Source organism: Canis lupus, chromosome 12 (genome assembly GCF_011100685.1).
Source record: "Canis lupus familiaris isolate Mischka breed German Shepherd chromosome 12, alternate assembly UU_Cfam_GSD_1.0, whole genome shotgun sequence".
NCBI lineage: Eukaryota > Metazoa > Chordata > Mammalia > Carnivora > Canidae > Canis > Canis lupus.
This window is the reverse complement of record NC_049233.1, coordinates 4,895,944-5,039,171: the sequence shown is the minus strand read 5'-3', so window position 1 is coordinate 5,039,171 and position 143,228 is coordinate 4,895,944. Positions and strand designations below refer to the sequence as shown.

Below are 143,228 nucleotides of genomic sequence, written 5' to 3'. Positions count from 1 at the left end.
CGCCGAGCGCGTCAGCCCCACACTTGGAAGACCCGGGATGCAGTCACGTGACAACGGAAGCCCGCTGGAGGGGGCCTATTCGAGCGATTCCCCCGGAGGAGCCCCTCCTCGTGCCCCGGACCCCCTTCCCCAACGGCGCCTCGCACCATCCTGGAGGCTCCAGGGATTCCCAGGGGCTGGCGAACCGAGCCCAGCCCTCTGGGATAGCTGGGGAAACCCCTGGCCAGACGCCAGGAGTACGAAGGGCCGAGCAGTGGACTGCCGGGTGGAGAAGACGACCCCACACTGGAGCCTGACCCCTCCCTTTGTTCCAGCCCCAAACCCGGATTTATTCAGAACCACGTTTTCTCTTTACCCATCCGTCTACAGAAAGACGTCACTGAGTGCAGTTCCTGAAGGTTCCACTGCTTCCAAACCAAGGAGGGGACAAAGAACTTATCTGAGCACCTACCACATGGAAGGCTCTGTTGGGTCCTGCTAAGGATGTCATTAGAAAGTTGAAGACAATTGCTAAAGTCCTTTCATCTCCCACCTGCAACCTCCACAGTGTGCTGTGCCATTTCTCCTGCCAGGAGTGCCCATCCTCCGCATACCCATCTCTTAAGCTCCAACTCATAAAAGCCTGCTTGAAACAGCGCCAGCCAAATCTGATTCCTCTCCCTTCTGAATGCCCAGCACATTCAGTCTGTACCTTTCTCGCAGCACAGCGTGTGGCCTGTCTCATATTCTAGTGATCTGTTTACTAATCCAGCTCTTCTAACCAGATTAAAAAGTCCTTGAGGCAGAAACAAAGTCTGCCTCTTTGAGGCCTCCGCCATCACTTGAGCTCATCCCCCACAGGCCCAGCTTGGCACTGGATTTGATGTTCAGTAAATGTTGGGTGTATTGAAATGATTTCCTGCCCTTGGGCAGTTTGCAGACCAGTTGAAGAGACAAACAGACAGCTCGTGAGGTTAAATAATAACCCAAGCCAGCAGGTGGTGAGTACCAAACGTTGAGTTATAGGGACTCAGGAAGGAGGTGGTGATATGGGAGAAAGATCCCAGGAGGTTCTAGGCCTTGAGCTGTGTGTGTGGAGGAGGAGAGAGGAGGTGTGGAGGTGACTCATTCTGGTTGACATCACCACCAAGCAGCCTCCATGCTAGCCTCTTTACATGCATTATCTCTAATATTTAGGTGGAGGAGGAGGGTAGGTTTGGAAGGAGTGGAGGGGATGGTGCCCAAGCCAGACCTGCCCAGAGCTAACCAGAGCGTAGAGGCAGCCTTGGATCTGGGCTCCCCACCCTCAGTTCCCGGGCACTGCCTGTTCCCTGGCCTGCCACGCCTGCACAGTACACCCAAGAGAGCTGCCCGGCACTGCCCAGCTCTGGATGCACTCTGGTCCCACCCTGGTGAACGACTGGCTGTGTGATCTTGGGCAAGGCACTTCCTTCCCTGCACCTCACTGCCATCTGTACCTCCCTTGCAAAGCTCTGTTAGTGCCCAAGCCATGCTTGCCATTTCCCTCATGGTACCTGGGCTGCTGTGGCTGCCTACACTGCCCTCCCCCCAGCCTCCTCTCTCTCCCCCACTCACTGCTCCCTCCCAGTCTGGAGCTGCTGAGAGGAACACTGGGTACAGAGTGTGAGCAGGGATAGTAGGTTTCCTGTGGTTGCAAAAGGAACATCGGGACTTTCCCTGCGGTGCCCGAGCTGTGGGAGAAGTGGGGGAGGAGGAGGCAGGGCCAACCTCGAAGGAACCTCTGCTCTCTTCCCTCCCCTTCACAGTGCTCCCAACTCTCCAAAAGGCTGGTACAGTTTGTTACGCTGGGGCCGGAATGTACCGTGTGTTTCATATGGCCTCTGTCCAGTCCTACACTGGCCGCTGTATATTTATACTTCCTTCTTCAGCTGTGGCATCCTGCTGTCAGGCAATCACCCCTGCTCTCATCTGCCCACCTCCCACCTGGGCCCTGCACCACCCCCCAGTCAGTCCTTGGGTTCCAAATTCTTGTGGGAGTGTGGGGTGGGAGGAGAAAAGTTGGATTCCAAAAGATAAAAAACCCCAGTTCCCTTTCTCTCTCTCATCACCCAGCCCTGCAACAGCCTCCAAGGTCATGGACCCTCCAGTTTGGGTCTGCTGGTTCTCTGGGCCCATGAGGTCCATCCTTGACACTCTTGTTTCCCCAAGTACTTTAGAAATATTCTTGAGCCTGGCTGGACAAGTGAGCTGAAGGCTCTATTTATGTTGCCTCCCCCAAAGCTTGGCAGACCTGTTAGTCCGTGATCCTCCCCCATCAGTCCCAGAGAACATGGCAGACATGGGGCCATGTCTGGGGGGGGAAGAATCAGACCCCCTTCCCCTCTAGGAATCACACAATCCTAATGGAAGCTGCAAGATGGAACTTGACACTTGGTGACTTACTGATTTTTCTGAGTCATGACCAGCTTAACCTCCTCAAAGTGGCTTTAGTGTTCAGAGAGTGATCTGGCCTTCCTCCCCCGGGAGCTTGTGACATTATTATTCACAATAATAGCTAATATCAATTGCTACCAGGGACCAAGTGTTGGGCTCAGGCCTTTGTACACACAAGCTCATTTATTATTCATGATTCTGGGAGGTGGATGCTGTTGTTAGCCTCCTTTGTCACTTAAGGAAACTGAGGCTCAGAGAAGTGACAGAGCTGGGATGCACATTAAACTCTACTATCAGTGCCAGCCTTTCTAAATAATCTGCCAGATTGCTCAGATCAGGTACTTAAATTGTAAGTCCTCCATTTCTCAGGCCTCAGGGTCTTCTTCCCTTCTTCCTCAAATGATTCCAGGAACGCTGCCTCCTTGGAGTGCATGCATGCCTCGAGGTATAATCTGATAGCCAGAAAACTGTCTTCAGCCCATTTGACAGGCTGAAACATAGAGGCCCCAGAGAACACTCAGTCAGTGTTGGAGCTCAATGGTCGGGCTTGCTGGCCAAGGCATCCTCGGTTGTCTCTCAGCCAGCTGGCATGCCTGCGGCCACTCACCCTCTCAGCGGGAATTAACTTTGCCTTGCTGTATTGATCCGGCATCAAATAAAAAAAAACAGAGGCTGAGTCTCTGAACTTGGGTCTATCTGTGGTACTCAGTGACATGAAGGCACAGCCTCTCTTAGGACCTGGGCACAGCAGGACTTTGGGAGAAATCACTATCGTTAATGTCAGTCCCTGGCCTTTGTATCAGCCCATGTGCATTTCACTTACACGTCCTAACTCAGTATGACCCTAACGTTCCTTTCCAGGAGAACAGTACTCACTTTCCTGATGGGAAAACTGAGGCAAGAAACACTAAGTTGCTCACCCAAGGGCAAGAAGCTAGGTTTGTGGCTGTGATATCTTGGGTGCTGTGTTTCATAACACAGGGCCTCTTCTGAGCTAAGAGAGGAAGAGTTTCCTAAGATGTCCCAAAATCTCGTGACCTGTGGCCTTTCACCCAGCCCTCCCACCCTAGGAGGGGACCACAGCACCACACTGCCCACACCACCCTTATCTACCCCCGGAGGCTGAAGCAAGGGCACCAGACATCCTGTAGCGAGTCAGCCTGTTCCAGTCTCTGGCTTCCTGTCTTCTGCAGCTCTCATGGGCACATTCTGTCCCCTCTGAGTCCAGTTCTTCCTCTTTCATCCTTCTCTGTCTTTGCTCACTGAGAGCCCTGTTTATATGCCTCCATCCATCCGTATGTTTTTTTTTTTTTTTTTTCCTGCTGTTTATGTGTTCATTTTCCTGGGAAGTGTCCTGGGGCCCCCTCTGACACCGACTTGTTTCCAAGGATGCATCTTCCATTCCTACTTCCCACCTGCATGCCTCACCTTGCCCCCAGCTTCTGCCAATGTCAGATTGCTGAGGTTCACGCATTCACTGGGTACTTAATGAGCACCTACTGTGTGCTCCAGGACTTCTGTTAATTCGTGGGGACCCAAAGTCTAAAAGCTGTGCTGGGGCATCTTATTAATCACCTACTGTATGCACCAGACACCGCGCTTCATCCTGGGGGTGCCAAACCTGGTCACTGCCCTCAAGAGATCTCTAGGCTACTTGAGAGACTGTAAAACAAACAAACAAACAAAAAAAAAACAAATCATAAGAGTGCCCTGGAAAGTTGGGGACTGGATGTGGCCAGAGGAGTCAGGGAGGGCTCCTCTGAGGAGGCTAATCTTCAAGTCTGAGAGGAGCTAGCCAGGCAGAGCCAGGGTGCAGAGTGTTCCAGGTAGAAGGAGTAGTGTCTATAAAGGTACAGTGACATGAAGCAGCCTGTGTTCTCCAGTAGGCACTTTGAGTTGTTTGGTCTGGCCTGGACATGGAGTACAGGTTGGAGAACCCAGGGAGATGAGGCCAGAGGCAGGCAGGCCCAGATGGTACAGAACCTCATGTTCCAGCAAAAGGGTTGACCTTTATCCTGGAGCAGCCGGAAGCCCAAGCATGGCTCTGTGCAGCCTGGGAGCTTCAGGGCTGGGCATGGGCCAGGCCCAAAGCCCTCTCTCAAGCCCTCATTAACCCACATTTACTGCCCTTTGGCTTAGTGAAGCCTGTGACAGAAAATAATAAACTGGAAAATAATGCGTTTTTAAAGCATGATCATGCACTCATTCATAAATATTTAGGAACCTCTGATTTGGCCAGGTGCTGCTTTGAGCATTGGGAATGGGTCCTTAAACCCTACAGAGATCCTAGTGCTCAAGAAACTTACATCCTGGACAGTTGGAGAGGGAGGATAGGCCATAAACAAAACAAATAAATTAGCAAGATAATTTCAGAACAATGCTTGAAAAACAAGAACGATGCTGCTAAGGGTAATGGGTTAGTCAGGGAAGCCTGGTCTAAAGAAAGACCTGAGACCAAGATGACAAAAACAAACCAGTATGTGAACATCTGGGGCTGAGGGTTCCAGGCATAGGTTACAGCACATGCAAAGGCCCTGAGGCAGTAAGGAGCTTGGAGTTTTCCAAGTTTAGAAAAAATGCTGCATTTGAATTCATTACAGCAGTTCTATGCAAGGATTATTGTACCTATTTTGTAGAGATGGAGACCGAGGCTCAGAATGGTCAAGTTTCTTGGCCAAAATCATAACTGGTAGTGAAAATTTTGACTCTAAAGCCACTGCTGGTTTGTTTTTGGTGTGTGTGTGTGTGTGTGTGTGTGTGTGTGTGTGTTTTCCTACCAAAGTATCAAGTATAGCAACCATGTATCCCTAAATTATCTGGGAAGGTCCAATTTCTAAAAATTTGTCTCATCGATTCTCTGGACATTCTCTGTCCAAATCATAACTTTGAGCCCTGTCTCTTCCACCTACTACCAGTGGGATCCTAGGACAAGCACTTCATCATCGTCTCAGTGTCATCATCTGTAAATAGGTAGAGTAATAATTCTGATAACACAGGCTCGCTGAGAGATTAAATAAGATAATCCATGTAAGACAGTGCAATGCCTGGAACATGACACACATTCATTTCATTCAATTCACGATAGTTTTATTGTTACCTTGGGAGAACTGAGGTCACCTGCAGGATGATCCTGTCACCATGTGAAGCCTCTGCTGCATGAGACAGCCAGGGGAGCTGTTGGGGGAGAGAGAGCAGGAGAGGGCGGCCAGGGGTGCCTCTTGCCTGTGCTCAGCCACTTACTCCTCAAGCTGGGATCCCACACTGACACATCTTGAACTTCCCGTTTCCAGGGAAATTCCTCACCACTGGACCGCACCCGCCCTTGAGGACCTCCCTATGTCTTAGGGCAGAGCAAAAGCTAGACAGAGCTGGGGACTGTGAAGTGACAAACTTCAGCCCTGTGTGTGCCAGGAACTCCCAAGGGGCAGGCGCCACCCTGCAGGAGGACAGGGGCCCCTGAGGGAGCTGGGTGTGGGGTTCTGGGTCAGAGCTCTTCTCAGAGGTGGTGGGGACCCCGCAGAGTACATGACTCTTGCCCTGCAGCCTACACAGTTTGGTTAGCAGGACAGAGACCCCTCCCCACCCATCTCCAACCTTCCCCAGCTTCCTGCTCTGCTGGAAGGCCCTGTCACCACACATACACATTCTCTCTCTCTCTCTCACCCCCCTCGCAGGCACCCCCTGAGAGGACCAGCTGCAGCTGGGAGGTGGGGGCTGGGAGAGCACTGCCAGGGTTCTCAGATCTCTAGCCTCTGTCTACCACCCCTCCCTCACCCCCAACTGCTGAGCTGCTTCTAGGTTTAAAGCAAAACATGATTCTGTCCTTCCTGCTGCTCAGTGGCAGCAGCACTGCCTGGGATTATTTTTAGCATGGATGCAGGGAAGGCACATTTCTCCTTGACTTTCACTGGGGACATCCCCCACCCCCCAGCCAAGACTTGGCCTGGGGAGGCCAGGACGGAAACCCCCCTCCCAAAAAGGGGAAATGGGTGTGTTTTCGTTCCTTCAGCTCACCAGAACAGGAGTTGTAGTCAAGCTTGGGGTTGCACTGATGGGAAATTCTAGGTTCCAAAGCGCATGGGTTCCACCCCATCTCTGTCTCTGTGTCCCCTTAAATCTGGGGAGCAGGAAGTGCATGGTGTTTGCAGCCAAGATGCCCAGTCTTTGGTGTTGGGGTCCAAGGGGAGATTACAGCCAGCACTGTGGACTACAAGGGGCACCAGGCATTCTGCGTGGTGTTTACATGGGTGCTTGCTTTATAATTCATTAAACTGAGCATGACTGTTCTATATGTTTCTCTGTACGTGTGTCTTTTATTTGATTTCATTTTTTAAGATTTTATTTATTTATTTATTTATTTGACAGAAAGAGAACACAAGCAGGGGAACTGACAGGCAGAGGCAGAGGGAGAAGGCCACTCCCTACAGAGCAGGGAGCCCAATACAGGACTCTGTCCCAGGACCCTGGGATCAGGACCTGGGCCAAAGGCAGACGCTTCACCAACTGAGCTACCCAGACACCCTATATGTGTCTTTTAATTTTTAAAAATAAATTTAAAAGTAGGTTCCATGTCCACCGTGGAGCTCGAACTCACTACCCTGAGATCAAGAGTCCCATGCTCTACTAAGCTAGCCAGGCACCTCAACTACGTATGTCTTTTAGATGGTAACATTACTTTATTGAGGTATAGTCTACACACAGCAATAGCACACATCTTAAGTTTACAGCTTCATGAATTTTGACAAGTGTATATATATCTGTGCAGCCATCATCTAAATCAAGATTTTGAACATTTTCTGCACCCCTATATTCCCTGGTACCCCCTCCTAGTCAGTCCCTATCCCTAGGGGCAACCTCAATCTGATTTCTACACCATAGGTTAGTTTTGTGTATGAGCACAGATTCATGCTTTACAAGCTTAAAAGAAATACAGCTGCTATCGTAGAAAAGGGAAGTGGAAAATAAAATCTTTAACATGAAAAGGGGGCCTCAAAGGGTGCCTGGGTGGCTTAGTCAGATAAGTTGTCTGCCTTCAGCTCAGGTCATGATCTCAGGGTCCTGGGATTGAGTCCCCGCAAGGCACTGGGCTCCTTACTCAGTGGGGAGTCCGCTTCTCCCTTTCCTTATGTCCCCCCACTCCCCAGCTTGTGCTCAGGGGCTCGCTCTCTTTCTCTCAAATAATAAATATTTAAAACAAAAAGGAAAAAAAAAAAGGAAAAAGACCTCAAAATAGGAGCGTTATTTCAATTTGAAAAAACAAAAACAAAAACTAAGGAATCACTGGCATGGGAAATGGGAGATTCCAGGCCCAGTCCAGCCTCCCAGGATTGGAACAGGAGGTCTGGGGACGCTTCTAGGAGCAGAGAGGCAGTGAGTGGAGAGAGCAGGGGTGAGGAAGAGGCCTACCAGGGCTCCTCTTGGGTCCATCCACCCCCCTGTTCTGTGTGAGGTCCCTGCCCCTCCTCCAACCCCCTCACCACAGCAGTTTTCTGCAAGGCCAAGGCTACTAGGAAGGGCGCTCTCAAGGGCATCCGCCCAGAGACAGGGAGAAGTCAAGGCCTCTGTACAGCTAGGATATTTATCTCTCCTGCCCTCCCTTTCAAGGTCTTTTCGATTTGAGGCCTCCTTCACCCTATGCCCTGCCTGGGGAGAGGCTGAGGTTCTCAAGGTAGGGTGGTACCAGAGTCATGGAGCTCAACGTTCCTTCTTTTTAAAAAAAAAAAAAAAAAAAGATTTTATTGATTTGAGAGAGAAAGAGCACAGAGGAACAAGGAGAGGGACAAGGAGATTTCACTGAGCCCAGGACACTGAGATCATGACCTGAGCCAAGGGAGGATGTTTTATGGACTGAGCCACCCAGGCGCCCATCATAGTTCCTTCTTTCCTTCATTTAAAAACACTGATTTGGGGCTCCTGGGTGGCTCAGTTGGTGAAGCATCTGCCTTTGGCTCAGGTCATGATCTGAGAGTCCCTGGATTGAGCCCCACATTGGGCTACACCCCCCCCTCCCCGTTCATGCTCTTTCTCCCTCTCAAGTAAATCTTTAGGGTGGCCCTGGTGGCTCAGCAGTTTAGCGCTGCTTTCAGCCTAGGGCGTGATCCTGGAGACCCAGGATGGAGTCCCAGAGTCCCACGTCGGGCTCCCTGCATGGAGCCTGCTTCTCCCTCTGCCTGTGTCTATGCCTCTCTCTCTCTCTCTCTGTGTCTCATGAATAAATAAAATCTTAAAAAAAAACTTTAATAAATAAAAATGAAAACACTTATTTGAATGCCTCCATGACACTGTAGCTTCTGCTTCCCACTAAAGAAAGAAGGATGACTAAGACAAACATTAGCTCACAGGGAGTGAAAGGCAGCATTCCCAGGTGATGCCAGGCCTTCCACTGCCTTCGTGCTGGAAATGTGGGGTTCAGAGAGGCAAAGTGACTTGTGCCAGGTAGTGAGCCGCTAACAGAGGGAGGCAAAAAACAGGAACCCTTGACTCTGGCCTCCCTCCTGCGGGTGAGAAAGCTGAAGGAAGCAAAATCAACAGCCTGATTCCCTGGCTTTCTTCCCCGCAGGCTTTCTGGAGTAGCAGAAAGAGCACTGACCTGGAAGTCAGGAGACCTCATTTCTGCTTCTAGGTCTTAGAAGCACTTCCTCTCTCTAGGCCCGGGTTTTCTCCCATGGCCAGGAGGAAGGCAGCCTCCAGAGGAGCTTTAGGTTTCCTTCAGCTCCGCTTTCTCAAGTACACTCTGCATTTCCCCACCTCAGTGCCTTCCCTCGTTCCTCTGCCTCCTGCAATGCCCCCTTCCCTTGCCTTCTCTCCTCCCCACATTCTCCCAGGCATCTATGACCTAATTCACCGCTGCCCCCTGAGGCCCCCACAGCACTGGGGATCTACTGAGTGGTGTCCCCTTATGTCTCCACTGCCAGAACAGAGCCTCCCTCATTCTGCAGCCCTCCTGTCCTACGAGGGCCTGCTGGGAAGGTAGCTGGCGGTGAGGGTGGGAGTGGGGATATGGGTGTGTGTGTGTGTGAATTCTTGCTCCCCACTTCTGCGTGCCCCTTTCAACTTTCCGAGATTGAGCTCTTCCTGCTGGGCAGGCCAGCCCAACCCGGGGCATCAAAGTGGGGCATTTGGGACAAAGGTGACCCCGCTGGGAGGCGATCCCAGGAAGGATGAGGACAGCTAGGGCCTGCCCCACCTCAGCTGTCCCGTCCTCCTTCACAAACACCTGGGAAGAAATCCTCCCTCACAACAAACATGTGGCTCCTGTTCACACAACCACACCCAAACCCACTCCTACCTACCTGCCCACAGACAGACCAGCACCTCGGCGAAACACGTACCCTCCTGCTTCCTCCGCCCCCGGCCCCGCCTCTGGCACGGGCGCAAGCGCACAGTCACTGCACATGCGCACACGGGTGCACATGGGCGCACGCGGACACCTGGGTGGGTCCCCGGGGGTCCACGTGGGTGCACACGTGGGTGCACACGTGGGTATTAGGAGTGAACGCGGGCCGTGCGCCTCGGGCGCGCACACTCCCACGTGCATGCACGCGTGGGTGCCCATGTGCACACACTTACTCTCCGTGATGCGGGGCTCCGCTCCACCCTCAGCTCTGGGGTGAGCCAGCTCATACTTGCCCGCTGAGCATCCTCCAGGGGAACGTGGGGTGAGGACAGTGCTCCATTGTTGGCTCCTGGCTGCCTCTGGGTTTATATCAAACTATGCTCTTCTGTCTTAATTTTTTTTTGAATTTTTTATTTATTTATGACAGTCACACACACACACACACACACACACACACACACACAGAGGCAGAGACACAGGCAGAGGGAGAAGCAGGCTCCATGCACCGGGAGCCCGACGTGGGATTCGATCCCGGGTCTCCAGGATCGCGCCCTGGGCCAAAGGCAGGCGCCAAACCGCTGCGCCACCCAGGGATCCCTGTCTTAATTTTTCTTACTCATGAATGACCGTATGGGTAGCAGGGAAAGCCCCAAGAGCGGTGGTGGGTTCCCTCTGGGCAGCACCTTGCTTGGCTGGCTGACAGGAATGAGGGTGGGGGTGAGGGGCGGCGGTAAGGTTTCTATCACTCTGTGAACAGACGTCTCCAAGGAGCCATTGTTTTTGTGGGACCGGTAGACGGTAGGCGTGAGGCTGATCCCATTCCATCCATTCTTCCCGTTGCTGCAAGGCCCTTAGGCTCCTATTCTCTTCCTGCAAAGAGTAGAAAGGCTGTGAAGCAGGCCCAGTCCCAAGGTTGATGTGGGAACTCTGGGGCTGACACAGGGTCCCAGGCAGGCTGACCCCCTCAAGTGGAAGGGGGGCTCCTCTTGGCCACCACCAAGGCAGCACAGCAGTCATGCAGAGAATGGTGAGGTGGAGGGGTTGTGTTTGACACAATTACCCAATCAGGGGTTGGGCAGGGAGCAAACTTGGATTCCTTTAAACCCAATTCAGCTACAGTCACTGAGCCTGGCGTGGTGCTGGGGTGTCTGGGGAGGGTGAGGGAGTGGATACATAAATGAGTAAGACACAGCAACTGTCTTCTAAGTGTGCATGTGTGCATGGGTCTTGTGGAAATGGCGTGTAACCCAGAGAGTGGAACGGGGGCACCATCCTAGATCTCTCGTCTCTTATCCCATCCAATCAGTCCCCCCGTCCCCTGGGCAATTCTTTTTTTTTTAAGATTTTATTTACTTATGAGATAGAGAAAGAGGCAGAGACACAGGCAGAGGGAGAAGCAGGCTCCATGCAGGGAGCCCAACGTGGGACTCGATCCCAGGTCTCCAGGATCAGGCCCTGGGCTAAAGCAGAGCCACGGGGCTGCCCGGCAATTCTTGTTCCATCCTTCTCCTGAGTTCTCTCTGTTCAGGTCTCACTGCCACAGCTTCAGCGTCTCTTACCTCTTCCTTCCTGGGGCTTCTAATTGGGCGTGTGTGTGCGTAGGGGGTGGGGTGTCCCACCTCCAAGCTTGTATCATCTCCCACTATGCTGCCAGAACCATTTGCCTCAAACACACAGCTGATCTGTAACTGAGATCCCTTCACTGGCTCACCATCACCATCGGAGTAGAGGTCTAAATGTCTGACATGGCACAGCCAGCCATTCGTGCACAGCATGCATGACCCCTGCATCGCTCAGCTTGCCCTCATCTGCACATTAGATCCCAGCCTCCTGATTCCCCTACTGACCATGCTGGTGTCCACATCTGAGCCTTCGGATGTGCTGTTCCTGTTGCCTGGAATGCCCATCCCCTCCTTGACCTAGCAAGGACCTTCTTATCTTTCTAGACTGAGGGAGTCTTTTTTTGTTTTCTATTAGAATACATTTTAGGGGTGTCTGAGTGGCTCTGTTGGTTAAGTGTCCGACTCTTGATTTCTGCTCAAGGTCATGGCATTGAGCCCTACTTTGGGCTCTGCACTAGGCATGGAGCGTGTTTGAGATTCTCTATCTCCCTCTTCCTCTGCCCCTCATCTCCCCCCACGAAGAAAGAACACATTTTAACATAATGCTGACAATAATGATTTAAAAGCCAACATTTCTACATAGCAGGCACAATTCTGACTGCTTTATATATTACATATAAATAATTATATTTATGAATATACATTAGTTCATTTAATCCTCACAACCCTGATAGGTACTATAATTATCATTTCCGTTTGATAGGTGGGAAAACTGATACACAGAGAGTTTAAATGACTTATTAACCTAAAGTGGCATGCCTAATAAGTGGTAGAGTGGTATTTACACACAGCCAGTTCAAAGAGTCCATACAGTTCACCTCTGCACTACACTGCCTCCCTGTCTTAAATATTTGTCAACTTACGTAGCTTTTGAGCAACCAGATTCAGTTGTTTAATAAATGAATGAATGAACTCATTAACATTTAATGACATGAAGAAGTAAGGCTCATGTTCATTCACGTAAGATGTCTGCTATCCCAAAGCAATTTTATTTTACAGGACATAGAAAAAATTTTAAAACAGATTTTAGAGTAAAATCCCCTACATACTATTTTAATTTTATCTTCTTGCTTTTTACATGGAATTTGTGTGGATCTTCAAGCCTAAGTTTTTTCAAGTCAATGAAGAGAGGTCCTCAAGACCTTCTAATGACCTACTTACCATGACCTCCTACCCATGACACAGGCAGATGTCAGCTACATTCTGAGCAATCTCTGTGCTTATGCCACCAGGGAGACAGATCCACTGAGAAGTGACCTAATACAAAGTGAATTATGGCCGATGCTGAAAGAACATCCTATCTCAGCACATGGGCCAGGGACAGAGTTGTTCCAACCAGGCATGTCTGTGAGCACTTTCTGGAAGAGATGAGATTTGGACTAAGTCTTGAAAGATTTTGATAACTGGAGAGAAGGGAGAAGGGCATGTAAGTCCAGAGAATGTTTGGATACCCAGATTTGGTGGTAGGAAGAGTCAGGCAGGAAAGTAGGAGGCAAGAGAGGATGTGGTGGGAGGTGAGACCACCAGGCAGGTAGGTAACCGCCACTTAGTGAGGTGGCAGAAGCTGAAATCGTCTTCATGTCCACCCTGGTTGATTGTACGTTTTTGGACAAGTAGTTGATTTTAAAATTTTTCATTTTCTGTCCTATATGTAAACTAAGCATTTAAACCGGGGAAAAGCTCAAATGAGAATCCCCAGGGCAGGAGAATGTGCTGACTCTGCAATCTAGCATAGTGGCCTCACCTCCTACCCAACCAACATCTTCGGTCTCCCTACGCTCACTTCTGAAAGGTGGCGGAGCTTAGAGCAAGAGCCACAACTGCCAGTTGCTGGCTTGGCAGATCATTTAACTTCTCCATGCTACAGTTTCCTTGGGTTGTTTTTGAAGATTAAATTAGTTATGACAGAGACACCTGGGTGGCTCAGTGGTTGAGTGTCCACCTTTGGCTCAGGTCATGATCCTGAGATCTGGGATCGAATCCTGTATCGGGTTCCCTGCATGGAGCCTGCTTCTCCCTCTGCCTGTCTCTGCCTCTCTCTCTCTCTCTCTGTCTCTCACGAATAAATAAATAAATCTTTAAAAAAGCTTAAAGTAGTTAAGACATTTAGGCATCTAGAACTTTAAGAATTTCAGCTTCCAATAAGTGCCTGGTAGACTTTAGCTAATATGAACATTAGTCAAGGGTCTTCATCATGATGCAAATTGCACTGGGTTATCCTTCTTTTAGACCACAGGATTTGTCCTTCGATGTCACCTCTCCCTAGTCCTAGATGTCTCCCCACAGGTGTGGTTCCTGTTGACCTAAGCAATACCCTCCTCACCCACCAAATGCCTGAATTAGCCACCCCCTCTTTTTGCCCCTGCCCACTATGTTGACCTATTGGCTTCTTGGGATATGATTAATTCTGATTTGCGCCCATTGGGCTTGGACAGGGAAGCCAAGCTGCAAAGAAACCTGAGTAAATGCTTTCTGGGAGCTCATAGGGCACACAGCCAATTTCAGTTTGAGGGTCAGCCAGGTTCCAGGCATCAGAGCTAAGTCCCCAAAGAGTAGGCATTGGTGCCTCTATGTCTCCTCTGGGGCAGCCAGCTCATGGCCCTGCATGTACCCAGGCTTGGGAAATACCTTTGGTTGTTTGCCCAACAAGGTCAGAGCAGCATCCAGCTATGCAGTGACAGCCCAAAGATCTCTGAGAACTCTGAGAATCCTATCCTTGAGATAGGATATAAATCTGGCTCGTCACAGCAAAGGGCCAGGTGGAGAGGGGATTAGCTTATAAACAGAGCTGGGGCCCTTTCCCAATGCCAGGCCCAACTGGTTGCAAATCGAGAGGGCCTTGACAGTTCTCTTTGAACTCTCAGATTCACTTTTCCCCCTATCTTGCCCTTCTTGCTCACTTCTGGGACTTTCTCCCAACACCTTCCACCCTATAGAAGCTTTCTCTTGAATCCTGGGAACCAGAGTTTCTATCACTGTGTTTTGGGGTTTTGTGTTTTGTTTTTTAACTAGTTGTTCTGTGGTGAGATTTCTTGCATGTTTATCCTGCTTGTGGTGCATTCATCAGATTTGAACAATTTCAGCCATGGCTCGTTCTACATGGTTTCAGTATTTCTTCTGTCCCAGACACCATTTCTCGAAGATGGTCTGGGAGTTTGCTAACAATGCCCCACCCAAATAAGAATCTCCTGGGAACTCAAGAGTCTGTGTTTCCAACAAGTTCCAGGCCATCTTAGGTCCACTGTACTTGAGACCACTCAGCCAGGACTGTGAGTGCTTCAGTGGCAGGGCCTGGATGTCACTCACCTCTGTGTACCCAGACACTGTGGGGCCTGTTTGTTGAATGGAACATTCACTGGCCACTGAAGTCAGCAAAAGTGGGGCCACCTCCCGTCCTAGGCTCCTAAAGTCCTGATACCAAAAAGGATACCATTCAGACCCATGCATTTCAGGCATCAGCCGAGAGAGGAAAGAAACTCTTTGGGAGCTTTAAGGGGCTCCCCCCAAATTCACCAAGGAGGCCTTCAGGGAAAGCACTCATGCTGACTTAACCACACTGGACCTCTGTTCTCTGTAAAATGCAGATGAACATTTCTGTGGTGAGGGTTGAGGTGATGAAGTCAGCCTCAAAAGTTAGAAGTTCTGGGTGTCAGGCTTACTTCTCTTTGGTGTTAGGAGTAGGGGAAAAAACAAGTGGGCAGGTAGCAGGTGAGAAATTATTACTTGCAAGCTACTTCCTTGAAAAAACGGAGAGAAACAGACAGATAATATAGCGGGCTAATAAATAAGAGATCAAGACCAGAGCTCGAGATCAAGAGTCTGCCACTTAACCGACTGAGCCACCCAGGTGTCCCGGTAAGAGTATGTTCAACTTCAAAAGAAGCTGCCAAACTGTGTTTCAAAGTGGAAGTATATGTTCCCACCAGCAGAGTGTGAGAATTCTCGTTGTTCTGTCTTTGCCAGCTCTTGGTATTGTTTGGTCTTTTTTAATTTTAGCAATTCTGGTTAGGCGTGTAATGGTTTCTCACTGAGGTACACATACGCCCACCCCTCTAAAGTCTTCTGGAACCATTCCTCCTGCCTGCACACTTCTCTCCAGTTGCTCCAACCATTTCTCTGTTTCTCCCATGCTCTAGGCCCCCTTCCCAGGATTCTCATCCTCTTGAAATTTCCAAAACTGACCCCTTCTCATCATTCAGTTTCAGCACAAATGTCACCTCCTCAAAGTCTTTCACCACCTTCTCTGATGGTGTCCTCAACACTTTTTATCCCATTTACCCTGTTTCTTTTCTTTGTAGCAGTGAGCCCTAACTGAAAGAATCTTATTTGTCTGTCTACTTGTCTGCCCCATGAGAACCTTAACTCCATGAACAAAGGAATCTTGTCTGTTTTATTTACCTAGAACAGTGCCTGATAGATAGTAGATGTTCAACATATGTTGTTGAATGGATTTTCAGTCCAAAGTATGCATTCAGTATATTGGACTTTGAGGTCCTGGGAATTAAAGGGCATGCACATCAACAAATACAAATATTTAAAACATAAATTATTTGCATTGTCTGGGGCCATTCAATTATGCATGTAAATATGCTTAGAAATCTAAAAATGTAGAAAAATAGAAAAAAGAGGAAAATTGACCGTAGTTTCACCAAATTACCATGATTTAAAAGTATAAAACATTATATATTATTAGCTAGTTTTAGATGTTTTTATTTTTATTTATTAATTTTTTAGACTTTTTTCAAGTTCGCTTTTGAATAAGTAATATTTACACATAGAAAAAATTCAAATAGCATATCCTTAAGGATATTTTTATTTATTACAGCTTAAGGAAGAAGGCTGCTCATATACAAACATAGATACATCTATTTGCATTTTTCCCCCAATAGCACCATATTGAATACATTGCTCTGCACCTTGCTTTTCTCACTTGGCAATTTATCTTAGAAATCATTCCACATCAATAGGTGTATCATTTAAGATTATATTCAGCTGGGGATCCCTGGATGGCGCAGCGGTTTAGTGCCTGCCTTCGGCCCAGGGCGTGGTCCTGGAGTCCCGGGATTGAGTCCCACATCAGGCTCCCTACATGGAGCCTGCCTCTCTCTCTGCCTCTCTCTCTGCCTGTGTCTCTGCCTCTCTCTCTCTCTCTCTCTCTCATGAATAAATTAATAAAATCTTTAAAAAAAAGATTATATTCATCTGTGACAATTCAAAATATCAGTGCCTTGTAAGATTAGACATTGATTTATCTCTCATTAATAAAGTCTAGAAGTAAGCAGACAGGCAACACTAGGACTGCACAATTATCAGATACCTTCAGCCTTTTGCTATGCCATCCTCAGCATGGGGCTCTACTTCATGGTCCAAAATGTCTATCTGAGCTCCAGCCATTACATGTGCATCTAGCCAGCAGAAAGAGAAAAGGAAAGAGTGGGACATGCTTCCTTCCATTAAGGACACTTCTTATGATGTTTCTGCTCAACTCTCATTGGCTAGAACATAGGGACACACCCAGGTGTAAGGGAGGCTGGGAAACATTTTTTTTTTTTTTCTCTTAAGGAGTCTCTGTGCCCAATGTGGGGCTCAAACTCATGAACCTGAGATCAAGACTCACATACTCTATCAACTGAACCAGTCAGGTACCCCTGGGCAACATTCTTTATTGCAGGTAGCCATGTATCTGCTAAAAATAAAGAGAATAAATAAAGATCACAACTTGAGCCCAGGGCAGATGCTTAACCTACTGAGCCACCCAGGCACTCTGAGGAGAATAGATATTGGGGATGACTAACGGTCTCTGCTACAGCATACATAGATTTGCCTCATTTTTAAAAATTGAATTTTTTATAGCAAGCTGCCCAACAAAAAGTGGGAGTCCTTCACCAAGCCTCATGTTCTGCACTTCCAAATTGAAGTCTTCCTTGGGTGTATGATTGGTAGAGTTAGGTCATATGTCCATGTTTTAGTTGCCAGGGAGGCTGGGAATTTGTGTTGACTTCCAGGTTGAGGACAAAACTCATAATAGGGGAATGCTCCCACATATAGAAAAGCCACTTAGAATATGGACCAATCCTCCTGTCAAAGACAACTAAATATGCTATATTTTAAAATAGTTTTTAAAAGATTTTATTTATTCATGAGAGAGAGAGAGAGAGAGAGAGAGAGAGGCAGAGACACAGACAGAGGGAGAAGCAGGCTCCATGCAGGGAGCCCGACGTGGGACTCCATCCTGGGTCTCCAGGAACACACCCTGGGCTGAAGGCAGCGCTAAACCGCTGAGCTACCCGGGCTGCCCTAAATATGCTATATGTTTATATCTTTAAAAATCTAACAAGATAGTGAAGAATTACTGAACCAAGATACATTAAAACATAGGAATCCAGAGAGATCAGATTCTCCAGGTAAAATACAGGACTTCCAGTTGTATTTGAATTTCAGATAAGACATGTTTTTTATTTTTATTTTTTTTAGGGTATGCCCCAGCCAAATTTGAATTTTAGATAAACAAATTATTTTTTAGCATAAGTGTGCCCATGCCATATTTGTGACATACTCATAGTAAAAAGTGATTGTTTATTTGAAATTCAAATTTAACTGGATGTCCTGTATTTTTATTTATTACAGCTGGCAACCCAACCAGAGAAGTGAGTCCAGCACTTGGGGCTGCTTTTGTTCATGGGCATTTGCCAATCTGAGTCATCAGAGAGGTTGAGCTGTGGTTTTCAAAGCTTATTAAGATTAGGGTACAAAATTGGAATGCAAGACTTATGAAGGTTAGAGACTCGGATAAATCACCCCTATGGTAAACTATAACTTTGATTCCCAGTGAACCACAACAGCTATGGGTATTCACGCTCCATGTACTCCCCTTGACTCTGGGCTAGCTCTGTGACCCAATAGAATGTGATGGAAGCAATGTTGTACCAGGTCTGGTACAGCTTCCGTATTTTGGCTCTGGGGTAAGCCAGTTGCCATGTGATAAGTAAAACTACCCCTAAGAAATGGGAGCTAAGGAATTGGTGATGTGTACCCAGCTGGATTTCAGAATTGCTATGGATTTGTGACTGCTATGTGTCTGCTTTTTGTATTATTATTTATTTATGTGTCTCCTTTTTTATTATTTATTATTTTTATTTTTTCTCCTTTTTGAATAGGAATATAATTTGTGATTTTCCTTTCTCTGACTGTTTCCTGTGGGGAGCAGGTAACTTGTCTCTGTAGTTTAAAGGTTGTGATAACCAGAGGAGGATCATTTGAGAAATTTCATTCATATCTAAACTTGATTTAGGTGATGAGATTATGAACCTCAAATCCAATCCTGGTAGAGCAACAGGGTGAGATTTTGGGAGATCTTAGGGGGTAGTGAGTATATTTCGCATGGGGGAGGAAGTGAAACATTAAGGGGCAGAGGGAATATTGATAGATTGTTATTTTGGTGGCCATGAGTAAACCATATATCTGTACTCACATCATTATTAGTTCCTTCCCCTTGAATCTGGACTGGCTTGTGACCTGCTTTCACCAACAGAACATGGTGGAAATAACATTGTTGGTTACAGATCTAAACCTTTAGAAAGCCCGGCAGCTTCCACATTTGCCTTGTAGAAGAAGCTAGTCATCATGTAAAAGTCCAGTTATTGGGATGCCTGGGTGGCACAGCGGTTGAGCGTCTGCCTTTGGCTCAGGGTGTAATCCCAGAGTTCTGGAATCGAGTCCCACATCGGGCTCCCTATTAGGAGCCTGCTTCTCCCTCTGCCTGTGTCTCTGCCTCTCTCTCTGTTTCTCTCATGAATAAATAAATAAAATGTTTCTTTTTTAAGTCCAATTATCTTGAGACAACCGTACTGTGACAAACTCAACCTAGCCTCATGGAGAGACTATGTGGAAAAGAACCTAAGACCCTTGCTAACATCCCAGCTGAGGTCCCACTTCCCCTCCATGTGAGTAAGGCCATCTTGGAAGTAGATCATTCAGGACTGGTCAAGCAGCCCCAACTGATGCCACATAGAGACCAGTTGTCCCTGTTTCAAATTGCAGAATCATAAACAACTAAATAGAATAATCAGTTTTTAAATTTTTTTTTTAATTTTAATTTAATTTGGGACTCCTGGGTGGCTCAGCGGTTGAGCATCTTCCTTCAGTTCAGGGCCTGATCCCGGAGTCCTGGGATCGAGTCCCACGTCAGGCTTGCTGCATGGAGCCTGCTTCTCCCTCTGCCTGTGCCTCTGCCTCTCTCTCTGTCTCTTTGTGTCTCTCATAAATAAATAAATAAATAAATAAATAAATAAATAAAATCTTTAAAAATGTTTTAATTTAATTTTTTAAATGATTTAGTTATTTATTTGAGAGAGAGAAAGAGAGTAGGTGGAGGACAAAAGGAGGAGAGAGAGAATCCCAAGCAGACTCTGCACTAAGCATAGAGCCCGATGTGGGGCTTGATCTCATGACACTGAGATCATGACCTCAATGAAATCAAGAATTAGTCGCTTAACTGACTAAGTCACTCAGGTGCCCCTAGAATAGTTACTGTTTTAAGTCAAGAGTACGCAAACTATGGCCCATTGATGGCTACCTTTCTTTTTTTTTTTAACAGCGTTATTGAAATACAATTAACTTACATACCATACAAATTACCCTTCCCCTTTTTTAAAAGATTTATTTATTTATTCATGAGAGGCACAGAGAAAGAGGCGGAGACATAGGCAGAGGGAGAAGCAGGCTCCCTGCAGGGAGCCTAATCCGGGACTCCATCCTGGATTCCAGGATGACACCGTGAGCTGAAGGCAGGCGTCTGAAGGCAGCTGAGTCACCCAGGCGTCCCTTGTGATTAGCTTTTTTAACTTAGTTAACATCTTTGAGAATCATCCATATTGTAGCTTCTATCAGTTACTTTGTTCTTTTTAATGGCAAAATAATATTCCATTGCATGGATATACCACTTTGTTTATCTGTTCGTCAGTTGACAGACATTTGGGCTGTTTTCACCATCAGTTGATAGACCTTTTGGCAATTATGAATTTTATATATATATATATATATACACACAAGCATCTGTTTGAGTCCTTCTTTTTAGTTCTTTTGGGTATATATCCGGGATTGGAATTGCTGGGTCATATGCTAATTAGATGTTTCACATTTTAGGAGATGCCAAACTATTTTCCAAAGAAGCTGTACTATTTTACATTCCCACTGGCAATGCATCGGGCTTCTAGATTCTCCACCTACTCACTGATGCTTAGTACCCTTGTTGAAATCAGTTGACCACAGATATGTGGGTTTATTTCTGGACTTCCAATTCTATTTCATTGATCTATATGTCTATCCTTGTACCAGTACCAAGTATTAGTAACTGTTGCTTTGTAATATATTTTGAAATCAGGAAATGTGAGTCCTTCTAATTTGTTTTTCTATTTACTTATTAGATTATTTTTTAAGGGCAGCCCCAATGGCCCAGTGGTTTGGTGCTGCCTTCAGCCCGGGGTATGATCCTAGAGACCTGGGATCGAGTCCCACATTGGGCTCCCTGCATGGAGCCTGCTTCTCCCTCTGCCTATATCTCTGCCTCTCTCTCTGTGTGTGTCTGTCTTGAATAAATAAATAAAATCTTAAAAAAATTATTTTTTAAGTAAGCTCCACATTTGTGGGGTTGAACTCAAAATCCTAAGATAGAGGCAAATGCTCTACTGACTGAGCCAGCCAGGTGCCCCATTTTTCTTTTTAAATACTATTCTAGCTATTCTGGGTCTTTTGCAATTCCATATGAATTTTAGAATCAGCTTGTTGATTTCTATACAGAAGTCACCTGGGACTCTGGTGGGATTGTATTGAATTTGTAGATAATTTGGGGAGTAGCCATCTTAATGTTGTCTTCTGATGTATGAACATAGAATGTTTTTCTGATTATATAAATCTTCTATAATTTCTTTCAACAATGTCTTGTAGTCTTCAGACTGTAAGTTTGCCACTTCTTTTGTTAAATTTATTCCTACGTACTTTTTAAAATATTTTATTTATTTTAAGGATTAAAAAAAATATCTATTTGAGAGAAAGGGAGAGAGAGAGAGAATAAGGGGAGGAGCAGATGAAAAGGGAGAAGCAGACTCCCTGCTGAGCAGGGATCCCAACTTGGGACTCAATCTCCGGACCCTGAGATCATGACCCAAGCCAAAGTCAGATAGATGCTCAACTTACTGAGCCACCAAGGCACCTCAAGATTTTATTTTTGAGTAATCTCTATACCCAACATGGGGCTCAAACCCACAACCCCGAGGTCAAGAGTCACATGCTACACCAACTGAGTCAGCCAGGCACTCCTATTATTATTTTTAAAGTAAGCTCTACACCCAAGGTAGGCCTTGAACTAATGACCAAAAGATCAATAGAGTCACATGGTCTACTGACTGAGCCAGGTGCCCCAGTATTTTATGCTTTTTTATGCTATTATAAATGAAATTTTTTAAATTTCATTTTTGCATTGTTAACTGAAAGTGTATAGAAATATAATTGATTTTTATTATTTATCTTGTTTCCTACAAACTTGCTGAATTCACTTATTATTATATTATATATTTTTTAAGTAAGCTCTACACCTAGTGTGGGACTTGAACTCACAATCCTAAGATTAGGAGTCACATGTTCTACTGACTGAGTTAGCCAGGTGCCCTTGAATTTGCTTTTTAGTTCTAACAGTTTTGAGTGGATTCCTTAGTATTTTCTTTAAAAAAAATTTTTTTAAAGATTATTTACTTATTTAATTTATTATTTTTAAAATTTTTTACTTATTTATGATTGTCACAGAGAGAGAGAGAGGCACAGACATAGGCAGAGGGAGAAGCAGGCTCCATGCACCAGGAGCCTGATGTGGGATTTGATCCCAGGTCTCCAGGATCGCGCCCTGGGCCAAAGGCAGGCGCCAAACCACTGCGCCACCCAGGGATCCCTACTTATTTAATTTAGAGAGAGAAAGAACAAGAGTAAGCCGGGGGAGGGGCAGAAGGAAAGGGAGAGAACCTCAAGCTGACTCCCCACACTCACAGACACAGAACTTGATCCCAGGACCCTGAGATCATGATCTGAGCCAAAATCAAGACTCAGGCACTCAACAGACTGAGCCACCCGGGTGCCCCTCCTAGTATTTTCTTTTTATTTATTTTCTTTTTTATTTTAAAAAATATTTTTATTTATTTATTCATGAGAGACATAGAGAGAGAGAGAGGCAGAGACACAGGCAGAGGGAGAAGCAGGCACCATGCAGAGAGTCTGAGGTGGGACTCGATCCAGGGTCTCCAGGATCATGCCCTGGGCTGCAGGCGGCGCTAAACCGCTGCGCCACCGGGGCTGCCCTGCCCTACTTTTTTTTTTTTTTTTTAAAGAGATTTATTTGGGTGCCTGGGTGGCTCAGTTGGTTAAGCATCTACCTTCAGCTCAGGTCATGATCCCAGGATCCTGGGATCGAGCTCTATGTTGGGCTCCGTGCTCAGAGGGGAGTCTGCTTCTCCTTCTCCCTCTACCTGCCACTCCTCTTGCTTGTGGGCACTCTCTCTCTGTCAAGTAAATAAATAAAGTCTTTAAAAAAAAAGATTTATTTGAGGGAGAGAGTATACAAGAGAGTGAGTGGGGGGAGGGGGAGGGAGAGAGAGAGTGAGAAGCAGACTCTGCTGAGCACGGAGCCCAACACAGGGCTCTATCTCTGGACCCTGAGACCATGACCTGAGCTGAAACTGAGTTGGATGCTTAACTGAATGAACCACCCAGGCACCCCTCTTTAGTATTTTCTTTTTTTTTTTAAAGACTTTGTTTTTTGTTTTTTTTTTTTTGTTTTTTAAATGATAGTCACACATACACAGAGAGAAAGAGAGGCAGAGGGAGAAGCAGGCTCCATGCTGGGACCCTGATGTGGAACTCGATCCCAGGTCTCCAGGATCGCGCCCTGGGCCAAAGGCAGGTGCTAAACCGCTGCGCCACCCAGGGATCCCTCTTTAGTATTTTCTATACACAAAATTATGTCATCTGTGAGTAGAGATAGTTTTATTTCTTCCTTTCCAATTTGGATGCCTTTTAATTTTATTTCTTGCTTAATCATCTGGCTAAAACCTCCAGTACAATATTAAATAGAAGTGGCAAAAGTGGACATCCTTGTCCTGTTCCTTGTCTTTTTCTTGGAGAAGATATCTAGTCTCTTACCATTAAGTATGGTATTAGTTGTGGGTGTTTCATCGATGCTTTTTATAGCTTGAAATGGCTACCTGGCTTTGTAAATAAAGTTTTTCTGGAACACAGCCATTCTATTCATTCATGTATTGTCTATAGCTGATTTGGACTACAATGACAGAGCTGAGTAGTAGTAACACAGACCATATGGCCTGCAAATCTAAAATATTTATCATCTGGCCCTTTAAGAAAAAGTACACTGACATCTATTTTGAACTGCTAAATTTTGGGATAGTTTGCTATGAAATAATATATAACTAAAACAACTCCAATCTTTGACTGGAACCTCAAAGAACTGCAACATTGGGTAAGGAGGAACCATAAATAAACAAACCCTCCCACAGACTGTAGTCCAACTTCAAGTCATCTGGGAAGCTCAGAAAATCAGAAGCCCTGAAATTGAGTTAAGGTGATGGTAGCTTGCTAATGTCACTAAATGTCTGCAGAAATCAATGGAAATCCTTTTCGGAGGAAGATATTATTATTGTTGCTTCAAATGATTTTTCTTTTTTTTTTTTTAAGATTTTATTTAGTCATTCGTGAGAGAGACAGAGAGAGAGGCAGAGACATAGGCAGAGGCAGAAGCAGGCTCTCTACGGGGAGCCTGATGCTGGACTGGATCCTAGGATCCTGAGATCATGACCTGAGCCAAAGGCAGATGCTCAACCACTAAGCCACCCAGGTGCCCCGTCAAATTGATGGGGCACTGATTTTTCAAATACAATGTCCAGAATATAACCAGGTACATGAAGAGATAAAACAGCATGAGGAAGAACCAGTAGTAAAAACTGACAACAGAAATGGACACAAAGGGACTCTAGATTGAAATTAACAGACACAAGCCATAAAACAACTACACTTTCTCTGTTTAAGGAGAAAAAAGCTGAGCTTGAAAATTATAGCAAGTCACAAAGAGATATAAGAAGTGACATAGCAGATCTGAAGAAGACCCCCCCCCAAAAAAAAAAACCAAAAAACAAATTAAGAGCTTGATGGGTGGGTTTATTTATTTATTTTTTTTAATTTTTTTGATGGGTGGGTTTAGAAGGAGAATTTTTTTTTTTAAGTAGACTTCACGCCTGATGTGGGGCTTGAACTCATGACCCTGAGATCGAGAGTTGTATGTCAGGCACCCCAAGAGGAGAATTTTTTAAAGAGTTGAAGACAGAATTAGTGAACTGAAAAATAGTCACAAGAAACTTTTAGAACAAAACATCGAAGGACTAAAGATAAAAAACAGTAAAAGAAAGGGATGTAGTGAGAAGGTCTAATAGGTATTTCAACTGGGGGGCTCAGAGAGAGGGACAGAAACAGTATTTGAACATACATTGGCTGAAAGTTTTTCGGAATTAATGAAAACTTATTCAGATGGGATAAGCAGCCATGAAATGACATATATTCACTTCACCATATGTTCTGACTCTTAAAACAGTACATCTTTGGGGTGCCTGGCTGGTAGAGCATGCGAGTCTTGATCTCAGGGTTGTGAGTTCAAGCCCCATGGGTGTAGAGCTTACTTAAAAACAAAAACAAAAACACCTCAGTGCATCCTTCCTGTACAGATCTGCCTTTGAAAGGATTCTGAAACCAACATAAACGTATCTCCATAGCAGATGGAATAGGGCTTGTGTGGGCTGAGTTCAAATACAAGCTTTGCCATTCCCTGCTGTGCTACCTGGAGAAGGTTGCCAAACTTCAGTTTTCTCAGCTGATAGATAGGACTAGTAATACAGGCCTACCACACACTGCCATTGTGAGAATTAGGTGATACAGTGCATGTGAACAAACCTCATGAATGCCCAGTGCTTTAAAAATGAGAAATCATTTGAGCAAGATCACAAACATTCCCAGGGGCACTAGCAGTGACAGGTAGGACTGGCTACATAACTTGCAAGTTCCAGCGCAAAATGAACATGCAATGTTGAAAATTTACTAAGAATTTCAAGACGGTGACAGCAGAGCATGAAACCAAGTGCAGGTCACACGCCCCTGAATCCAGCCTTGGTAACAGGCCCTGCAAAGAACCCTCTGCATCTGGGAAGGGCTGTCCGTCCCACACCCAGGTGTCTGCAGCCATAGCCCACGTTATCGTTGAGTTCTGAAGGGCAGCAGTGTTTGGGGAAATTGCAAGCACACGTGTTTCTAAATGCCAAGGAGGGCAAGTGCAGTGACCGGAGTGGTTTTCTGAGAGAGTGGGTGGGGCCAGCCAGGCTGCCATCAGAACTGTGGAACTGACTGTTCCCCACAGACTCTGGCCTAGAAAAAAAAGCCTGCAGCTGTATCTACAGGGCCTGTTGTTGTTTGCTGCGGTGTGTTACAACACAGCCTGGCAGCCTCTGGGGCCTTTCTGTCTTCCTCCTGGAAGAGCCTGGTCCCAGAGCATGTGACATGACCACACAGCCCTGCAGATTTGCCCATACTGCTCCTCGCTGTTCCCTCAATTACCAGGCTTTTCCAGGTCTGTATGCTCTTTGCTCATGCTATCTTCTGCAGTACAGGAATCCCTTTCCTTCCTCTTTCACATCCCTCCATCTGGCAAACACCATCTTTTAAGACTATTGTTTAGAAGTCAGCTCTGGTGTCCCATCTTCAATGAAGCCTTCCCTGCCTTTTCCCGGAAGATCTGAATGCTCCTTCCTTGGAGCTGTCCACTGAAACATAAGCGGTACTGACATGCAGTGAGGATGTTACTATCTCCTTGGCTAAAGACTTCAAGGGCTGGGACAATGTCTTCTCACCTATGTATACTTTGCGCACGGCACTTGCTATTAGTTAGATTTTTAAAAAAGATTTTATTTATTTATCCTTGAATGATGCAGAGAGAGAGGCAGAGACACAGGCAGAGGGAGAAGCATGCTCCCCGCAGGGGGCCGGATGCAGGACTCCATCCCCGGACCCTGGGATCACAACCTGAGCCAAAGGCAGACGCTCAACCACTGAGCCACCCAGGTGTCACAAGATTCTTTTATTTTATTTTATTTTATTTATTTATGATAGGCACACAGTGAGAGAGAGAGGCAGAGACACAGGCAGAGGGAGAAGCAGGCTCCATGCACCGGGAGCCCGATGTGGGATTCGATCCCGGGTCTCCAGGATCGCGCCCTGGGCCAAAGGCAGGCGCCAAACCGCTGCGCCACCCGGGGATCCCTCTTTTTTTTTTTAAATGAATTTATTTTAGAGAGAGAGCCCGGCCGTGCACGCACGCGAGGTGGAGGAGCAGAGGGAGAGTGATAAGCAGACACTGCTGAGTGCAGAGCCCAGCACCAGGCTGGATCTCACTACCCTGAGATCATGACTTTGAGCCAAAACCAAGAGTTGGAGGCTTACTGGACTGAGAGCCCCTAGTAGTAGATTCTCAATCAATTGGTGTTGGAAACCTTTATAACATTATTGAAGGACAAAGGGCTGGATTTGGATTTAATCACTGATGCGTGTTGAATTAATGCATGAACACATTGTTTCAGTGATTCTCTGTGGCACCTGGTAAACAGGGAAACTTCTAGGCATTAAGTCAGGGCCCTTGCCCTTGAGAAGGTTTAGGCGTTGGTCCCGGTTGTCCTTTCTTCAGGCACCACCTCAGGAAGGCAGGGATGGCAATTTGTGGAAGAGGCTCTTCACAAACACCTAAATGACCAACATGACATAGTGCAGAGAGCAGGTTTGGGGCTAAGAGGTGTGGCTTCTGATCTGGCTATGAGACAGGTTTCCACAGGTGACTATTAAGCCCCATGGCTATGGGACTTGAGGTTTCTGTTTCCTCAAAAGTGAGGGGATTGAGTTGGTTATTCCCTAAAGCCCAGGTGCGGCCAGCTCAATCGCCGTCATCTGAATCTCTTTGGGGAACTACTCAGGGGCAGCCAGCCTTCTGGTGGAAGGAGCCTGGTCCCTCTCGAAGTGGGGTTTGCTCAGTAGGTCTACTCTTTCCTGGTGGCGGGGGCGAAAAAGGGGGATCAGAATACACAATCACTTTTTAAGGCCCTCTGCTGTCTCAGCCGCCTGGTATCCATCTCATCATGCCGGACAGGCGGGCATAAAGCCACGGCCAAGCGCGGTCTTCACAGTCCCTTGAGGCCGTGGGGGAGATGCGCCGTGCTAAACTGGTTCTCAAGACGGGATTTTCCCCAGGCTCCACTGGGCATCTCTGACTTCCTGATGCTAACCCAGGCGGCTTACCTGCCACAAAAGGACTGGCCTACCGTCTGCATCCTCTGGTCACGCCGGGTAAGCAGACAGGAGGGCCGAGCCGTCAGGGATACGATGCAGATGGGAAGTCAACTAGCCTGTGTAGGCATCCGTTCCTCCGGAGGTAAGGGATGACGAGGGGCGGCGTCGGTCAGTTTCCCGCATGCCGTCCCCCCGACCCCACAAAGGCCAAGGGCCAGACACGTGGGCTGGCGTGGAGAGGCGGAGTTTACACTAAGGCGGAGGTGCAAATGGACGGGGGCGGGGCCTCAGTCGCACGGACGGCGCGCGGCCACCAATCCGGACGGGCGCAGCGACAGCCCGCGCGCCTTTTGGGGGCGGATTGACAGCCCCGGGGCCCTATGGACGGCGGGTCCTGCGGCCGGCGGGGGCGGGACCGCGCCGGGCGCTGCCCGGGGGATTCGGGCCGGTTCGCGGGCGCTGCCAGTCTCGGGCGGCGGCGTCCAGCGCGCGGACGGCCTGCTGGGCGGGGGGGGCGGGGGCCGAGCGGCGCGCGGCCGAGGCGGCGAGAGACGAGGCCGAGGAGCACCCACGGCGACAGGTACCGGCGCCATGGCCGCAGGGGTGGGGCGGGCGGCCGCAGCGCCCCGGTAGCCGAATTCCCTCCTTGGCGGGCCGCCGCGCCGCCTCGGGGGCCCCGGTACGCGCGGGTTCCCGGCCCCGCTGCGGCGCCTCGGGGCGAGCGGCGCCGGGGAGGCCTCGAGCGAGCGCGCCGGCCGCCCCCCGCCCAGCCGCGGCGCCCCCAGCGCGCCCCGCCGGCCCGCGGGGCTGGGGCTCCCTCCGGGAGGCGCTCCCTGGCCCTCGGCGCTCCCCCTCGCGGAGGCGAGGCCCGGCGCGCCCGCTCGTCCTCACCCGGCTTTTGTTTCCCGCCCGAGGTGACAGGTCCCGGCTCCGGCTCCCGTCGGCGGCCCCCGACTCGCCCGAGGCCCGGCGCCTGTGACCGCGACCGCCCGGAGCAGGCTGCGGGACCCGCCGAGAGCCGGGCGGCGCGTGAGCAGCCGCCGCCGCCGCCGCCGCCGCCGCCGCCGCCGCCACCGCCGCCGCCGCGGGCGGGAGAGAAACTTCGCCTCTGGGCCCGGGCGGCGGGCGAAGTCGAGCCGCGGTGAGCCGTGCGCCGGGACGCCGCGGGCGCGATGGAGCCGCGCACACCTGGCGGGGCCCCTGGCGGGCGAGGATAACGGAGCGCCCCGCCGCTGCGCCCTCGCTTTCGGTTTGCGCTCCCCGGGCGGCGGGTGTGGATGCGCGTTCACCGCCTTCACCTGCCGCCATGGGACGAGCGCCTGGGATCCGGCCTCCCGACGGCCCTCGGCCGCGCCCGGAGGGTGCCAGTCCGCGCGGGCCTAACAGGTGACTATTCTCGCTGCAGGGGAAAGCCAGTGGAAGCGCGCTCGTGGTTCGGTTCACTCCTGGAACATTAGAGCTGCTTCCACTGACGCCTGCGAAGGTGTGCTGGCCACACGATAGGACTCACACCCAGTACTGATTCAACACAAACAAAACAAAACAAGAAAACCACCAGGCACCACCAACACAACAGCTTGAGGGGGTCCGCGTGTCGGTTGCCTTCTCTCCACGGACGAGCCTTAGAGGAACATCGTAGCTTTGCCGAAAACATTGGCTTTTGCAGTGGTGGCGAAAGCATAGGAAGGTACCAAGTTAGTAAGTGGAGAATGCAGAGCTCTCGGTCTCCTCCGGTGTGGCTGAGGACAGCGTGCACGACGTTTGGCCGCCGCTCAGTAAATTCTGCCTGCAGTAGTTGGAGCTCGTGGTTTTGGATTTACTTTTCAGGAGTACGTTTTCCAGTGGGATAAGGCTTAGCATTGAATGGCAGCTTTCTTTGCCTCGCTAAGGGTAGACAGATGTGTTTATTTTCATTGTTTCCCCATTTTGTTAAACTGTGGACAAGAGAAAAGTTGAGGCACATGTTTCGGTTCAGTATTTTTAATGGTCTATGGAATTCTGCCCACACCTCCCCCCACTACCTCCCCCCCCCCCCACCGTTTTTACTTTAGACGATGATAGTAGCTTTTTCTCTTGGTATTTGAATCAAAATTCAAGGATAAACTTGAAAAATTTTTTTGTTCTTTTTGGGAAATCTTTGTCATACTTTCACTTACCATTTTCTCTTCATCTCCCTCCCAACTGACCTCCACTGAATCTACAGCTATGGCCCTGACCAATATAGGGTATCGACCAATATAGGGTATAGGAAATACATTAAAAATACAGCAATTTTTTATACTTTATACACTTTATACGTATTTAAATTCATTTGTGAGTGACACTTTGATTTAGCGTAATTTTTTTTTTCTAATGTGTCTTTTGTAACTATTGGGGATGATTTATATTTAACAGAAGTGTAATGTCTTAAGAACAAAGTTATAATTTTGAGTTAATTATGCTACTTCATTAGTATTTCATTGAATGGTAATTTTACTATTTACCTAGGTAATTAGTAACACCATTTAAAGCTGAACTCTTTAACCAATAGGCTAGCTGTGACTGGGATTTAAAAAAAATAAATCAAAGATGGTCTTTATAAAATGTTTTCTGTCTTCAAACAACAGGCTTAAATGGTATGAGGTCTTTGTCTTCCCAGCATTTAACAAAACAAATATTTTTTTCTGAATCTTTAATGTTCTTACTTATGGTAATTTTAGGTGAACTTCTTTTTTATTTTATTTTATTTATTTATTTATTTATTTTAAAGAATTATTTATTTATTTATTCATGAGAGACACACAGAGAGAGAAGCAGAGACATAGGCAGAGGGAGAAGCAGGCTCCTCCCAGGAGCCTGATGTGGGACTGGATCCCAGATCCCGGAATCACGACCTGAGCCGAAGGCAGACTCAACCATTGAGCCACCCAGGCGCCCCTGAACTTCTTTTTTAAAACATAATTTTAACCAGTTCAACATGAAAAACTTAAAATACTGGAGTAGGCAGCTAATTAAATCTTCAATTTTCTGTTTTTTCTTGGATTGGGAAAGAACACATATTTTGGAGAAATTTCCTAAATGTTTCTTAGCTTAGAATCAGTCTAGAGGAGAAAGAACATCCTCTTTCTGTAGCTGTAGAAGTAGTTATTGCTGTTAAAGCTTAGTTGTCTTTTTGATCGTTAGGGTAGATTGGTTGCACAGTGACTTGTCCTGTAGAGTGGGTTTTATTCTGTACAAATAGTTGTAAGGAATCTTAGAAGTCTGAGGGTCCTCATTCTTTTGGATGATTTAGATAATTGTTCTTTAAAGTGTATAGGAATATATTTTTAGCTACTGTATGTAATTTGCTGTGTATGATTATTATGATCTTTATCCTATGGTGATGCTTAAATATACCACATATGATAAATTAAACTAGTATTTCATAGTTTTGTTTACACAAAAGCAGCTTTTAGGAACTTTATAAAAATGCCTTTTAATTAAAAACTCATTTTCAAATTCAGTTTTTGGATATTTTACTAGGGTTTTTTGTCCACTTTAACTTGTGGTAGACCATATCATAAAATTATCAACCACATTTCAGTTTCAAAATTAAGTATAAGTTGAATTCTCACATCTACACAGTAAACATTGTGAGTGTGTTTAAGTCATTTATCCTCAGGTGTGGTTCCTTTTGAGTTTGGGGGTGAGGAAATATTTTTGAAGGAATAAAGCCACAAAAAAACAAGGACGTATATTAAAATAACTAATTTGAGGATAAATCAGGTGACACTGTTAGTCATGAATGTAGCTTTGAAGTATTATGCATGTTATACCTAAGAATATATCTGTATAGGCCTTTGCAATAAGTTTTCACAGTTCCTAAAGAAAAAAAATCCGTACTGTACATATTTGGCGCACCAAATCCTGTAATTATTTGATACTGAACCACTAAATATGGACATTTTTAAAATTCTGAGACTATTTGTAAGTTTTTTAAGATTTTTTTTTTAAGTAACGTGTACACCCAGTGTGAGGCTCGGACTCACAACCTGGAGATGAGGAGTTGCATGCTCCATGGATAGAGTCAGCCAGGCATCCTGAAACTATTTGCGCTAATTTTAACCTAGCTGATTAATAATTAGATTTCATTTTATTGTGTATTTCTGAATTTTCTACAGTGCATTTTTTTCAAACAATCTCTGGCCAGTTTTATTAAAGAAAAATTTTACGTTATTTTCTTTTTACCAGTCTTTTTTGGCATGCTCCTAATGATATTAGAATCGTCTGGATCGGTGGTAACTGGTGTGCATTCTCTGTGGTATTTTCCGCAAGCTATGCCCAATTCAATGTTATTGCCACCTTAGTGATAGATACCAGTTTTGGCCAACAGGATGATGTAGTACTCTGTTTCAGATTTCCTCAAAGCTAGGCAGTTGTTGGCTAGGATGACCAGTTTTGCTTGGTCACGTCTGATCATTTTGTCTCCTTGTACCCCATCGTGTACTGTCTGTCCACTTATATTGAGTTGGAGCCTATACTTGTCTCCAGTGACTTTTTCTTCTATGTAGCCACCGTCATCTTGCCTTAGGTGTGGGATAGGCCCCAGCCAAGAGCACTCACCAGGATGGCCAAGGAGGTAGAAAGGGTCTGTGTGCATTTTTAACTTTTGATAATATATCCCCAAAGTGTAAAGAAAATTAAATCTATATACATAGGAGACTGAGTGGTTGTTGGTATGAAAATAACTATTGATTTAAAAATAATAGCCACTTAAGTGTGATTTAATTTGCAAAAAAGATACTTACCAGGTAAAAGACTCTTCTGTCAAGAGAGACAGCTTAGAATTATTTAGAGTAGGGCCTTATGCACCCTTGTAGCTAATCTGTATAACAGGTTATTAAGAATATTTTAGCAATATTTGAAACACTAAAATTCAAGTACTCGAAATAATTTGTATCTCACACTTTGTTACAAAAAGAATTGGCCTGTACTCAGCTGAAACTTAAACATGTAAGATTGTAATACTTAAATGGAGCAAGTTCATTTTTTTCTTTTTCTTTCTTTTCTTTTCTTTTTCTTTTTTTTTTTTTTTTTGGAGCAAGTTCATTTTATGCATAATTTAGTATTTACTTCTAGTCTTTCGGAATTTGTCTAGTTCATGAGAGTGAAGGACCACCAGAGGGAGTATGGGGTCTACGAATTTGTTCTATCTGTTTTTTACTCTTGGTCTGGAAGAAAAACACTTTAAAAATAAAAAAATTGTAATTCTCTAAAACAATCAGGAAAAAGATAATGAAAGATGGGGTCTGTAGCTATTTAGAGCTGCTGTCATTTTTGTAACAGTTAATCGAGGCTGTTTTCCTTGTTTTAGAAAATGATACAATTATTAGAAAAGTGAAAATGATGTATTTTCGAAGTGAGTAATGGGTTAAGTAAATAATTATACATCTGCAGAAGTTAGGGAATATCCAAATGCTAAGAATGTTTTGTAAGATTAAAAAAGTAATGCATTAGAACTGTGTATTTTTGAAGTTGCTTATTTTGGGGAAGGAGGAATAAAAGATGAACAAAGATCAAAGACTAGAGGAGGATTGTTTCCTCCTTTTATAGTTGCAAACCCTTCCTAAAGCAATGGTAAATATCTAGAACCATTTGTAGCATTCTGCCTCCATCTTGGAAATTTATAGATGATGTCAAATGAGGAGCCGCTTCTAGTCCCTTGAAAAACGATCATCTGATTATCAAAAGCAGGGTTGGGAATTTCAAAGGATCTCTTCAAAAATCAGATTTGTGTGTATGTTTCTTAGTGTTACTAACTGTGGAAATTAGAGAAACTCTCCTACTTTCAGCTGAAAATTACACAGTGGGATTTCAAAGTCAGGATGTCTCTGTCATAGATTTAATGCTGCAGTAAATTACTTTTTGGGATGGAGAAAACATCCCAGAGGTTGAGTCCTTTTCAGAATATATTCTCAATGAAGATGAATGATCTTTACCCATATTAAGTATTAGCTGATGGATTATTTCCCTGTTTAACTTTTTGAAAAAGCAAGACAATAAAACTTGTAATTTTAACACATATTTTGGGCTTTACCCCTTGCATAAAAGATTATTGTGTAGTGGAGGTAACATTTAATGTTTTGAAGTTCTAGTTGTGGCGGGGGTGGGAGGATTTGTTATGAGAAGAAGGTATTTCATTGAAGCAGAACAGAGTAACTTATGTGGAGAGAAAATCTGTTTCTCTTTGGAATTATTCTTAGGTTAAAACATCCTTATTAAGCAGAATTGAACAGCTTTTCCATCTTAGATTTATTTTCGCTATGAACTTTATAAGTTTTTAAAACATCTTTGTTGGTTCTGGGTGGGTTTCTCAGAGTCTGTTCATTTACACACACGCACACACACACGTAGATAAAATATCTATGATTTTTGTAATTTATATATGTTTTTACTCTAGATGTACATCTGTCTATACTGTATGACTATACAGGGTTGTTTATATGTGGGGAACCCCTCCATTAAATGAAAGGTTACTGTGTTAAGGGGAATAAAGTACATGATCACAATAAGATTGATGCAAAAAAAAAAGTGATGCAAAATGTTCATAGCAACTTTTCACAACAGGAGTGAACAATTGATTCACACAACAGAAATGAATCTCAGAAATATTATTCAGAGCAAGAGAAGCCAGAGAGAAATATGTACCAAATGATGCTGTTTATGAAAAATATAAAACAGGCAAAACTTTAGGTAAGGCGATAGAAATCAGGACAGTGGTTTCTGGGTAAGGGTTGTGGAAAGGGGCAGAAGGGAATTTTCTGGGGAGATAGAAATATTCTGTAGCTTGACTTGGATAGTGGCAATTCAAGTGTACACTTCTTGGGTAACCTTTTATTTTTGTATAATTTTTAACTTACAGAAAAGTTGCAAGACCTAGTACAAGAAACATCCAGATTCACCAGTTGGTGTATGCGCTTGTTCAGACTTATTGAGCTGACTACTTAAGATCTGGGCATTTTATGGTATGTAATTTTTACTTTAACAAGGAAAAAGCTACAACAATTTGTTGAAGAGGAGAATGATCTTGTCATCTGCAAAATATGAAATACCTCAATTCAGACTTCAGCAGTGCTTTCATAATGATAGAGAAAAAGAGAATCACCAACAGTCTCTTTTGTCTCTAAGTATATGTATTTATGCTGCTGCTCTGAAGTTTCCTGATGACATATTTCTGTTAGAAGACATAAAATTCTGAAAATGATTGAAGGCAGAGCTGCCACCAAGGAAACCCTGCTAGATTTTGTTATCTTATGCACATCACCTAGAGAATGAGACTAATTGCTAGCAATAGCTTTCTGGGAATTGAAGGTTCTTATTCCTGTTAGAAAAGTTACACACTTACAGTGTGCTAGTTTTGCACAGATGTGTAGTTTTTATTGTTTTGGAATTTACAGATGAAGAGGAGGCAAACAAATCTAGTTGTCATTTTTGGGTGGTGCTGTTTATCATAGAGAGGAAAGATAGGTGCTTGTAAACCATATATGACTATCAGTAAGTGGTAAATCTAAGCAGTCAATTTGTTCTCTATTGGTTGCACTATTATAGTCTCAGTAGAGTGATTTGATTTAAATTACATCCACTTAAGTCCTGGCTTAAACTATAATCATTGTTAAAAACCTTTAACTTTTCCCCTCTCCTTATTTATATAATTTTAAATATGTGCATTTTTTTTACAAGTTAGGGTTAGATATAATTTATGGATATTGGTTCTTTTAAAAAATCTTTTCCCCCCTTTTTTGCATCTACATTAAAAAGTTGTTTATTTGATTATTTACTAGAGTGGAAGATGTTTGAAATAACATGACAGCTAACTACATTCAGCAAATTAATCATGGATACTGGGAATAAATGTTTATTTTGTCTTTACTAACCAAAGCCATATATTTGTATGGACTGTATTTTCTTCAACAAAAATTACAGGTTCGTTGAAGAGAAACATAACAAATGTCCAATGTCAAACAACATGGATAAAAGGATTTTTTCCATTTAATAAACTATTTATGTTTCTTTAAAGTGACACAGGATCTTTTCCCCCTTTCATACACATTAAATTTCATTGGTCTATCGTTTCTCGGCCTTTCGCCTAAGATCAGGTGTAAGTTTCATTGGTCTATTTTTTTAAGATTTATTTATTTATTTATTTATTTATTTATTATTTATATATATATATATATAGAGAGAGAGAGAGAGAGAGAGGGGCAGAGACACAGGAAGAGGGAGAAGCAGGCTCCATGCCAGGAGCCCGATGTGGGACTCGATCCCAGGACTCCAGGATCGTGCCATGGGCCAAAGGCAGGCGCCAAACCGCTGAACCACCCAGGGATCCCCTCATTGGTCTATTGAGAATGAATAAAACATTATTTGAAAAATTTTTATCTGTTATAATTCTGAGTTGTCAAACTTCAACCGCAGATAGAATTTAAAAAATAGGGGATCCCTGGGTGGCTCAGCGGTGTCAGCGGTGTTGGGATGGTGTCTGCTTGGGATCCCCCCACCCTACCCCCGTCCCCAATTACTGCTCACACTCTGTATCTCAAAAAAATTTTTTTAGGGGATGCCTGGGTGACTCAACAGTTTAGCGTCAGCTTTCCGCCTAGGGCGTGATCCTGGAGACCCGGGATCGAGTCCCACATCGGGCTCCCTGCATGAAGCCTGCTTCTCCCTCTGCCTCTGTCTCTGCCTCTCTCTCTCTTTCTGTGTCTCTCACGAATAAATAAATAAAATCTTAAAAAAATTTTTTTTAATTAAAAGTAATTAAAAAAATTATCTAGGTAGACTTTTTAAAGATTTTTTATTTTGGAAGTTTTCAACTACATAGAACTAGGTAGAATAGTATTATGAACTTCCGTACTACCTGTTCTTCAGATTTACTAATATGGGCATTTTGGTTAATGTACTTATAAAACTATTAAGTTCTCACCACTATTGTAAAATTGTAGTAGTATTGGTGCATCAGATTTTTCTCTGTTTTTTTCTAAAAGTTTTGTTACAAATAGGGAGTCTTCAGAAACAATGTGTTTTAGTTCAGAGACTTGACTTTGGACAGATAGTAATTATGGAACTGTTTTAATCCTTACCCTTTTCTCTTAGCCTGAGGAAAAAATTAATTTTTTAGCTTTTCATTTAGAATAAAGCAGTCCAAATATATCTATGTGATAAGTATTATTCATATGGAAGGTTAGGTTATTTTCAAAGTGTTATCTGAGGAATGCTGTTGTTTTAAATGTTTTTCTGTAAACTTCTTTCTCTAAAGACTTAATCATTGCTGTGCTTGCTAGGCCCCAAATCCATATTTTCTGTCTAAATTTGAGGCCCAAATTTTCACCTATGTCTGCAAACTAAGTTTAAATACCATCTCTGTAGCAGCTGCACACCAGCACCCCCTCCGCTCACCCCCAGCTGAAAAGCTCTTCCCAGTTTTCCTCTTTAGCTGTTAATAACTTCATTACTCTTCTCGGTCAATTTTTTACTCTTTTTTAAAAAAGATTTTATTTATTCATGAGAGACACAGAGAGAGAGGCAGAGCCACAGGCAGAGGGAGAAGTGGGCTCTCGAGGGGAGCTCCTTGTGGGACTTGATCCCAGGAGCACTGATCCCTCTAGCCCTAAGTTGAAGGCAGATGCTCAACTGATGAGTGACCCAGGTGTCCCATCTTTTTGTCCTTTTCATTTTCAGTACAACAGTCCTAATCTGGTTAACATGTTAAAGCAGATTATCCCTTATCTATAATGAACTTCATATATATGAAAAGTAAGCTGTGTTCCTAAAGTAAACTAGGCATTTTCTTCCCTTCCTGAGAAGGCTTCAGTCAGCCTTTTGTAGGCAAAGACATGTTTAAGGCCTAGGTAATCACTGTACTTAAACTAAAGTATAAAGACTGTTATATGTTATAGCTGTTATAGCTGTCTATTGTCCAGCCTCCAGGGGTCTGGGGCATGATTCCTTTACAGATGGATTGTAGTTTATCAACTAGGCTTGCTTTTGGTCAGTTTATGGAGATCTTTTTCTCTCTGCTTTTCTGGGAAATTAAGTCTTCTCCCAGTTAAGAACCAGGACTTAATTTGAAATTACTGACTTTGGGAATAAAAGAATAAAATTCCATATTGCCTTATGTAATCCAGAATATCTGATTATTTTCTTTTAAGGGAAGTAGGAATAATATGTAAATTCTGAGATGCTTATACAGAGACTAATTTAATAGTTATTAAGAGTGGAAAATGGAGGAGTAAAATACATTTCTGGAAAGCCCTAGTCTGGTAGGAGTAGATGTTGGGGTGAGATTGAGTAGCTTTACAATCTTGGGCAATTTAAAATCAACCTTTCTGAGCCTTATTTTAATTGTAAAATGAGTGGGTTGGATTAGGTAGCATTTTAAGGTTTCTTTGCAGCTCTGAAATTTTAAAATGAATGGTTTCTCAGGAAAAAAACTCCTAATTTATATACTGTTTCTAGTAAATTTTTCAGTCATTTCATATTTTTCTATTTCCTTTAGAGGTTAGGAAAAGGAATAAAGAAGTCAGAATTCCTAAAATAGATTAGATTTTAGTGTTATTTTTCTGTGTGTCTTCACTGAATTTATCCTGGATTCCTACTTTCTACTTTCTGTTTGTGTCCATTTTCCCGCTTTTATTACTTTTTCTTTCCTTTACGGTGTGGCTTTCATATTCCTCTTTTCTCTGCTTTTTGCTACTGCTTTTTTTCTAGCTGATCCGTGAGGCTCATATTTCATTATGGGCATAGAATTTATCAAATATACACTTACGTCTGAGCTATCACTAAATTAAATTTAGATATCCTAATGATTGTCAGGATTAACGGGACCCTTCTACTCTATAATACAAAAGCACAGAGAGAGGAGTCTGAGTGTAAAGGGAATGAGGGAGCCTGGAGGGGGAAGAGTGGTGTCGAAGAGAGTGGTGTCCAAGGATATCCTGGTATTTTTTGATTCACTTATTTATTTTTTTTAATATTTTATTTATTTATTCATGAGAGAGGCAGAGACATAGGCAGAGGGAGAAGTAGGCTCCATGCAGGGAGCCTGATATGGGACTTGATCCAGGGTCTCCAGGATCACGGCCCGGGCTGAAGGCGGCGCCAAACCGCTAAGCCACCAGGGCTGCCCTGATATTTTGATTTAAAGTAGAACTTAAAATATTTCAGTCAATGATGGGGACTCTGCCAGTGAGAGGACAGTTTGGTCCTGAAGTCCTGCTGAGCTACACGTTTTTTTGAGGGCAGCAGCTGCAACTCTGGTATGGAATCATTAGTGTTCAGGGTTATGCTGCAGAGTAAGTGCAGGTTGAACTGAAATGTTGCTAGGACTGATTCTTCAAGGTGTTCTGCAGTTGGCTGGAGATTAAGAGCATGGTACAGACTCTTAAGACTGTCACTACTGCTATGTGATATTGAAAAACATACATAGCTTCTCTGAGCCTTGTTTTCTCACTTTTGATATTGAGGAGAGGCAGTTGTGAGGATTAAAGGAGACTGTACGTATAAAGACACTTAGCCTAGAGCCTGCGTATAGGTCTTCAATAAACACTAAATGCCGTTATAGTTTAATAAGCACTTTTATGTTTCAGATACTAGGTTCTCTTAGGTTCTTATTATAGAATAAATGAGGCAAGAGCCTCATTTAGCAAAGATAAAATATATACACAAAAGATAAATAACCTAGGTCCACTGGTAAGGTTTACTTAAGGACTCAAGAGGCAGGAATAATTGCTAAGCAGATGAGAACTTCAGGAAGGTGACAGAACTTGGTCTGAGCTTTGAATGACTAGTTAGCAAGCTGAGAGGACAAGATCCTTGGAGCCAGACACCCCGTGTCTGAATCTGAGCTCTGCTTCTATGTAATGTTAATAAGCAAGTTACTTGACTTGCCTCCTAGGATTGTTGAGAGAATTAAATGAGCTAATACACGTCAGGTACTGAGAATGGTGCTTCAAACATGGTGAGAACATGATAAATTATAGTATAAGTTGAGAGAAAACGCATTTCAGACAGAGCATTGAGTGATGATGAAGGGGAGATATTCTAGATTTGTTTGAAATGATGAAGCCAAAGTGGCTGAGGGGAATAACCTGTCGGAAAATAGTTGGTGATTATGTTGGGGCAGAATTATGAAGCCAGACATGAGATCTTTTCTGAGTGAACTGAGGGAACTTGGGAGGATTTCTTGGGTTATTTGTGAGGCATTATTGTATGTTACAGATAACATTTCTAAGTCCTATCTCTGGCATTTCTCACTTTCTTTTCTGATTTCAATATAACTGAAACTTGTATTCAAACTAATTTTGACAATGAAACTCATGATCTTCTATCCTGAACCATTTGTCCATTTCTTTTTGTAAATATGAGTTTTTGACTTTTTTTTTCTCTCCATATTCTGATTGTATATGTTATCCTATTCCTTTTTTCCAGATTTTCCTCTCTGTCCTCAGAGACCCCAGTCCAGATCCTAAATCACTAAAGCCATAAAGTAGAAAGAGTCAGGGAGACCAAGAGAGGAAGGAAGGGATATAACCTCAAGTCCAGCCATCTTGCCTTCAGATGAGGACATTGAGGTCCACAGGAAGTCAAATCACATGTTCAAGATCCACAGCTAATTAATGAGCAGGCCTGCACCTTTTAGAGCTAAAGTAGGGCTGTTTTTTACTGTCATGCCTAGTGTGGTTCTTAACCATCTGGGTGGGAATTATAGTAGTACCTCTGATAATTTTTCTACTATTGCTATTAAAAACCAAGATAAAGGGATCCCTGGGTGGCGCAGCGGTTGGGCGCCTGCCTTTGGCCCAGGGCGCGATCCTGGAGACCCGGGATCGAATCCCACGTCGGGCTCCCGGTGCATGGAGCCTGCTTCTCCCTCTGCCTGTGTCTCTGCCTCTCTCTCTTTCTCTCTCTGTGACTATCATAAATAAATAAAAATTAAAAAAAAAAAAAAAACCAAGATAAAAAATAATTTTACTGTCAGAAAAAATGTGATAGTAATTCAAGCTTTTTTTTTTTTTTTAAGATTTTATTTATTTATTCATGAGAGAAAGAGACCCAGGCAGAGGGAGAAGCAGGCTCCATTCCGGGAGCCCGATGTGGGACTCGATCCCGGGACTCCAGGATCACGTCCTGAGTCAAAGGCAGACCCTAAACCCCTGAGCCACCCGGGCTGCCCCGTAATTCAAGCTTCTTAATGAGAAGCCTATGATTACATTTCTTGGATGAGCATTACTATTCTTTTTTCTCTTCTTTTTTTTAGCATTACTATTCTTAAATATCCAAAACTAAGACTCCAAAATCTACTTTAAGAAGAATAGAGTTTCTTTCATTTTTAGAGTTGTAAATTATAAATTTAATAGTGCTCTAAACATAAATTCTCAAGAAAAGTAGGCTTTTTGTGTCTATCATTTTATAGATTGATGTGCTGGTAAGATTAGCATGAAGAGTTAGGAGCTATTGTACTTTCACCTCACATCCCCCACCCTATACTTTTATTGCAGTAGCTTCTTAAGTTTACATCTTCTCCAGTCTCTTACATTTTAGTATATGCCACACATAATGGTGAGAAACTTATTTAAGCTTTGTTTTCTTCTACACTATTTTCCTGTGTAGATGTAGTGTGGTGGAACATCTATAAAGGCCTAAGCTTAGTTTCTGGTCACTCTAGATGCTCAATAAATACTCCCTTTTTTACAGAGTACATAATTTTTTCTCATATATAAATAATGCCTGTTCCTAGCCACCAAATAAATCATTCTCACACTGTTTTTCTTCCCCTTGACGTGTATTGTTTAACTTTGGCAAGATGTCCTTCCTGCATTTGGAAATTTTGCATGGTGTACAAATACTTTTTAGTCACTTTAAGCATGATTTTATCATGAAATCATTTTGCAACTGGTAATAATGTTCTATATTCTTTCCCATGATTACAGAATGAGAAAGGCATGGGTTACATAAAGATGCTCCAGACTACTTTTTATCATGCTGTATTCCTTCAAAGAAAGTAGGCATCTAGATTAGATTTATTTTTACTGAAATACTAATTTTTCTTTATCATTTTCAAATACTGTGAAGTTGAATTGTATAATCCACAAGTATATATAAAATTTTTTTTCCGTGTCCTCAAAGCTTTTATCAGATCACTTCTATTTCCCATGGTTTGGGGGTTTTTTTGCTTCCTTTTTTTTGAAGGGAGAGGGATTTTTTTCTCTGTCTTATCTGCAACTTGTTTTGTATTTGGAGGATTCTTTAGGTAGAAGCCCTGCAATTCTTATACACTGAGAAAGAGACTGTTGGTTTTGTAACTTTCATTATTATATAAGTAGTATAATTTATATTTCCATCTTTGTAAATTATTAAATTCCTGTTATTGCTATGTTAGCCATCATGTACGACTTAAATGCACTGTAGTTATGTTTGGTCATAATAATTTCATCCACTGTTGTCAAAAGTGGAAATACTATAGCTGGGGTGTGTTTATGTATTGCCTCTAGAGTTGTAGCCATTGACGAACGGGAAACTGAAAGCTAAAAGTTCAGGAAATGTATTGTATTGAGGCTTTGTGGAAAAAAAAATGTAATACTAAACTGCTGGAAACCATAGACATTGGAAGACTGAAACATTTGTGTGTACATTTAGTTAGAGATGAATATTGCGGATTCTTAGAACAATGCTGTCATATGCTTAAATACGTTAATAGATGCAGTATGTGTGTTGCAGGCCAGGAAAGTTGTGTAATGCTAGAGAAAAATGCAACAGATTATTATATGTGTTCAACTATACGTTTTTAAGAAATAAAACAGCTGGCACATCTGTCAAATTCTTCAAGGATGTCATTTTCAGAGACTTGCAGTTTTGGTTTTAGTTTAGTTTTTGGGAAGGGGAGGTCACTATGTAACAAGGTAGCCCATTTTACCCTTAAGAAGTTCTGATGGCATAAGTTTTATTTTCTTATATTGAATTGAACTTTATTTCCTTATAATTTATTAATATATTCTGTAGTTTTTGTAGTGCTGAAAATAATTGATAAAATTACTTAAAAATTAAATGTATGCAAATTTTTTTTTTAGGTATTGTGGTATTTTAGGTACTTCATAAAGTACTATGCATAGGAGTCTTTATTTTTTAACTTATTTAAAAAATTTGTGTCAGAGGAGGTGTGAGGTGTCCCTTAGGTGTGCAATATATTGATTCAGCAATTCATTGCATTACTCAATGCTCTCCACAATAAGTGGAGATCTGTCTGTCACCATACATACAAAGTTATTGCAGTATTATTGACTATATTCTCTGTTGCTGTACTTTTCATCTTCATGACTTATTTATTTTATAACTGGAATTTTGTACCTCTTAATCCCTTTCATATGTTTTTACACCCATCCCTTCACCCACCTCCTCTCTGGCAACCATCAGTTCTCTGTATTTAAGAGTCTGGTTTCTCAGGGCACCCTGGTGACTCAGTCAGTTAGGCATCCAACTCTTGATTTTGACTCAGTCTGCCTTAGATTCTTCCCCTCCCCAAGCTCACAAGCTTGTGTGTGCTCTCTCTCTCTCTCTCTTAAATAAATAATAATAAAAAAAAGAGTCTGGTTTTTTGCTTCTTTTTTTTCTTTCTTTTTTTGGGAGAGGGAGAGAGGAGAAGGGAGAGAGAGAGAGCATCTTAGGCAAGCTCTGTGCCCAGCACAAAGTCAGATGTGGGACTCAGTCTCACAACCTGAGATCATGACCTCAGTCAAAGTCAAAAGTCAGAGGCTTAACTGACTGAGCCATCTAGGCACTGAAACATTTGTGTGTACATTTAGTTAGGACTATTGCGGATTCTTAGAACAATGCATTTTTCTCTTTCTCTTTTTAAGTGAAATTTTAATGTTGATTACTTTTTAAAAAGTTATATAAAAAAGTGAAAATTTAATGCTGATTATTTAAAAAATATATATATATGATTTGAAATGGTAGATGCACCACTATGTTCATTGAAGCATTATTTATAATAGCCAAAATATAGAAGGAACCTAAGTATCTATCAATAGATGAATGGATAAAGAAGGCATGATACACATGAATATTACTCAACTATAAAAAAGAATGAAATCTTGCCCTTTGCAACATGGATGGACCTAGAGGGTATTATATGCTAAGTTAGAGAAAGACACATACCTTTGATTTCATTTAGGTAGGATCTATAAACAAAACCGAAACAGACTCATAAATACAGAGAACAAACTGGTAGTTATCGGAGAGGAGGGGGCAGGAGAATGGATGAAGTAGGTGAAGGGGATTATAAACTATGAACTTCTAGTTATAAAATAAATCGGGGGATATAAAGTACAGCATAGGTAATATAGTCCATAACGACGTAGTAACTTTGTATGCTGACAGGTGGTAAACTACTCATTATGGTGAGCATTTCATAATTTATGTAAATATCAGGTCTTGATCTTGAGGTTCCTTACTTCCAGTAAGGAAGTTTGAGTTGTGTCCTGTTGTTTTAAACTGTTGGAGTTATGTTGTGCTTAATATCCTTCTGCATATAATTCTTCTTCTGTGAGAATACTGATAATTTCCTGGAAGTATTGCTGGGCTGAAGAATATTTTGCACTTAAACTTTTTAAAGATGTTAGCAAATTCACCTTTAAAATATTTTACTACTTTGTACTTTCACTAGGGATATATGAGGTGTTATTTTCTGATAACTGTACACACTTCCATTTTGCTGATTAGAGGAGTTCAACTTTTGAAAATGAATCCTTCCTGTAGTAATTTGAGATGTTTAGGAAATGATAGATTAATATATTCTCATTGCCTGATGGAAGTCAAGTGGAAGATGGTGGTCTTCAGACCTATAGTATACATTGCACTGATTCAGATAGAAGAGATCAAGATGTTGGTTTCCTGGGGATTTGTCTTAGAATGTTTAAGGTAAACATTTATTAGTGACATTCTGAAGCAGTAGAAGGCCCTGAGTGTGCAGATTTGAGAAGTTTGGATCTGTTGTGCTGGAGAACTATTTAAAGTCCTTGAATTAAAAATAAATAAATAAATAAAGTCCTTGAATTGGGAGTATACTGTGTGTGAGAGAAGCTTTACTGGCAGTATGTACAGAATGAATGGAAGTGAGTGAGTAGGCTGGAAATAGGTCAGCTGGAGAACTCTGGTAATTCAGGAAGGAAATGAAGAAAACCCAGAATATGGTGATAGATACCAATTTGGAAAGTAAGGAAGTAGGAAACACCGTGAACATTTGACAGGTCCTGTTGATAAGATAGAGAAAAAATATATTAAAGTTGTAAGCCTAGGAAAGTAGCCAGATAATACAGATTAATGAAGTAGAAAAGAGGCCAATTTTGAAAAGTTGATTTTCTTTAAAAAGGTAGGGATATAAAAGGGCCCCGAAGTATCTATGATCGGGTGATTAGAGATCAAAAACTGCAGAAGAGAAAAAAGAGAAGTTATTAGTAGATTTAGTTATAATAGAGGAAGTAGCTGGAATTAAGAGTGGTAAGTTCTGGTATGAAGTAGTTAACAGAAAAAGGTGTTCATTGAGGATTACATTTTGGGAAGGGGTTGTCTCAATAATGGGAGCTAGGTTGAATGAATAATCAGGGAAGAAGAAATTAGTAATCTGAGGAGTAGGGAAAGAATCGGGATATGTATCTGCATATGATACAATATTTACTTGATATTTTCCAGGTAGATACTGTGTTCTTCCTTTGGTGGTGATAACCTCAGAAAATTGTAATGATTATCTTAAAGATGGAGTTTATTTTATACCAGAAGTTAATATTCTGCTTGAAAAATGGTCTTGAAAAAGTAGTTTTGGTGTCCTATGCTATGTTCCTTTTAGTTTCATAAAATTGTTTCATCTTGTTTTAATCTCTCTGGGTCCTACACAAAAAAACACAGCTTATTGCTGGAGAAAGTCCAGATACCTTGTGTATTTTAGTTGGTCATTTAAAAAAATGTTTCCTGGCTTTTGAAACTTGACTAATAACCAGTGGTAAGAATCCATATCTCTTTAGGACATAGTGTGAATTCAGAGTTTTTACTGTCATAGAACTTGTCAGGATGGAGCCTATTCACAGGAAATGATCTAGTATCAAAGTCAGGACCTCTGACACTATGTGAAATGGGTTAGAGTTGCAAGCTCAGGAGTCATTGTGCCTGGTTCCATTGTTCACTGGCAATATTGTGCCCCTTAATTTCACCATCTGGAAGTGGCAATAACAGTTCTATATCACAGGGTTATTGAGAGAGGCTCTGTCATGGAGCTTATATTCTAATTCTCGTAAGGAGAGACAAGCAATAGGCAAGTAAATATATGTGCCAGGTGGCAAGTGGAGGAGAAAAATGATAGAGTTGATTGCTTTTGTTTCTTGTTCTTTTATATTGGGTAACAGGGAAGGCCTCTCTGATAAGAAAGTATTTGAACAGAAACTTAACTGAGGGAGCAAACTGTGTGTCTCCAGGGGAGAGTTCCAGGCAGAGGGAACAGCAAGTGCAGAAGTCTTGGTGAGAGGCATGTTGGAAGGGGTATAGCAAGAAGGCTGGTGTGGCAGAAACAGAGTGAGAGGAGGGGAAATAGGAAAATATTTTCAGAGAGAGCCGCTGACCAGCATGTAGGGTGTTAAGTGTAATAAGGACTTTGGGTTTTATTCTGTGTGAGCTGGGAAGCTGTTGGAGGGTTGCCAGAGTAGTTTTTTTTAAGCTAGTCTGATTGTCACTTCTTTCCTTAAGAATGCTTCAGTTCTCTATTTCCTTTGGAATAAAGTTCAAATGCTTTATTCTGGCACACAAAGTCCTTCACAGTCAGCTTCTGCCTATTTATTTAGCATCATCTGCATCCTTTCCACATGTACTCTCTGCTCTAGCCAAATTGGATTACATGCGGTTCCTTGGATGGGTCATGATGATTCACGTCTTTGTGTCTTTCTGCATGCTATTTGCCCTGTGAGAAACCCTCCCCCTCAGCTCACGTAGTCCCTGGCTGTGTTTTAGATGGTCCTTTTTGTGCTTCTAGAGCAGCACCCTGTGTCTCCTTGTCTCACCTTTCTCCCCGCTAGCAACTTTGTACTCAAGCCACAGCCCTGGAATGTGCCGTGTTCTTCCACCAGCCTTGATTTTACTCCTGCCACACCCTTGCCAGTTGAAATTAATGTCCATTCTTCAAGAACCAGCTGGAACACTGCCCTCTTTTCCCTGCTTTATAAACTGCCATCTTTTCCCTACCCTTATAAATACTTTGTAACTCTCTCATACTTAATCACAGTTATCTTGAATTAAAATGTTTTTTTGCTTTGCCTCACACAAAATCCTTGGCCTTACTCATTTTAGTTTCCACTGTGGCTCCCAGTGTAGGGTCTGCACAGATTTCACATTCAGTTAAGTACTCATCATGGTATGTAGGATTCATAGAAAACTGTTGGGTTTCAAGATGCTAAGGGCCATAAGCAAAGTGAGACATTGTTAACAAAACAAATCTACTGTAACATAGTGTTGATGATGGCATGGGTACCTTGGTTCTCTCCTATATTTACTATTGGCATCAAAAGTTAGTGCACCTCCTTTGAAATGTGGTTTGGCAAAACGTATTCAGACACATAAATGTTCATGGGTTTTGACCTAGTGACACCACTTCCGGAAATCATCTTAAGAAAATAACAGAGCGTGTGCTTTGGCAGTACATGTACTAGAATTGGAACGATACAGGAAAGATCAGTACAGCCCTTGTGCAAGGATGACATGCAAATTCGTGTATCATTTCATATTTTTTGTAAGTTATATCCCAATTAAAAAAGAAAAATCTAAAAAAAGAAAAAAAAAAGAAAAAAAAGAAAAATCTGGGCAGCCCGGTGGCTCAGTGGTTTAGCGCCACCTTCAGCCCAGGGTGTGGTCCTGGAGACCTGGGATAGAGTCCCATGTCAGGCTCCCTGCATGGAACCTGCTTCTCCCTCTTCCTATGTCTCTGCCGCTCTCTCTCTTTCTCTCTCTCTCTCTGTCTCTCATAAATCAATCAATCAATCTTAAAAAAAGAAAGAAAAATCTAAAAAGAAAATAATACAAACCAGAATGACAATTATAACTACTAATGTTGAAAGTTTACTATGTGACAGGCACCATGCAAAGCCCTTACTTTATTTGATCCTTAGAATCCAAGGGGTGTGACTACTGTTACTTCACGTGATAGAGGGAGAAATTGAGGCATGAAGTAGTTGAGTGACTTGCCCAGGCGTCGCTCATATCACTGCTCAAGCCAAGATTCTCACTGAAGCAGTGTTTAAGAATTCATACTCTTTGGGGTTCCTGGGTGGCTCAGTTGGTTACGTGTCTGACTCTTGATTTTGGCACAGGTCATGATCTCAGGGTTATGATATCCAGCTCTGCCTTGGGGCTCCACACTCAGCTGGGAGTCTACTTGAGATTCTCTTCCTGTCCCTCTGCCCCTCTCAATGCATGTGTATGTGTGCTTGCTTGCTCTCCCGGTCTCTCAAATAAATCCTTAAAGAATCCGTACTCTTTTTTTCCTTTTTCTTTTTAAGATTTTAACTTTAAGTAATCTCTACACCCATGGGGCTTGAACCCACAACCCTGAGATCAAGAGTTGCACACTCCACCAAGTGAGCCCCCCATGTACCCCAAGAATCCATACTCTTAATTATATATGATCAAAGCCTAGGCACAAAAATGTTCACAGCAGTGTTAGGTAGAATAGATACATTGGAAGCAATGTATGTTAATAATTAATGTTCATCTGTTCAATAGAGTATTTTTTTCAATGGCTTTATTGACATAAAATTCACATAGCATGGTATTCATATCTTAAAGTGTATAATTCAGTGATTTCCAGTATATTCACAGAATTGTGCAGTTATACCATTATCCCATTTAAGAGCATTTTGTTTATTTATCCCTAAAAGAAATCTCATACCCATTTACAGTCACTTCTACTTCTACCATTACCTTAAAAGAACACCAGTCTACTTTCTGTCTCTATGGATTTGTGGACATTCCATATAGATGGAATCATACAATACATCCTATTTTGTGTCTCATTTAGCATAACATTTTCAAGGTTCATTCATGTAGCGTGTTGTCAGTACTTCATTACTGAATAATAATATGTGGCATGAATATACCACATTTTGTTTACCCATTCAATAGTTAATGGACATTTGGATTGTTTCTACTCTTTAGCTATTATGAATATTGTTACATACATCTATGTACAAATTTTTGTGTGGACATATGTTTTCATTTTTCTTGGAATTGTTGATCAAATGATAACTTTAACTTTTAGAGGAACTGCCACACTGTTTTCTAAAGCAGCTGCAGTATTTTACCCTCCCACTAACAATGCATGAGGGTTCTACGTTTCCCACATCTTTGTCAGTACTTGTTATCATCTGTCCTTTTCCTAATAGCCATACTGGTGGGTATGGAGTGATATCTGACTGTGGCTTTCATTTACATTTCCCTACTGACTAGTGCTATTCAGCATCTTTTCATGTGATCATTTGCTATTTGTATATCTCTTTGGAGCAATGTCTATTTGAATACTTTGCCCATTTAAAAAATATTTATTTAAAATATTTATTATTTTATTTTAGACAGAGTATGAGTTGGGTGGGGGTGGGGGAGCAGAGGGAGAGAGAATCTCAAGCAGACTCCCTGCTGAGCATGGGGCCTGATGCAGGGCTCGATCCCACAATCCTGGGATCATGACCTGCGCGGAAATCAAGAGTTGGACACTTAACTGACTGAGCCACCCAGGCTTCCCTTAAGATTTCTTTTTTAAAGATTTTATTTATTTATTCATGAGAGACACAGAGAGAGAGGCAGAGACGCAGGCAGAGGGAGAAGCAGGCTCCATGCAAAAAGCCCAATGTGGGACTTGATCCCAGCCCTCAGGGATCACGCCCTGAGCCAAAGGCAGATGCTCAACTGCTGAGCCACCTAGGTGTCCCAAGATTTTGTTTTTAAGTTTCCCTATGCCCAATGTGGGGCTTGAACTCAAAATCTTGAGATCAAGAGTGGCACACTCTCTTGAGAGCCAGCCAGGTGCCCCTGTCCATTTTTTAATAGGGTTGTTTTCTTTATTACTAAGTTGTAGATTTTTTTTATTGAAGTATAATTGACATAATATTAGTTTCAGCTGTGCAATCCAGTGGTTTGACAACTATATTATGAAATGCTCAGCATAAGTGTAGTTATCTACTACTATATAAAGTTACTGCAGTATTATTGACTGTATTTCCTATGCTGTACATTTCATCCCTGTGACTGATTTACTAACTGGAAGTCTGCCCTTCTTAATCCCCTTCATTTATTTCACCTCTTTCCAGCCCCTTCCCTTCTTTTAGCCATCAGGTTTTTTTTTTCTTCCTGTATTTGTGAATCTGTTTCCATTTGTTTTGTTTTTTAGATTCTATAAATGTGAAAACGTGGTAATTGTCTTTTTCTGACTAATTTAGCATAACACTCTAATTCCGTACATATTGTGAATGTATGATTTCACTTTTTTTATAGCTAATATTCCACTGTATATATACACCACATTTTCTTTAGTCCTTCAACTATCAATAGACATTCAGGTTGCTTCCATATCTTACCCGTTGTAAATAATGCTGCAATAAACATAGGGGTGCTTGTATGTTTTTGAATTAGTGTTTTCATTTTCTTTGAATAAATACCCAGAAATAGAACTACTGGGTCATATGGTATTTCTGACTTTCAGTTTTTTGAGGAACCTCCATACTGTTTTCTGTAGTGACTAGACTAATTTACATTCTCAACAACTAATACAGAGAGGTTCCATTTTCTCCATATATTCGCCAGCTCTTGTTATTCTTATTTTTTTGATAATAGCCATTCTGACAGATGTTAGGTGATGTCTCTGTGGTTTTGATTTGACTTCCCTGATAAGTGATGCTGAGCTCTTTTCATGTACTTATTGGCAACCTATATGTCGTCTTTGGAAAAATATATATTTCTAGATTCTCTGTCCAGTTTTTAATCAGATTGGTTTTTTGATGTTGAGTTGTATGAGTTCTTTATATACTTTGCATATTAACCCCTTATTAGATAGATTATCTGCAGATATCTTCACCCATTCAGCAGGTTGCCTTGTTTGTTTTGTTGGTGGTTTCCTACACCATGCAAAAGCTTTTTAGTTTGATGTTTTAGTTGTCTTTGCCTTTGCTTTTCTTTCCTGGGTAGGCATAAACGAAGAATATTGCTGAGGCTGATGTCCAAGAGTTTACTGCCTATGTCTCCTTAAGAAGTTTTATGGTTTTAGGTCTTATATTGAGGTCTTTAATACATTTTGAGTTTATTTTTCTATGTCGTGTAAAAAAGTGGTCTGGTTTTATTTTTTTGCATGTAGCTATCCAGCTTTCTCAACACCATTTATTAAAGACACTGTCTTTTCTGCATTGTGTATTTTTGCCTCTTTTGTCATAGATTAATTTCACCATTATAACCTTGGGTTTATTTCTGGGCTTGCTATACTGTTCTATGGATCTATGTGTTTGTTTTTGTGCCAGCACCATAGTTTATTGATTACTATGGCTTCATAGTATAATTTGAAATCTAAGATTGTGATACCTCCAGCTTTGTTCCTCTTTCTCAAGATTGCTTTGGTTATTTGGGGTCTCTGGTGCTTCCATAAACATTTTAGGATTGTTCTAGTTTTGTGGAAAATGCTGTTGGTATTTTGATAGGTATTATATTGAATCTGGATTGCTTTGGGTAGTATGGGCATTTTATTTTATTTATGATTTTATTTATTTGAGAGAGAGACTGAGAGCAAGCAGGGAGAGGGAGAGGGACAAGGAGACTCTGCACTGAGCATAGAGCCTGATGCAGGGCTTGAACTTAGGACCCTGAGATCATGACCTGAGCCAAAATCAGGAGTCGGACACTTAATCAACTGAACCTCACCCAGGTGCCTCTGGATATTTTATCAATATTAATTCTACCAATCCATGAGCATGGTATATCTTTTTATTTATTTATTTGTGTCATCTTTAATTTCTTTCATGTCTTATAGTTTTCAGAGTACATATCTCTCACCTCTTATAGCTAATATTCCGGTTAAAATTATTCCGAGGTTGGGCAGCCCGGGTGGCTCAGTGGTTTAGTGCTGCCTTCAGCCCAGGGCGTGATCCTGGAAACCCGGGATCAAGTCCCACGTCAGGCTCCCTGCATGGAGCCTGCTTCTCCCTCTGCCTGTGTCTCTGCCTCTCTTTCCTCTCTGTGTTTCTCATGAATAAATAAATAAAATCTTTAAAAAATATATTCCAAGGTATACTATTGATTTTGATGCAATTATTTTCTTAATTTCTTTTTCTGATAGTCATTAGTATATAGAAATGCAACAGATTTCCGTATGTTGATTTTGTAGATTTTTTGTTGGATTCTTTAGGGTTTTCTATATGTAGTATCATGTCATCTGCAAATAGTGACAGTTTAACCTCTTTCTTACCAATTTGGATGCTTTTTATTTCTTTTTCTTGTCTGATTACTGTGGCTAGGACTTCCAGTGGTGAGAGTGGGCATCCCTGTCTTGGTCCTGACTCTAGAGGAAAAGCTTTCAGCTTTTCACTATTGAGTGTGATGTTAGCTGTGAATTTGTCATTTTTATTATGTTGAGGTATATTTCTTCTGTACCCACATTGTTGAGAGTTTCTATCATGAATGGATGTTGAATTTTGTCGAATGCTTTTTCTGCATCTATTAAGATGATTTTTTTTAAGATTTTATTTATTTGTTCATGAGAGACATGGAGAGAGGCACAGACACAGGCAGAGGGAGAAGCAGGCTCCACGCAGGGAGCCCAATGCGGGACCCGATCTCGGGTCTCCAGGATCACGCCCTGGGCTGAAGGCAGCGCTAAACCACTGAGCCCTGGGCTGCCCTATTAAGATGACATTGCTATTTGTATATCTCTTTGGAGCAATGTCTATTTGAATACTTTGCCCATTAAAAAAATTTATTTAAAATATTTATTATTTTATTATTTTATTTATTATTTTATTATTTTGATTGTTATTCTTCATTTTGTTAATGTGGTGTACCACATTGGTTAATTTGCAGATATTTAACCATCCTGCATTGCTGTATTAAATCCCACTTAATAGTGGTGAATGATCCTTTTAATATGTTTTTGAGTTCAATGTGCTAATCTTTTGTGGAGGATTTTTATATTTATGTTCATCAGGGACATTAGTCTGTAATTTTTTTTTTTTTTTTTTTTGCAGTATGTAGTGTCTTTGTCTGGTTTGGTATCAGGGTAATTTTGGCTTTGTAGAATAAATCTAAAAGCATTCTTTCCTCTTCTATTTTTTTTTTTTTTTGGAATAGTTTGAGAAGGATAGATACTGTAACCTATATATGTTATAAAGTTAACTTGTGAAGCCATCTGTTCTGTCCTGGACTTTTGTTTGTGGGGAGTTTTTTGATCACTGATTGAATATTATTCCTAATACTGGTCTATTCAGATTTTCTATTTCTTCTTGACTCAATCTCGGACAACTATATGTTTCTAGGAATTTATTTCTTCTAGGTTCAATTTGTTGGCATATAATTTTTCATTTTGTAGTGTCTTAAAATCCTTTGTACTTTTGTGGTCCCATTTGTAACTTCTCTTCCATTTCTGATTTTATTCATTTGGATTCTCTTTTTCTTAAAGAATCTGACTAAAGTTTTGTCAATTTTGTTTATCTTTTCAGTGAACCAGCTTAGTTTTTGTTGATCTTTTCTGGTTTTTTAGTCTATATTTCATTTATTTCCACTCTGATCTTTATGTTTTCTTTCTTCTACTTTGTTCTTTTTCTCATTCATTTTGCTGTAAGGTTAGATTGTTTATTTGAGATTGTTCTTGTTTCTTGAGGTAGGCCTGTATCAAATAAACTTCCCTCTAAGAACTGCTTTTGCTGCATCCCAAAGATATTGAACCATTGTATATCTGTTTTCATTTGTCTCCAGGTATTTTTAATTTTTCCTCCTTGATTTCATTTGATCCATTGTTTGTTTATAGCATGTTTTTTAGTCTCCACATGTTTGTGTTTATTTCCAGTTTTCTTCATGTAATTGATTTCTAGTTTCATACTGTTGTGGTTGGAAAAGATGCTTATTTGATTTTAATCTTCTTAAATTTATTGAGACTTGTTTTGTGGCCTAACATGTGATCTATTCTGGGAATGTTCCATGTGTACTTGAAAAGAATGTGTATTCTGCTGTTTTTGGATGGAATGTTCTGTATATATCTGTTAAGTCCATCTGGTCTGATATGTTATTCAAAGCCATTGTTTACTTATTGATTTTTTTTTTTTTTTTTTGGTCTGGATGATCTGTCTATCCATTGATATAAGTGGGGTGTTAAAGTCTTCTATTGTTGTATTCCTGTCAATTTCTCCGTTTGTATCTGTTATTATTTATTTCATATATTTATGTGCACTATGTGTGGTACATAGATATTTACAATTGTTATATCCTCTGGTTGGATTGGCCCCTTTATCATTATGTAATCCCCTTCTTTGTCTCCTGTTTAGAAGTCTTTATTTTTTATTTTATTATTTTTTTAAGATTTTATTCATTCATTTGACAGAGAGAGCACAAGCAGGGGTAGAGTTCAGTGATTCATCAGTTGCATATAACACCCAGTGCTCATTACATCATGTGCCCTCCTTTTTTTTTTTTAAAGATTTTATTTATTTGTTTATTTATTTATTTATTTATTTACTCACAACAGAGAGAGGCAGAGACACAAGCAGAGGGAGAAGCAGGCTCCATGCAGGAAGCCCGATGTGGGACTCCATCCTGGGACTCCAGGATCATGCCCTGGGCCAAAGGCAGGCGCCTAACCACTGAACCACCCAGGGATGCTTTTTTTTTTTTTTTCTTTTAAGATTTTATTTATTTATTCATGAGAGACATAGAGAGATCATGTGCCCTCCTTAATGCCCATCACCCATTCCCCACCTAGATCTCCTATCTTTTAACATATGTTTGCTTTTACCAGTGAAATTTTTCCTTTCATAATTTTCTTTTAAAGAATTCCCTTTAACATTTGTAAGGTTGCTTTAGTAGTGATGAACACCTTTAATTTTTGTTGTCTAGGAAACTCTATTTCTCCTTCAATTCTGAATGATAACCTTGCCAGGCAGAATATTTTTGGTTTTAGGTTTTTTTCCTTTCAGCACTTTGAATGTATCATGTCCCTCTTCTAGCCTACAAATTTTGTGCTAAGAAATCAGCTGACAGCCTTATGGAGTTTCCCTTGTATGTAACTGTTTGCTTTTCTCTTCCTGCTTTTAAGATTTTCTTTAACTTTTGCTGTTTTAATTATTATGTGCCGTGGTGTGGATCTCTTTGGATTTATCTTATCTGGGGCTGTCTTTCGTTCCTAGACTTGGATGTCTGTGTCTTTTCCCAGGTTAGGGAAGTTCTTAGCTAGTGTGTCTTTGAGTACATTTTCTACCCCTTTCTCTTTGTCTACTCTTTCTTGGACTTCTATAATGTGAAAGCTAATTTGCTTGATGTTGTCACAGAGTTCCCTTAAACTGTTCTCATTTTTTAAGAATTCTTTTTCCTTAAAAAAAAAAATCTTTTTCCTTTTCACTGTTCAGCTTGATTGGTTTCCACTTTCCTATCTTCCAGATCTATGATCCATTCTTCTGCATCTTGTAATCTATTGATTCCCTCTAGTGTATTTTTCGTTTTAGCTGTTGTATCCTTCAACTCTGACTAGTTCTCTTTTATATTTCTATTTTGTTGTTGAAGTTTCTGCTGACTTCATTCACTCTTCCCTTAAGGCTGGTGAGTCTCTTTATGACCATTACTTTGAGCTCTCTATCAACAGATTGCTTATCTCTCTGTCATTTAATTTTGGTTTTGTCTGTTCTTTCTTTCTTTCTTTCTTTCTTTCTTTCTTTCATTTGTTTATTTATTTATTTATTTATTTATTTATTTATTTATTTATTTATTTATTTTCTTGTTCTTTCATTTTGAACACATTCCTCTGTCCCTGCATTTTGTTTGAATCTGTGTTTCTCTATCAGGTAGGTCAGCTACATCTCCTGGTCTGAAAGTAATGGTCTTATATAGAAGATATTCTGTGGTATCTATAGTGTGATCCCCTCTGATCACCATAACCAGGTGTTCCAAGGGTGTCCCCTGTATTGGCTGCATGTGCTCTCCTGTTGTGGCTAGGCTGTGATTGCTGTGGGCATGCTGACCTTCAGCCTGGCTGTTCACAATGATGGGCTGCACCCTCTGGGGAGGGTGGGACACTGGTGGGCAGTCTGCTGTGTGCATGGCTGCCGAATGGCCCAGCTGTAGCTTTGGGGGATGTGCTAGTGGATGGGGCCAGCCCTCAGCCCTGCTGTCTGGAGTGACTGACTTCTACTTGTGGGTACACTGGTGGTCAGGGCTTGCCCCCTTCCCTTTATTCCCATGGCTAGCTGAGAGACCCCACTGTAGTATGGGCATGCTACTGGGTGGGGCCAGGTCTCTTGCTCTTCAGGGAGAGAATCTGGAGGTATGCTTGGAGGAGTACCTCTCAACTAGGGCTGCCCACCAGGTATGACAGAGCAGTAGTTGTGCCAGGGGGTTGTTGGCTCCTCCATGCCTGTGATAGCTATCCTGCTGTGGGTTGCAGCCCTGGGGGTTTGGTTCACCAACTGTGTCTCTGCCCTCCTCCTCTTTTTTTTAAGATTTTTTTAAATTGGAGGCGCCTGGGTGGCTCAGTTGTTGAGCATCTGCCTTCAGCTCAGTTGTGATCCCAGGTTCCTGGGATCGAGTCCTGCATCAGGCTCTCCATAGGGAGCCTTCTTGCCCTCTGCCTATGTCTCATGAGTAAGTAATTAAAATCTTTTTTAAAAATAAATATTTTGTTTGTTTATTTGAGAGAGAGAGAATGCACAAGCGAGAGAGTGCAAGGGCAGAGGGATAGGGACCAACGGACTCCCCACTGAGCAGGGAACCCATGTGGGAGCTCAATCCCAAGACCCTGGGATCATGACTTAAGCAGAAGGTAGATGCTTAATTGACTGAGCCACCCAGGAGTCCCTCACTTCCCCGTCTTGATGTGGTCTTCTCCTTAGGTCTTCAGCTGTGTTCTGCCAGTCTTTAGGTCGTTTTCAGAGTGAGTTTTATCACAAGTAGTTATTGGCTTGGCGTGTCCTTGATAGGAGGTGAACTCAAGATCCACCTTTTTTTCTTTCTTTACCCTCTCTCCTAGACTCCAAGTTGCTAATGTAGTCTAGATAACAATCCCATTATCAGATATGTGATTTGCAAAATTTTCGTCCCATCCTGTATGATGTCTTTTCACTTTCTTCATGGTGTCCTAGGAAGCACAAAAGTTTTTCATTTTCATGAAGTCTCATTTATCAGTTTGTTTTTGCTTGTACTTTTAGTTTCACAGAAGAAATCATTACCTAATCTAAGGTCAGTGAAGATTCACTGTCCCTATGCTTTCTTCTAGGAGGGTAGATTGTTTTAGCTCTTACGTTGTAGTCATTGATCCATTTTGAGTTACGTGTGTGAGGAATGTATTAAACTGTTTTGTATATGGTATGAGGAAGGTATTAAACTTTGTGATCTTTTGCTTGTGAGGGTCTAGTTGTCGCAGCACCATTTGTTGAAGACTCTTATTTTCTCCCATTGAATTGTCATGGCAACCATTTTGAATATCAGTTGGACATAAATTGAGAGTTTATTTCTCAGCTCTCAGTTCTATTCCATTGATCTATGTTGTAGTTTTGTAGTAAGTTTTAGAACCATGAAGTGTAAGTGCTCTCAACTTTGTTCTTTTCAAGGTGGTTTTGGCTATTTTACATATTTTTGCTCTAAAAAAATAATGTCGATTAAAAAAAAAGAAGTACCCTTACATTGTAATGTTGGGATTATGGTGAATTCTCTTTTCTTTATTTCTCAAACTTTTAAAAATATATTACTGTGTTAAATTTTATAATTTTAACTAAATTTTGGCTAATAGAATAAATTTTGAATTCAAGAGGCAACTCTTAGCTCTGTAGATAAAAACCCAAGTTATCTAAATTCCCAGGAAGAGTGTGTGAAGGTAAGGATATATTATGGATAGAATGAGCCAGTTCAGGTTTAATATTCAGCTTCTTGATTTTCCTTTCTCTCTCCAGTTAGCTTCCTTCAGTTTCTTTTCTGCCTTTTCACTCTTCATTAAAAGCCCTCCCTTACATCCCAGCTTAGGATTTTACTCAGAACCTTTAGATGAAATTTTGGGAATCTGGCTAGTTTGTATAATTGCCGTTGATAGCTGGAATAAAGGGCAGCTGAGTAGCATGAGGGCAAGGAGCCAAATAATGCAATCTGAGCGACAGAAGCCACTTTGATAGAAAATAAGAGGGGGGGGAAAGGAAGTCAGTCATCCAAGCAACACACTTTAATAGCCTTCTCTGCCCTTCTTGCGTTCTGTCAGTTTCTTTGCATCTGTATATGTTATTTTCTTATGATACCATATGCTTTTTTAGGGTGGATATCTGCAAATGGTGCTGGGGCCAGTTAGAAGTTTAAATTAGACATACAGAGAATCAAACCAAGTGGCTTGATGATAGACTGCTCTTCATATGATTTTTTTAAGTGCTGCTACAGTGTATGTGTGTATTCTAAATGGTTTGGGGGCTTTCCTTCCAATTTAGGCAATAATAAAATTTCAGTATATTGAGATACATGATAGGTTATAATTAGGTGTCCAATTGTGGTTGTAAAACAAAAGCAAGTTTTATAGACTAAAGATTAATGTCAATCACAAGCCAACTTTTGTGGCATTATGACTTTTAAGTATTAAGGTGATTTTTACTGAATAGTTTTCAGCTGAATTAATCAAAAGAAGGGGAAAAATAGTTTTAATTCAGATTTATAAAAATTGTGTTTTATTAATGTCCCTTAGAAATGTAGAGCCACACTTTTTTCATTCCTTTTTATTTAAAAGATTTTGTTTATTTATTCACAAGAGACACAGAGACAGAGGCAGAGACACAGGCAGAGGGAGAAGCAGGCTTCATGCAGGGAGCCCGATGTGGAACTCGATCCCAGGTCTCCAGGATCAAGCCCTGGGCCGAAGGTGGCGCTAAAGCACCGAGCTACCCGGGCTGCCCTACTTTTTTCATTCTTACAAGGCTTAAAACAATTACCTCTTATATGGATTAAAGGAAAAAAGAGAGTGCAATTATCCAACTTTTAAAAAATATACACAAAACCATAATTTTGAACGCCATCTCAAAAAAAAAGTACCTGCCATTTTTGGAGATAGATTTGTTATCAGTTGTGGGCTTTGACTTTTTTTTCCCCTAAGATTTTATTTGTTTATTCAAGATTGAGCACCAGCACACGAGCAAGAACAAGTCAGGGGAGGGGTAGAGAGGGAGGCAGACTCCCCACTAAGTGGGGAACCTGACCTGGGGCTTAATCCCAAGACCCCCCAGATCATGATCTGAGCTGAAGGCAGCCACTTAACCAACTGAGCCGCCGAGGTGCCTCCTTTGACTTTTTTTTTTTTTTTTTAAGATTTTATTTATTTATTCATGAGAGGCAGAGAGAGAGAGAGAGAGAGGCACAGACACAGGCAGAGGGAGAAGCAGGCTCCATGCAGGGAGCCTGATGTGGGACTTGATCCTGGGGCTTCAGGATCACATCCTGGGCTGAAGGCAAGCTCTAAACTGCTGCGCCACCCAGGCATCCCTCCTTTGACTTTTTTAATGTCATGGAAAGCCTATCCCTCCAAACTTCAGACTCAAAATTTGTTCTAAACAGTGTTTATTTTATCAAACACCTTTTCTCCTACCTGAAACTCCATTTGTAATACTTGTGCTTTCTTGTTTTTTTACTCTGTCTCCTTTTTCTGGCTTGAAAATGTACTCATGTACTTATGCTTCTGGCCAAGATGGATTAAGAGAGATTGATTTACTCCCTTAGCTGTAATCACATAGCAAACAAAAACCCCAGAAAAAATATATGAAGTTTCAAACACTGGACAAGAGGCAGCAGCATATAAGACAATGATCACCAAGAAACCAGAAACAGATGAGCCCTATAATTATCCTAGTTTACTAGAGAGAGTTTCTAGGCTGCAGTGTAAAGTGAGGGGAGCCCAGCAGTTTCCTTGAGTTGAGGAGACAGAGCTGGAGTCCAAGGAGGCCAGGGTGGTTATAGTTAAGAAAGGAAAGAGCTGCACAAAGAGAGAACTCTATAGGTCTGTGGAGTCTCTCTTAATTAAGTCTTCAGACAAGTACTGATAGTGCATGTATTTTATGGAAGCTACCCAATGCCAAGAAAGAACAACCCAAAAGGATTATAGGGAACAATCTCTGATTGTATCTCAGTTTGTGTTCCCAATAGCCAGAGAGGAAAATATGTCATAGGATATTGGGTAGAATACTCAGAAAGGTATTGCCTCAGCAGTGGGGCAAATGCCTTAAAGACTGCTTTGATCCCTTCTAACAAAGCTTAAAAACAGACCTCAGAAAGATCAAGCTATTTCCAAATAGCTTAACTGCATCCCAGAACAAAGCTTAATATTTATAATTACACGAAAATATTTAGTATTCACCAAGGTAAAATTCACATTTGGCTTCCAATAAAAAAATATCAGACTTGGAATGAAGCAGAAAAATACAGCCTCTGAGGAGGAAAATCAATAAGTCAAAACAGACACAGATGATAGAATTAGTGGACAGAGACATTAAAACATTTATTATGACTATATTCCATATATTACTGGAAAGATTGAGAATGTCAACTACAGGTATATAATATATTTTAAAGACCCAAATTGAACATTTAGATTTGAAAACTACAGTGTGTGAGATGAAAAATATACTTCATGGGATTTACAGCAAACTAGTGCAAGAGAAAAGATTAGTAAACTTGAAGCCAAACCAATATAAATCATCCAAAATAAAAGGAAGTAAATAGGGAAAAAATGAATAGAGTATCAGAAAGCTATGAGACAACCTTGGAGGGTCTAAAATACATGTAATTGTAGTCTTGAGGAGAGGGGGAGGTGCAGAAAAAATTTTTGAAGAAACAATGGCCAGATTTTTCCATATTTTATAAAAACTGTAAGTTCAGAGATCCAAGAAAAAGATAAAAAGGGGAACAAAGAACAGAGGTGACAAATAGAAAACAGCAAAATGTTAAATTTACACCAATCTATATTAATAATCACATTAACTATAAATGACCTAAGCAACCCAGTTAAAAGGCAGGTCTCATTAGTAGTTTGGGTAAAACAAGACTCAGCTATATGCTGCCTACAAGAAACCTTCTGTTCATACTAAGAATCCAAATAAGCTAAAAGTAAAAGGTTTGAGAAGGATATTCCATGCTAATACTAGTCAGGAAAGTTGGAATAACTATATTAATTTCATACCAACAGATTTTAGAACAAAGAATATTACGAGGAATAAAGAAGATAATTTCATTGTGATAAAGTGATATTAATAGTCCTGAATATTTATACACTTAATAAGCTTCAAACTATCTGGATCAGAAACTGATAGAACTGAAAGGAGAAACAGATCCACAATTATAGTTGGGGATTTCAATATCTAACCTCTCAGGACACCTAGGTGGCTCAGTGGTTGAGCATCTGCCTTTGGCTTGGGGTGTGATCCTGGGATCCAGGATCGAGTCCCACATCGGGCTCCCTGCATGGAGCCTGCTTCTCCCTCTGCCTGTGTCTCTGCGTCTCTCTCTGTATCTCTCATGAATAAATAAATAAAATCTTAAAACCCTAACCTCTCAATTGGTACAACAAAAAGACAAAAAAGCAGTCATGATTTAGAAATTTTTTTTCTTTTAAAGATTGTATTCATTTGTTTAAGAGAGAGAGAGAGCCCACAAGCAAAGGGAGAGGGAGAAGCAGGCTCTCCATGGAGCAAAGGAGCCTGACCCAGGACTCGATCCCAAGACCCTGGGATCATGACCTGAGCCAAAGACAGACGCTTAACTGACTGAGCCACCCAGGATTCAATATTTAAAATAATTTTTCAGCGATTAAGTTTAAGGTGGGAAAATATGCATTGTGTATTATCAAATTTACTTACAGTTTTAACTTGTGACAAAACTGATAAACTGTAAAAAGTGTTCTAACTTGGGCTTTCTGAAATTCTAAAGGAATTTTCAGAATGATACATATAAAATGTTAAATTTAATTTTACTCTCAGATTAGAACATTGTTCAACTGGATGATGGGAAAGAATGTTACAAGAACCCTAAAGATAAAATGGGAGGAAGTCAATAGAATTCTAGGTTTGGGAGAAATTCTTAGGATTTTGATTGGATGACCAGGCATCTATGGTAGGTAGAATTATGGCCCCTCAGACATGTCTACATTCTGATCTCTGGAATTTGTTAATATGTTACCTAACACAGTAGAAGGAACTTTTTTTTTCTAATTTTTTTTGGGAAGAAAGATCCACTCGTTCTCATAACCCAGGGCTCAAACAGAGTCCTCTAGACCTCAAAGCTGAGAGTACCACTCTTTCCCTTCTCTGTCCTCAAGTGCTATTCTCCTTCCACACTTTTATGGTGGGGATTTAAGGTAGCCAAGGTTTTTGTTCTTTCTACGTAAGGTTTTGTTCACAGACACAAAATGCTATTTCTCATAGTCTTTCTCTTGAACATAATAATGGACCTTGAAAAGAATATATTTAAAGCCATGTCTTGGGATGCCTGGGTGGCTCAGCGGTTTAGTGCCTGCCTTCGGCCCAGGGTGTGATCCTGGAGTCCCAGGATCGAGTCCCACATCGGGCTCCCTGCATGGAGCCTTATCAAGTCCCACGTCAGTCTCCCGCATGGAGCCTGCTTCTTCCTCTGCCTATGTCTCTGCCTCTCTCTGTGTGTGTCCCTCATGAATAAATAAGTAAAATCTTTAAAAATAAATAAATAGATAAAGCAAGTAAGCAAACCATATCTTGAATCTGCTTAATTTATATTACAGTGCTTTAATAAGACAATATTATATGAGGATACAATATGATATAGAATTTTTATCCTAGTTTTTTCTGTCTGCATTCCAGCTCTCTAAACCTTTTCTTCCTCCAGTTGCAATTTAATGCTTACTCAGAGATTGACAGCTAGGTGTAGTCTTCTATTCTTGGCTGCCCATGTTTAAGCCAAACTGATATAATTAATAAGATGAATCTGCTATGTGTATGTATGCACAGCCATATACTTACAGTGCACTTCAGAGATATGCTAATTTTGTCAGGGTTTTAGTAGTTACCCCTCCTGATTAGAACAGAATATTTTTACTTTTTTTTTTTTTTTTTTTTTTTTTTAATTTTTTTTTTTAATTTTTATTTATTTATGATAGTCACAGAGAGAGAGAGAGAGAGGCAGAGACACAGGCAGAGGGAGAAGCAGGCTCCATGCACCGGGAGCCTGATGTGGGATTCGATCCTGGGTCTCCAGGATCGCGCCCTGGGCCAAAGGCAGGCGCCAAACCGCTGCGCCACCCAGGGATCCCTATTTTTACTTTTTTTATAGCTAACACTGAAGTGGAGTATAATTCTCTAGATTTTTCAGAGTAGATTTGGGGAAAGAATATAGTCAACTGGTAATGTCATTTCAGCACTGATTCCTTACTCTAGTGTCCAGTATCTTACCATTTTTATTTTGGCTGCTTTTGAAAATCACAATTCATTTTAATGTTTGTTGAGTGCCTCTTTTATGCCATTCACTTGCACTAGGTGATAGGGGTACAAAAATGAGTAGGACACGTCCGCTTATACAGGGTTTATAGATCTTTGTCATGTTACCTCATTGGCTTGTTCTCAGAAATGATCAGCAGACTTGGAAGCAAACTGTTTGATCCTATGAGTCAACCCAAGTTGATAATCTGCCCTGTGGCACAGGTAGAAATTAGATTTTTCTGTCAAAGACATGAGGAAACATGTTCGAAATATGAACAAAACATGAAGTAATAGAGGCTTACTCCTGTCTACCCTTACTAGAACATAATTTGTGAGGAGACAGAAATCTTTTTCTGTTGTTTACTGCTGTACCTCCATTGCCTAGAAGAGTGGCAGGTAGTAGGTATTCAGTAGCTATTTGTTGAATGGCTTCTTTCAGCTTTTAACTCAGATGTGTGCTTATGACGTTCTGGCTACCTGTTCAAGATATATTTACCTTATCTCCTAGTAGACTGAATTTAATTACATGGTTGTACTTAGCTGCAAGGTAGGACACTGAGGCTTTTTTCTGGGAAGCTTTGTATCCTGTTAAAAAAAAAATAGGGGTTTTATTAAGAAGGAAGAAGTGGAGAAAAAGAGACTTGAGAACTACTGGCAGTCTCTACCACAACTCTAACCAGTGATATCTATCAGATGTACCTTTCAGCTAAGGGATGTCATGACTTGGAATGGAGCAGGCTACATACAGCTAGTGACAGCCAAGAGGCAATGCATAAAGTCAAAGTACCAGAGAAGGATTCAGATGCTTACGCGAGGAGGTGAAAGAGCAGTAAGTAATTTTATTTGAACAATGGTACGGTATTAAAGGAATGAGAGAACTAGTGCTTTTGAAGTACTGAGAGAGCTTTTTAATTAATCATTTGGAATATTGCTGGCTTCTTCAGGGATGGTTTGCACTTTCTAAACTGTTCAACTGTATTGGTAAGGGTTCTAGTAATCAGAAGTGAGGCTTGGACATTAGAAGTTTGAGAACATGGTTTTATTTACTTAGTAGTAATTGCTGTATACTTTTATCTTAATTTCCACATAGAGTGTGATAACTTCCCAACAAACATCCACACTTTTCTCTGAGTTCAGGCTTTGTCTCTCTGACTGTCCTCTAGATGTCTTACACTCTTTGCTCAACTAGATTTTTCTTCCTCTGCATTGAAGACACTCCAAAATTTTTGAATTCAATTGAGCAGTAACAATAAAAAGTCCTGATGAATGGAAACATGAAGTGCTTCATCTTTTTGTCCTAAGTTTAAAAATGATCATGAAAGTGATATATGCTTACTGTTCAACTATTTAAATGATCTAAAATAAAATTTAAGTGGAAATTCCTTCCTATCTATTCCTATCCTCCCAGATCTCATTCTCCAGAGGTAGCTTTATTGGCTGTTTTAATAGTAGGTATCTTTCCAAACCTTTTGTATATAAGCAATATACACAAACATATATATATACTATTTTCCTTCTAAAAATAAGATATTATAAATTGTTTCAACTCACCATTTGCTTAATAGATCTTGGGCATCTTTCATCTTTTAATGTCATTATTAGAAGGTTATTTTATCTGGAATGGCTAAGACCTTACCTGTTCTATATTAATATTTCCAGAGTTTAGCTATCTTAACTCTAAGAAAAAACAATGATAAAAAAATCAAGCATGTAATATTCATGTAATTTGTAATCTAGTGCTGTAAAATGATTGCACACACCAAAATCTACAAACAGCTGGGAACCATGATTGATTGCTGCGTGTAATTACAATATAACACATTGTCACGTGTATTATCCCTCTGTGATATCATCAACTGACTTTTTTTTTTTAAACAGCCCAGAGGACCAAGTCATCACTGGGCACTGGGTACCATAACAATACACTTCATTTATTACAATGGTATTCTTTTTCAGTGGATGAGCATTTACAAAATCTTAATTCAGCTGTTTGGATGTTTCTGGTGTTTAGACTCTAAATGATTCTCTACTGTCTAGATTTATCTCATCCTTTTCAAAGACTGCATTATATTTTTGTAGCATGAATTTGCCAGATTTTATTTAAACACTCCCATGACCATTCTATTGAGGAAAAACTTCAGCATACTTTTATTTAGCCCTGTGATTAACTTAGCAGTAGCTTAAATGATCTATAAATGTTTAATTGATGAACAAATCCACACTTGATTCTTTCACCTATGTATTTAAGTCTTTCTGGTCCTTTCCTCTTTATTTCCCTTTTACTTAAAGCATTTCACCTTTTCCTTTTGTAAACCTAATACAAGTATCAACTGGCTCACCTGTCACTTTCACATCTTTATGAATGCCCTTTCTACTTAACTTGTAATTCACAGTATGCTGTCTTTCTTCATTTCCGTTTCTTAACCTTTCAACCTTTACCACTGCCCAGTGCCCATGGGAGATACTAGGGGATACACATAACCAGCAATTCCCTGCCAAAAAATGAAAAAAAAATTTCAGCCAAATACTTATTCATAGATGTCTCATCTAAGTAGAATCCCTAAATACTTGAGAAATAATTTTATCCACAAAATAAAGACATATAAGAAAAATGTGTAATCAGATAATAAGAGTGTACAAAAATAAAAAACAATGCTTTATAAGATCCTTTGAGGGATGCCTGGGTGGCTCAGTGGTTAAGCATCTGCCTTCAGCTAGGGGTGTGATCACAGGGCCCTGGGATCAAGTACTGCGTCGGGCTCCCTGTAGGGAGCCTGCTTCTCCCTCTGCCTATGTCTCTGCCTCTCTCTCTGTGTCTCTCATGAATAAATAAAGAAAATCTTTTTTTAAAAATAAAAGATCCTTTGAACAGAGTAGATGAAATAATGGACATATCTGATAACCAATCAGCTTACTGGAATGATCTGAGATACTTTTTAAAAACACTAATGTATGAGGCACCGGGGTGGCTCAGTGGTTGAGCATCTGCCTTTGGCTCAGGGAGTGATCCTGATGTGGCTCAGGATCGAGTCCCACATCAGGCTCCCCACAGGGAGCCTGCTTCTTCCTCTGTCTATGTCTCTGCTTCTCTGTGTCTCTCATGAATAAAAAAATAAAATCTTAAAAAATAATAAAATAAAAATAAAAACACTAATGCCCTTGGGGCACCCAGGTGCCACAGAGAGTTGAGCATCTGACTCTTGGTTTCAGCTCAAGTCAGTAAGTTAAGTGTCTGACTCTTGATTTCAGCTCAGGTCATGATCTCAGGGTCCTTAGATCAAGCCCTGTGTTAGGCTCCACTGCTGAACATGGAATCTGCTTGAGGTTCTCTCTCCCTCTCCTTCTGCCCCTCCTCACACTCTCTCTTTCTCTAAAATAAACCTTAAACAAACAAAAAACACCGATTGCCCTGGCCTCAACACAGACCAATTAAATACAGATTCTCTGGGAGTAGAGTGCAGGCATCAGTGGCTTATTAAAGCTTCCCAGGTGATTCTCATGTTTATTCCATGTTTAGAAACCTGCTTAAGAGATGTGAAGGAAAAAAAAAAAAAAAGAGAGATGTGAAGGATAAAACCAAGATGTATACAGTTTGTCTAGTATTTTAGAGGTAGAGGACAGACACTGAAGGAAAAGAAATCGTAGGAACTTCCCTGAGATCCCCAAAGATGACTTTTCAGCAATTAAAGACCAGGATATCAAGGCCCCTCAGGAATTAAGGAAAGAAAACAAATACCACAATATATCGTGGTGTTATGTCTGAACCCCAAGAATAAGGAATATGCTTACATCCTCTGTAAAGAATAGGAGCCACCTTGTGCAGTTATGCCAGGAACAATCCAGACACAGCTTCTCCTCTCTTCCCTGGACATGGTTCTCTGCTTAATGAATTTCTCTGGCCCATTCCTGCTTTTGTGATCCTGACCCCAGGCTCCCTTGGGAGGAGCTGTTCTTAGAGCTGGTGTGTAGAAGGCACTTTGCGTCTCTTTGCCCCCTCCCCCTATCTCAGCTGTCTTCTAGTTCAATTTTTCAGCTCCTTTAGAGCTTTACAGATTTTTCCTGTGATTCCAGGGCCCTCTTGGAGAAAGTTGATTAATATAGTACTGTCTTTCAGCCTCTGGCATTTGGATGATCTGATAGATTTTTTTTTGTTTTAATACTAATATAATATTTGAGGACAGTAATTCATCCAAGTAGTCAGTGACAGAAGTAATTACAAATTACTTTTAACTTTGTTGTCTTCAGTAACTACTTGGAGAAGAGCGAGTGTAGCAAAGCATTATATGTATTTAAGAGATAGAATGAAGGAGGAAGTAGTTTGTAGTTATATTATATTATATTATATTATATTATATTATATTATATTATATTATATTATTATATATGGCTCCATTGGTTAAGTGTCTGCCTTGAGTCCCTGAAGAATTGATACAGCAGTTCCTGCTGGAGCCTGGGTTCAGCATTTTGTATGTTGCAAATGACCAAGCATCTTCTGTTAAGGGAAAGGTAGGAGGATTAAAGAGGGAAGTCAAGTCTGGGTGACCTGTTAATTTCTGTCTGCTCTGGGCTCAGAATTCATTATTTCTTTCTTTCTCTTTGAAGATGTTACTTATTTGAGAGGGAGAGAAAGAGTGCTCTAGCGGGGGTGAGAGGAGGGGCAAATGGAGAGAGTGAGAGAGAGAAGCAGACTCCCCATTGAGCAGGGAGCCTGATGTGGGGATTTGATCCCAGGACTCCCGAGATCATGACCTGAGCTGAAGGCAGACATTTAACCCACTGAGTCACCCAGGATTCCCTCTTTTTTCTTTTTTTAATTGTGTTTAAATATATATAACATGAAACTTATAGTTTTCATCAGTATTAATGTACAATATAGTGACAGTAAGTACATTCACGCTGGTGTGCAATTATTACCACTTTTGTTCTCCAGAAATTTTTCACCTTCCCAAAAAAGAAACTCTGTACCCATTAAACAACTGTCCACTCCTCCAGCTCCTAGTAATCTCTATTCTACTTTTCTGACTCTATGAATTTGCCTGTTCTAGATACCTCATATAAATAGAGTCCTATGATATTTGCCCTTTTGTGTCTGGTTCTTTGCACCTTAGCATAATGTTTTTAAGGTTTATTAATGTTGTAGCATGTGTCAGTATTTTATTTTTTATGGCTGAATATTTTAATAGCATATAAATACAGTATTTTGTTTATGGACATTTGGATCATTTCCACCTTTTGGCTATTGTGAATAGTGCTGCTATGAAGATTGCTGTTCAAGTCTCTGCTTTCTCTTTTGGGTATATATTCAGGAGTGGAATAGCTGGATCATAATGGTAATTCTGTATGGAACATTCTGATGAACCAGAGGGTGCTCCGTTTTATATATCCACCAGCAATACATGAGGGTTCCAGTTTCTTTAAGCCTCCCCAACATTTGTTATCTTCCATTTTTTGATAATAGCCATTGTAATAGGTGTGAAGGTATCCAAAGGGGAGCAGAATATATGACTCCAAAATATGCCACTGGCATGTGGATTATTTTGAGCTGATGGCAGTTGAGGTCTAACAGACTCAGGAAGAGATTTATTTATTTGTTGTTGTGTGGTTTTTGTTTTATTTTGTTTTTACCTCTCCTGTAACTGCCTAAAATAATTTAGTTGGAGGGACTGTAACAGGATGAGAGCTAATATCAGAGATACATTTTTTTTTAAGATTTTATTTATTTATTCATGAGAGACACACAGAGAGAGGCAGAGACATAGGCAGAGGGAGAAGCAGGCTCCTCACAGGGAGCCTGATGTGGGACTCGATCCTGGGACTGGGATCACACCCTGAGCCAAAGGCAGATGCTCAACTGCTGAGCCACCAAGGCATCCCTCAGAGATAACTTTTTATATAAAAAAGATTTATCTGCATGGCCCAGACAAACATTTGTTTACCAAACATTTGCGCCTCCCATCTTCCTGTGAATTGTCTTCCTCCCCTTTGAAGTCCCAGACCCCTACCTCCTTAGCTAAGAATGGTTTATAAGCCTCAGTTGCTTGAGTATCTGCAAGCTTCCTATCTTTGGGATTTCCATAGTGCAAAATATTGGAGGCGGGGGTCTCCCTGTTAATCTGTCTTACGTAATTGAATTGTTAGACCAACAAATAACCTGGAAGGGAAAAAGGGGAAACTTTTTCCCCTTACATATATCATTGTGATTTTTATTTGCATTTCTCTAAAAACTAATGATGTTGAGCATCTTTTCATGTACTTATTGACCATTTGTACATCTTTTCATAGATTTTTTTTTTTAAGGAGAAAAGAATGTATGGGCATGTGTGGGAGTATTATTCATCATCTTCCCTATCCCTTCCCCAGTGTGGAGGAAGGACATTAACTGGGGGAAAGTAGATGGCTAAATGTAGTGTGCAGTTTCATACAGATGTATAGTCTGTCCTGCATGCGTATTTCTTTTTTGTATGTATGTCTTGTCTACAAATAGTTAACTTCTCTTGAAACTTCCATGTTCCTGGACTTGTTTTGTTTTTTTAAAGATTTTTTATTTAATTATTTATTCATGAGAGACCGAGAGAGAGAGGCAGAGACACAGGCAGAGAGAGAGACAGAGACAGAGACACAGGCAGAGGGAGAAGCAGACTCCATGCAGGGAGACCGATGTGGAACTCGATCCCAGGACTCCAGGATCACACCCTGGGCTGAAGGCAGGCTCTAAACCGCTGAGCCACCCAGGCATCCCTGGAATTGAATGTTTTGACAGGCATGGAGTTGAAAGTCAATGAGGGCTTTCCAGTTCATCCTTACATGGGTATTCTTTTTTAATTAAGATGAATTATTGCATTTAGTTACAAGTCCTGTGGTATACATTTTTCCTTGTGTGTTTTCTTTCCTGTTTTCGTTTCAGGAGACTGAAAGCCTTTATGACCCAGGCATCTGTGGTACTTAGAATGCTACTCTAATTTTCTGTGCCACTGACAAAGTATCCAATTCTTATATCCTTCTTTTGTCTTCTTTCTGAAAATTTAGTAGGATAATTTGATACAAGTTACCTATATTTTAACAGAAAACAACACAGTGAATAATATACATGGGGAAGTAGTGGATAATGCTTTAAAATGATTTCTCATTTGGTGGATATGACAGTTATGTTAACTGAATTTTTCAGTACACTGTTGGTGAAATTTTAAGCGTATTCTCATTTTTCTGTTATGTCTCAGGTGTTTGCTGACTTGCACTTTGGAGAGTGCCTGCTTTATCTGGCATGTCCATAACAGAACTGTGTGTTCCCTCTCTGGTGTACCTGTGTAGCAGTTTACCCCCTATGGACAGTTCAGAACAGTGAGCTTTATCATAGATTAATATCCATAGCTACATAGTGATTTTAAATCCAGAATAAACCTAGAGTAGGGGAAAGAAGAAAAGGCTTTCTTATGAATAAAGTGAAATTTTCTCAGTGTGTCTTATAGGTTTTTTTAGGAATTGTCTCATCTTACTGCCTTTTTTCATATAACACTAGATCAAGGAAAAAGGGTTTTAAAAATTTGTTTTGTTTGCTTATAAAAATCTGTACCCCAAAGGACATAACTGGAATTAATGAAAGAGACTTGAAAAGTTCGGTTTATTTCTCTGTTCTTCCAGATTTAACTGCCTTTGAAAGTTGAAAACATTTTGTTGTTTTTTATTATTGTGCTTCAATTACTTGTGCTATCCTTTTCGTATGGACTCCATACTACTCAGAATTTTTGTGTGAGATTACTTGCATCCCTTGAAGTGTTAAAGCCAATTCCTTTAACAAATGAGACTTATAAAGGTAACTCAACTTAGAAGTTCTCTGTTTATTGAATTTTAGCATGCTGTTATTTACAAAGGGTAGGGTTAGAACCAAAAGAAAATACTTAAAAAAAAAAGATTCATTTGTTCATTTGATAGAGAGATGCTTGTAAGCAGCACTGGGGTGGGAATGGGGAGAGGGGCACAGGGGACGGAATCTCAAGCCAACTTAGCCTGAGGCAGAAGCCTGATGCAGGAGCCTGAGATCAGGACTTGAGCTGAGATCAAGTCAGATGCTGAACTGTCTGAGCCACCTGGGCGCCCCAGGAAAATGTTTTTTGATTGGTAATATTTTCATTTAAAAATGTAGCTGATCCTCAATTGATGAGCATTAAAAAGAAAGGCATTGTCTTTGGATGTGTGATAATACTTTCTCAAAACTTTTGTTTTTTTTTTGTGGTAGTTGTGTTCACACACACACACACACACACACACACACACACTCTTAAATGATTTGAAAGTAAGTAGCAGCCATCATGACACCTCACCCCTAAATAGTTCAGGTTGTGTCTCCTGAGAATGAAGATCTTATTCAACATAAGACCACAATACTGTATCACACTTCAGAAAGTTAATGTTGTAAAGTAATAATAATCTAATGTACAGTCTTATTTTTCCAAGTTTTTCTAATTCTCCCCAAAATGTACTTTTATAGCACTTTCATTCCCCTAACCCAGCACCCAGGGTTGTTGTATATCTTTAGTTTCCTTTATTTATTATTATTTTTTTAAAGATCTTGTTTATTTATTTGTGAGAGACACAGGAGAGAGAGAAGCAATTTCCCCAAGGGGAGCCCAATGCAGGACTTGATCCCAGGAGCCTGGGGTCATGACCTGAGCCTAAGGCAGATGCTCAACCACCGAGCCACCCAGGCGTCTTTTAGTCTCCTTTAAATAGGATAGGCCCCTTATCTTTTTGGGGGTGAAGGATCTTTCATAACAACATTTTGAGGCATCTAGGTCAATTGCCTCATACAACATTCCACAACTGATTTTGTCTTCTTCTTGATTAGTTTCAGGTTAAATAAATACTTTTGGTGGGAATACTATATGTCTACTTCCCATTATGTCACATCAGGAGGCATGGTGATAGCCGTTTGTGTTACTTTGATGATACACAGTTTGGTGATGCAAACCACTCATGCTAAGGGTACCTCTCAGATCACTTTATTGGAAAGTGTTTTTCCTTTATTAAATAATCTGTAGGTTCATACTTTGAGACTTTGTGGTTGTCCTACTCCCTAATAACCTTCAACCTGGTTATTTTAATTTGCTCATTGATTTAATTCAGGGTTTTGCCAGGGATCTACTGATAGATGTCAGTTTATCTATGAAGTCAGTTTATGAAATTCTTTGTGTAAATGTATTTTTCCAGAAATATGATTCATGACTCCCCCAAATATTTAAAAGATCTTTTCCCCTCTGTTTTAGGTGCCTTCTACAAGTACCCATGCATTAGAGAAATCTGTTAAAAGCAGTAGGCTATTAGAAGCTTGGAACCAACCCTGTTCATGTAATTTTCCTAATTATCTAGCCTAGCATCATATACAGCTGGGTACTTAATTTCTGTTGTTGTTTGTTTGAGAATGCTTTGTTCTGGCCTCTCCCTTATCCTGAGCCAAGCATTTGGATCTTTTGTGTTTGGTATAAACTGTACTAGAAAATAAAGCAAAGGGGCTTAGCCCCTGGTTTTTGGTGTTCTCTTTGAAGATTTTTGGGCACAGCAGAATTTGATTTGTGTCTTTGTTGACACTGAAATAAATTTAGGTCAATTGGAAATGAGTTTAAAACACAGCAGTGTACTATTATTCCATATTGACTTTAGGGGAGCTTTATTCATTATTAGTCTAATAGGGAATAGCTATAGAAGTGATTCATTCTTGACTTTCCCCGCTCAACCAGGAGAGCAGTGTAGAATTAATCATGGCAGCAGACAGTGAGGTGTGTTTTGTTTGATTGGCCCATTGGTTTGGTTTGCCATGCATGAAAAAGTGCTTGTCATTTGGGTGACTGATAGTAAGAGCCCACTTCAGAATGTATACTTCTAGAAATACACGTTATACCATTTAATCCAGAAGATCACCCTGTGAAAGTAGATATTATCCCAATTACATAGGTGGGAGAAAAGGCTTCGAAAAGTTAGAGATAGCCAACATCAAACATCTTGTAAGGAGCTCCAAATTCCTTGCTCTTTTCGTTTTAGCAGTCTGAGAGGTGGAGGCATTCTAGAGGATCTCAATATGAACAAAACATGGCCCTTGCTCTCAAGGTTTCTTTTAAATCCATCCAGTGTGTCTTCTTATAAATATATGATAGCACAGAAAAGTGCAAACAACTTCCAAGTATAGGGTCAGGATTGGTATGATGAAGGAAGAATTGAAGAGGGAGGAGTGTTTGGAGAAGAAGATGAGAGGCCAAAAGCATGGAGATGGGAAAGCAGTGGGCTTTGCTTTAGTTAGGAATTACTCTCGTTTGGCTCGAGCATGAGCTGCATGAAAGAAAGTAAAAGAAAGTGGTGGAAGCTAGACCTCTGAAAGATAAGTTAGGATCAGATTGTGAAGGGCCTCAACTGCCATGCTAGGGAAGAACCTCATTCTGTAGATATTTTGAGCAGGAGATAAAAAATGTAGCTCCAAAGAGGACCCATAATAAGCATGATAAATACTTAAAATTCTAAGTTATGATTTGTGCTAATCTCTTCACATACATTGTCTCATTAATGCCTCACAGTAACTCCATGAACAATGTACTCCATCCCTTTTACAGATGTGAAATTGAGGCTCAGCGAGATTAAGTTTGCAGGTGTTGGACAGATATTGCTGGAGCTAAGACTTGGACTGGGGTCTGTCAGCTTCTAAAGCCTGTTCTGTTTACCACTATGCTATATTGCCATTAAAAGGGAAAAAAGGTTTATTTATTTTTGAGAGAGAAAGTGAGAGGGTGAGTGTGCACAAGTGGCAGGAGGGGCAGAGGGAAAGGATCTTCCAGCAGATTCCCCACTGAGCGTGGAGCCTGATGTGGGACTTGACCCCATGATCCATGAGATCACGACCTGAGCTGAAATCGAGTTGGATGCTTAACTACTGAGCTAGCCAAGTGCCCCTGTATATTGTCATCTTAAAAATCAGATCACTTGATAAGTTCTTAATTCTCTGTCAAAAATATGACTATAGGAAAAAGACATTTTCAGAGTTCTAAAGTACTGCTTCTCGGTGTGTAATAATGTTAAGGAATATAATCACTACCAAACCTGATTTGTACTGCTCTCTAGTTTGGGACCAGTGCTGGATGGGAAATTAAAGAGTTGGATGGTGTTTTATGTACATACCACATGACATCAATACATGCTCATGACAAGTGTTTTTGCTTTCATTTTCAGCATTTAACTTTATTGGCCCTATGTAAATCTTAGATCAGGGAAAGCCCATACATATGTAGGGGCACTTTCAGATGTTCATAGCAGTGCTATTTTTCTAAGTTAAAATATGTTTCTTCTCAGCAGGTTTTCTTGCTTATAAAAGACAATGACTACTGATGAAGGTGCCAAGAACAGTGGAGAAAACCCAGCAGCAGCTGTGGCTGAACGTGGAGAGGATATCACCTCAAAAAAAGATAGAGGAGTATTAAAGGTGAGGTTACAAGGATGAATGACATGCAGGGAAATTTGCTGTCTGGAAGGATAATTTATAAAAATCTTTCTTTTTTTCTTTTGGCTGGAAGGTGGAGGTCAATAATGTTTATTGAGGCTTACCTAAGTGCTAAACACTACAACCATTTTTCATTTCATCTTCATGACTTGAAGTTTGTTTTAATCCCAAATTATATTTTAAAAATGGAGGGATCCCTGGGTGGCTCAGTGGTTTAGCGCCTGCCTTTGGCCCAGGGCATGATCCTGGGGTCCTGGGATCGAGTCCCACATCAGGCTCCCTGCATGGATCCTGCTTCTCTCTCTGCCTGTGTCTCTGCCTTTCTCTCTCTCTCTTTGTGTCTCTCATGAATAAATAAATAAAAAATCTTTTAAAAAAATCCCAAATTATAGATGGTGAGACTGAGGCCCAGCCAGGTAAATGAATGGGGTCCAGATCCAAGTTATGTGTGACTCTAGAAGGCTCTGTCTCCCAGTTCTCAGAGCGTACACATGGGTTATTATTTTAACATAATATTTCAGTATATTAAAGCTAATTGGTGACAATTCAAAAGACTTAGAGGAAAAAGAAAAGGTAACTTGCTAAAGTTCAAAGGGATTTTTTTCACATGCAAATTGTTATTTGTGCAGTGAAGGTATTTTTTGAGATTTCATCAGAGAATATATCTTACCTTTGAATTAGCTTTCCTCATTAAAACACACTATATCTTTTTCACTCTATAATTAATCACATCTACATGTGTGTTTTTATTTGTGTCTCACAATGGTCTTGTGAGATAATCAGAGCACCTCTTGAACTTTCCATTTTATTTATGGAAGGTATATATTGGTATTCCAGGTAAGTAAATAAAGTGGAGCTGAGAGAGGTTAAATGAATTTAGTCATATTAGGTCATTATTTCTCCTACACTGTTGTTACTCATACAAGTTTGTATAGTTTTTTTTCTTGCTGAAAAGATTATCTTACACGTTCTAAATATCATCACTAAGCTGAATTTCAATATTTCCTTGTGTCAGCAGCAGCAGCAAATGGGAATTTTTTAGTTTGTCTAGTCTTGCTTATGTGAAAGCTTTCTTCCTGTGCCTGAGTCTTCTGAATATACGTTTTACTGTTAGCTTGCCACGTACATGCAAAGCCAAATTTTGGGGACTTTCAACTCTGGAAATAGGGGTTTTATGTCTTAGAGTTATATACCGCTGTCTTTTTCCATAGGGCTTCTTTTTTTTTTTTTTTTTTTTTTTTTTAAGATTTTATTTATTTATTCATGATAGTCACACAGAGAGAGAGAGAGAGAGGCAGAGACACAGGCAGAGGGCTAAGCAGGCTCCACGCAGGGAGCCCGACGTGGGATTCAATCCCGGGTCTCCAGGATCGCGCCCCGGGCCAAAGGCAGGCGCTAAACCGCTGCGCCACCCAGGGATCCCTCCATAGGGCTTCTTAACCTGTATGAATTACCTATCCTGAACTCCAGGATGCTTCTAGAGACAATAGATATCTGCAGGCTGTCCTCGGCATCTCCCTGCTCTGGTTAAGTCCTTCTCTTTCATCTTTTCCATGCACCCATACAGAGAACATAGTCCCCAATATGCCTCCAGCCCTGTATTATTCCAGGGAGTAAATCCGATAAGATTTTTAGGTTTGTAAGAAACATTTTGGGATCCTAAGCCTTTTAAATCCTATAATTTATCCCTGTCTAGCACCATGGGGCTTTTGGTTAAGATTAAATAGGTCTACTAATTATATGACCTAGGGCATTTTAGTTAACCTCTCTGTGGTGAGATTTCCTCATTTGTAGAATTGGAATAATACTACCCACCTCATATAGTTATTGAGATTATATAAAGCATTTAGCAGAGTGCCTCATCTGTAGTCATGTCTTTTATTACTATAAAAGTAATAAAATTACATTGTGGAGCTGAATCAAGACTAGATTGTATCCTTAAAGCATCTACTTAAAGTAACTCTTCATGTCTTCCCATTTTTCCCAGTCTAGAGCCCCTAACAACTAACCTTCTACTCTCTGTTTTTGTGAGGTCAGCTTTTTTAGATTCCACATATAAATGAGATCATACAGGATTTTCTGTCACTTAGCGTAATACTCTCAAGGTCCATTCATGTTGTCACGATGGCAAGATTTTATTCTTTTTTTATGGCTGGATTAACATTTCACTGTGTATATAATATACATACTACATTTTCTTCATCCATTCGTTTCTCTGTGGACACTTAGGTTATTTCCATAGCTTAGCTATTGTACATAATGTTGCAATGAACATAGGAGGTACATATGTCTTCGTGAGCTAGTGTTTTCGTTTTCCTCAGAGAAATACCCAGAAGTGGAATTGCTGGATTGTATGGTAGTCCTGTTTTTAATTTTTTGAGGAATGGTCACACTGTTTTCCACAGTGGCTTCACTAACTTACATTCCCACCAACAGTGCACGAGTATTCTCTTTTCTCCAAAACCTCACTAATACTTGTTATTTCTTGTCTTTTTAATCTTAGCCATTCTAACAGATGAGGTAGTATCTTGTGGGTTTGACTTGCATTTCTCGATTGTTTTCATTATTTCTTTTTCAGATATATCCCTGTTATGAGTGTGTAGAAAAACAGCTGATTTCTGTGTGTTGATTCTGTATCCTCCTGCTTTACTGAATTCATTAATGATTAGTTCTAACAGGTTTTTGGTGGAGCTGTGATAATGATTCTTTTCCTTTAAAGAATATCTGGACTTTTGAACTAGAAAATTGTAGAATATAAGCTTACAGTGTTTATGTGGTGATATGAGGGTGGGGCTGGGAGGATACATCTTAAGGAATTTAGGAGTGAATAACTGAATTCTTTATATAAAAATTCAGACTCTTCCCTAAAATGACGATTCTTGGACATTAGCTACCATCCTCTGTTATCTAATAAAAATGATTAATTTGGCATAGGTGATTGACAGAATAAATTATGCCACCACATGCTTGGATTTGATATTCTTTTCCCAGAACTGACCAACTGCATTAGTAGTCTGCTCTGCCAAGAACAAAATAAATATACTGGATTTTATGACAGCTAGCTATTTTTCAGCCTGGAGCTTTTTTGGCATTTGCTTTACTAGAAAACAAGCTATTCAGTATCATATCAAACTATACAGTGATACTGTTTTTTTCACAGTAAATATTCCTCACATAATAAAAAGTATAACCTGTTATACCAGGAAATTGAGCTTTTTGAAATTAAACCAAACTAGTGGAATCTAGTCAAAAGGTAAAGTTTTTAGCAAAGGGTGGAAGTAAATAAAATCTCACCTTTGTAAGTTTGCTTTCAACTCCTTTTTGAATGTTTTTTTTTTTAATTTTTTTTTTAATTTTTTATTTATTTACTATAGTCACACACAGATTGAGAGAGAGAGAGAGAGAGATAGGCAGAGACACAGGCAGAGAGAGAAGCAGGCTCCATGCACCGGGAGCCTGATGTGGGATTCGATCCCGGGTCTCCAGGATCGCGCCCTGAGCCAAAGGCAGGCGCCAAACCACTGCGCCACCCAGGGATCCCCCTTTTTGAATGTTTTTGAAAGTCTAATCTTTTTGGTCTAATTCAGTTTGTATATGAACTAGCTCTGTGTTTTGAGAGATTTTAGTGTCAAAGCATGAGTCAGGATCTCTTGGGTTATATTATTTTTAAATTTTTTTAATTAAAATTAAATTAAAATTAAAAAATTAAAATTTTTGTTAAAAAATTAAAAAAATTTTTAAAAAATTAAAAAATTAAATTAAATTTAAAAAATTTTTTGTTATTATTTTTTTTTAAGATTTTATTTATCCATTCATGAGAAACACTGAGACAGAGAGAGAGGCAGAGACACAGGCAGAGGGAGAAGCAGGCTCCATGCAGGGAGCCCCATGTGGGACTCGATCTCTGGTCTCCAGGTTCACACCCTGGGCTGAAGGTGGCGCTAAACTGCTGAGCCACCCAGGCTGCCCTCTGGGGTTATATTATTATGTTATTTTGAGGGAATAGTGTGATTGGCAGTAAAATTAAATATAGCATTAAAGATTGAGAGTAGCATAGGACGATTTTCTAACAGTGAGGGTTATTAAGAGAACTAGCGGGGAGGCCTTTAGGAAGGACAGGTAATTATTAGTAAATCTGTAGGTAAAGTGGAATGGATTGTGCATCTCTGATCAGAATAAAATCAGCTCCTTTTTCTTGATGTTTGTCTTTTCTAGATTGTCAAAAGAGTGGGGAATAGTGAGGAAACACCAATGATTGGAGACAAAGTTTATGTCCATTACAAAGGGAAATTGTCAAATGGAAAGAAGTTTGATTCCAGTCATGATCGAAATGAACCATTTGTCTTTAGTCTTGGCAAAGGTAAGAGGGTATTTTTGGAGTTGTGTTTTGCTTGGATTTATTGCCATTTATATTACATAGGAGCTAGTGGATCAGAGGAGCTGGTGGATTTTTAGGAGGTCCATAATGTCAAGACTGTTTTTATAATAAAACTAAGATGTTGTTTATCTGTTTACAGTGTTGGCAGTAAAGTCTACTGAAGGTGCACAAGCTGCAGTGGTAAAGGCTGCTGGTGCCCTGGTGCAATTCTAGGCGGTGGCACCAGCCTATGCTAGCAATCGTATATGCTTCGCTGCCTTTATGCACTGTGTAAATAAGGATCAGAAAGGAAGCCAGTTTCACTTGGTGTCCTCGACAAAGCATAAAAAATACTGATTTTATTAAATCCTGATCTTTGAGTTTCACATTGTTTTGCTGTTTTATGACAGATGGGGAAGCACACATGGAGCACTTTTGCATACCCGAGTGTACTGGTTATCTCACGAAGTACCTGTGCACTTAACTTGAGTGCATTTTTTTTATAATAATCATTTTTCTTTAAAAGGGCAAACTGTCGTTGTTTAGACTTGATTATATAGTATTTGGCAGATACTTTCTTAATAATGAATGAAATGGGGCAGCCCCGGTGGCTCAGCGGTTTAGTGCCGCCTTCAGCCCAGGGTGTGATCCTGGAGATGTGGGTTCGAGTCCCACATCGGGCTCCCTGCGTGGAGCCTACTTCTCCCTCTGCCTGTGTCTCTGCCTCTCTCTCTGTGTGTCTCTCATTAATTAATAAATAAATACAATTTTAAAAAAATGAATGAAGTGAGCCTGTCACTTCAAGGAAGACAACTGACAGTATGTCTTACCATTGAGTTTTCAAATAAAAATTACAGTTTTGGGAAATTTGTATCTGCCACTGGGAGCCTGACAACTTCCTCAAACTTAAAAGACTTCTGATGAGATCCGTGGATATCAACGAATGTGATTTTTAAAATATTATATGATGTCATTCATTTGGGGAATATAAATAATAGTGAAAGGGGATAGAAGGGAAGGGAGAAGAAATGGGTAGGAAATATCAGAAAGGGAGACAGAACGTAAAGACTCCTAACTCTGGGAAATGAACTAGGGGTGGTGGAAGGGGAAGAGGGTGGGGGGTGGGGGTGAATGGGTGACGGGCACTGAGGGGGGCACTTGACGGGATGAGCACTGGGTATTATTCTGTATGTTGGCAAATTGAACCAATAAAAAATAAATTTATTATAATAAATAAATAAATAAATAAAATATTATATGATGAAATGTGTTAACATTTGGAAGATCTGTCTAACTTAGTGAATCAATATTTTCCCAATACAAGCTGTTACAAAATCACTCTTGACTAAAAGATCCATTCATTGTGCAAGCTAGACCAGTGGATTTTAATGTAATATGATATGAAAAATTCATTGATATGCTTTCAGATTACACATTGCAGCTTGTGCACTTGTCCAACTTTGATGCCATATGAGATGATTATAATCATAATTATCTGAAAAGGCTGTTAAAGTACTCCCATCTTTTCCAACTATCTATTTTTGTGGGTTTGGATTTTTTCTTAGAGTTAAACCAAATTTGTAACAGATGAATGCAAAAGTAGGTATGAGAACCTGGTTGTCTTTTATTAAGTTAGACACATTTTACACTTGTAAATTTATAAAATGCTGTTCTCACTAATAAATTTTTAAAAATTATACTTTTCATAAAAAGTTGTGTTAACATATAATGAGGTTATTACTATTTTTCAGTGAATTGGTAAATAACTTTAATTTTTAATGTGGTAAATATCAGTAAATAGACAAAAGCTCCTTGGGGTCCTCAGTTTTTAAGATGTAAAGGAGGTCTTGAGGAAAAAAGATTGGAAAACCACTATTTTCAAGTCTTTTTTTTTTTTTTTAAAGATTTTACTTATTTACTCATGAGAGACACAGAAAGAGAGAGAGAGAGAGGGGCAGAGACACAGGCAGAGGGAGAAGCAGGCTCCATGCAGGGAGCCCGACGTGGGGCTCGATCTTGGGACTCCAGGATCACGCCCTGGGCCAAAGGCAGGCTAAACTGCTGAGCCACCCAGGCTGCCCTATTTTCAAGTCTTAAATGTGATTTAAACTAATTAATTAGAAAAAAATACTGATTTATTTTCAAATGCTTTTAAATAGCTTTAGTTAATTTAGCGTTTTGTTTGTTTGTTTGTTTGTTTGTTTTTAAAGTCTTGTAAGGACAATAATAGCCTATACATCAAATGGAACTTTGTGGGCCATATGGCTTATTGAAAGGTAGTGGCTGAATTACCAATCTTTTTTTAATTCTTATCTGTTACAGATATAACAGATTTCTAGTTTATTCCCAGATTAAGTGTGGGAGAAAAGGAGTAATCCCCCTGTCTACCACCGTGGCTCAGTATTGACTATCATCCCCCCCCCCCCTTTTTTTTTCTCATTTTACCATCTTAGATGAATTGTTAGTTAAGCATGGATCTGGGAAAGGAAATAGCAAGTGAGGAACTGTGGAATTAAGCTCTTTTCTGCCTCTCTTCTGTGCTGCCTTCCCTGGTACTCTCAGGCATATGTCTGGGTGACTTCTGCTTCCTGTCCAGCTGTACTCTTTGCAAGCTCTGGTACTTGGCTCTGCCACTGTTCCCTTCTCCTTTGGGCCTTTAGTGAATCAGTGGTTCCTGTGAGATTAATCTTTGTGTCTCAATACAATACAAATCAAAATCAAATACAGATTCTTTCTTAATAAAGCAGATGATGGCTGACAGTTAAATTAGAATTTGTCTCTTTTTTGTTGATTTAGGGATGTGAACCTTCAGGGCCAACAGCATGAGTGTGGCATCAGTATTTACTTTAGATGACCTCAGAGTAAATGGCCTCATCAGAAATCTTAGACATCTTTGTTCCCACTGCCCCGCCCCCCAAACCCTTACTCTACCCTTTGAATTTCTGTCTTGAAGAAGTTGATGGATTTAAAATAAGATGCCTTCTTTCAGCAGCTGTCTTTGTAAGAAGAGTTAAGAATTGTTAAGAAAAAAAAATTGCTGAGAACTTACACTCCCATTTTCTCTACCCTATGATGAATGAGTCTTTTCTGTTTCCTAGGATTTTGATCAAAATGAAGAAAAGTAATATAAGTGATTTTATATTGAGCTCTCTTGATCTCTTGTATTGCACCTCTACCAAGGGAATAAATAGAAATATTTCAGTGGAAAGTCACACTAATTTGGGGATTCTGTTGTGACTTTTGTATTTAAAATAGAGTTGTGACAGTTTATCTGTAGAAAATTGCCATAAAAATACACATACCATATATATGTACATCCATATACATTTGAGCTTTACCTGAGTTGTGTGTATATGTGTCTTTCTTTCTGTACCATCTTTTAAACTCTGTGCCCTACCTCCATTGTTTGTAAAATCATGATAATGATAGTATATACTTTTGTATATTGAAGAGTAAATAAGATATTGCACGCCATTGCTTAGCACATAGTAAGCACTCACATGTTTATTACGTTGTTATAGCATTAGAATTATTGACTGGCTTTCTAGTGGAATGGCAAAAACTGTTCTATAGCAGTTTGGGTCCTAACTCTGCTTACTATTCCTGTATACAGACTTTTTGAAATAATGCTTTACCATCATTTTTAGCCTCAGGAAATCTGGAAAGACAAAAACTGAATAAGACAACTGATTATTACCACTTCAGAATATGTTACACAAATTAGAATGAAGAGATGATGGTTTCTTTTCTTGAGTTTTCTTTCTCTCTCTCTCTCTCTTTTTTTTTTTTTTTTTTTTTTTTAGTTTTCTTAACTAAATACTACATGTTCTGGGACGCCTGGGTAGCTCAGCAGCAGTTGGGTGGCTGCCTTCGGCTCAGGTTGTGATCCTGGAATCCGGGATCGAGTCCCGCATTGGGCTCCTGCGAGGAACCTGCTCCTCCCTCTGCCTGTGTCTTTGCCTCTCTCTCTTTCTCTCTCTCTCTCTCTCTCTCTCGAATAAATAGATAAATCTTTAAAAACAAAATAATAAATAAATAAATCTTACATGTTCTGAATTCCTAGAACTGTGTTCATAATTCATTTTAAAAGAAGTCAAAATAAGGACTCAGGATTCTCCAATATACTTCCATAGTAGAAGTTCTGGTTTTTCCCCCTCCCCGCCTCCCTCCAACAAATATATTATCAATAAAATTGGGAAGGGATAGATTTGGTGGATGAAAGAATTCTTTCTTTCAGTTCTTCAAAGTAAATCCAAGCACACCAAGGCTTTGCTCCTCCCCTAACTACCCTTATCAAGGTCTGATGATTTCTTATAGAGGGCTACTTCAATGAAGTTGGTTTGGGTGTTCTTGGTATGTGACAAACATGATTGGGAATTATGAAGATAAAAATCCTATCTGTTATATTCTTTCCCCAGATTTGAGAAGCGAAACAAAGAAACCCATCATTTTGGATTCTCCACATACCTACACTCTTACTACTGAGATTAAGCAATAATGAAGTAAAACAAAACAAAACTATAATGAAGTAATATCAGCAATCTGCCTATAACATTAATATAATCTTCTGTGCTGCATTATGCTAATGAGCATATTAGAGTAAGAGGAAAAAAATATATGTTGGAAGACTAATAGCTAATACTTTTTAAGTGCTTGTAATGCCAGACTAAGGGCCTTATGTGCATTACCTCATTAAATCCTCACACCAAGCCTATTTAAAAAAAAATTTTTTATTGCAGTCCAATTTGCCAACATTTAACATAACACCCAGTGCTCATCCCGCCAAGTGCCCCCCCTCAGTGCCCATCACCCAGTCACCCCAACCCCCACCCACCTCCCTTTCCACTACCCCTTGTTCGTTTCCCAGAGTTAGGTGTGTCTCATGTTTTGTCACCCTCACTGATATTTTCACTCATTTTCTCTCCTTTCCCTTTATTCCCTTTCACTAATTTTTATATTCTCCAAATGAATGAGACCATATAATGTTTGTCCTTTTCCGATTGACTTATTTCACTCAGCAAAATACCTTCCAGTTCCATCCACATCGAAGCAAATGGTGGGTATTTGTCATTTCAAATGGCTGAGTAATATTCCATTGTGTACATAGACCACATCTTCTTTTTCCATTCATCTTTCAGTAGACATCGAGGCTCCTTCCACAGTTTGGCTATTGTGGACATTGCTGCTATAAACATCGGGGTGCAGGTGTCCCAGCGTGTCACTGCATCTGTACCTTTGGGGTAAATCCCCAGCAGTGTAATTGCTGGGTTGTAGGGCAGATCTATTTGGAACTCTTTGAGGAACCTCCACACAGTTTTCCAGAGTGGCTGCACCAGTTCACATTCCCACCAACAGTGCAAGAGGGTTCCCCTTTCTCCACATCCTCTCCAACATTTGTTGTTTCTCGTCTTGTTAATTTTCACCATTCTCACTAGTGTGAGGTGGTATCTCATTGTGGTTTTGATTTGTATTTCCCTGATGGCCAGTGATGCGGAGCATTTTCTCATGTGCTTGTTGGCCATGTCTATGTCTTCCTCTGTGAAATTTCTGTTCATGTCTTTTGTCCATTTCATGATTGGATTGTTTGTTTCTTTGCTGTTGAGTTTAATAAGTTCTTTATAGATCTTGGATACTAGCCCTTTATCTGATATGTCATTTGCAAATATCTTCTCCCATTCTGTAGGTTGTCTTTTAGTTTTGTTGACTGTTTCTTTTGCTGTGCAGAAGCTTCTTATCTTGATGAAGTCCCAGTAATTCATTTTTGCTTTTGTTTCTCTTGCCTTCATGGATGTATCTTGCAAGAAGTTGCTGTGGCCAAGTTCAAAAAGGGTGTTGCCTGTGTTCTCCTCTAGGATTTTGATGGAATCTTGTCTCACATTTAGATCTTTCATCCATTTTGAGTTTATCTTTATGTGTGGTGTAAGAGAATGGTCTAGTTTCATTCTTCTGCATGTGGATGTCCAACTTTCCCAGCACCATTTATTGTCACACCAAGCCTATTATTATTTTTTGGATTCTTTTTTTTTTTTTTTTTAAAGATTTTTTATTTATTTATTCATGATAGTCACAGAGAGAGAGAGAGAGGCAGAGACACAGGCAGAGGGAGAAGCAGGCTCCATGCACCGGGAGCCCGATGTGGGATTCGATCCAGGGTCTCCAGGATCGCGCCCTGGGCCAAAGGCAGGCGCCAAACCGCTGCGCCACCCAGGGATCCCTATTTTTTGGATTCTTTATACAATCTATTTAGTATCTGTTAGGTGACAGTCATATTAACATTTGTTCTAAGAATTTTTGAGTTTTTTAAAATTGAGGTGGCATTTGCCTGTAGTAAGATTTACCCCTCTAAGAAAGGTAAAGCTTGGTGAATTTGGTAATATTTCTGTAACTACTACCAGCCATCAATATGGACCAATTTCCTCACCCTGAAAAGTTTTCTCATGTTCTTTTGCAGTCTCTGTCCTTCCTGGACCTTGGGGCCCATGCAGTCACCAGTCTGGTTTCTGTTATTATAGTTTGCCTTATCCAGAATTTCATATGAATGGAATCATATGTCATTTTTGGTATTTACCTCTTTCACTTACATAATGATTTTGAGATTCATGAATGTTGAATTGCCAAGTAGTATTCCACAGTATAGAAATAGCACAATTTGTTCATACATTCAGAAATTCGACATTGGAGTTTGGGGCTATTATGAAACAATGTTTTTATGAGCATTCACATTCATGTCTTTGTGCGGGTATATGTTTTCATGTGTTTTGAGTAAATGCCTGAGAACGGACTTGCTGGACATAGTAAGTGTATGTTTATAAGACATTGCCATACCATTTTGCATTTGCACCAGCAGTACATGAGAGTTTAAGTTTTTCATACCCTTGCCAGTCCTTAGTATGGTCAGTCCTTTTAACTTTAGCCATTCTAATGGGCATGAAATGGTATCTCATTTTGGTCGTTTGTATTTCCCTGTTAACTAGTGATATTGAGGGTATCTTTTCCTGCACTTAGTGGGCATTTATATATTTTCTTTTGTGAAGTATCTGTTATTTTTTATTATTTTATTTTATTTTATTTATTTTTTTTTTTACTTAAAAATTTTTATTTATTTATGATAGTCACACAGAGAGAGAGACAGAGACAGAGACATAGGCAGAGGGAGAAGCAGGCTCCATGCACCGGGAGCCCGATGTGGGATTCGATCCCGGGTCTCCAGGATCGTGCCCTGGGCCAAAGGCAGGCACTATACCACTGCGCCACCCAGGGATCCCTATTTTTTATTATTTAAAAAAAATCAGTTAGTTATGCTCAACACAACAAGCACTTTATCAGATTTTCCAACTATGTTCTCACAGTGTTTGGCTTGCCTTTTCATTTTAATTGGTCTTTAAAGGAACACAAGTTTTTAATTTTGATGAAATCCACTTTGCTAATTTTTTTTTTTTTATGGTTTAGGTACCTACCATAATTAACCATTTTTATTTTCATTTGGTTCTGTTTTTTTGTTTACATATGAGGAAACTATGATACAGGGAGATAAAGTAATTAGCCCAAAGTTATACAATAAAGTGGTAGGGCCAGGATTCAAACTCAAGCAATCTCTTCGGAGTTATATTAGATCTTAAGGCTTAAAACTAGCTCAAATCAGGTACAAAAATAAAGTAGGTTCTGGTCCAGCAGAATTCACTGAGTGCCTGCTGTACAACAGATACTTTTCTTACAAGAATGATAGAGTTAATAGGTTTATCAAAAGCAAAATATTTGGGATCCCTGGGTGGCACAGCGGTTTGGCGCTTGCCTTTGGCCCAGGGCACGATCCTGGAGACCCGGGATCGAGTCCCACGTCGGGCTCCCAGTGCATGGAGCCTGCTCCTCCCTCTGCCTGTGTCTGTGCCTCTCTCTCTCTCTCTCTCTGTATGACTATCATAAATAAATTTAAAAAAATTAAAAAAAATATTTGCTGTTATATGCTTGATATTACAGGTTGGATTCCTATTTTGAAAAGTTTATTTTTATTTATTTATATATTTTTAAAGATTTTATTTATTTATGAGAGAGAGAGGCAGAGACATAGGCAGAGGGAGAAGCAGGTTCCATGCAGAGAGCCCGATGTGGGACTCCATCCCGGGACCAAGGGATCACGCCCAGAGCCAAAGGCAGATGCTTAACTGCTGAGCCACCAAGGCATCCTTTCTTAGTAATTAGAGAAATGGCAAAAATGAATATAACAGAAGACATATGAACACTTTAAAAGAATCTTAAGATGTAAATAGTTCAATTCATAATCAGATACTTTTGGTAGGGAGTAGAGATGATTATCAGAGCCCTTTTATAAGACCTTTTAAAACAAATAATTCATAAGAGGGAAAAATAGGAAAAACTAATTTGCTTTATCTAATATGAAAAAAGGAAGACATTCTCAATATTATATTTAATGATATGGAATTTTTTTTAAATAGAAAATATTAGCAAAATACACATAGAGTTAGAATACCAAGCAGAAATTGCTACTAAGTCCTGGAAATCTTCAATGAAGATAAAGCAGGAATGAATCAGATGGGTTTTTAATTATCTGAAACTTGCTAGTGACTAGCCTTATATTTAAGTGTTTATCAGCTTTTATGTTTTGAAAGAAAACCCTTTTACAATGAAAACATTTTATCTTTTTTGTCCTTCTTTTCTATTCCCATATGAAAAAGTGTTTTTCTGTATAATGCCATATATCTTCCATCCTATAATATTTTAAGTATGCTCATATTTCAAATGCATACCTTTAAATGTTTTATGGACCAATCAGTAGAGAAAGGACAGTCTTCTCAATGAATGATGTTTGGGGAAGCTGGATATTCACAAAAGAGTGAAGTTGTACCCTTTACACCATATATACAAATGATCCATATATTAAAATATGGATCAAAGACCTAAACACAAGACCTAAAACTATATTTTTTTAGAAGAAAACTTAGAGGAAAAGCTTCATGAAATTGTATTTGGCAATGATTTTTTGGATGTGACACCAAAAGCAATAGCAACAAAAGTAAAAAATACATAAATTGGACATCAAAATTTAAAACTGCTTCAAAGGATACAATAACAGAGTGAAAAGGCAACCTACAGAATGAAAGATTGTTTGTAAATCCTATTTCTGACAAAGAGTTAATATCCAGAATTCATATTGAACTCTTATAATTCAACAACAGGGAAAAACCCCAAATAAACATTTTAAAATGGGCAATGAACCTAGACATTTCTCCAAAGATCTATAAATGGCTTACTAGCATATGAAAAGATGCTTAACTTCACCATTCATTAGGGAAATGTAAATAAAAACTGCAGTGGGAGGGATACCTGGGTGGCTCAGTGGTTGAGTGTCTGCCTTTGGCTCAGGGCATGATCCTGGGGTCCTGGGATCGAGTCCTGCATCACATTCCCCGCAGGTAGCCTGCTTCTCCCTCTGCCTGTGTCTCTGCCTCTCTCTCTGTGTCTCTCATGAATAAATAAATAAAATCTTAAAAAAAAAAATGAAGTGAGAGAGCACCTCACACCCATCAGGATAGCTGCTGTCAAAAAAAGGTAAGAAAAGGGGATCCCTGGGTGGCTCTGTAGTTTAGTGCCTGCCATTGGCTCAGGGCGTGCCAATGATCCTGGAGTCCTGGGATCAAGTCCTGCATCGGACTCCCTGCATGGAGCCTGCTTCTGTCTCTGCCGGTGTCTCTGCTCCCACCCCCCTCTCTGTGTCTCTCATGAATAAATAAATAAAATCTTTTTCTAAAAAAGTAAGAAAATAACAAGTGTTGGCAAGGTTATGGAGAAATTGAAATCCTTGTGCACTGTTGGTAGAAATGTAAAATGGTACAGCCATGATGGGAAATAGTATAACAGTTCCTCAAAAAATTAAACATAGGGTTACCCTATGACTCAGCAATTTTACTTCTGGATATGTTCCCAAAAGAAGTGAGAGCAGTGTTTCAAAAAGATAGGTATATGCTCAGGTTTGTTATCAGCATTATTCATTATAGCCAAAAGCTGGAAGCCACCCAAGTGTTTATCTCTAGCTGAATGGATAAATTGTCATACACTTGTTCACAGAGGAATATTATTCAGCCTTAAAAAAAAAAAAAAAAAAAAAAGAGGGCACTGTGACACATGTGACATCACTAATGAAATTTGAGGATACACTAAGAAAAGCCAGTCATGGAAAGACAAACACTATAGGGGGTACCTTGCTGGCTCAGTGGGTAGAGTGTGTGACTCTTGATCTCAGGGTTGTGAGTTCGAGCCCCACATTGGGTGTAGAATATCTGGTGGAAAAAAGACAAATACTATATGATTCCTCTTATATCTAGATGAATCTAGAGTAATCAAATTCACAGAAATAGTAGAATGAAAATCTTGCCAGGGACTTGGGGCAGGAGGAAATGGGAAGTTGTTCAATGGGTAGAGTTTTAATGTTGCAAGATGAAAAAGTTGTAGAGACTGGTTGTACAACAATGTGAATATACTTAACAGTACTGATCTGTACACTTAAAAATGGTCATGATGGTAAATTTTATATGTATTTTACCACAATTTTTAAAAATTTAAAATGTTCTAAAGTGGTCACTATAGTTTGAAAGTATTCCATGATTAAATTAAAATTATATTTTATTAAAATGTGTTACATGATTTAAAATTCTTTCCCTTTATTTTTATAAATCTATTTATTTAAATTCCAGTATTATTATCATGCAGTATTAGTGTCAGGTATGCAATATAGTGATTCAGCAATTCCATACATTCAGTGCTCCTTGTGATAAGTGTACTCTTAATCCCCTTCACCTATTTTACCCCATACCCCCATCCACCTCCCTCCTAGAACTACCAGGTCTCTATATTCAAGAGTCTGGGGGGTTTTTTATTGTATTTTCCCTTTGTTCACTTATTTTATTTCTTAAATTCCACATATAAGTGAAATCATACGGTGTCTTTTTTCTTATTTAGAGAGGGGGAGGGGTGGGGCAGAGAGAGAGAATCTTAAGCAGGCTCCACACCCACTGCAGAACCCAACATGGGGCTCGATCCCATAACTGTGAGATCATGACCTGAGCCAAAATCAAGAATCAGACACTTAACCAACTGAGCCACCCAGGTGCCCTGCTGACAGACTTTTTTCACTTAGCATTGCATCTTCTAGATCCTCCATATTGTTGCAAATGGCAAGAATTCATTCTTTTTTATGATTAACATTCCATTGTGTGTATGCGTATATATCCATCTTTATCTACATCTTTATCCATTCATCTATCGATGGACACTGGTTGCTTTCATTAAAATGTGTTGATACATTTTTTAATAGACCTTATTTTTAGAGTACTCTTAGGTGCACAGTAAAATTGAACAGAAGGTATAGATTTCCCATATACTCCCCATCCTCACACTTGCATAGCCTTCCCTCGCCCCTTTACAACACACCCTATCAGAGTGATACACTTGTTAAAATTGATGAACCTACATTGAACCTATAAAATTTTTAAATGAGTTTTTAAAAAATATTTTATTTATTTATTTGACAGAGCACAAGTAAAGGGAGCGGCAGGCAGAGGCAGAGAGAGAGGGAGAAACAGGCTCCCCACTGACCAGGGAGCCTGATGCAGGTCTCCATCCCAGGACCCTGGGATCATGACCTGAGCCAAAGGCAGATGCTTAATTAACTGAGCCACCTAGGTGCCCCAATTTTATGGTTTTTTGTTTGATTGTTTGTTTGTTTGTTTGTTTTAGAGAGGGAGTGGGCAGGGAGGGGCAGAGAGGGAGAGAGAATCCCAAGCAGGCTCCACATCCAGTCCAAAGCCTGATGATGCCTGACACGGGGCTCAGTCTCACAACTTTGAGATTGTGACCTGAGCTGAAATCAAGAGTCACATACTTACTGAGCCACCCACGTGACCCAAAATTTTATATTTTAAAATGTATTCTTTGATTACACTTTGCAGAAGGAAGAAAATAGTACAGTTCGTTGCCTTTATACTGGGCTTTTTGTATACTTTTAAACTTTTCCAATTGCCTATAGTCAGATATATATAGAAAGCATTTGAGCCTAGGAATAACTACATTAGGGATCCCTGGGTGGCGCAGCGGTTTGGCGCCTGCCTTTGGCCCAGGGCGTGATCCTGGAGACCCAGGATCGAATCCCACATCAGGCTCCCGGTGCATGGAGCCTGCTTCTCCCTCTGCCTATGTCTCTGCCTCTCTCTCTCTCTCTCTCTCTGTGACTATCGTAAATAAATAAAAAATTAAAAAAAAAAGGAATAACTACATTATACATTTGTTTAAATATATTTTTTTCATTTCAGATATTGTTACAAATGAAATAGGACTCTGAAATTGATAAATTGTTTTTGAGCTAATATAACTGAAGTCCAGATCAAGTGTAAGGATAAATTCTATATTCTTGGTGTATATAATTATGATCCTAAAGATCAAAAGATCCTAAAGATTACGAATCTTAAAAATGTTTATACTTCGACCCTATAATTTTCCTTCTAGGAATTGCACCTAAGGAAGTATGGTAGAAGCTTGCTTAACCAATTCCAGACTGATGATGCTCTTCATTCTGTTTGCAAATATGTTGAGTGATACTGGTGGTTTCCTGTTCTGTGGTGTGGTGCTACACTCTGCTTCAGCCAGTTTAAGTGGGCCTTGTCAATGCCCTCCAGCCACAGAACACAGCTGTCATTGAACAAGTTGGGTTTATTACTCACTGTAGGGAGGGAAAATGAACATAGGAATTGTGGGGTATTTCACTAAGAGTGTCCAAAAGGATTTATTACAGGATTTGGGCTTGTATTAGGTGATTTGGGGAAGGGTTTAGGGAAGAGGGTCTTTGCTCTGGATGGGATATTGTTAGGATGTGAGCTGATTCTTTGGGTATCTTAGTAAATATTACCTAAGAGGAAGGCTGAATAGATAAGAGACTAAAGTTACACCTGCTGGAGAAGCAGCAGTCACTCCTGTCAGCCAGGAGAGGGGGATGTTTGGTATTTTGTAGGTTGCACAATGACCTTATTTTTTGTTCAGACAAAATTTTGAAGTGTTTTTGTTTTGTCTCACTTTTTCATGGTCTCACAATGACCTTGGCTGATGTTGATGTTTTGTGAGATTGTTTATGTCCAATGGGAGAATAGCATGCCCTACCTTTCCCCAGGCCTGCTTCAGACATCATAAAGGCCTAGCTGTCAGTGTCAAGTAGTTTCCAAATGTTAGGGGCTGCTTTTTTCTTCCTCAGACTTTAAGAATCAGCTGAAACGTGTTCATGTCCACTGTACTTTTTTGTAATTCTAGAATTTAATTAGATTGTACATAAAACACTTAATGTAGAAACAAAGAGGAATTATTTCTATGAAAACTTGAACATTTTCAGAAAGACATTACTAAGGTGAATTGCTAAAAACATTTTTAAATTGCTCTTTAAAAAAAATTGCTCTTAAATTAGGAGTGGGTAAAAGACGAAAACAAGTAAGCCATTCAGAACACATTTTTACCAGAAGCATTCTTTGTGCTGATTGCTTTACAAATATCTTCTGATTTCCAGTCCACTTTAAAGAAACCCACATTGTAGATTGAAATGATACATCATAAGTATGATGTATACAGTAAGGTTGGTGTGGAACTCTTTATCACCAGAGCCACACTCACAGACAAGGAGTTGGCCTTGTGACAAAGATTAGTGAATTAATATACTTTGATATGTTTTAAGGTATAAAAATATTTGAGGTATGTATATGTTCGTTTTTGATTCCTCACTTGAAGCAACATTTTAAATTAACCCAGCCACTATAGTTCTGATTGTCAGGTAAGAGGCTTTTACTGTGGAGGGAAAAAAAATACATGAAGATTTAGGTGCAAAATTGTTTTTTGTTTTTTTGTTTTTTTTTTTAGGTGCAAAATTATTCATCAAAACTTTATAATAGGGTAGCCCGGGTGGCTCAGCGGTTTAGCGCCACCTTCAGCCCAGGTCGTGATCTTAGAGACCAGGGATCGAGTCCCATGTCAGGTTCCCTGCATGGAGCCTGCTTCTCCCTCTGCCTGTGTCTCTGCCTCTCTCTCTCTCTCTCTCTCTCTGTCTATCATGAATAAGTAAATAAAATTAAAAAAAAAACTTTATAATAGTAAAATAAAAGAAAGAACCTAAGTGTTTATTAATGAAGTGATGAAATTATAATCAAAAGATGAAACAGTATATAATTATTAAAGGTCATTTTTCAGATACTGTCTTTTAACAAGAAAAATGCTCATACAGTGTGAAATGTAAAGAGCAGATCACAAAACCAAATGTGGCCAGAATTTTAAGAATGTGGAATTAAAAATATTAAATGCAAACAAAGTGTACATGTATAATTTGGAAGGAAATGAACCAGGAAATTAACAGTTTATGCCTGATGTTGGGATAGCCAAGGTTTTAAATTTTATTCTCTGTGCTTTTCTATACTTTCCAGGCATTCTATGATGAGTATATATTTAGTATTTTTTGTTTTGTATTTTTTTTGATCGGGGGAAGTTCTTTTTTTTTCTTTTTAAAAATATTTTACTTAAATTCCAGTTAGTTAACATACAGTATAATACTAGTTTCAACTATACAATTTAGTGATTCAACACTTCCGTACAACACCTGGTACTCATCACATCAAAGGAGAAATACTTTTTAAGAGTCCCTGGGTTGGCAATTTTAGAATTAAATGCCTTTGTTCATACCACTCTGGCTCTTTGCTCAGTGTGTTTCATTCGGTATTGGGAGCTCAATGAAAAAGAAGCTTTATGTTCTCAAATGAGAAAAAAAAGCAAAGGCACAGGCATGATCTTTTTTAGGTTGAGGGTCCTGTGGATTTAATTGACAGGCTAATGTTTCTGACCCCTAAGGCCTAGTGTAGATCTTATCTGTGAATCAAGCTTTTTCTGATTGCTCCAACCCCCACCCAAAAGCAAAAGCAAAAGCCCCCTTTTTTATACTCTGTGTTAGTGTTTACCATGCTTTGCTTAAAACAAAAACAGTGCATGTATCTTTCTCTTCCACTAGCCATACTACATTGCATGATCCTTGGAAGGAAGAAGGGGATGGCCACCTTTGTATTCTTAATAGCTAGATCTTTGTTCCTCAGTAATTGACTATCTTTTTTTTTTAGCATGATTTATTTATTAATATTTAACATGATTTATTTTTTCAGAGAGCATTTTGGAGAGAGAATATTTGTATTTTTTTAAGATTTTATTTATTTATTCATAGAGACACACAGAGAGAGAGAGAGAGAGAGAAAGAGAGAGGCAGAGACACAGGCAGAGGGAGAAGCAGGCTCCATGCAGAGAGCCTGACGTGGGACTCCATCCAGGGTCTCCAGGATCACACCCTGGGCTGCAGGCGGCGCTAAACCGCTGCGCCACCGGGGCTGCCCTTGACTAACTATCTTGAACAAATGTACAGTAGTAACCCCCACAACATGAAGATGTCTTGAAGGAGTATATCTTAAAATTTCAGAGTCGGTAGTTTAAAAAAAAAAAAAAAAAAAGGTTCTCAAGGGCCCAGTCTAAAACCTAGCAATCTTTGGAAAGAATAAGTGACAGGAAAGCCAACCTGTCAACAACAGATTTAACATTTTGCCTGATGATTCTGGACTGTTTTCACAGTAGACCCATGTGTAAGCATATAAATTGATGTAGCCATTTTTTTTTTTTTTTTAGCCATTTTTTTTTTTTTTTTTTATTTATGATAGTCACAGAGAGAGAGAGAGAGAGGCAGAGACACAGGCAGAGGGAGAAGCAGGCTCCATGCACCGGGAGCCCGACGTGGGATTCGATCCCGGGTCTCCAGGATCGCGCCCTGGGCCAAAGGCAGGCGCCAAACCGCTGCGCCACTCAGGGATCCCGATGTAGCCATTTTTGAAGGGCAATTGGACAATATATCTATCAAACCGAAAATACACATCACCCTTGCATTTCTAGAAATTTACCTTCCAAATATACTAGAACAAAGGAGACAATCATATATGAACAAATATCCTTATTTAGAATACCATTGTTAATATGTTTCTCAAAAGGAGAGAGACTGGGATATTATGCCACCATGTAGGATGAGGTAGATCTGTTTGTATTTACGATGATAATGATGGCTCTATACCCAATACGAGGCTTGAACTCAACCCCAAGATGAAGAGTCACATGCTCTACCGACTGAGCCAACCATGCACCCCCAATTATGATGGCTGTTCTTTATTAACCCAGGCACCATGCTATGCATTTGACATTTTATCTAATAATTCTTATAACAGCTATATGGCAGGCACTATTATTATCCACATCTTGCAGATAAGAAACTGAGGCACAGAGGTTAAATAATTTGTACATCATGTGTAAGGGTTTGTTATTTTAATCCAGGTAGTCTAAGCTTAAAACAGGGTGCACTTTTAACTTCTAAAATGCATATTCTTGGGATCCCTGGGTGGCGCAGCGGGTTAGTGCCTGCCTTTGGCCCAGGGCACGATCCTGGACACGGATCGAATCCCACATCGGACTCTCGGTGCATGGAGCCTGCTTCTCCCTCTGCCTATATCTCTGCCTCTCTCTCTCTCTCTCTCTCTCTCTCTCTCTGTGACTATCATAAATAAATAAAAAAAATAAAATGCATATTCTCCTTTCTACTGATGGAGAAAGATCAAGATCTATATTATTGAGGGGTGGAGAACAGGGAGAAGGGACAGAGAAAGAATTCTAAGCAGGCCCTGTGCCCACTGTGGTGGAGCCCAACCCTGAGATCATGACCTAACCTGAAACCAAGAGTTGACCGCCCAACTGACTGAACCACACAGGTGCCCCAAGATATATATAAAATGAAAAGCGGGATCCCTGGGTGGCACAGTGGTTTGGCGCCTGCCTTTGGCCCAGGGCCTGATCCTGGAGACCCGGGATCAAATCCCACGTCGGGCTCTGGGTACATGGAGCCTGCTTCTCCCTCTGCCTGTGGCTCTGCCTCTCTCTCTCTCTCTCTCTCTGTGTGACTATCATAAATAAATAAAAATTTTAAAAAAATTTACTAAAAAAAATAATAAAAAAAATAAAATGAAAAGCTGAGTTGAATGTATAGTATGCCGTCATTTGTGTCTTAAATTTTTTATAAAAAGTGACAGCATACGCCAGAAGGATATAAAAGAACAAGAGTGGTTTCTTACAAGGAGGGAATGGATGCCCTTTCACTTTATGTCTTTCTCTCTTGTGTGTGCTTTAATAATAGGCATATATAACTTTCAGATTTTTAACTAAAATAAGTATCTGATCTTTTGAAAAATTGTAATACTTAATGAAGACAAGCTGTAGTCCTAAGTCGCAGATGCTTAAATGCATCCCTACTTACCTACTTAGGTATAGAGTTCCCCTTACTCTCTAATATCCTACTACCCGTTATCAGTTCAGGATAACAGCTTTCTTCAAAATTCATTTCCATTGAGATTCATTGTTTACCTGAATCAGACCTTACGTTTTTTATTGACATAGTACCTCATTTTTGTATTTTATCCCTTTAAGTCACCTACATTTTTATTGTTTCCCAAAGGATTTGAGACTGCTTATTATAAGATATAATTTCAACTATATAGGATAATATACTTCTACAGTTGTGGAGCAAAGTCAACTTTTGGTTTCCTGGAAGTAGGAAAAAAAAAATTCTGAGTTCAGTAGTTCTTGTGATTTGACAAAAGGACACATGACTGTTTTGCTTAAAAAAAAAAAAATGCTTTTTTCTTTTATTAAATTTTGAGAAGATATCGTTCATGGGGCCTTTTATGCAATTTATACCTTTCCAGTTGTTTGTTATTTTTGTCTACCCAACTAAATTATAAGCATCCTTAGGACAAATTCCATTTTATTCCATACTATTTTTGTTCTATCTATACCTAGAAAAATGCCCTGATTATTATAGTGGAAAAATTTTTTAAGTTGATAACAACTTTCATCCTTCTCAATAGGGAATCTTCTCTGATCACCCTCAAAAATCACAGTTTATTTCTTGGTAGCTTTTACAAGGTTCTTCTGTAGCTCCTACTTCCTGAGTGTGTAATGTAAAGAGAATAGGAAATTTGTTTGAACTTGTGTTTTATGACAGTTAAGTATTTTTAAATATGGCCTACAGCTTTCAACCACCTTTTTCTTTCTCTTAGGCCAGGTTATCAAGGCATGGGACATTGGGGTGGCCACCATGAAAAAAGGAGAGATCTGCCATTTACTGTGCAAACCAGAATATGCATATGGCTCTGCTGGCAGTCTCCCTAAAATTCCCTCGAATGCAACTCTCTTTTTTGAGGTAAGTATGTGTGTGATGTTGCCTTTTTAGCATCTGTTCTACTATAGTGCTGGCTCTGAAGCAACAGGCAGTGGAACAAGGAGCTAAGCTTGCTATTGAGGATCAGATCCGACTTATTTATTTTGGAGCTTGGCTTCTTGAATTGTTTCCCACAAACCCAAGGGGTGTGTGCCAATGCTTTCTTAGAAACGTGTTTCTGGCACAGAAAAGTTATATCCAAATAAACAAAAGACACCAGGCTTGAGAAATAAAGGTTCTGGTCAGTGGTGTGAGTATAACATACCCAAAATTGACCAGAAAACAGGTTGGAAATGTGGGAGGTAAGTGTTGAAATGTACTGAAACCACATTGTAAGATATTTTCATGTTATACAGGCTTACTGTTTGTCACAGATCTCACTTCTTCATTAGAAGCTGTAGGTGGTGATAATGTTATTCATCCTGTATTGAATTATATATATATTTGTCAAGATCTGACTTAAAAAATGAAGGGAGGAAATGCCTGAAACATCATAATTAGGTAAAAAAAAACACCTTTAGTTGTCCATAAGCCTGATTCATAGGATTTATTTTTACATTTAAAAAGGGAATTCCATGAATCTGGGCTGGAAAGGTGGTGGCCTTTAGAGTCCGACAAAATAGTTCTGGGCCAGCACCTTGGAGCTCTGGCTTTTTGCCCACAAGGCAGCCCTCCTAGTGTTTCCTGTCTGTCTTTGCACTGCAGTCCCACAGGATGCAGTCCTAGACATTATCATTACATGAAGGCTCTTTCCAGGTATTGAAAGTGCAGTGTTCTTTTTTTCCTACTTTTCCAATAACTGAGATACATAGATAAATATAAAAGAGTTTTATTTTGTAAAATGAAAGGAGAATTGGTTGCCCTTGTTTTTAAGTATGTTAAATTGGCTCTGTTTGGTTTTTTCTCAGCCAAATCCTTTTTTTCCTTTCTAGATTGAGCTCCTTGATTTCAAAGGAGAAGATTTATTTGAAGATGGAGGCATTATCCGAAGAATCAAACAGAAAGGAGAAGGATATTCAAACCCAAATGAAGGAGCAACAGTAGAAAGTAAGTATCGCTGTGACAGTGAACTGGTCCTTAAAAATTGGGTTCCATTTATAGGGAGAAAAGGGAGGTTTCTTTCTAAAAATCTATTTATAGCAATAAACAATTGAATATAGCCCGAGAATAGTTTTAAATTCAACATTTATTTAATACTGACTTTATTTGGTAAATATTTATCTAGCATGCCCATGCCAGGTACTGTGCGAGCTTCTGCAGACCCAGAAGGTGAGGAAAAGGTAATCTTATCCATCAAGTCCCAAGTCTATTATGGACTCCTTGGTGTGCCAGCAACTATATTAGCTGCCTTACATATTTATTCATTTATTTCTTAAAATAACCTTACGAGATAAAATTTATTATCTCCAGATGAGGAAAATGAGTTCAGGAAAGTTATATAAATTGCACAGAGTACAGAGTTCTAAACAGAGCAGTTAGATTATAATGCCATTCAGAGCTCTCAAACCCATCTCACTGGCTTTCCTCAAGGTCAAAAAGTTTATTTTAGTTAGATCATAATTGATAATAGTGTTCATTCTATTCTGTGTAGGAAATCTGGGTTCAGGTTGCTTTGCCATTTACTGGATGACTTAAAGCTATTCTGTGTTTTTATTTGCTGTGTTGGGAATAAGGAGATACTGTCGAGGACTGGGATACCCAGTCACTCTTTGTTCCTCCCAGAGCCTGTTCTGTATACCATTATGTACATCACTTGCCACTTTATGCTGTAATCAGTGTTTACCCATTTCCCCAGTATGCACCTTGAGGACCAGAATCTTTCTTCATCTTTTTGTTTCCAGCATCACCTACAGGGCCTTACATGCATTTGGTGTTCGGTAGATGCTTTCTGCGTGGATAGATGTTTGAAAGATGCCATTCATTTGCTTCATAAAGCTGAAATACTTTAAAAAGGAGAGTTGTGAGAAAACAGAAATATTTCCACTAAGAAAACAATCAAAGCACTAAACAAGGGTGGCAATATGAACTATTATAAAAGGCCTATTTAAAATAGAGTCCAGGGTGCCTGGGTGGCTCAGTCAGTTGAGCATCTGCTTTCAGCTCAGGTCATGATCCTGGGGTCCTGGGATTGAGCCCCATATCAGGCTCTCTGCTCAGTGGAGAGTCTCCTTCTCCCTCTCCTTCTACCCTTCCCCCTGTTCATGTTCACTCTCTCTCTCTCTTGCTCTCAAATAAAATCTTAAAAAAAAATAAAAATAAGTTAGAGTTCCTTTGGAACAGTAAGCTAGAATGGTTGATTTTCTTATCTTTACTGTAGTATTTATTATTTGAGACCCGTGTTTCATTTTGGGGAGTCTGGAAGATTAGTTCAAATGGAGTTATTCATTTAGGTGGAAACAATTATAAATAGTATTACTATATTATTGCAGTTGAAATGTTTAGGTAGCTATCATTCATGGTAAGTTTTAGAATAAACGAAGAGGAGCTCAGATGTTAGAGAAATACATAGACCAGTAGTCAGAGAGAGGATTCTGGCTTCAGCGGACTCTAACTAACCCTTGAGTCTCTGGGCTTTAGCTTCCTTTCTTTACAGTGATCCTGTAGGTCCTGCTAGCACTGAGCATTCCATGATAGAATTCTAAATGTTTATGAAAGTCACAAGGATGATAGAAAATTATCTTTAGCAAGTACGTGAAAAGATTATCTATACTACACATTTTAATTTTTTAATGAAAAATTTCAGGCATATACAAAAATGGAGATTTTTCCCTATGTTACAGTTACTCCTCAGATTCAACAGTTTATAATGTATATTTCTAAACTGGAGGATTTTGGTAACCAAATTAAAAGGAAAAACTTTTCCCAGTTATAAACAATGCCGCAAAGCTACCACTGCAGAGTTAACTTTGGGGCAGGCTAAATTAAATCAGATCTTGCTTTTAGTAGTATTTTCAGTGGGAATCTTTATTTTCAACTTTCTGTTTTAAAATAATTTTCAACTTACAAACTGTGAAACTAGTACAGAGAATTTTCTTATATGCTTCAAGCTTTTCCTAATGTTCACATCATCCCTCACCACAGTACATTTATCAAAATCAGGAAATTAACAAGGAGCAATACTATTAACTGTTCTACAGATCTTAGGTGAGTTTCATCAGTTCCCACACTGATGTCCTTTTTCTGGTCCATGGTCAGATTCAGGATCTACTGTGATATGTAGTCTCTCCAGTCTGAGACAGTTGGATCAGTCTTTCTGTGATTTTCATTATTTTAGCACTTTTGAAGACAACCGTCTGGTTATAAAATATACTTCAGTTTGGGTTTGTCTGATTAGATTGAAGTTACACATTTTTTGGAAAAATATCATATAAGCAATAGTGTGCCTTTCTCAGTTCAATCATTATCAGGAGACATGTGATAGTGATGATGTAACTTGGGTCCCTTGGTTAAGGTGGGATCTGCCAAGTTCTGCTTTGTAAAATTTCCTATTTTTGCCTTTCTAAGTATCTCATTGGGAGAGAACTACTAGGAGATGGATGATCCCAAGATCTTCTTTTACATTACACCTTAACAGTGATTTTAGCATCCATGAATGATTTTTTTTCCCCATGGATGACTTTTGTATGCAACGGTTATAACTGTAGTATTTGCCTAATGGTGATTTTTCTATTTCCATTGTTCCTTCTTCAATGTAATTGGAATTCTGCTATAAGGAGGGGTTTCTCCTCCCCTATTTATTCAGTTGTTTATAATAGTATGGACTCATGGGAGTTTATTTTATTCTGTAGGTTATTATTCATTGCTATCTTATTTATGTTGTTGCTCAAATTGTCCCAAGTTTGGTCATTAGAAAGTGCTTTTCAACATACCTCCTGTGGTTTTTTTTAAAGCACTTCCTTAATTTTTCCTTTTTATTTCTCTCTCTCTCTCTCTTTTTTTTTTTTTTAGATTTTATTTATGGGTTGCATAGGTAGCTCAGATGGTTAAGCATCTGCCTTCAGCTCAGGTCATGATCTCGGAGTCCTGAGATTGAGGCCCATGTTGGGCTTCCTGCTCAGCAGGGAGTCTGCTTCTCCCTCTCCCCCTGCTCATTTTCTCTCTCTCTTTCTCTCTCTCTCTGTCTTTCTCTCTCTCTCTCGTTCTCTAAGTGAATAAATAAAAAACATTTTAAAAATTATTTTATAAAAAGATTTTACTTATTTATGTTAGAGTAAGCTGGGGGAAGGGCAGAGGGAGAGAATCCCAAACAGACTGTGCTTAATATGGAGCGCAACCCAGGGCTCAGTCCCACACCCCGAGACCAAGACTCTAAATGAAGCTAACAGTTGGATGCTTAACCAGCTGAGCCACCCAGGCACCTCAGTACTTCCTTACTTTTGGTACAGGATGCTCTCATTTGCCCTGGGGCTGGAATCAGCTATTTTTAAAGAAAATCTGATTTCTTTTATTAGAGAATAGTATTTAGAAACCAAGATCTGAGTGCTAGGTATACTCATACTATGGAATGTTATTGTTTCTAGAACCTCTCAAGTAGATGGATGTAGGAAATATGTGTGCCTCAATCTGCATAAATATACACAATCAAATTTATTCTTTACTAGTCTGTATATATATATATATTACAAACTATGAGTACATCCTAACCCTTCTATTTCCAATCCAACCACAGGTTCACTCTCACCTTCTCCCTTTGCTTATTTAAAACAGCTTTCTCCAGCAGTGAGAAACCTCACTCTCATTATCCACAATATATTTGCTTACTGCTTAATTATAGTTTATATAGAACGTAGTTTCAGAATTGCTAACCCACATCTTGTGAAAAATAAGCTTCCTAAAAATGGGAAATATTTGTGTACAGTTCCTTTAGTCATGAGCCTTAAAGCATACATGAAAACAACTGCTTTCCAACTTAGGTTAGTTCTTTTTCCTCACTCCCTTCAGTGTGGTTATGCTGTTCATTTATAATGCAGTTATGTTCATTTACATCTATGTTCCATTTAGGGTCCCACACACACTCTGGTTGATGTTTACTGTTTGTGTTTGGGGTAGGTGAAACATTACCGTGATTCTAAACTATACAAAAAGATATACACAGAAGTGTTTTTCCCCCTCATCTCTACTAACCTGTTCCCATTTCCTCATTATTTCCACCTTCCATCCTACCTACCTACCATTGGTCACCAGTCATATAAGTTCCTGGTTTATACCACCTGTATTTCTTCTGCACAAATGAGCAGGTACCTGCATTTTTTTCTCTTATGACCCCTTCCTTTCTGTATGAAGAGTAACTACTATCAATGGTTTTTAAAAGTATTTGAATAGTTCTTTATCTCATTTTACTTTTTTCTGTTTCCAAATATCTTAAGAAAGGGTAATGACTGATTGTTGTCTCTCATATTGTTAGGCTATACTTTCCTAATAAACAAATTGTTTATTTTTACTTTTTCTCCCCAAAAACCTTTTTTGGTTTACTGGAACAAATTGGTTTTATAAAACTATATTATATTTTCACTTATCAAGGGTAAGGTGTCCTGCTTTCCCTCTTTGAAACAAGTTTGCTGTGTGTGGGAGGAGGACAGAGGGTTGACTTAAAAGTGGTCTCTGTCCAAAACTATGATCACCTTGTTCTTTGGGAGTCTTCTTGGTCCTTACGGGTATCCCTATTCTAATAGCGTCACCTGTACACTTAGATTCAAAGCCAGTTCTGCAGTGAAGGAGAATGGGAGACAGTGGTGATCCATCATATAATATATCATTATAGATACACAAGAGTTACAGAGTGCCTGTCACTTCTATGTAAAGGTACAGTGAGTGGTCAGGGGAGGGGTGCACAGGCTTGGCAAGTGGTAGACTTGGTTTCTGAATCTTGGAATCAGTACCTGATATTCTTATGACTTGAGACAAGTTACTTGACTAGCTTGGGCATCCAGATTTGTCATCTATAAAACAGAAATGATAATCTTTTTTTTTAATAATCTTTTTATATGTAACACAGGGCAATTAATTTCTTTTTTTCTACCCTCCTTATTCTGCTTATATACTTTGTTTTGCTTCCTGAATATAGATTTAAGGAAGGAAATCCTTGACTCCTGTTTCTCTTATATCCTACATCTAATTCATTAGCAAATCCTTTTGGCTCTACCAGGGTTGACCTAGAACCCATTATTAATTTTTCCTTGTTGTCTTGTTTTCCTGTTGAACAACAGTCTTCAAATTAATTCTATAGCTCTTACTTATTTATTTATTCATTCATTTATTCATTCATGAGAGACACAGTTAGAGAGGCAGAGACATAGGCAGAGGGAGAAACAGGCTCCCTGAAGGGAGCCTGATGCGGTACTCAATCCCAGAACCCTGGGGCCACGCCCTGAGCCAGAGGCACTCAACCGCTGAGCCACCCAGGGGTCCCAATTCTATAGCTCTTAATACTAATCGTACTTAAGTTGTATTTCTCTAGGATATTTGTTTGGTTTTTGAAAAATAAAGTTATGGACTGAAATCAAAAGGCTTTTCTGACTTGTGATCTTTTACTTCAATTACTTTGTATTTGGAATAAGGGAGAAACTTATGTTAGTTGACAGGATTTATTCTTCCTCAAAGAAATATTTTTAAAGATTTTATTTATTTGAGAGAGCATGGACACAAGCAGGGGGAGGGGCATAGGGAGGAGGAGAAGTAGATTCCTGGCTGAGCTGGAGGCAGGTGCTTAACTTGACTCAGCCAGCCAGGGTTCCTCCTCCTCAAATTTTTACCCTCTCTGTTAGGATCCTAATAATTGCAAATCAACTTTTAGATTCTGTTCCAGTGTGCTTTTTCTTATGTCGATTAAGATGACCATCTTGTAATTTTATTCAACCTTGTTCTTTTTCCATTAAAAAAAAAGTCAGTGTTCTAAGGTAGTCTAATTGACATTGAGATGATGGATATTTTAGTCATCATACTTTAGTTGGCAGTAGAAGGTACATTGTTACCTTTAAGCTTTGCTTTCTTAGAAATCTAATCTCACTGACTTCAGGTTCTAAATAGCTACCACTCTTCCTTCCCCAAGCCCCCTGTCTTTCACATTTTTGATTTGTTAACCTCAGTGCTTAGAGCAGACACATCAAAATGCTGGCTGTATGTGGCCGTCTTGCCCTACAGTGCTTTCACCATATTTGAATGGAAAAAATGCAATCGCCAGTGTGTTCAAATGTGAACATTTCAGCAGAGCCATCTGCAGGATTCAGTTTGTTGGAATACCCTTCCTTCCTACCTCCTTTCGCTATTCAGATCCCAGTGAATAAGAGACAGGCAAGGGGTTTGGAGAATGATTTCATAAAAGAGTAAAAAAATCCATAATCATGCTGGAAAATAGGAAGAATGCAAGAAGTGGATCAGAAATTATGAAGAATTTCTAGAATATATAAAGTAAATAAAATTAGACTGATGGAAACTAAACTCAGGAAATCCAACTCAAAACAGGTGTAGAGAAGTTCTCTGGAGAGGTACATACCATTCTCAACAAACTTGGGCAGAACTCCAAGCACACAGTCGGCTGGTGCAAGGGAGCCAAAGCAGGCTATGGGGCAATCATCATGGTTGTTATAAAACAATATGGAACAGCTGGGGCAGTAAACTTTAGTAGCAGTACTCAACTTTAGCTGAATTTAGAATTACCCGGGGAGTTTTTTTTTAAATCCTGATGCCCAGACCAGTTAAATAAGAATCTTAAATCTCACAGGCTGGAACTCCAGGCACAAATTTTTAAACTCCCCAGGTGATTCTAATTTGCAGCCAAGGATTGAGAATTACTCTAGGGTCTGGCTGTGTCTTTGCTCCTGGGCTAAAGTCAGTAAGGCCAGATTTCCAAGTTAAAATAGGGATGTGCCTCAGAAGACTCCATGTGTTAGGCCTTGGCCTAGAGAAAAAAGACATAAAGTATCTTTGAACTTTTAAAGCAGATTTGAATGTGAAGAAAAGTGAAAAAGCTCTGCACAATAGTAAATAGGCTCAAGTGTTTTGCTCCTGAAGACTTTTTTGTATATCACCGCTGGGGAAAGGTATCCCCAGCCTTCATGTGCACATCATGCTCAGCTCATAGTAAATGCTCAGTAAATATTTCTGGTATTTCTGGTAAATATCTCTCCACGCAGACATCTTCACAAACAGCCCACCTCTTTGGGGAAAAGCCTACCATGGAAATGTATCTAACCACTAAGAAAAACTGTGCCAGATAACGACAATCATTTGATCTTACTGAATCCTTCCTTTATAACATGACCAGATAACAAAGAAACATCACCAAGTACCGTGAGAAAAAGAAGCACCAACATGGACTAAGAAGAAATAGAAGAGAATTTTTAAAATACTACAAGGGCGGGTGGGCGGGGCGGGGGGCACTGAGCAGCTCAGTCAGTTAAGGGTCTAACTCTTGATTTTAGCTCATGTCATGATCTCAGGATCCTGGAATCAAGCCCCATGTCGGGCTCGGCGCTCAGGACAGAAGTCAGCTTGTCCCTCTCCATTTGTTCCTCCCCCTACCCCCATGTGCACACGTGCATGCTCTCTCTCCCTCTCTCTGAAATAAATGAAAAATGAAAAAAAAATAAGATACTAATTACTGTCTTCAGAAATATATAACGGGACATTAAATTCATAAGTCAAAAACCTGGCTTCTCTGAAAAAGGAAAGTGAAGATAAAGTTTCTGGAAATTAAAAATATTATTATCAAAACTGGAATTCAGGGGAAGGGTTGAAAGGCAAAATGGGCAGTCCCAGAGTTCTGAATTGGTGATATAAAAAAGGTAGTCTAGGGATCTCTCAGAACATAGAGTGAGAAAACCCAAAGATATGGAAGGTGGAAGAAAGAAGATAGGGATGAAAAAATCAAAGACCATTTGAATCTAATTAAACATGTAATAGTAGAAACTTTCCTAAAGATAGAAGAGCTTCAAAGGTTGAAAGGGCCAGTTGAGAGTGTCCTACAGCAGTAAAGAGTGCTTTTTCACCTAGATACATTCTGGTAAAATTTCTTAATTCCACAGCTTAAAAGAAAATTTTGAACTTTTCCAGGTAGGAACAAACTCTGAGCAAAGGAATGAGAATCAGAATGACATCAGATTTATTCATGACACTAAATACTACATGACATCGCTTTGAGTATTACAACTATGGGGTGTTTTTTTTTTTTCTTTTTTCTTTTTTTTTAATTCATGAGAGATAGAAAGAGAGAGAGAGAGAAGCAGGCTCCATGCAGGGATCCTGACGTGGGACTTGATCCTAGGTCTCCAGGATCACACACCCTCGGCTGAAGGCGGCGCTAAACCACTGGGCCACTGGGGCTGCCCGCAACTGTTGAGTATTTTGAACCTAGAGCTGTATACTCAGTTCATCCTTTAAGAACAAAATCAACTTTTTGGAATATGCAGAATTATATCCTTTTTGAAAAAATACTGTAGGATATACTAAAATAACACAAAAAATAAAGCCAAGAAGTGAAGACTTCAAGGCATAAGCAACATTAGTGAGCAAAAAGAGTACTTCCCGTGTCAGTAAAGTTGCATTTAACTTAACAGATCCCTGAAATGGCAAAAATACAATGTTAAAAATAATGATAACAATCTAGAACTAGTCTCTGGATCATTTTAACAAAATGTGGTGCAGATGGGCAATGGAGAGGGGAGGCAAAATTGTCTAAAATGATTTTTCTTGGGGCACCTGTGTGGCTCATTTTGTTGTGTCCAACTTTTGATTTCGGCTCAGGTCATGATCTCAGGGTGGTGTGATTGAGCCCTACTTTGGGCTCCATGCTGGACGTGGAGTCTGCTTGATAATTCTTTCTCCCTCTCCCTCTGCTTCTCTACCACCACCACTACCCCTCAGGTATGCGTTCTCTCTCTCTCAATAAATAGATAAATCAAAAACAAAATGGTACCAACAATTTTGAATAGAGAAATTAGTTCATGTATGTACATGTTGAGATCTAATAGAGCTATGAGGGTTCTTTGGTTTTGTTTTTCACATGCTTTTGAAGTATTTGTGAATGTCCTGGTAAATTTTTTCCAGTAAGAAAGCAAATTCTTGAAACCACTTTATTATATGTTTTCACAAAAAAATATAGTATGGCACTTGGTCTAAAATGGACAGTGTTTATTCTTTTAAATATCTTGTTTATGTAGCTTCTTCTAGAAAGGCATATTCAAGTCTTCAGGTAAAATAAAATCCTCATAGAAATAGTCCTTTTTTGTTATTTAAAAAAAATCCAGCCAATGAATCATTTATTTTAAAATAGTGTTAAAGGACAAAAGCTCCATATCAGTAAAAACTTTAAATAGCTCTTGGAATTTATTAAAAATAGGAGTACTGGGCAGGCCCCTGTGGCTCAGCGGTTTAGCGCCACCTTCAGCCCAGGGCGTGATCCTGGAGACCTTGGAGACCCACGTTGGGATCCCTGCAAGGAGCCTGCTTCTCCCTCTGCCTGTCTCTCTCTCTCTCTCTCTCCTTTCTCTCTCTTTGTGTCTCTAATAAATAAATAAAATCTTTAAAAAAAAAAAATAGGAGTACTGACCAATATTCAAACAGGAAAATTCCTATGAGTGAAAATTACTACTATTTTCCTTAAGGCCCTGTTTCAAACTCATTGTTAAGTAAATATTAACTTTCTGGCCTTGAACTCTGTGGTAGACATTATGAGGTACAAAAGAAGTGTAAGACATGGCCTTCACCTCACCTACTTTTAGTTCCATTCATACTGCAACAGTGTTCTCCCTGGAGCCATTCAGTGGCTTCTTGTATCCAGGTTCTAAAACATGTTTAATCTGGTCTAAATTACCACTAATTGCAGGAAAATAATCCTAGCTAACTTCCATTGGGTTCATCTCTGTGCATCCAAGCAGATAACAGTGGTCTCACACAGGAGATCCCGGACGTGAAAATGAAGGAATGCCGGCTGCTGGGCCCTGATCTAATCCTCTCGGCAACAATGAGTTAGCTGGAATTATTTTGTGGTTGAAGAAACTGAGCTTCAGATAATTTAGATGACCTTGCCCAAAGCCACTACTATAAAGCGGCAGGATGATACTGGAGTCCACGTCCGACCAAAGTGCTGTCCCTGTGTAAAGAGGGGAGTGATGAGGGCTTGTGTTGGGGTAGAGTTTATCACTGTGCATGTGCCTCCTATTCAGATGAAAATCTATAATCCAGTTGCATGGATTCTTCTATTCAGGTAGCCGGGGTGCCTGACTGTCCTGGGTAGGTAGCATCTGCCCCTTAGTTCTGTCAGCTGGTATTTGGTCCTCTCCCACGGTATAAAGTGGTGCCAAGGAAGGGGGAGGCAGTGCGGGGGACTTTGACCACCATGCTTGATGGGAACAGTTTCTCTTCTAATCAGTGATGAATATGCCTCTCTTGATTATAGAAATCCATCTCTGTTTCCTCATTTGCCGTTTCAGGGGGTCATTAAGAATCCACTGTCTCTTGGATGTTCAGCTCTATTAGGCAGGCAGAAACTCATTTGGCATGGATTAGGCAGCAGAGAAAACCCTTGCCATATGGGAGTAACCTGTCACAACCTGGTTTTCTCTGGCGAGATGACTGGTCTTGTCTAGTAGTAATGCCATTACAGCATTCCCATTCAGATCCCCATGACCCAGTAATTGTTTTGGGAATGAGTGCAAAGCTATCAGACACCAGCTACTATAATTAGAAAAGGGAAAAGCAGACACTTAGCAGAGCTAGCGTCTCTAGGCTGGAGCACTTACAGCACTGGTTTTTTTGGGTGTTGTTGTTGTTGTTTTTAGGTTATGGAGTCTCCTTCTCAGTTTTGCTTCCTAAAATACAAATTCTACAGTTTTTGGGTTCTTGCATTCCAGTTTTTGTTACTGCAGTACACTCTCTTTCCTTTTCCCCCCTATTTTAATCAGAGTACAAATTGCTGTCAGCACATCGAGTTCATGTGCCAGCCACATTCAGAACAGGGTGTTCTGTGCTCTTCAAAACAAAATTGCTCTAGGGCAGTAAGAGAACAATAAGTCAGAGCTCCAGTTTAAGTGATGTTTTGCAGCAGACCCGGCTTACTTGATGTGGTTACACTCGGATTGCGCAGCAAAGCTCGGGTAATTTCATTTGGTTTGACTTCATGGGATTTGGAGGACCTCCCCCCTCCAAGTTACATAGACTTTAAGTCCAGAGAAAATGTTCCTTTTTAACTTGTGTATTTTTTTTCCTCTACCAAAAAAGCCCTAAGTAGAAGCATCCTGTATGTACTTTTATTCTCTTTGGGCACGTCATAGATCATTTACTTCCCGTAAATCATGCTGGTTGGAATTAGCAACAGACCTCCTGAGCCCTAGAGGCCAAGCTCCCAGTGAGTCATGTTAGTTATTATTAAATATTTATTAAGTGAGTATTTGCACTAAGAGATGCAAGGTCAAAAGCAACCACACGTCTTCCTTAGCCAGAGTTGCTACGGTTTCCTTTGGTATCGATTGTTGAGACAATTAAAAACAAACAAACAAAAACAAAAAACAAAAAAAGCTGAGCACCGGACCTGTAGGAGCCAGGCACGTTTACTTTACATCTATCACCATGAAGGGGGGCCTCTGCTGTGGCAGTCCATGGTGCTCATTTCTGGGGCTCCAGGGTACTGTGTGAGTTCTTGTCAGCAGTCTTGTAGAACTTGTCACACCAGTGTTCTGAGTTTAGAAACCAGTTAAGAGAGATAGCCTTTGCTACTTATAGATGTAAAGAATCAATGGGCTGTATACTCCCTGAGGCTGTGGTACCTTCTCTTACTCTGACATTCCAGATTAAAAGGTAGTGGTTTTATATATACATATGAACTGGTGTGTGTGTGTATGCTTGTGTGTGCGCGTGCATGTATCGGTTTAAGATTTTTATGGTACTGTACGTAGTGTTCAACTCCAACTTAGAAGAGTTAGATTTAACAGAAAAAAAATTTAGCCCATATAATAAAGTAGTAAGTACAAGAGTTATTGCAGATTTTTGCCTTCCTACCAGGTGGCCATAAACGCTAGTTTTATCATTTATTGTCTCTCTTAGGCTAGCTGTTTTCATCATAGTTTGCTTACTTTCCTTATAATTTGAACTTGTTTTTTCAGCTTGCTTGCTTCACTGATCTTTCCTAACATGTTGATTAGTAGCCAATCTTTCCCCCCTCTAATATGATGGGTTGTCCCCATAAAAAGAACTTCTGAAATTATTTATATAATTTTAACATCAAGTACATGAATCAAGCTGTAAACTAGCCTAGGAAACTGACACACAGGCAGGAATCCTTTGCAGAGTCTCTGGATTTCCTGTTTTGAAAACATTCAAACTTGATCAACCAAAAACCACAATGAATGTACTGATAGTTTCCTCCTCCACTAAATGTACTCTCCTTTAGGGAGGAAGATACTTCTAACAATAAACCTCTGACAGAAAAATCTGTCAGCTAAGTTGTGAAGTACTAGGATAAGTCTCAATACTTGAGAATATTCCATAATTCATAAGCTGAAATGCACTTTGCTCAGCAGTTTTTTGTTTTTGTTTTTATGATACTTCATGAAAAGTATCATCACATGAGTCTCCATCAATATCTTGGGCAGATTTTAAAGTATTTTAGAGCATAAACTTTTCAGAACTCTCAGTTCCTTTAGTAACAACAGCTTTTATTTTAGTAAAAATGTCTTAAGCTTTAGACACCTTTCAGAACCTCTCTAGATGTATTTGAAAATAATTGAATTTATTTTGAAAATATTTTCTAATTCAAAAGAATTTTCTATGTGCTGTAAGTTGGTTGAGTTTTATTTTACCTAGAGCATTCCAAAAGTGACTGTTAGGATCATCTACACTTATGACTGTGGGACATAGAGCCAAATTCCTATATGTCAACTCCACCCTGAGAGCCACTGTATTTCTTACCTTTGTTTGGAGGGTCATGCCTCCCTCCAATTTGACCCAAGTTGCTTAAACTCCATCCTACATCTGTGATGGAAGCACATCAGGAAGGTCTTAATCCTAGTAAATCAGAAAAGGGTAAAGAGCTTTGAAGCATAAATGTCTAGGTGACATCATGGCTCTTGATGTCTATTCTACCACTGTTTACTTTTCAAAGTTTCTCTAATTTTTCAGGCCTGGGCTTAAAGGGTAACATGATCAAATGATAAGCTGCAGGAATTAGCTTTGAAGCTTGGTTTCTGGCCTATATCGAGAACTATATCACTGGGTCATGGATTTATAAAATTATAGAATTTCAGAGGACCTTTGAGATCATGTAATTCAAAAGTAGAGTAAGTTGGAATTGAATTTGTATTTGTAAACTAATAGTTGTCTCATGAAACAAGTATAACAAAATGAGTAAGCAATGTCTTAAGCAAGGTAAAGTTAAAGAAAGCAGTAGAAAAGAAGTGTTTTAGGAAATTGTTACATTTCAATCTAGGCCATTATATTACAGAAATTAGAATAAGGAATTTTCTTAGGAAAGACCAATTACTACATTGCTTGATGACTGCTGTGCTATTGCATGAGCCATCCGTTTTTCTTACTGAATCAAAGACCTAAATGGAAGAGAATGATATGAAAAATAAATGGAAAGATTCAGAGTTGTTTGTCTTAGAAAAAAAGTCAATAGATCGAGAAAAATACACAGACCTAAATGTGTCTAAATGTGTTTTTCCTATTTTGTCTTGAAGAAACATAAAATAAAAGCTCCTTGTCTAATATGAAATTACCCTGGGAATAATCTGAGTGAGTTTGAGTAGAACGGGTAATCAGGCCCCAAGAAATTGACCTCTTAACATTTAAGAAGAGATAGTTCAATAATTTGATTTGTGAAGTTATAGTAGACTAATAATTCCTTCACACTTTACAGTTATCACTCCACTAAGGGCTATAGCTATGATATAGTTATTGATGACATTGGCTTTGGGTTTTCTGTTTACTCAAATTTATTTGTGAATGAGATTAGAACTCTTAAGAAGAGCTTCTTTATGCAGTTAACCTTTGTTTATCTTTGGGGAAATAGTCATTTAGTTCTTTTTTTCCAAGCATCTGAAGTCAAGATGTCATAAATGTTTAAGTCGCTATATACTTGATATTAAATTTGTGACACCTTGATAATTATCTATCAAATATTTTAGCATTTCTTGATCCTGTGTTACAGGTGAGGAAATCTGTCATATAGTAGGTTAAACCTGTGTTTCCACTTTGTTTTAGTATCCACTAAGCTATCTTATTATTTTTTTAAAATTCATTTATTTATTTTAGAGCCTGAGTCGGGGAGGGAGAGGATGAGAGGGAATTCTCAAGCAGACTCCCTGCTGAGTGTGGAGCCCAAGCCTCTGAGATAATGATCTGAGCCAAAAGAGCTGGCCACTTAACCAACTGAGCCACCCGGGTGCCCCCAGCCTATCTTGTTGATACAGTTGTTGATAATTACAAGCTTAAACTTAGAAAAAAATAGGATTACCCTTAAATTTTCAGACTGGGTAGACTAAGTGTCAACAGGACATACCCCATTTGTCTCTGGATGAAATGAGAAAGGGGAAATAAGCCTTTATCCCTTCCCTAAATTAGCAAGCCCTGCGGAGCTCCTTTATTGACAGACCTGTCTCCTCTCCTTCAGTCCACCTGGAAGGCCGCTGTGATGGCAGGATGTTTGATTGCAGAGATGTGGTCTTCATTGTTGGGGAAGGAGAAGACCATGACATTCCAATTGGAATTGACAAAGCCCTGGAGAAAATGCAACGGGAAGAACAATGTATTTTATATCTTGGACCACGGTAAGGAGCATACCAGTTCCATACACAGTGAAGTTACCTAAAGGACGGAGATTTCAGTGTGTGTGTGTGTGGTATATGAAGGTGGTCTACTTTCATTCTTTTGCATGTAGCTCTTCAGTTTCCCCCACACCATTTATTGAACAGACTGTTTTTTTCCTCCATTATATAGTCTTGCCTCCTCTGGCATAGATTAATTGACCAAATAAGTGTGGGTTTATTTCTGGGCTCTCTTGTCTTGTTCCATTGAGCTGTGCATCTATTTTGTGCTAGTATCATACTGTTCTGATTACTACAGTTTTGTAGCATATCATGAAGTCTGGGAGTATCATACCTCCAGGTTTGTTCTTTCTCAAAATTGCTTTGGTTACATAGAGTCTTCTGTGGTTCCTTATAAATTTTAGGGTTATTTGTTCTAGTTCTGTGAAAAATACTCTCGGGGGGCAGCCCGGGTGGCTCAGTGGTTTAGTGCTGCCTTCAGCCCAGGGCCTGATCCTGGAGACCCGGAATCGAGTCCCATGTCGGGCTCCCTTCGAGGAGCCTGCTTCTCCCTCTGCCTGTGTCTCTGCCTCTCTCTCTCTCTCTGTGTTTCTCATGAATAAATAAATAAAATATTTTTAAAAAATACTCTTGGTATCTTGATAGAAATTGCATTGAATCTGTAGGTTGCTTTGGATAGTATGGACATTTTAATAGTATTAATACTTCCAATCCAAAGGCATGACACATCTTTCCATTTGTGTCATCTTTAATTTCTTTTATCAGTGTTTTATATTTGTGACAAAATGGATAGACCTAGAGGGCATTATGCTAAGTGAAAGAAGTCAGACTGAGAAAAATACCATATGATTTCCCTTATATGTGGAATCTAAAAAACAAAACAAATGAACAAACAAAACAATCAAATACAGAGAAGGAACTGCTAGTTGTCAGAGGGTTTGGGGGGGTTAGGTGAAATATGCAAAGGGGGAATTAAGAGATACAAATTTATGGTTATAAAATCAATCACAGGGATGAAAGGTACAGCACAGGGAATATAGTAAATAATATTGTGCTGATATTACATGGTAATGGATGGTAACTGTACTTATGGTGAGCATAGTGTAATATACAGAATTGTCAAATCACTATGCTGCACACCTGAAACTGATACAACATTGTATTCAACTATACTTCAATTTTAAAAAAACAAAAACAGATACATTTGCTTTTGCAATCAACATTTTAGTTTTTTTCAGTGAAGTTAATGCTAACGGTGGAAACAAATCAGTCTACAGTTAAGTCATGGAGTGAATTAATAGGCCATATAGTATCACAAAGATCTGCAAGCCTGTTTACTTGATTGTTGTGTGTCAAGGATAGGACTGACAGGCAAGTTTTGCTGTTTTATTTGTTTTGCCTGCTTTATTGCCAAGACAGGAAGCTATTGGCTCATCTCATGTGCTTCTCTAGGCCCCCTCTTTCCTTTTCTCTAAATTAGGTGGGAGGTAGTAAAACATGTGAGGGTTGGAAGTAGAAGAAACATTTGGATGATTTATTACCACTTGAATTTGTGCCACCTGTTCTTATACAGAGCCTCTGAAAAAAAAAAAGTGTTCTTCCTGAATCTAAAGGCAGCGGAGATGACTCATTTTTGCCTAAATTTTTCCCATCATAAGGATATCCATTAGCACTTCCCAGCTTAGAACTATCAGACACTAACAGTCTCTCTTATGAAAACATGTTTGGTATTATTTTTAGACCTAAAATTATACCAATCTAACCCTTCTATCTTGAGAAAGGGACCCTTGAGAGAAACCAGGGTGTTTTGATTCTGTTTGCATGAAAGTGCATCTGCTTATCTGGAGTTTCCTCCCACTCTAGCTCCTTGGATTTCAGTCCCTAGAGTTTGAGTTATTGAGAATCTGGATGGCTTGCACTTACCAATAGGTACCATCATGCCTTTTGTACAGTTGCTTGCCTTTTAGGAGCCTCAGAAGTAATCCAGTGGCATATTCACCTTTGCCCTCATAACTTGAGCTCTGATCCTACTTCTCATGGGTGGGTTTGGCCAGGTCTCCAAATGCTCTATACCTTGATCTGTTTTAGAGCCTTCAAGGAGGCACCATTTATTTCATATCTTCTTTTTCTCTGTCATCCTTTTTCCACTACTGTATTCCTGCTTTAGTGTGTTTTATTTACATTTACCCTATAGTTGTATTTCACCTTCAGGGGAACTTATTTCTCTTATTCTAGAAGGAACTATTCTTACTCCAGTAGAGCATAGAGAGAGCTTCTCCTCCATATCCAGGTAATATCTCATTATTTTTAATCTAGCTTTCTACAATTATAGTTCTAGACTCATATAAAGAGAGTGGTATTTATGTCCACTGTATGCTTTCAGGTTTAAGTTCTACAGTATCTACCATATAAAGTTGTGGAGGTCTAATGAATGTGAAGAACTTTGCAGAGTGCCTGACACATAAACTCTCAGTACATTAGCTGTTATTGCTGTGGTGACTATTTTTCTATTCTATTTTACCCTCAGACTACAAGAAAAAGGAAACCCTGTTTTAACATAGGATAAATTTTTAAAATATTTTCAATCATAAAAGTAATCAAGTTTTAATAAATTTCTAGGTATAAGTTTTTTCATATGTCTCATGGTAAATAACTCATCACAGTTAGAAAGGAACATACTCTCTTCAAGATTACTCTTGAGGAGTAATATAAAATGCACACTCTGTGGTGTAAGGCTTTGCGTAGGTTCACTACATAAGACTAGCCATATAGGTAGACCATCCCCACACCAAGCGGTGTGAGTGCTCGCAGTGGGCTTACTTGTCTTGCTCAGATCCCCACACAGCACGGAATACTGCATTTGAGTGTCACTGTACATGTGGCTGCTGCAAATGCACACTCTATAGTTGTCTCACGTCATCTGCGTTTCATTCTCTAGAAAATGTTCAGGGCACACCTCTGCGACTCTGAGAGACTCCTTGGTAGGATATTTTCGTAATAAACTCATAAAACACTTCCACAGAACCCGTTTTCTTTCTTCTCAACAGAAGAGTGTCTTATATACAGTGTTTAATACTGTGACCTGTTGTTTGTTTTAGGTAAGGTACAGCTAGTTACAGTGTTTTTGCTCCCTTTCCTTGTGTTTCTGTCCTGCACCAGTCCCAAACAAAAAGACAGGCTGCCAACAGCCATGATGTTTAATTATGAGGCAGTGTGGGTTTAAAAATAAACAGTTTTCTGGGGACACACAGAGTCTGAATTTAAATCCTGGCTCTGCCACTGACTTTTTGTGTTAACGTCCAGAAACACTCCCTTCTGAGCCTCAGTTTCTTTATCTGTAAAAATGAAGCAGTCGATAAGCACTTGTGGTACTTCTTGTATGCACATGAAGCCTTCATGGTCATGTGCAGATACGTTTTGTATCTCTGCTGTCTGCCGTTAATTCAAGAACATTAATACCAACATTAATACTAGATTCCTTCTGTTACTGTAACCCAGCTTTCGTCTTTGGGCTAAGTCCGGGAATTCCGTTTGTGGCGTTCTGTCTTTCAGTCAGATGAATTTGTGTGCCGTGGGCCCTTGGTTACCCAGGCCAATCTGACATAAGTCAGACAACTGTCTGTATAGCTTGGAAGTCAGGATAGATGCTCCCAAAACAGCTTGGCTTGTGGGCTTTCACCTCCCTGGGGTGGTGTGCTTCACATAAATCTTCATGGAATCTCTCCATTCGAAACCAGGAGAGATTGTAGATATAAGGTCTATAGTCAGTCTTCTTTAATCCAGTTGATGATGAATCAGGACAGTTTGGTGCATTCCTTGACCCAGCCCTCCCCGCCCCACCCCCCCCAGCCTTGGGACTTCAATTCACAAGTGCCCCTAAGGCAGCTTGTCTCATCCTCAGCACTGTTGACATTGTGGGCCAGATATTTCTTGGTTGTGGGGGCTGTTCTGTGGCTTGTAGGATATTCTACCCACTAAATGCTAGTAGCACCCCTGTGGTTGTGGCAAACCCTAAATCTCTAGATACTGCTAAATGTCTCTTGCAGGGGTGGGGATTAAAATCACCCCTGTCAACAGTCACTAACCTAAGGCAAGTGTCAGACTATCAATTATTGGGTTTGTACCTGTTTAGCACAGGGCTCCAAATACCACATGCTGTCAGTACAGATGATCTGCAAGGACTCCCCTATCCATCTAGTTCCCAACAGTTAAGGAATGTTTGCTATCTACCAAATGGTAAAAACCAAATAGATGTATAGGTCTAAGAGCTCCAAGTAGAAAACTAGTCATGACTGCCTAAAATTAGCCACTGGTAATTATGTCCTCTTTGATTTCTTCGCTGAAAATACCCTTTGCCCTGCTATTAAAACTACCACACCTCATTCCTACCAATTCTCTTTGTATCTCTGTACCTCTCTCTGGCTCCAGCTTTCATTTTCTTGTGTAATAGCAGAGGTGAGTAAGCATTTTCTTCCTGAAAAATCCAGGCAAGAGGTAAAGAGGGTGGTATAAGCCACAAGATATGAGTGTTCTCTGCCCACCCCACCCCCAGTCATTTTGCCCCAGAGAAAATGGGAGGTTTTAGCATCCATCTGGTTTTGCCATCCTTTTGGGTTTACTAAGTTATCTTGCAGTAGCATTCCCTATACTCAAGAGTAGTTTAGCATTGAAACAGATGGGAACAGAATATATTCCAGTGAACACTTTCATGATGATATGCTGGGCATTGTACTGAATGCTGGGAAACCATTGGACCAGACAGACAACGCCACCAGAATTGCCATTACAGGAGATATGTGCTTTTTGAATGCTCTAGGTTTGTTTAAAGACCTTCAATGACCTGGAAGAAAATAAAAACAGAAAAGCAATTTATATACCTTCAGTCATGTTCTTTGGTAAGTTTTGGCTAACAGATGTAGTGTTTTATAGTGTGATAGCCACAAAGCTATGAGAGCATTTTTCTTGATGAGGTGTTAGAGCTTGCCAGGGCTGTTCTTTATGATTATACATTTGTTCTATCATTTGTGTGTTCTGGTGTGCTTTTAAATGTCTTGCAGAAATACTGGGAAGATTAATTTCCTTCCTGATGTGTGAGCCTTCTTCCCTTCCTCTATTTACCTGACTGGAAGTGATACTACTGGAGGGAGACTGCACTTTAAAGTTAAAAGCTTATTAAAATATAGCCTCTAATGAACAGCACTGTAACAATCACAGTGCCTGTCTTCTCTGTGCTGCTGATAAAGCTTCGGGGAAAAGTCCTGATAGCCAGACAATGGCTATTTTATACAAAGAACTAGATATGAAATCAGCAGAGGAAAAGGCAGTGAAATTTAAAATCACATCAAGGAAGATTTCCCAAGTAGTACAGGTGTTACATTACATGTGCTGGTGAAGGAGAAAAGAAAACTAAATCTAGCCTGGTTTCTTCAAGAGCCACAGAGCGACACTTGGCACTGTATCTTCTGATCCACAGCTGGTTTGTCTTCAGGGTCCCTGATGTGTGTAGTGTCCAGATGAGAGCTCTGTACTACTGTGATGCCTCAAAATACCAAAGGCAGTGCCTGGAAATACATCAGTTCTTTTTAAAGTTGTTTTTTTTTGTTTTGTTTTGTTTTGTTTTTTTTTTACTCTCTGTTTCAGATATGGTTTTGGAGAGGCAGGGAAGCCGAAATTTGGCATCGAGCCTAATGCTGAGCTTATATATGAAGTGACACTGAAGAGCTTCGAAAAGGTGGGAAAATACCCGCTTCTCTGAAATCATGGTAGATTTCCTCTCCACCAGCTCCCTATAAGTGACAATTGGATATCATTAAGTGGTGTGGATGGATGGTGTTTATTCGTATGTTGTGCTTTTCGTGACCAAGTTTGTCTCTTGTCTTTGACACTGCTCCCAGAGTACGAGAGAGCTGATAGCGCACAGCTGATACACAGCAGAGGAGCTCAGTGTTCTTATTTTGTTCCTACGTGTCAGCCTTTTTTTTTTTTTTTTTTTAGTTTTAGTTTTTTGGGTAGAATCCAAGACTTGTTCCCTTATTTGTTCCTAGACTTGTTCTTTCTGTACTTTTTTTCCTGGGTTGAAGACAAAAAGGTTCACATTCTTCTGCCAAGCAGCTCCTTGGGGGAGTGGGGTGCAATTTTCCATTGTTGAATGGATCATACCCCTCTCCAGAGTCATGGAGAGGCCTTCACTGTGGCTCCAATTTGTTATCCAAAGTGCAGGTCTTCCTGGGCCCCCAAACTCTGTAACCAGGGACAAAAGAGACAAACCTGCTGACCCTCTGGCCTTTCCTTTTTCCACACACCCAAGTGTAAAAAAAGAGTCTGTCTGTTGCCTGGGGTGGCATACCTCCTGGCGCGTGTCTTTATCCCAGGCCTACCTCTGGAGGCTCCCATCAGCAGCTTCACCAGTCACACATAAAGCCTGTGTCTGCACTAGGTATGCCATCACATCCAACGAAGTCCCCCTGCATCACCACGACCCCACCCTGCCCGGAGAGTTTCAAGAACTGCATTTTGAATACCTTTTTTAAATTCCCACAATGTTGTCTCTATGCTCTCTGTACATTAAGCTGTGGACTAGAAATGTGACTATTTACATTTTATTAGACTTAGTCAGGAAACAGTTGTCCTGTAGGGCTGTAACTTCGGACTAAGACAGGGAAGACTGCTTTGGGATTTTCCCCCAACAATGATGTTCCTGATCATACCCTTCACACTCCGTGTTCCCCAGAGTAAACATAGGCTGTTGTCATGACCATCGCTAATTGTCCAGTTACCTCTCCTGAAGGCCTGCCAGCTCAGCGCTGATCCTCCAAAGCTGTCTTCATAGCACAGTGTTTTTTATTATTAAAGGGAGAGAAAATAATCTTTAGCATATGGTTATTTAGACCTTTGGCTTTCCTGTTTCCATTTAATCAAGTAACCCACAGCCCCTTCCCATCCACAGTTCAGTGGACATTGAGGAGCGTTCTCACTGTTGTGTGCAGGAAGCAAGCCTGCATGCACCTCTTGCTCCAAGGAGTTGTTCATGAAACACTGCTCCATATATTTGAAACCATGTGAAAGTGTGATGTTGGAAGCAACATGATTTATATCTCTGCCTCATAGTAGTAAGAATGTATTTATACTCTGAAAAGACTGAACTCCATATAAAAAAAATGCAAAGGGCCCTTGTTACTAGATTTTTAACTAACAGAGCTAAATTGTTAGAAGCAACATAAGGTTGCCAGAAAGACTAGTAACTGTCATTATTCACTCGGTGGGGCGGGTGGCAGCAGGAAAACATCACTAATTATTTTTTTGAATAGAGAGAATTTCACAGTTACCCACTAGAGTTTCGTAATTCCTGTGTAGTAAGTAGCACTAACACAGCCACTGTCTTTTTCCCTAAAGCATCCCAGATTGTTCTCTTGACTCTTGATGCTCCCTTGAAATCCACTTATTCTTAATGAAAGTGAAGTTATCTCTGGATTCCTTTCTCTAATGGTGGAGAGAAATAATACACATGATCCAAAAGCAAATGGTCATGAAATCCTTTGCAACATTTCTACATCAGCTTTATCTTCCCTCTTATGTATTACTTGAAATCCCCTAGGTATCTGTCTGCAGGTTGACTGAGTTTGGACACTTTAGTGCATACCTGGTTATTTCAAAGTAGAGAGACAACAATGTGACCTGGCATTTAAAAAATTCTGTGTGAATATGCAGCCATGACTTGACTACATAGTGGTCCCATTGTAGAGTTTGAAACACTGAGTCTTGAGAGAAACAACTTGCTGATGTTGTAATGGCAGTTGGGGCAGGGGGGGGACACTGGGTTTTATTATTTGTCCTCTCCTCACAGCTCCAAAGGTGCACTCTTTAACAGCACATTACAGCTTATGTTCCTTACTGTATTTTTGCCTGCCCCTCCTTCTCAGGCAGCATGGGTCAGACAGCAGCTCAGTCATCACGGAAGGTGAGCTCCAGCCTAGCAGTGAATGGGCAATGGTGCAGTTTTAAAAGCCAGTGTGTTCTGAGGTGTGTGTATCCTAGAAGCAGCCTCTCTTCTTACAGGCATCAACTGATGCATTTTCCTTCTCTGTTCATCTAACTGTTTTTACAAATTTACATAACAGGCCAAAGAATCCTGGGAGATGGACACCAAAGAAAAATTGGAGCAAGCTGCCATTGTCAAAGAGAAGGGAACTGTGTACTTCAAGGTATGTGAGTCCTTGTACAACTTTTTCCATCTCAATAATTTATTCAAGTGTCAGTGAATTGTGCTAATATTCCATACTCTGAATTCCATCAGCACCCTTTTGGATAAAAATAAGCCTGAATTTTTGCAAGTCTGTCATTTTCAGTATTAGAAATGGTGAGAAAGAATGGATTAACATGACAAAAAGAATACAGATGCCTCTTGTACACGTTCTGCTGTAGATTGTAACCCTCCATAAAAGCAGGCCAGGTCTTGCTGGCCTACCCACCACTGTATCACCCAGGGCCTAAGGTTACTTGCTTGGTCCATAGTTGGCACTCAAGTGTTTGTGGAATGAAACAAAGAATGTACAGAATAATTGTTAGTAAGTGAGAATTAGTGGAGGTAAGTTTCACATCATTTTCCTCTCCACTGTCTTGGTGAAACCACTAAGGCATATGACAAAAGGAAGGAGAACTTGCACAGATCCCAGAAGAAACCGACAGGAGGAGAATGTTCATTTTCTCTAGTGGCCAAGATAATCCCTGCCATACTTGGTTTTGTGAGGAATCTTGAGAAACTCCTGAATGATACTTGTTATTAATTGCTTCTCGAAAGCCCTTTCTTGTTACCTCTCAGAATGTGATACTTCCTCACTTAGATCTTAACCCCCCAGGTATAAAAGAAAACAGCACTTTATTCAGCTCTAATCAGAATGCTCTGTCCATTTCTTCTCCACACCCAACCAAGTACCTTCTCCATATCCAGCAGAAAGGGCTTGGCTTAGAGAAGAGAGAGAAAGAACAAAAAAAAAAAGAAAGAACGAAGTTTTGTCAAGGTTTCTTTTTTTTTTCTTGCCACTGCAGCCCATGAACAAAATTGGATGATATTTTCAGCAGTCTAAAGCAGTGATGCCTAAATGTCCTTCAGCAAGTCTTTATGGAGTGTCTGCTCTGAGACTGGCTATTGTACTGACAACCTTTTCTGGAGGGAGGGGAAGCAGTGTTAACCCCCATGAAACAACTAGAGAATTATGTAAGACTATATAATCAAGACAGAATTCAGACAGCCAGGGGCCAACATGTGTGGTTATTGTTTTTCAGACTGTGAGAACAGACCTATTAGTAAAGATAGATTTTGTTTCATTAAGTTTGTTCAGTTGTGTGTGAGTAGGTACGGGATCATAATTGAAAACATGTTTCTTGCTGTGGGTTGTAGCTAAACAAATTTGAAATGTATTGGTATAGATAATATATAATTATTTACATCTCTTTATAGCTATTATACTATACTTTATAGTTATACTAAAGTAATGTGTGAATCACCAGAAAGCTTTGGGGAATGGTGGCATGAGCCAAATTGGGAGAACTAGGCTTTATGGCACCAAGTGATTTAAAGCCATTTAAGGTCCAAAGAGGTTACTTTTGTGTGTGTAAGGTGATGGAGTTAGGGGCACCTGGGTGGCTCAGTTGGTTGGGCATCCGACTCTTGATTTCAGCTCAGGTCTCATAGGCTCGAGCCCCAAGTCAGGCTCCACACTCAGTGGAGTCTGCGTCTCCTTCTCCTTCTGCCCCTCTCCCTGCTCGAGTGCATGCTCTCTCTCTCTTTCAAATAAAGAAATAAGGGCAGCCCAGGTGGCTCAGCGGTTTAGTGCTGTCTTCCGCCCAGGGCGTGATCCTGGAGTCCTGGGATCGAGTCCCACATCGGGCTTCCTGTGTGGAGCCTGCTTCTCCCTCTGCCTGTGTCTCTGCCTCTCTCTGTGTGTCTCTCATGAATAAATAAATAAAAATATTTAATAAATAAATAAAATCTTTTAAAAAAACGTGATGGATTAGAGAAGTTTCTTGCTAAAGTTCTGTGAGTTTCAAAAGTCTTGAGAGCAAGTTTGATCTTTTTAAATTTGGATTGAAATATATTGGATATTTCTAAGTTATTTAAGTAAGATTCCACATGAGTTATTTGTAGACTCAAATACATACCACACTAGAATAAAATACTTTTTGCAAAATCCCTTAGGACTATAGGTTGTGAGTGGTGTTTCCTAGAGTCTATAAAGTCCTTACTGTATTTTTTATATTTCCCAAACTTATAAATAGAATATTAATAGTTTGGGGATTGGGGAGTTGGGGTTTTTGGCATTTGACTGGAATTCTGTCAACTCTGTGTAGTAAAACAGCTCAGCTATTCAGAAGTTCTAATTGGTTGCTGATGACTCAGAACTTTAGGGAACATTATTGGTAATGAAGTAATGTGGCAAAGAAAGCCACGTGTCGTATAGCTGTGTCCCGGACACATACAGTGAGATGGCCAGGATTAGTGATCAGCAGCAGAAAGCAATGCTTCAGTGTCCTTACAGTTACTTAACTTTGTTGCTTCTAAGCATCACAATTGCAGTAGTGATTTTTGTATTTCATAATATTACGAACCCTCTTAAAATTACTGATCTTTGGATGAAATCTGGATCAGCAGTCACACATATGGAACATATTATTTTTAACATGCAATTTGATAGACAAAATCTGTCAAAACATTTGTCTTTTGGGGGAAAATTAATGGAAGGTTCAAAACCACTGACCTAAGACTTTTCTCCCAGAATGTCTCTGAACATTTTGTACTATTAGAAACTTCCCTGGAGGTACCTTCAAATTATGGGTAAAAAAAATCCCAGCAGTGATCCTAGTTTTAGATGTAAGACTTCAAAATGGTCGGTAGATTGTTTCCTATACGCATTCCCTTTTAAAAATTCAGGGCAGGTTTCAATCTGCCACTCTGCCCTCCTGGGCCTCATCTTTCCAGAGTGTTTGACTTGGCACGTTGTGCACATGCACAGAGTCCAGATGTGTGGGTGAGAGCAGGGATGGGGTAGAATAAAAATCTACATTTCATGCCATCTGGTACATTACAGACCCATTTTCATCAATCTGTCGGTTTGGTTTACACATAAATGGGTAAATTTCTCCTGTTAGTAAAGTGTTGAATTGCACTCAGTTGTAAAATGGGAATAATTTTACTGTTTAGATTGTAAACTCCTCATATCAACCTCTGAACACTAAAGAAAAGAAAGGCAAAAGACTCTTCATTTGTCTCTGAAAATAATTAACAGATACAACATGCTATTATGCCAGGCCTTGTGCAAGCCAATTAAACAGACATTATTTTTGCCCTCAGAGCTGATAGTGTTCTGCAGGACAAGAGCACTAGCTGTCATACTTGGTTAGTGTTTCTCTTTTCTGTCTTGGAGACAGAGTGGTATGAAGTCTGAGGACGCTGCCATGAAATGGGGTTCTTGCGCCCCCTTGTGCTCCTTGGGGAAAAAAGCATTTCTCAAGCAAGCTCGTAAAGGATCCTTGATGGACTGCTGAAACCTTTTCAGAGGAACCAAGCTTTGCTATGTTTTGACTTTGCTGAACCAAGAAGCCAGTGCTGTAATTTAGAAACATGTCATCCCATAACTCTAGGATTTTAAGCTTAATGAAAAAAAGTCCTAACGAGGTGTCCATTTCATACATTTTAGGATACGATTTCTCAACCTTGGCACTATTGACATTTGGGGCTATATAATTCTGTTTTGGTGAGAGGCTGTCCTGGGCATTATGGGATACGTGGTAGCTCCATCCCTGGGTCTACCCACTAGATGCCAGTAGCAGGCACACTCCTTGCAGTTGTGACCATGAAAAAATGTCTCTAAACATTGTCAGGTGCCCCCCAGGGAGCAGAATCACCCCCAGCTGAAAACTTTTGTTTAGTACATTAGAAGCAGAAATACCATGAAACAAGATTTTTGTTCATTGGAAGTTGAACTCTAAATAAAAGTATGATATACATGAAAGAGCTTTCAAGAAATTAAAATGCTATATAATCGTAAAGAAACTTGGGGCACCTGGATGGCTCAGTTGGTGAAGCATCTGCCTTCAGCTCAGGTCATGATTGCAAGGTCCTGGTATCAAGCCCCATGTGGGGCTCCAGCTCAGCAGGGAATCTGTTTCCCCTTCCCCTCCGCCCACTTGTATGCATGCTGTCTCTCAAGTAAATGAACAAAATCATTTTTTAAAAGATTTTATTTATTCATGAGAGAGAGAGAGAGAGAGAGAGAGAGGCAGAGACACAGACAGAAGGAGAAGCAGGCTCCATGCAGGGAGCCTGACATGGGACTCAATCCCTTGTCTCCAGGATCACGCCCTGGGCTGAAGGCGGCGCTAAACCGCTGAGCCACCTGGGCTGCCCTAAATAAAATCTTTAAAGAAAAAACGGGATCCCTGGGTGGCGCAGCGGTTTGGCGCCTGCCTTTGGCCCAGGGCGCGATCCCGGAGACCCGGGATCGAATCCCACATCGGGTTCCCGGTGCATGGAGCCTGCTTCTCCCTCTGCCTGTGTCTCTGCCTCTCTCTCTCTCTCTCTGTGACTATCATAAATAAATAAAAATTAAAAAAAAAAAAAGAAAAAAAACGTGAAGGAACTTACTATGAAGCCTATTACTTAGTTTTTTGGTTTTGATTTTTCGGTTTGTTTTGTTTGCTTATTTTTTTGAAACCATAGCTCCCTGCTATTCTGTTTAGAACCTACCATTATTATTATTTTATTCATTTGAGAGAGCATGAGAGAAAGAATGAGAGAAAGAATGAGAGAGTACTATCAAGGAGAGGAACAGAGAGAGAAGCAGGCTCCCCGCTGAGCAGGGAGCCCGACTCAGGTGTCAATCTCAGGACCCTGGGATCATGACCTGAGCCAAAGGCAGACACTTAACTGACTGAGCCACCCAAATGCCCCAAAACCTACCATTATTATAAGACATGGGTCACTGTCTTCTCCAGCTTTTTTCTTTCCCTATAATAATACATAGGAGATAATCAGAAAAAGTAATAGGTACATTTGAGAAGGAGAAAGAAGGAACTAAGGCAGAACAGTCCTTCTTACCTAACCTAAATGAAACAATACCTTTCATGTCTACCCACTTCTCCATTTTTGCTCCCAATGATAATGTTTTAATTCCATAGGGCAGCCCGGGTGGCTCAGCGGTTTAGCACCACCTTCGGCCCAGGGCATGATCCTGGGGACCAAGGATTGAGTCCCGTGTCGGGCTCCCTGCATGGAGCCTGCTTCTCCCTCTGCCTGTGTCTCTGCCTCTCTCTCTCTCTCTCTCTCTCTCTCTCTCTCCCTCTGTCTCTCATGAATAAATGAATAAAATCTTTTTTGAAAATTCCATAGTTATATCTTTGATCTTAATCTTCCTTCAGCAAACCTTCAGTAAGGGCCTCTTTGTGCTAAAGTATCTTTGGATATTCCAAAGGGATAAAACGTGATTCTGTCCTCAAATTGCTCGCCATCCCAAGAGAAAAGACAGGGACAGAAAGAAATGACAACTCGTGAGGACTTTCTTTTTTGTAGTGTCCCAAAAAGGAGTAGTGGGCTCTGACAAAAAATAAAAGTGTTGTCTTCATTTCCTTGGGCTGCCATAATAAAATCTCATAGACTGGGTGATATAAACAACAGGAGTTTATTTCTCACAGTTGTGAAGACTGGAAGTCTTAAGATCAAGGTGCCAGCAGGGTTGATGTCTTGTAAGAGTGCTCTTCTTGGGTTCCAGATGGCTGCCTTCTTGCTATGTCCCCAAATGAACTGTCCTCGGTGCTTGCAGCAAGGGAGAGAGAGAGGAAGCAAGTTCTCTCGTCTCTTACAAGGGGATTAAGTCCATCATGAGGGCCCCATTCTCAGGATCCCATTTGAACCTAATTATTTCCCAAAGGCCCTATCTCCAAATATCATCACGGAGATAGGCCTTCACCATATGAATTGAGGGCACAGGGGATAACACAGTTCAGTAAGTCTTCTCTAAACAAGTCACATGTGAAGCGGGATGTTCAGTGGGGGATGTAACTTTCCTTTGATTCAGACTTAAGCCTTCCACTTGGAACTGGTCTGCCCATCCTCATCACCAAAAATCAGCATCAAGGCTGCTTCTACAAGTGGAGCCATTTCTTCTGTGAGCCACTTGAAGTCTTTTAGAACAGGAACATTCTTGTAGATCTGCTCTGGGTTTTTCTCTTGTCATTGGGTGACCTTTGGGGTGCATGTGTGAAGACAGTTCTACATTGAGGTGTATACACTGCTTTGACTACAGTAAATCCTCCTGACATCATCTTAACACTACATGGCTCAGACATTGGATATAATACCTTTGAGGATCTGGCTCCAATTATGCCATATGCTAGGTAGGATGTGTCATCTGTTCTCAGTCTTATAATCATCTCCTTCAGAGGAGATTCCTCACCTGTACTTTTTTGTGTATTTACCAGCTGTCACTTCTTTCATCTTAAAATGGCAATAAACACATTGTCTCAGCCCCATAATTTCTTGTATGGAGCATATATATAATTAATTCACCTGAATTGACTACACAGTTGCTATTCATAATTGTTAAAATTCTACTAATCAGGTAAGAGCAAAAATATCTTGAGATTTTTCTCATGTAGTTAGCTGACTGACATCTATGTGATTTATGTTGTAGGGTTATTTATGTTGGATACTATTCAACTATATATTTCCCTTGTCTGTAGATGAGAGGTCAGCAAACTACAGCCTGTTGTAGTAAGATTCTATCAGGACACAGCCACACACATTTACAGGCAACCCTTAAACATGGGTTTGAACTGCACCTGTCCACTTACTTATATACAGACTTTTTTTTGATAGACTCAGTACACTATCATAAATATATTTTCCCTTATGATTTTCGGAATAACATTTTCTTGTTTCAGGCTTGCTTTAAGAATACTGTATATGAGAGACACCTGGGTGGCTCAGTGGTTGAGCGTCTGCCTTTGGCTCAGGGCATGATCCCAGATTCTCGGGTTCGAGTCCCACATCGAGCTCCCTGCATGGAGCCTACTTCTCTCCAGAAGATATAGGCAGAATGCCTAAGTCTCTGCCTCTCTCTCTGTGTCCCTCATGAATAAATAAATAAAATCTGATACAAATAACATGTAAAATGTGTTGATCAACTATTACCAGTAAGACTTACAGTCAACAGTAGACTGTTAATAGTTAAGTTTTGGGAGAGTCAGGGAAATACAAATCAAAACCACAATGAGATATTACCTCACACCTATCAGAATGGCTAAACTCAACAACACAAGAAACAACAAATGTTGGGGAATATATGGAGAAAAAGGAACCCTCTTCCACCATTGGTGGGAATGTAAACTGGTGCAGCCACTGTGAAAAACAGTATGGTGGGTCCTCAAAAGTTAAATATAGAATTGCCCTAGGATCCAATAATCATGCTAATGAGTATTTACCCCCACCAAAATACAAAAACACTAATTCAAAGGGATACAGGCACCCCTATGTTTATAGCAGCATTATTTACAGTAGCCAAGATGTGGAACCAGCCCAAGTGTCCATCAATACATTAATGGATAAAGAAGATATAAATATATAATGGAATAACAGCCATAAAAAAGAATGAAATCTTGCCATTTGCAATGACATGGATGGAGCTAGAGCATATAATTCCAAGTGACATAAGTCAGTCAGAGAAAGATAAATACCATATGATTTCACTCATATGTGGAATTTAAGAAACAAAACAAATGAGCAAAGGGGTGGGGAAAGAGACAAGAAACAGGCTCTTAACTATAGAGAACAAACTGATGGTTTGACTCCATCAGTCAAAGGGGAGGGGGCTGGGGGGGATGGGTAAAATAGGTGAGGGGGATTAAAGAATGTACTTGTCATGATGAAAAAATGAATATATAAAATAATAAAAGTAAATCATTTTTGAAATAAGTTGTACACAGATTTTCGACTGCCTGGGGAGTCCCAACCCCAACCTGTGTTGTTCAGGGATCAAGCACATTTGTATACTGTCTATAGCTGCTTTTGCACTACTGTTGACCCAGTTGCAACAGACATTGTTTGGCCTGCAAAGCCTAAAATATTTATTATCTGCCCCTTTACAGAAAAAGTTTGGCAACTCTTGGTTTAGGTAACTTAAGATTTGCTGTGTTTACAGCTGGCACTTGCCAGAATGCAGTCTCTACTACGGAGTGCTGATCCTCAGGAGATGAGGGAAAAGTAACTTCCCCTTCAAGTAAATTAGTGATAGAGTTTAAAACTACTCACCGGGCAGCCTGGGGGGCTCAGCGGTTTAGCGCCACCTTCAGCCCAGGGCGTGATCCTGGAGACCCCGGAGCAAGTCCCACATCGGGCTCCCTGCATGGAGCCTGCTTCTCCCTCTGCCTGTGTCTCTGCCGCTCTCTCTCTTTCTCTCTCTCTATGTGTGTCTCTCATGAATAAATAAATAAAATCTTAAAAAAAAAAAAACTACTCACCAACCTTTTGAAAGTCTGATAAATACTTGTACCAAAGAATGTAACCCAAAGCCTTGATGCCCTCCTGCTGGAAGAACTGTCCCCTCTGAAAAAGATGAGATGGTACATGCTGGAGAACAGCATTCTATAATTCACTGTCCCAAACCAGCTCAGAAAGCACTGGCGCTGCAAGGAGAATGGAGAAAGGGGCCAGGATGGCTATCTCTCAAGAGCAAAAAGAAATGATCAAATACCATGGTCAGTAGGAGAGGTTGTTTCACTTTGATGATTTGTTTTTTTTTAGGGAGGCCTGAGCTAACATTTCTCTTGTACCCCTGACCCAGAGCCTGTACAACAAATTCTCACTAGCTTTTTTTTTTCTACCAGGGAGGCAAGTACATGCAGGCAGTGATTCAATATGGGAAGATCGTATCGTGGTTAGAGATGGAATATGGCTTATCGGAAAAGGAGTCAAAAGCTTCTGAGTCATTTCTGCTTGCCGCCTTCCTGAACCTGGCCATGTGCTACCTGAAGCTTAGAGAATACACCAAAGCTATTGAGTGCTGTGACAAGGTAGAGTGTCTGTGTGTGGACTGGACTTGAGATGTTCCAGATCTTTTTCTCCATCTTCATATTTGGTCATCTTTTGCTCCTTTGTAGCCAAGGGGTGGAGGGTTTTTCATTTTGTTTTGTTATGTTCATTTGTTTGCTTGGAGTTGTTTCTTTTTTTTTTTAAGATTTTATTTATTTATTCATGAGAGACACACAGCTACAGAGAGAGGCGGAGACACAGGCAGAGGGAGAAGCAGGCTCCACACAGGGAGCCCGACACGGGACTCGATCCCGGGTCTCCAGGATCAGGCTCTGAGCTGAAGGCAGCGCCAAACCGCTGAGCCACCCGGGCTGCCCTTGGAATTGTTTCTCATTATGAATTGGGAAATTCAGAAAGATTGAGATTACAGTCAAACTTTTTTTTTTAAGATTTTTTTTTCCTTTAGAGAGAGAGTGTGTGTGCATGCATACGAGGATGGAGGCAGAGGGAAAGAGAATCCCAAGCAGATACCCCACCAAGTAAGGATCCTGATGCAGGGCTTGATCCCACAACCCTGAGATCCTGACCTGAGCTGAGATCAAGAATCAGACACTTAACCAACTGAACCACCCAGGTGCCCCACAGTCAGGCTTTCCTGATGCATAGACTATAGTAATACACTATGAATAATTTTTAATAAAATTGGGGCACTGGGTGGCTCAGTCAGTTAAGCATCCAACTCGTGATCTCAACTCAGATCTTGATCTCAGGGTTGTGAGTTCAAGCCCCGTGTCAGGCTCCATGCTGGGCATGAAGCATACTTTAAAAAAAATTTTTTTTTGTTATTAAAATTATTTTCATCCATGACTTTACTTAAATCTATGGCCTTTGGTATCAAATTGAACATCAACTCCTCAGGTTCAATGTAATAACAGATTTAACCTAAGCCTTTCAGGGCTTAAGCATGATAGACTTGCAACTACTTACATAGAAGATATATACATACATTTTTTTTTATACATTTTATACATTTTTTTTTAGCAGAGTAACATGCTTTTATTTTACAACAACACATATAAGGAAAAACAAATATGCCAATGGCACATTTCCAGTTTGACAGGCCACTTCTGTATACTTCTGGGATTGTTTCTGCAGACCATATTTCTAGGAGTGAAAATATGGAGTCAAAAAATAGGATTACTGAATATTATCCATAGTTTTTTTTTTATTTATTTATTCCTGAGAGACAGAGGCAGAGACATAGGCAGAGGAAGAAGCAGGCTCCTTGTAGGGGAGCCTGATGTGGAACTTGATCCTGGAACTCTGGGATCATGCCCTGAGCCAAAGGCAGACGCTCAACCTCTGAGCCAACCAGACATCCCTTATCTTGGTTCTTTTTTTTTTTTTTTTTTTTCCAATATTGCCGGCAACAAAAAACTCTTATTTTCATTTTTATTTCTTGGTTACTGATGAAATCATACAGTTTTTCATAACCAGCCATTTTGCATTTCTTCTGTGAATTGCCTGCTCACATCCTTCAACTAGATTGATTTATATTGAGGCAGTCTGTACATTTACTTCATTGAATCTGTCTTTTCCTTTCTAATTAGAAAGGTCTCCCCCACTCTAAGATAATAGAAATAATTCTGTTTAGTACTTTCAAAAACTACTCCAACTAGGTGTACTTTTTTAAAAAACTAATTAAAAATAACCCTATTGTATTTTGATGGGACAGATTGCATGCATGTAAGTATGCTTGGTCTAGAATTTTTTGTGTTTTGATATGAGGTAAAAATTTCTCTTATTTTCCATGTTCATTTATTACAGTGTAGGCCCCATTTATTATGAAGTTAATCCTTTTCCTACTGATTGACATTCCCACTTTTGTCCCTGTTAAATCTTATTATATATACACACAAACCTGTTTCTGAATGCTTTGTTCTGTTCCATAACCTCTTTGCCCAGAGACAAGCAGTCCATCTTTTAATTTCAGTTTTTTTCATAGTGTGGTTTAATTTCAGTGTGTTTAATTTTAGTGGTTCCATAGTAAGTTTTTTTTCTGTGGTCGGTCAAGCCTCCTCTCATTATTTTTGTTTTTCCAAAATTTTCTCAGCCATTCTTGGACATTTGCTTTTTCCATTGAATTTTAAAATGAACTTCTCAATAGGCTCCTCCCCAGTCCCCTTGGAATCTTAATGGAAATTGCATTAAATACAGAAGTTAATTTGGATATAGTTGGTTCTACTTTGATTAGTATTTAATTACCTTGAATCTTGTCACTTCAGTAAACTTTTTCCAGTCCCCTTGGCCAGAAAAGTTTGGGAAGTTATTTAAATACTGAATTTCTTTGAAAGGTCCACAAACATGTCCACATGTAACAAAAGTTACATTCATGCTTTCTAAAATGTAGACCATCTGTCCCTAGGCGCTTGGACTAGACAGTGCCAACGAGAAGGGCTTGTACAGGAGGGGTGAAGCCCAGCTGCTCATGAACGAGTTTGAGTCGGCCAAGGGCGACTTTGAGAAAGTCCTGGAAGTGAATCCCCAGAATAAGGCTGCACGACTGCAGATCTCCATGTGCCAAAAAAAGGCTAAGGAGCACAATGAGCGAGACCGCAGGATATATGCCAACATGTTTAAGAAGTTTGCAGAACAGGATGCAAAGGTATGTGCAGAACTGCCTTTCCCTTCAGGTACATCAAAAACTGATCTTGCCCCTTTGGTTTTTGTTACAACAAGATTAAGCATAGGGCACAGGGTCAGATAGACAACCTAAGAGGCACAAGAACGGGGAAGACGATTTATGATCTGATCTGAGGCTAGTTTGGATCCAGAAGAAGAATGGGCTGTTCTACTCACCAGACGTGCAGAGTTATGAGGCACTGCATGTCTGTGAAAGGGATGAGAAAAATAAGTTCCCTAGAGACTAGGAAAACTTGCTAGTTTTTAAAAATCAGACACATCAAGTATTTTTTTAGATACTTTTCAGATATTTGTTGAGACTTCCATTTTCCCGGGCAGTGGGCCATGATAGGGAAGGCCCACCGTCAATGCCCTTTTACTTCATCACCTCCCCTACAGCAAGGTTGTGTTCAGGTCCTGAGTTCATCCTCCACTCCCCAGTCCTCTTGTCACAACACTCCCTGTGGCAAGCTAGTCCTTCCCACCGAAGAAAAGTGAAAGCTGTCCACTATGCACTGTTGTCAGCACTGCTCTGACTTACCCAACCAGGCAGCCCCAGGAAAGCCACTGTAATGCCCTCCTGTTTGAGACCTGATAAGCAGTCAGGAGGAGCCAGGAATTACCTGAATGTTTCAGTTTTTTCTCTAACCCTCTTGATATCTTATTTCTTCCTCAGGAAGAGGCCAGTAAAGCCATGGGCAAGAAGACTTTAGAAGGGGTCACCAATGAAAAAGAAGCAGAAAGTCAAGCAACAGAAGAAAAAGCCGGAGGCCATGTATGACACCACGCAAAGGAGGGAAGAGCCCTAATGAACTCGGCCCCTTCCTCCATGGGCTGTCACCCAACTCAGGACTCAACAGTGTTTCATGTAAAGTTTGTTATAGTCTGTGCGAATCTGGAAGCAAATGGCAAAACCAGTAGCTTCCCAGAAAACAGCCACCCTGCTGCTGCCCAGCGTGCTCCTTGAGAGGGTGGCATGGGACCACTCCCGGTGGAACGAAGCAGAAGTGACTATTGATGTGGTGAGATCGAACCACCAGCTAAGTCCAGCTCATTTCAGTTTGTGTCAACTTTCAATATCTAATTCAGGGTCCCTTGAGATAATCCTAACAATTTGGGCTGTCTGTTAGGTTTTACATCTGATTGAACTTTTAATAGCACTGCAGAAACCTAAAAATAAATGCTTAATGATTTTCTCCTTTCCTGCAGTTGGGTGGGAGAGAGGAGGAGGTCTTGGTTTTTAAATGACTGAAGTGCTAGCATTCGTAACCAACACAACCCATAGGGAGAGGGGTCTGGAATCCCCTCACACACTGGTTCTCCACAGTGCCAGACTCTGAAGCCAGAACCTCAGAGGCCACTTGCTTGCTGACTTTAGTCAAACTTCCTCACTAAGCCAGTCTGCTTGGGAGAGTGGGGCTCTCTGGCACCCAGCCTGGCCCTGGAGGAGGGAATCTGTCATTCCCAAAACATTCTTCAGCAATGATAATGAGCAGAGGGAGTTTCTAGATTAGCTTTCCCTGCTTTCCTTGAAGTTCTGAGATGCTGAAATGTGAAAAGAGTAATCAGAATTGTGCATTTTCCCCTCCTCTGTCTCTTGTAGGAAGTAATGTGGAGTACCGTACTGCCTGCTAGCATTGCTGCCATTCAGTTTCTGATTTTCATTCTAAACCTTGCTATATTAAGAATTTAAGACTTGTTCTTAGAATATCTCTGACCTGGAGTGGATTTATTTATATATCCACTTAGGATTCATGCAGCTTTTTTTTTTTTTTTTGTCTTTTTAAAATTACTGGCTCATAAACATGTATACTGGTTTATGGAACTTTATTTACACTCCTCTATCATACAAAAAATTTTTGACTTTTTACTACGAAGTAGCTTGATTTTTAAAAACAAAATCTGCAGAGGTGGAAAAATAAGTAGTTGCTCTTGTACGTTAAGGGTTTTCCTCGCAGGTTTGGCACGCAGCAACTTTCTTATGGCTTCTTTGTTCTGGTGTAAGTCGTGAAAAAGAATTGAAAACTGCTTCCTGTGCAGGCACATCTAGCCTAAAAGCTCCAATCCTGGGGCATTGAATCAGGGCAAATCAGAGTACGTACATGTAGTGGAATCTTGGTCCTTACGGGTAAGCGAGATTGAACATGGCCTGAGAAGCACTTGTGGGAATGCGTTTGCAATCAAAGGAAACAGTAGCTCCAACCTGGAACATCTCACTTTGTAAAATCCTAAAGAACACTGGCAGTTACTAGTTTTAACTTTTATGGTGGTTTTAGCAAAACACTTGTTAGGTTAGGACCCACATCAAAACCTAAAAATAAAATAATTTCCATTTATACCATTTTTTTCCTCCATGGAACAAGTGGAATTAAATTGTGAGTTTCTTCTTTGACAACTAGAATGCTTTTAATTCTCACTTTTGTCTTTATTCATGAGATTTCTTTTAAAAGCCCCAATCTCGCCTAGGAAATATGAAAAGCAGAAGTTGATTTTGCTTTGTTGCTTGACTGTTTAGTATTTGTAGCTCTTTTGACTAGAGCATGACTCCAGTGAGATTTGATCCTAAGGCCAGTTAGCTTTTTGCAGGTAGCAAACAAAAAAAACAGGTTCTAAAACTTAGATTATCCTAGCCAATTGTCTCCCAAATGTGTGTTATGGGTCACCAGCGGGGAATGGGCAAGAGTGTGCACAGAAGGGAGGACAGGGGGTATGCAGGTAGTTCTGAGAAAATGAGGGTGAGGTGCCCATCACCACTCAAGAAGAAGAAACTTCATATGTTCTTGTATCAAATTCAGTAATCTTAATTTGTCTAGAAACCAGTGGATGTCTTTGAACCATCTTTCAGACTGCATTTGGAGTGCTGAGGCAGCATATATGATGAATTGAAAACTTGTTTTTTAAAAAAAGAAAAACATTCAGATGCACTTTTTTGTGTTCCTTAAATAAACAACCAAACATGATTTCCCCTTATTCTTGGGTTTTGCTTAAATAGTCTTCAGAAAAAGTTGTTTTGGTTGGAAAACTAGGGTGGGGGCCAAGTTGAAGAACTACAACCTCAGAAAATTGGCTGCAGACACTATTGTCCTCCCTGCTCAGAGGCACAGCTTGAAATCAGCATTGGGCTAAAAGTGGTAGAAAGATGCATCTTTGTTCAGATGAACCAAATCAGAAAAACAAGATTTTTTTTTTCTCGTCAGCCAGTGAGTATTCCACTATTTTAGCTAATTGTAAGGTAGGTTCAATTTGGGAAATGAAGAGGTTTAATTATGTGCTAATTTGCATAATTAGTAAATATGTAAAACATAAGCATGTGGTGGGTGATCCTCTGGGTTAAGCATGCCCTTTCTCTTTCTTAAGTAGCATATTTCAGCAGATGCTCATGGTTACATACCCAGAAGGGTTAAGGAGATGTCACATACACTGCAAAAGAAAGGTGACTACCTGAGGTAGTGGCGAGCCTGCCTCCAGGAGGACTAGTGACTGGCATCTGCAGACAGGTCAATGTAGGCTCCAGACACTTTGCCATATATTCCCTCTGAATTCCATGCTTCATCTCCAGGTTTGAATTCTAGTCCTACCCCTTTGCTGCTAAATTATTTGGCAATGAAATAATTCCTTTTATTTGCATGTTTTTTCTAAGCAAATAACAATCATACAGGGGGTAATAAGGATAGCCACAGAGTTTCGCGGTTGTTGATTTGTGACCTGGGTAATTCAGGGCAGCCTGCGTCCATCCCACAGCATGAGGAGTATCAGTGAAGAGCTTTGTCCATACTTGCTCAGCCTTTTTAGCGGCTCCCTTCTAGCATGGTGCATTAGAATGTATTCTCTGAGACCGGCAACCCTGGGAGACTCACAATGCACAGAATTTGAGCTGTTAAATCCAAAACATTTTAAATTCAAAATCCCAAAATTTTGAATTCCCTAACCTACCTGTATATTATTCCCATCAACTAGCTCCTTACATGTTTGAATAACAATGACTGGCAAAAATGTACATTAAAGGACATTCTTTAACAGCTTGAGGAAGTTTTCAGGGACCCTCACTCAATGCTTCCTTTCTTATTTTTCTCCTACAAGGCTGACGTTTGGTGGGGAGGTAGGGATGGGATACCAAGAAGGCACAATAATTTCATAACTGCTATTTGCATAATATATCTCTTGGTCTATAATTGCATATCATCTACGTGTGTGACCTTAGTAATACATTGCAAAAAATGGACATCGCTGACGTAACTCCCAAGAGGATCTTTATCAGTATCCTGTTGGAGCTAACTGCTACCTACCTATGGATGGGACAATAAGAGTATAGTCCCTGATGCAGAAATTCCCTGAGGATCTTGGAGAATCAAATGGGGGGTGGGGAGGCGGGTAAGACCCTAAGTGGTGAAGTGGCTGGCCCACAGTTTTCCAGGTCAACTGATAGCCTTATATACTTATTCTAGTTTGTGATACAATCTCTTGGCACTAGAATGAGATATTGGTACCTCTTTAAAATCCCCAAGAAGCGGCGCCTGGGTGGCTCAGTTGGTTAGGTAGCTGCCTAGTCATGATCCCAGGGTCCTGGGATAGAGCCCCACTTTGGGCTCCCTGCTCAGCAGGGGTCTACTTCTCCCTCTGTGTGCCTGTGTGTTCTCTCTCTCTAAGTAAATAAATAGAATATTTTTTAAAAAGAAATCCCCAAGCATTTGGTGGACCTGAAATGGCAGCAGAGCCATAGGTTTCATCATTTTACTTTGGAGTAAAAATACAGGAAATGTGCTAATATGTAAAGGATGGGCATGTTTTACTTTTTAAAGAATGCTCTGGTGAAGCTGGTCAAAAAAGTATACAGGAATTTTCTGTACTATCTTTGCAGCTCTTATGTAAATTAAAATTATTCAAAAATTTAAAAAAATTAAGTGATGATTAAATACCCTTTAACCGGCTCCAGAAATTCCACTGATAATTTATCCTAAGGAAATAGTTTAAGATGTTTGCAAAGATTTAGTCATAAGCTATTAGCAGGAAGTAAATAACTCTACACAGTAGGTGATTGGTTAAATACAATTGTTATAATCAGTGGCATATTCTACAGTTACTCAAATGACATTTTGTAAGTAATTTCAGTGATAACGGTGTAGGAGTGCTGACAGTACTGACTTCATCTTTGCCCCTCCATCTTGTTCATGTTTGCTCAGAAACCTCTCTTGGGGATGTATGTTGTGGGCCCGTTGGAGGTTAATACTTACTTACATAAGAAATGCCCACCAATTCCAGGACAGGGGGAGGTTTGTTTTAGCTTTCAATGAATCTGTTAAGATAATAATGTGTCCTTCCTGATACACCGATGGTGCCACAAGATCTAATTAAAAGTTAGCTGTCAGGTCCATGCAAGCCCTTTGAGGTACGTGTGAACCCTTTAATCTCACTACAATGCCCTTCTGCATGTCCCCTCCATAATATCTGTGAACTTGGATTTTGTAGAGAATAACTATGCAACTGCCGTAGAACATCTTCCATCTGATCCCCCACTGTAGTAAATTACCCTGAATAAAACCCTGAGTAAACCATTAAAAAAAAAAAAAAAAAAAAAAAAAGGAATGCTTTGGATTAAGAGAAGGAATTTCCCAAACGTTTGGGTTCTTTTTCAGATCCTCTTCTCTAGGTAATAGAACCTTACAACCCACCACCTTGGAGTCTGTTGGGAGCAAGAAAAGGCAAAAAGTTTTCCTTTTAGCTCTGCTCATTATGAGCATACACTTAAATATTCGTGCTTGGACGGACCCCGCCTTTTTAACATAATCAAGGGCAAGTAGTATAATCTATCATGCCAGACACTGACAAAGGTAGGGTAGGTATCAGCTGCTAGGAACAGTGCATAGGAAAAGCTGTCCTGCAGCCACAAGCTGAAGCTGGTCATAACTATTTGCTCAGTGCTTGCTCTGTGCCAGGGACTTAAACCTCCCCCTTTCCACTGACCTTCCAAATATAAAAAGAATATGTTTGCTGCATTGTTCCCACTTTCCAAGTCTCTTACAAGATCATGTGATCCATACCCAAAACTACGCGAGGAAAGAATGTATTTAAAACTGGCTTAGTTTGGGCAGCCCCAGTGGCGCAGCGGTTTGGCGCCGCCTGCAGCCCGGGGTGTGATCCTGGAGACCCGGGATCGAGTCCCACATCGGGCTTCCTGCATGGAGCCTGCTTCTCCCTCTGCCTGTGTCTCTGCCTCTCTCTCGCTCTCTCTGAATGAATAAATAAATCTTTAAAAAACTGGCTTAGTTTGACACATTACAAATATACTAGGTGTCTAAGCCTTCCTTTAGGTAGTAAATATTTCTGGCCTGAGTCTGCTTTGGATCACATGTTTTCATAAGGTAACTCTTTGCTATACACATTATGATTTGGCTTTAAGATTCTCTCAAATTTCTGACCCAGAAAATGAGGTGGGAAGAACAAGTAGCCAGTGATTGGTATTTGAGGTTACCACGTCCAATTCTAGTTGCTCTACTTAGGTCTACTTGCAGCCATCTCTTCACCCTGATAACTCCTGATCTCATCAGTCTAAAAACTTAAGCCCACATGTATACTCTCACCCTCTACAGACACCAAAGTCCTCCTAAAAATGACACTGGCCTGAACATATACTTGGTATTCATGTGACCACCGAGAGACCCAGGAGCTCACTTACTCCTTGACTCCTCACCATCTCAGTACTAAGTACACCATCACCAACATCGTACATAGTAGATGCTCAATAAATTGGTTTCCTGGCCTTTCTCACAAAGCAGACCCACACGTCAATCTCAGTGGTCCTTCATTCCTGTCACTTATCTTGATAGTATGGAGGCCAGAACTACATGGTTTCCTAGCAATTCCTACAACCTGATTTTTTGTGTTGAATTCCTTGAGGTGGTGAGGTGGGGGCATAACTGCAAAATGGGGCTGTGGTCTTCAGGCTATATTGACATTAAGTCTGTGTCCAGTCACACTGATAACTCAAGAATTCATCGTCCTGCACAGATGGAATGGAAGAAGATTCTGGGAAGATGGCAGAGTGAAATTGATGCTAAAGCTCTATCCAGGAAGCTCTCCCCACCTTCACAACAGTTGCACGGCAGGATCTAAGTAAATATTTTGCAGCCCTGGAGTCTGTTGAAGAACCACAAATTCTCGAGGAAGGCAGGGGTGGTAAATTGCAGTTTCACTCAATTTCAGGGCTTAGCACTCTCCAAATGGCAGGCAGTTCGCAGGTTTTTCTGGAGCAGCTTCCACAGCAAAAGGCACAGCATCTCTGAATATTGGGGATCATGCTCTGCTGATTGCTGCTTGTGATGGCTGAGGAGAAAAGAGGTGGGCAAATGTGCATATTGAGGGAAATTAGCAAGTTATAACACATGCTGAGGGAAGGACTCAGAAAAGACCTTAAAGACCTTACATTTGGGGCACCTGGGTGGCACGGTTGAGCATCTGTCTCTGGCCCAGGGCGTGATCCTGGAGTCCTGGGATCGAGTCCCGCATTGGGCTCCCTGGGGGAGCCTGCTTCTCCCTCTATGTCTCTGCCTCTCTCTGTGTGTCTCTCATAAATAAATTTAAAAAAGAAAAAGAAAAAAAGACATTACATTTGCCCCCTTCAGTTTGATCCTTAGCACAGAGATAGCCTATAACAACTAAAAATAAAACCAATAACAAGCACCAAACCCTGGGCGGAGGGGGAGAAACTGATTTCCAGAGTTAATACCACATTATTAGATTCAAATGCTAGTGTTCAATTAAAAAAAAAAAGTCACAAGGCATTCAAAGAAACCGGAAAGTATGGCCCATTCAAAAGAGAAAAATAATTCGATATAATCTGTCCTAAAAAAAAAAAAAAGACTTTAAAGCAATAGTCTTAAAGGTGTTCAAAGAGTTAAAGGAATGTGTGGAGAAAGTCAAGAAAACTGAAGAAAACTGGAAATAACAATAAAGACCTAGGAAACCTAAAAAAAAAAAAAAAACTGGAGTTTTTTGTCACAGTAATTGACATGAAAAGTTCACTAGACAGATTCAAAGGCAGAGATAGAAGAAAGAATTCACAAACTTTAAGACAATAGAAATTGGGCAGCCCGGATGGCTCAGCGGTTTAGTGCTGCCTTCAGCCCAGGGCATGATCCTGGGCTCCCAGGATCGAGTCCCGTGTCAGGTTCCCTGCATGGAGCCTGTTTCTCCCTCTGCCTCTCCGTGTCTCTCATGAATAAATAAATAAATAATCTAAAAAAAAAAGACAATAGAAATTATGAGGCTGAGGAAAAGAAAGAAAAAGGATTGAAAAACAAGACAGTGTAACTGACCTATGAGACACCATCAGATGGACCAACATACGTATCATAGGAGTCCCAGAAGGAGAAAAGAGGGCAAAGAGATATTAAACCATGATGAAAACCTCCTGAATTGAGTGCAACAAATGAACATAAGAATCCACAAAGTTCAACAGATTTCAAGTTAGACTCAAAAGGACCCACAACTAGACACGTTATAATCATGCTTTCAAAAGCAAAAGACAAAGCGAATCTTGAAAACAGCATGAGAAGCAAATCATCACATACAAGGGAGATTCAATAAGATTGTGTGTAGATTTCTCATCAGAAAATTTAGAAGCCAGAAGACAGTTGGCCAATATATTCGAAGTGGGCAAAGAAGAAAAAAAAATCAATGAAGGGTCTCTGGCAAAACCATCTTTCAAAAATGAAGGTGAGTGATGCTGGGGTGGCTCAGTCAGTTAAGCATCTGCCTTTGGCTCAGGTCATGATCCCAGGGTCCTGGGATCAAGCCCCGCATTGGGCTCCGTGGGGAGCCTGCTTTCCCTCTCCCTCTGCCTGCTACTCCCCCTGCTTGTGCTCTCTCTCTGGATAAATAAAATCTTTTTTTTTTAAGAAAGTATTATGGCTAGTGACGGTACTTTTTATTCTGTTTTTTAAAGATTTTATTTATTCATGAGAGACACAGAGAGAGAGGCAGAGACATAGGCAGAGGGAGAAGCAGGCTCCCTGTGGGGAGCCCGATGTAGGACTCGATCCCCGGACTCTGGATCATGACCTGAGCCAAAGGCAGATGCTCAACCACTGAGCCACCCAGATGCCCAGTATTTTTTATTTTCAACATGATTTAAGAGAATAATACATTTAAAGGAGAAAACAATTATTAATGTATAAGTTTATATTACCATAACTTTGGTATATAACTCCAAAACTTCTTTTCCACATAAATTGGGAGACTAATACACTTAAAGGAATGATTATGTATTTGGGCACACAATGTATAAAGTAATACTAATGTATTTAATTATTTTTAAATTTAATGTAATTTGTGACAGTGACAAATCAAAAGGGTTGAGGACAGAGCTCTAATGGAGCAATTTTTGTATGTTACTGAAGTTAAGCTGCTATACGTTTAAGTTACAATATCATAACTTCCTGTTAAATGTAATCCCCAGAGTAACCAAAAAGAAAATAGCTATAGAATTTACAAAAGAGGAAGTCAGAAATTTAAACTTTTCACTACAAAAAGAAAAAAAAATGGAGTACCTGCGTGGCTTAGTTGGTTGAGTGACTCTTTGTTTCAACCCAGGTCATGATCTCAGAATTGGGGGATCAAGCCCCCCCACGGGGCTCTCACTCAGCATAGACTGAGATTCATTCCCCTTCCCTCTCCGTACCCCTCTACTCCTCCCTGTAGTCAGTCTCTCTCTCAAATAAATAAAGTCTCTTCAAAAAGAAAAAAATCAAAAACAAAAGAAAACAGGAATGCAAGAAATAAAACACAGAAAAGCTATAGGGCCCATGAAAACCAATACCACAGTGATAAGTTCATACTTATCATGAATTATGTTAAGTGGAAATGAATAAACTCCCCAATCAAAAGACAGATTGGCAGAATGGATGAAAGTACATGATGCAATCAATATATGCTGCCAACAAGAGACTCGCTAGAAATCCAAAGACAAAAACAGGTCGAAAATGAAAGTATGGAAAAGTATATTCTGTGCAAATAATAACCAAAAAAGAGCAAGAGGGGCTATACTAAAACTAGACAAAATAGACTTTAAATAGAAAAGATTACAAGAGACCAAGAAAGACATTATATAAAAGATTCAATACAGCAAGAGGATGCAACAAGTAGGGGCACCTGGGTGGCTCAGTGGGTTAAGCATCCAACTCTTGATTTCAG

General features: G+C 40.3%; 1 protein-coding gene and 1 non-coding gene across 10 annotated transcripts; both read left to right on the top strand.

The window, feature by feature from the left end:
* The first annotated feature begins 28,205 nt into the window (after positions 1-28,205).
* Positions 28,206-137,063, top strand: FKBP5 (FKBP prolyl isomerase 5). Of its 9 annotated transcripts, none has more exons than XM_038553837.1 (12): positions 28,206-28,309; positions 34,610-34,712; positions 74,748-74,874; positions 79,108-79,252; positions 97,420-97,562; positions 98,513-98,627; positions 113,185-113,341; positions 118,979-119,069; positions 121,456-121,539; positions 130,214-130,399; positions 132,784-133,023; positions 133,717-137,063. In XM_038553837.1, exons 3-12 carry the CDS (start codon positions 74,770-74,772, stop codon positions 133,819-133,821), a joined length of 1,371 nt encoding a protein of 456 aa, XP_038409765.1. In that variant the 5' UTR covers positions 28,206-28,309; positions 34,610-34,712; positions 74,748-74,769; the 3' UTR covers positions 133,822-137,063. The 9 variants fall into 9 exon arrangements, with proteins under 9 accessions (XP_038409765.1, XP_038409766.1, XP_038409772.1 ...); XM_038553838.1 differs by having other exon boundaries at positions 74,745-74,874; XM_038553840.1 differs by lacking the exon at positions 28,206-28,309 and adding an exon at positions 29,092-29,115.
* Positions 47,409-47,511, top strand: LOC119874322. Its single transcript, XR_005368195.1, has one exon. It is a non-coding gene; the product is annotated as a U6 spliceosomal RNA (small nuclear RNA).
* Positions 137,064-143,228: the final 6,165 nt, after the last annotated feature.

Coding starts and splice junctions, on each gene's coding strand:
- FKBP5 (XM_038553844.1), top strand. CDS start 74,770: ATGACTACTGATGAAGGTGCCAAGAACAGTGGAGAAAACCCAGCAGCA. Junction 79,253..97,419: donor TGTCTTTAGTCTTGGCAAAG/GTAAGAGGGTAT, acceptor TCTTTCTCTTAG/GCCAGGTTATCAAGGCATGG. Junction 121,540..130,213: donor AGGGAACTGTGTACTTCAAG/GTATGTGAGTCC, acceptor TTTTTCTACCAG/GGAGGCAAGTACATGCAGGC.